Source organism: Myodes glareolus, chromosome 17 (assembly GCF_982192425.1).
Source record: "Myodes glareolus chromosome 17, mMyoGla1.1, whole genome shotgun sequence".
Classification (NCBI taxonomy): Eukaryota; Metazoa; Chordata; class Mammalia; order Rodentia; family Cricetidae; genus Myodes; species Myodes glareolus.
Genome location: NC_142042.1, coordinates 24,159,036 through 24,303,214, shown reverse-complemented (window position 1 = coordinate 24,303,214; position 144,179 = coordinate 24,159,036). Strand labels below are relative to the sequence as shown.

The window sequence follows — 144,179 nt, the reverse complement described above, 5'->3', positions numbered from 1 at the left end:
TAGGAAAAAAAGGGAGCCTTTGCTTTGCTGCGTCATCTTAGAAGCATTCATTTATCCCCTCTGATGTAGCGAAAGGCTAAACACATTTACCACTTATTGCTAAGGCTGGCATTCGGGGTGATGCTGGGTTTTAAAAAACCGCTTCCCTGCTATTTACCCTGACCTTAATTTGCTGGTTGGTCTTTTTTTCTGAATTAATGATTATATGCTGTATTTTACTTTCTGTCTTCCTAAATTTCCATGTTGTCTTTAAATCCTCTAGCTTCTCTTGGAGATTAGATCATACGCTTAATGTGATTTAATCACCGCTCCCTACAGCCTCTCCTTCCTTTGAGTTCCAAGTATTATTTAATCTTAAACCTAACATCCTTCCCTTCCTTTGCGGGTGATGTACACATTAATTTGGAAATCTGATTGGCACCAGACCGAGCCTTCTTTCTTCCACTTGGTGTAATCCTGTTCTATACTGAGGTAATTAAAATCTTCCACTGTTACCACTGTGCCCTTTTCTTACATATACCTCCTATCCTCTCCCTCCCTTTGTGTATGAATGTGTGTGTGTGTTTGTGTGTGTGTGTGTTACATATACGTACATGCATGTAATGTTTAGTAGTTCATTTCTTCCCAAACAACCTATAACATTGCTGGTATCACATATTCTACTGGTTTATAGTACCAGATGCTTGTTGTTCATCATAATATATTCGAGAAACATATTACTCAGGAATCTTCAAAATTTCATCATAAACAAATAACAGATGTATAAAAATTTCTGTCGATTCTTACAAATAGGAGTGCCTCCCATTGGCTATCCATTATAAGGTTTATATTTTTTTAAACGCCTCAGGATTAATGGCTAACATTAACAAGGGTTTTGTTAAACAAAAGTTGACCACTTTATGTGAGTAATTACATGTGGTGGAGGGAAGTTACTGTGATGTATGCACATATTGCATGTGCGATGATGACCTCGTAAAATGGCCGCATATTTTAGAAAGAAGCGGAGTTTTGCATAGAAAGGAAATTTTGAAAATCTAGGCGCAGTCTTTAGATTGTTTGCAGCCACTGCTTCTAGGCAACAGGAAAGAGATGTTTACAATCTGGGCTCTCCCCTGCCCCCACCTCTGGAAGCTTTTCATACGCTGCTGTGGCTGCTGCAGTTTGATAGAACTACCAGACTCAGGACCTGCGACGGCCCCTCCTCCACCTCACTCTACTCCCGGAGCCCAGCTGTTAGAGCCCATCTATATAATCACCCCCTTTGCCACCAGGCTCTTTTGTGGAAGTTAATGCGATGTTCAGAAAGGACAGTGATGCAGAGACGGGGGAGGATTTGATTTTTCATTTTACCTGCACGAAAAGCAGCATCAGGAAATGAGGAACTCCTTGTCCTTGGTGCTTGACTTCGCCGACAATCACCTGCTGCTGTGTTAGAGGGGGTAACCCAGTGAAGAGGGACCATGCTTCCCCAGCTGAGAGTAAAAGTGAGAAAAAGGAACTCTTGACTCTGGCTTTTCAGAAACAGTGGGGGTTTTTTGTTCCTGCTCCCCTCCTCCCAAAGAGAAGCTCACGTTTTTGTCCATAATGACAAATAAACAGAACACGATTTTAATTTACTTTCTGAAAGCGCATAACCTTCATCTGCTGAAGAACTGGAGGGTGGGAATTTAAGAAAACAATAATAGGCTATCAACTTGTAAAGGTAGCTTATTTCTGGCCTTGGGAAACAGGCTTTAATTCTTCATTTAACTTGAGGTAAGAGGACGATGTTTGAAAGGGGCAGGAAAGATATACGAGGAAATGGAGCAAGAACAAGTTGAGTGCTGAGGCTCTTAGGTCAAGGTTACCCTTGCAGTTGCCTGGAAACCCCGTGCACCTTGCTTTGATCCCACTCTGAGCTGATGCTTGCTCAGCTTGACCACGGAGAGCAGCTGCTGAATTTCAAACAGCTCACCTAAGCTGAGTGAGAACCTTCCCAGGTTATTGTGGAGCGGCCTCAGTTTCCTTATTTTGAGGGAGCTGGAAGAGCTCACGTTTTAGAGGTCCTTTTCTGATTACGTTCTGTAATTAGCAACGGTATCAGTCAAATGTAGAGATATAACGTGTTGTTGATTAAGAAATTGGAATCTGGAGGTTCAGACGCGCCACCTCATTGCATGGTTTTATTGAATTAATACAGTGATATGTATGAACCACTTAAAACCCAGCCTACAATATAGCGAACGCTTGAGAAGTGTTAGCTATTATAACTAATGAGTTTCTGGATGAATTCAAGGGGAGAATTAGTAGCTAATCTGTTCTACCTGCTCCTTGCTGTTATAGTTACCGTTATAGTTATTATCAACTGCAGCGTTCGTTAGAATTTAATATTATTAGACAAGGCATTCTTCAAATTCTATCAAAATGAGAAGAGAATTCAATGTAAGATATCACATTTGAAAAATGATGGCAAGCATGGGCATTGGTGCCTGTAAGATTGCTCAGCAAGTAGATGGTTCAGCTTTCCACCAGGCCTGACTACCTGAGTTCTGCTCCTGGACCTCACATGGTAAAAGGAGAAAAACAGTTGTTGTAAGTTGTCCTCTGACCTCCACGTGCACATGATGAAACTCTAGAATGATCTGTTATTGATTTGACGTTGATAAACTAACTTTCAAGCATGCTGCTCTAAGAACTAGTGGTGTTGAACTGTCTCAGGACAGTATCTCCTCCTCTGGTTAATCAAGTCAATTACAATTCTTCTTGGAGACACCATGGTCCTATGTGGATCTATTGTTTTATTGTTCTTTTTTTTTTTTTTTTTTAGTAAATTTTATTAAATTATAAAAGTTTCCATTTCCGCCCCCCCTCCCAATACCCTCCCACTCCCCCCACTCCCCTCCTCCTTCCCCTCCGTCCCCCAGGGCAGTCAGGGTTTCCTGCCCTGTGGGAAGCTCCAGCTCCCTCCCCCTCCCTCCAAGTCCAGGAAGGCGAGCGTCCAAACAGACTGGATCCCCAAAATCCAGCATATGCAGAGGAAACAGGTCCCAGTGTCATAGTCAATGGCTTTTCAGAAAGACCCCGGGCCAGATATACATTAGAGTTGTTTTATTGTTCTTGCCCTGAGAGTTGAGATCCATTTTATAGCCTAATTTCAAGAATCTAGGCTACATCATACACACCCCCAAAGGGTTGTAATCTAGTGGCTTAATTGCTGGTGAATCTGAAGCAAAGAAACACGAAGATGAAAGAAGAATGACACAATGAAAATAATTGCTTTGTGTGAAAAAATATTTGAATAATTGTGTGAGAATTTCAGACCCTCCTTCCCATTTGAGTCTTAGAATCTTCGTGTCTAGGCCTCTATCTCCTAGATCAGAGAACGGGGGTTTCTTTTGAGTAGAAAGTATCCCAGAGGAACTATACTCACCTTTCCTCACTTGATTCATCTGGTGATTTTTTTTTTAATATAGAACTAGTACACAAGTCCACCCACAAAGCAATCAGGCAATATCCTGGTTCTCCAAGTTGCACATGAACAACCAAATAAACTTACAGTAAAGGAACTTTGAAGAAACACTTATTAATTCAGAAACAAAACGAAAACCTTAAAAAACATTTTTATACGTTAGATCTTCCTATAAATGATTAAACTGCTTCATCTTTTAAATAAGAATTGGGGATGAAAAGAAATTGAACACAATAAAGCTGTGGGAAATAATGGCAGGGACAAAGCATTTCTCTAAGAGATTAAATAATAAAATGTAGACAGTTTCCCCCAAAGAAAGGAAAGATACAGCAAACAGAAATGTGGTGAAATTAGGAGAACTCTGTGAAAGATTAGTACTTTAAAATGTAGACTTAAGAGAGAGAATAGAAAAAAAAGAAAATGGTTGAAGAATTTATTTATAAACACTTCCCATAATTTAAAGAAAGAAATTAAGGCTGAATGGGACTGTTAAAGACAGCTCAGCCCATCATTAGTCCCCAAAATTCCATCCCAAATCTTTTCAAAGAATATAAAATAAGCCTAGAGATCAAAAGCACAAGATTTCCCAAAGTTGAACTTGGAAAGTAAGAAAATGGTGGATTCTGAAGCTGAGGCCTATAATCCTAGCACTTGAGATGAGGCAGAAGGAGAGCAGTGAGTTCTCAGGTCAGCATAGGTTACAAGGGTTATACCATCTTAGAAAATAGAAACCATATCAAACTAAAACAAAGCAAAAGCACAGGATAAATGAAGCTCTGAAGTGAATCATTCTGAGACAATACACAGAATTCTGATGAGCCAGTTACAGGCTAATCAAATAATGTGTAATAAGGACAGTGTTAGGGATGCAAAATCTTTAGAAATTTGCATTTTACTTATCCCTTTTCAGGACATTACTAGAAATTATCTTTACCCAAGAATGCAATAAGGACGCAAATATGGAGTCTGGAAAACCAGGAATCCTTAATACAGGAGCAGTAAGAAGGCAACAAAAACAACGTAGACCAGCACAGCTACACAACTACACTGTGATGATCTTTGCATTGACTTAATGTGAACACTGCTAGTTTCACTCAAGTTGTTACATGTCTGGTGGGAGGTTAGAATGAGGGAAGACCTGTGTGTGTGTGTGTGTGTGTGTGTGTGTGTGTGTGTGTGTTCATGTGCATGAATATACATAAGGACATCTAGAGTTAGCACAAAGGCTCATACTTTTCTCCTTTGGAGTGGCAACTCAATAGATTATACAAAATAAATGAAAATTCAAGAGACAAGGCACATTTAAGCATATGAAGGAAAATACAAAAAAATATGGTGAATATAATTGAAAAGTTGCTTTCATTATGGAATTGGGAGATTGCTTTCGTTTGTGATTACTCTGAAATTTGCAATATTATTTGTCTCTGTGTTTATAAATTATATTTATAAATTTGTATTTATGTTTAATGGAAAAATTTTATATCATATTTGTGTACTACCAGAAGGAATAGTGAAAAAATCGTAACTGGAAGTTAGTGTTGTAGGTATTGTTAATCTTTAGCATAGACCTAGGAAAATTCTCAGAAAGCATTATGGCAAGGAAAGGCACATTAAACAGCATTTGTAAAGTGTGTGGTTGGGTATTCAGGTTAATATTTACATGCATGTTGACTGGTGATAAAAATAAAGGCATGAAAAATGACATAAAACAGCCTTGGAGGACTTGATAGCTACACAATCTATTCATGATTATTCCATAAAACCTATCTGAAGTAGTTAGCAACACAGAACATTAGAGTAATTATTAGAGCTGATTGCAAATCAAAGTGCTTGATATATTGAGAAAATAAGTCTTCAAAATTTTCCCATAATTTTGAATATATTTTTTTGTAATAATATGAAAGAGATAAATAATCCTTTCAGAGTTGGTAGACAACTCTTAACTCACAGGGCACTCATATCTGCAACCACCATAACAAATAATCTAAAGATGAATTTGCAAGAGCTATATGTAGAAGTGGACATATCAGTTTTGTAGAAGGGAGGCATCAAATATTAAATTTACAGATGTTCTCACCTAAAAGCTCTCAGTATACCTAAGTATGATATTATTAACGTAGTCAGGAATGATGTTTAAGATCACTTTCTGACAGCTAAGTAGTCAATATAAATCTATATCAATATGAATTAATGTAATTATATTTTGGATATTTATATCATATAATCTGTAACACATTTACATTAACATATATATGTTTATATATAAATGTTCTCATTTAGTTCAATTAGGATTCCTTATACAAGATGAATGCAACTTATCAATGTTGCAATCCTGAAAAAAATGATTCTCGTCCCATAATTTTACTTTTAGTCAATGATGTGGATTCCCCTCTGTATGTTGTGAACATGTTTTATTACCATTGGTTAATAAAGAAGCTACTTTTGCCTGTGGCAGGGTAGAATATAGCTAGACAAGAAAACTAAAAAAATGCAGAGTCAGACTGACGCCATGTAATTGACAAAGGAGAAGCATGCCAAAACCTTGCGAGTAAGCCAGAGCTTTGTGATGATACACAGATTAATAGAAATCAATTAATCTAAGAAGTAAGAGCTAGCTAAAAACATGCCAGAGTTGTTGGCCAAACGATATTTTAATTAATATAGTTCTTTTGTAATTATTAGGGTCTGGGTGGGCAGGAAGCAAACGCATAGTCTCCATTTACATAATGGTGCCAAACGTTTGGCAGCAATATCCACATAAAACTTAACAAAACTTAAAAGGGGGAGGAGGACGTCTAGACACACAAAATGGGAATCAATTGGAGCTTCTTGGTAGCCACATGTTTTCAAATAGATTCTGTTTGCTGGTGCTAGGTCCTTTAAGAGACAGCTTCCTAGCTGGGTGGTGGTGGCGGTGTGCGCCTTTAATTCTAGCACTCAGGAGGCAGAGGCAGGTGGATCTCTGTGAGTTCGAGGCCAGCCTGGTCTACAAGAACTAGTTCCAGGACAGACTTCACAACTACAGCAAACCCTAATCTCAAACAACAAAAAGAACAACAAAGAGTCAGCTTCCTGATTCATACTCGCGGCATGAATGGCTCTGGCTCTTTTGGGAGGTCCCACTAGAGAGCCCTTAAATGAGGTTTGTCAGCAGAGTGCTACAGGTTGCCTAATGGTGACATAGACCCACTGTGTCCCAGGAGCTGGAACAGTGAGCATGGATCGCAGAGCTGGTGGTAAGCATATCTCCACCATGTTGGATGAGGCAGAGCTTAAAAGAACAGCCTCAGTATTAGTCCTGGCCACACGGCGGAACATTTTAAAAGGGGCTCCAAGTCTAAAAAGCATTGCAAATGCACAGTAAAGGCACATCCAGACCAAAAAAAAAAGATCTCTAAATGGGTCACAATGTTGGATAAATTTACATGGGCTTAGGAGAAAGAGAAGAAAGAGTTCAGACAGCCATAAATAAAAGGATTAAAAATAAAATAAATATTAAAAATAATAGAATAATAAGCCACATAAAGACGGACTATATACAGAGAGACTGGATTATGCACATTATTGTGTTTTCTTAGTATTTTTTTTGTTTTTTGTTTTTTGTTTTTTGTTTTTTTTTTTTGAGACAGGGTTTCTCTATGTTGCTTTAGTGCCTGTCCTGGAACTAGCTCTTTTAGACCAGGCTGGCCTTGAACTCACAGAGAACTGCCTGCCTCTCTTTCCCAAATGTTGGAATTAAAGGTGTGTGTCACCACCTGGCTCTTTGGATTTTTTGAATGTTAGTGAGTTAACTGCTGAAAAACATTTGATTCTGGGGGCTGTTAAGCTAAACCAACAGATACATTTTAAAGATATCTTGACTTCATAATTTGAGTATAAGAATATGTTGCTTTGGGAAAAAGGTTATGCTTTTGTTTCTACAGAGGATAGAAAGCTGTGGATTCTTTACTGGCTAATATCGTTTGGTCAAACAAAACCCCCTGAAGTGATGGCCCATGTGGGCCACCAACCACAACAGCTTCAGGACCACTGGCAGAGATGAACAAATCACACAGGATACCCATGAAAGACCTGATTAATAATGCCTCAATCAGCAGAAAGTAGTCTAGAGAACTTATACCCAAACTCCCAAATATTGTTTATAAATGTTTGTTTCATTTAAGAGGGATTGATTATAAATGGATAAGGGTCATAGTCAATGTCTTTCTAAAGAAAAAAAGGGGATATGATATAGAAATATATACTTTACATTGGTATGGACTTTGTTTTATTGAACAAATTTAAGGTCAATTTGTTATATGTATATTTCTACTCTTGTTTAAGGTATTATATTTATACATCTCCTTTTAAAATGTAATATATAACTTAAAATTATGGATTGATAGTCATCTTTAATAGTCAAACTTTAGTCATGTTAATTAGCTTTTCTAGATAGACAGAGATATGTTAGATAGTTAATTTTTAACACTTAAAAGACCTACAGAAAATGGCACTCAAAATGTTTTAAGAATTTAGACTTTTCTCAACAGTGAGATATGTCTGTTTCTGGCAGCACCGATTACTTCAGAGAGGTTGATGGGCATTAAAAAAACTTGTGATGGAATTTGTCTTCAATGTGACAAGGCTAGCCATTTGGACAAGAAACTGTTCTTGCCTGGACTGCTCAGTGGTATGTTGCTTGAACTGGACATGCAGGATCCCAGAAAAAAAAAATGACTGCTGAACTTGTCAAAATAAGGTAAGACAGTACTTCAGGGTTTCTACTCTATCAAAGAAGCTTCCAGACATTCTGAAGGATATAGAAGAAAGTGGCTGACAAACTGCCAACACAGGCAGAACAGATCTTCAAATTTCCTCCTTGACTGAAAAGTATGCCAGATATTATGGGCCTATAGGCTGAAGATGGATGCCCTAAATTACAAAAGAACTTTGGGTGACTGTTCAGGCAGTGAGATGTCTCTGTCATTTTTAGAACATTGGAAGTTGCTGAAAATCTATTTCTTGTTTACTTGGGTAATATTATATCATTCTAGGATCTTTGATGGAATTGAAGACAGACAGTTATAATATTTCTACCCTCACTTCTGCAATAATATGTGAACCTTGGGTGTGGGAGTTGTATTGAAAATGTAACCGTTGCGATTGGGCTCTGCAACTCTGCACTGTGACTGACCATGGTTTTCTGCAGTGATCTCCATCTGTTGCAAAGAGAAGTTTTCTTGATGAGGGTATTTGGATATACATCTATCTGTGGGCATAATGATTGATTTTTAGTATGTAGCTAAAAATAGCCTTTTTATGCATATACTGAGATAATCAAAATTGTCATTAATTTTCATCCTACTGATGCAATGTTTCATATTAGTTGATGTGTGAGTGTCGAACAGTCCTTGCTTCTCTATGATAAGAAACGTTTGACCTTGATACGTAGTCTTAGTTTGTTTTTATGCTCGCTTTCTTCGTATTTTGTTGAGAATTTTTACATCTTGTTTTTTAGGGATATTGACTTGTAGTGGTCTCTTTCTTGTTTTGTGTCATTCTCATTTAGATGTGAGTGTATTACTCACTTCAGAGCATGACATGCTTTCAGTACTTCCCAGTTGTTCTCCAAAAATTAATATTAGCACTTTAAAACGTCTGCAAAAATCGTAGATGGGTCTGGGCTATCTTACTCAGGATGGTTTTTTTCTAGGTCCATCCATTTGCCTGCAAATTTCAAGATACCATTTATTTATTTATTTATTTATCTATCTATCTACCTATCTATTTATTTATTTATTTTACTGCTGAGTAATACTCCATTGTGTATTAAGTGTACCACATTTTCTTTATCAATTCTTTGGATGAGGAGCATCTAGGTTGTTTCCAGGTTCTTGTTTTTATGAATAATGCTGCTATGAACATAGTTGAGCAGATGTCTTTATGTTATGAATGTACATCCTTTGAGTATATGCCCAAGAGTGGTTACTGCCAGGTCTTGAAGTCGATTGAATCTCAATTTTCTGAAAACCCCCATACTAATTTCCAAAGTAGCTGCAGAAGCTTGTACTCCCGCCAGCAGTGGAAGAGTGCCCCCCTTACTCCATATCCTCTCCAGCATAAGCTCTTATCAGTGTACTCACTCAGAAGTGAATATTAGACATAAAGACTACAGTCCACAACCCCTGAGAAGCTAGATAACAAGGAGGACACTAAGTGTGACACACATGAATGCTCCTGGAAGAAGAAATAGATAAGCTCTCTTGAATAAATTGGGAGGGTGGGGGTTTGGGAAGGCAGGAGAGGAGAAGAAGAATATGAGGAAATGGGTTGGTTGAATTGGGGGAGGGACAGAGAAGAAGAGCAAGGAAATAGCTTGATGGAGGAGGATTATCTGTCTCTGAGCCGGGCGGGGTCAAAAGCAGGCCTGCCCGCAGCTCCTTACTACAATAGCTATCTTGGTAGAGGGAGACATTATAGGGCTAGGGAGAAATCTGGTACTAGGGAACTTTCCCAGAATCTACAAGGATGACCCCAGCTAAGACTCCTAGCAATACTGGAGAGTATGCCTGATATGACCTTTCTCTGTAATCAGATTGATGACTTCCCTAATTGTCATCATAGAACATTCATTCAGTAACTGATGGAAGCAGATTCATAGATCCACAGCTAAACAATAGGCCAAACTCCCAGAGTCCAGTCAAAGAGAAGAGGGGTTATATGAGCAAAGGGGTCAAGATCATGATGGGGAAACCCACAGAGACAACTGACCCAAGCTAGTGGAGATTGCTGATTCTGGACTGATAACTAGGGACCTGTGTAAGACCTAGGCCCTCTGAATGTGGGCGACAGTTCTGTGACTTGGGCAGTCTGTGGGGCCACTGGCAGTGGGACCAGGATTTATCCCCAGTGCAGGACCTAGTTTTCTGGAACCTGTTCCCTATGGGGTGATACTTTGCTCAGCCTGGATATAATGAGGAAAAGCTTAGTCTTGCCACAACTTGATATGCCAGACTTTGTAGACTCCCCATGGGAGGCCTTACCTCTTCTGAGAAGCGGGTGGGGGTTGGGTGGAAAGAAGGAGAGAGCAAGAAGAGAGGAGGGAGGGGGAACTTTGGTTGGTATGTAAAATGAAAAAAAAACCTTTTAAATAAAAAATTTTTAAAATTCAAACAAACAAGTGAACAAATGAATAAAAAAAACATGGAGACTTATTAATTATAAAAGCTCTGCCTATGGCTTAAGCTTGTCCCACTTGCTCTTATAACTTAACCCATTTATATTAATTTGCATTTAGCTTTGTGGCTTTTTACTTCTCTTTCATCTTATACCTTCTATTTCCTCTTGTGTCCTCTGGCATCTCCCTGGCATCTAGATTCATCTCTTTCTCCTTTCTCTCTGCCAAGAAGTTCCACCTAACCTCTTCCTTCCTAGCTGTTGGCCATTCAGCTCTTTATTAAACCTATCACAGTGACGCATCTTCACATAGTATAAAGGAATATTCTGTAACAAAGACACTCAGTAAATAACTTCTAAACAAATGGCCAAATAATAAATAAAAAACTATACGTTAATATGAGAAATCTAGAATTATGATTAAAACAAGCCAGAAGGAAAAAAATCTGTTATATTTTATGATACTTAGAAGTCTTGCAGATTCTGTAATATTCATCTGGGTCTCTGAAGGTATCAACATCTTAAGGAAATCTTTCTAATGTAAAAATCTAACTTTAAGTTTCACATTTAATATAACTATTGTCATGGTAACAATTCATTTTCAGACATGGACACTTACAGTCTTTAACATTGGTGACCCTCGAATTGATGAGAAATAGTGTATAGAGAAGATACTTTTCTTATATTCTGTGGTGGCTCAGCATCTACATACGTACTCTCATGATGTAACCAACTACTGGTAAGATAGTTGCCATCTCAACTTGTCATTTATACATAAAATTCTACTATTGGTGCCCATTTCTTAAAACTCAGGAACATTTGACTTTAAATTCAGATATAAAATTATATAACAGATATCAAGTCTTATAGATGACTAATATTTTCAATTGTGATATCATGTATTTTTTTATCTTTAGGGACAAATTTCATATTAATCATAGATGTATATCTTACATAGATAGTCAGCAGTGTCACCTTAGAAATATTTCCAAGTTTAGAAAGCTCTAGATATTAAGCCATCAGGAATATTCATCCACTTGGGATTGTATGCTTAAGTTATTCATTATTAATAATTCAGTCAGATTCCTTAGAGACCCATTCTCAGCCGGCACTGGAAGGACTCAAATGTGTGTTATCATAGAAGCCTATACCTGAATGGAAGCCATGGCAACCATGGCAGGGCATAAGGCTGGAGGCACACCACTGAAATGGGCACCTCTAACTTTTCAAGAGAAGAAGTTGAAATCCCAGGGGTGTTTCCTGAAATGTAACTTCACAGAAATCTCAGCATAAAGTCCATTATTTGATTGACAGCATTTAACACTTTCCTTTCTTACAGAAAGGATAAAATAAGGTAAAATCATATTGTTTACTTTAGAAATATAGAAATGCTTGTAGATAATGCACTGTCATCTTGAGGTCAGATAATGACCACTGTCCCTGGGAATAAACAGAATTTCTAGTGTTTCTCTTTATGAATAAAGAGAAACATATAAATTCCTTCTGGGATAAGGAAATAGACAAGATCTGAGAAAATTCGGAGCATGGTGTGGGGGCAGAAGGGGAGAAGGAGGAGAGCAGAGGAGGGGGAGGAGAGCTTGAGAGAATGGGATAGTCAACATGGGGGAAGGACAAAGTCGAAGAGCAAGGAAAGAGATATACTGATGGAGGGACCCATTATGGGGCTAGCAAGAAAGTTGGCACTAGAGAAATTTCTAGGAATCCACAAGGATGACCTTAGCTAAGACTCTAAGCAATACTGGGAGAAGGAGAGGGAGTGGGAACTGGGGTTGGTTAAATGAAAAAAAAAATAGTATTTTTAAATAAAAAATATACCACAAAAAATTAAAAGGTAGGAGAAGAATAAAGATATGATTCAATGAATAAGAGCACTTACTGCCCTTACTTAAAACTTGAGTTGGTTCTCATCACCTACAGGGAGCAGTTCAAGACCATCTATAACACCAGTTCCAGGAGACCCAACACCTGCTTCTGGCTTCCAAGAGTACCCATATACATGACATACACTCATACTCAGACAGACAGACAGATGCTTCTCTCTGTGTCTCCTTCTGCCCCCCCCATATTCCAATAAATTTTAATATTCTGAATGCTGCATTAAATTGTTCCTTTTTTCTATTTCCATGACTTTTGCTCAGCCCTTCTGTCAAGTATCTTTCTTATATTGTGTAGTAATAAGATCCTAAATTAGGAGATGGAGATGCTTCAGTAATTAGGGGCACTGGCTGCTCTTTCAGAGGTCCCAGACTCAATTCCCAGTGTCCACATGGCAGTTCATAACTGTCTATGACTCCAGTTCATTGCAGCAGGCTTCCTCTTTGGGCTGCCAATCACTTCCCAAATAAAGCCATGGAGGAAGCAGAAAAGCAGGGTGGACAGTAAGTAGATGAGATAGATGAGCCTCGGGGAAGTACATAGATGAATAGAAATGAGTTAATTTAAGTTAAGAGAGAAGAAAGAACTAGGTAGAAAAAAGCCTAAACTAAGTTAAAATTCAAACTAATAATTTTATTCTTCTCTCATATATTACATCCTGACCACAGTTTCCCCCGTCCCTTCCCCTCAGACTCTCACCCCATCTATCCTCTCCCTCAGATGCACAGTCCCTTCATCAACCCTCAGAAAAAAGCAGGTCTCCCAAGGACATAAACCAAACAAGGCATAATATGCTATAATAAGACCAGGCACATGCTATCACACCAAAGCTGAACAAGACAATCCAGTAATAGGAAAAGGGTCCCACAAATAGGTTAAAGAGTCTGAGACTTCCCCTATTCCAACTGTTAGGAGTCCCCCAAGATATTCAGCCATAGCATATATGCAAAGGATCTAGGTCAGACCCTTCCAGGCTCCCTTATCTCTGTGAGTCCCCATGAATCCCAGTCAGTTGATTCTGTGGGTCTCCCATCCTTCTTTCCCCTCCTCCACAGCTCTACCTAATGTTTGGCTGTGGGACTCCGTATCTGCTCCCGTCAGCTGCTGCATCAAATCTCTGGTCTCTCTGATGACGACTGAGTCAGGCTCCAGTCCCAGAACACTCTGGAAGCAGCACAGACTGTAGGTCAAATGTTTTGTGACTGGGTTAGTGTGCCAGTCCCTCTGCTTAAGGCCTTCTCTGGTTACAGAAGACGGACGTTTCAGGCTCTGTGTCCCTATTACACGGGGACTTTGCTAGTGTTACTCTCAAATTCCATGGGGTTTCCATTGCCGTTGGTTTCCATCTTGCCCTCGAAAGCTCTCCAGTTCAAGTTGTTTCTCCTAGTATTTCCTCCCTTCCCCCACTTCATCCCTCCTGTTTCCAATCCCTTCCCACCCACCTCCAGTCTACCCACAAAATCTATTCTATTTCCCCTTTCCAGGAAGATCCTTGTGCACCCTTGTACTCTTTGTCACTTAACCTCTCTTGGTTTGTAGATGTAGCATGATTATCTTTTATTTTACAGCTAATACCCTGTTGTTGTACTTGTTGGTACCACCAGCCCACAGTTAACAACATGAAAACTTCTCCTCCCTGTCGGAGGATGTGTGTCACTGGAGGTGGATTTAGGTTTCAAAATTGCACACTATTCCCAGTTATCTTTCTCCATCTCTTACTTGTGGATCCAGACGTAAGCTCTCAGTTCCTGCTCTGCAAGGGTCCTGCCCGCTTGATGTCATGATCCCTACTATGATGACCATGGACTAAAAACTTCTAGAATTGTGAGCTCCAAATATACACTTTCTAGGTGGCCTTGGTTCTAGTGTCTTATCACAGCAATGAGAAAGTACCCAAGACACTTGTGTATGTAGTAGGAAAAGAAACAGCATTTATCTTTTATTCCTTCCTAAGACTTTCACAACCAGCCCAGGTCACAGCCTAATTCATTGACAAGAATAGGAGGTTTGATGTCACACAGATCTTATAATCATCACATTGCTCACACCTTAATTAGGTGCTCCTTACATTTAAGTGTGTATGAGATTCATCTAGAAAGTTGATTGCTATAAAAATCTCCCAGAGATCTGGCATACTAGGATTGGGTTGGGCTCTGGGTCTGCCTTTCTGAACAGTTCTATCCTGATTTTAATGCTGCTGCTGCTGCTGCTGCCTGTCAGCATACACAGCTTGGGAACAGCCCTTCAGCTACACGGACTTGGCATGGTACACACTGTCCTAAGGTGGGGACACTGTAGTGCTAGATCTTTTAGACAAAGGGTCTCTTGCCATGTCAATGCCCTCAGATTTACCATTCTCTTCCAGTTTTAGCTCTGGAGTAGCTGGGATTATAAGCATGTGTGGTGATAGTTTCTCTGTATTCTAACAAATAAGACTTGCCTGAAGATCAGAGGGTAGAGCTAACCCCTAGTTAACCAGAGAGATCTGGAGGTCTGCACAAACAGACAGGAAGTGATACGGCTGGACAGAGAGAGGAATATAAAGCCGGAAAAGACAGGAACTCAGCCTTTTCAGCTGAGGAATTGGCAAGATAAGAGTTAACTGTGACTTGCTACTTTCTTTCTCTCTGATCTTTAACTATTTGCCCTGATATCTGGCTCTGGGTATTTACTAATAAGACCAATTAGAACTCGCACAGCAGGCATGTGCTACCAATTATGAGCACTACCTCTAAATCTCAGCTTTGCCACTACAATGCGAGTTATTTGCGCTTTCCTTTCTTCAGATAACTCCTTTCAAAACTGGGGGTGAAAGTATGGTTTTTCAGAGGGTATCTTAGTCGATGTCATATTGCTGTGATAAAAAAAAAAAAACAAAACACCAAAACCATAGCCACTCTTATAAAGGAAAGTCTTTAACTGGGACTTTCTCACAGTTTCTGAGGTTTAGTGTCTTCTCATCATTGCAGGGAGAGTGATGACATGCAGACAGACATGGTGTTTGAGAAATAGCTGAGAGTTCTCCATCCAGATACACAAGCAGCAAGAAAAGCAAGAGATACTGGGCCTGGGTTGGGCTTCTGAAAACCCCGAACCCCAAATCCAGTGACACACTTCCTCAAAAAAGGCCATGCCTACTCCAACAAAGTGTGCCTCCTAAACCTTGTAAAGTAGTGCCACTCCCTGCATACCAAGGATTCAGATTCAAATATGTGAGCCTACGGGGGCCATTCTTATTCAATCATCACAGGGGAGTATTCATTATATAAAGCAAGGCAATGTGTGCAGAACATTTGGAAGTATGCTTCATATACAGAAATATGCGCAGATTGGTGTCAACAAATTCACTGCGTGATTTCTTTTGATAGAATTACCATATATTTGAAGGAAATAAAAATTGAATTCTAAGAGATTATAAAAGATGCTAAAATAGGTTTTTATTTGCAAACATGTAGTTTTCTATTTTCTGGAGTTTTTATTGTTTCTAGACAACAACTTATATGGCAGTTATTGTCACACATTTTAAAATAATTATAAATGTTTTGTCTCCTTCAAGTTAAAGGTCAAAGATGATTCTTTTTTCTTTTCTTTCTTTCTTTCTTTTTTTTTTCAAGACAGGGTTTCTCTTATATGACCAAGAAAGAAAACAGACTAACTACTATATAACTGTAGACAGTGGAAAGTCAAACTATTCTCACCATCCGAGCATATTTTCCATTGCCTCATAGCTCTGTTCTGTTTTCACTAGCATAAGTTATTTTATCACAAGCATTTTATGTATTCCATATGCCAAAAAGATTAATGGGTGCCCGGCAAATCTGTTGTTAACTTCCTTGAGATCTTGTCACATCTACGTGACCTTGAGGACGTTCATCGAGGTCTAAGCCTCAGCTTTCAGAACAAACACAGGATGACACTTGATCATGTCACTATGAATTATCATAGTAAAGATGGAATTTTGTAATATTTGCACTGTATTCAAGTTAGAAGTTAAATTAAATTAGCTACTTTTCTTGTATTTTGGCATGACTTTGGTGAGTGACACCATAGCTATACCTTTAAAATATTTCTTAAAATATTATAGGTATAAATTCAGGAGCTTGGTAATAAATAGTTCATTTTCAATATTAGCTAGCAATTGACTACAGATCTGAATATTTGACTGCTCCAAACCACTTAGTTTTAGGTTTCCTAGACTTTTCCTGGAAAAGAATGACAAAAGCTGGTCACTTCCTAGTTTAGAACTTAGTAAAACTGTGCACCATCAGTTTGAGATTAGCCACTGAATATATGAGCTGCTGTGGAAATTTTATATGCAAACCAGAAAAGTATTTGGGGAGCCTTAGGTTCTAGAAACTTTAAAAGATGTGACTATTCCTGAAAAAGCAGTCAAACAGAGAAAGAAAAGCTATGGTTTCTAGAAATAATTCAGCTCCTATCCTTTCTCTGAGTTGTCTCTATTTATCTCTTGCCCTTGGTCTCTGACTAGGGTCTGCCATTAGATACAGTCTAAAGTAAACAGCGGACTCAAGAGCCTAGGAAATGACCCTGCATGAGCCACTGGGGGAGGGGGAACAGCGCATAAAAACAAACATGTCTGTATTTATGATTGTTGTATTTAAGCTTCATTCAATTATTTATATTTTATATACTATTGGTTAAGTATGTTCGTTTGACCTTGTAAGCAAAAGGGTATTCCCTTCTGTTTTGTTAAAGAGAAGTCATTATTTCACTTTTTATCTCAATGCTCCAAGATTGATAAATATATGTAGTTTGCCTTTGACTTTGATCTGAATGTTTTATATGTCATTCCAACAAATCATGTCAGGAAATGTGTCAGGGCAAAAAAAAAATAAAAAAACAAAAACCAGTCCCATGTGTGCCCATTGCTAACTGAACTTCCACTGTATGTCAGCCTCTGCATTATATGGTGAATTACAGCAACAGCATTTCAAAACCAGTATAAGGATGTTTAGTTTATTAAGAAAAAGTCTATTTTACACACAGGTTAAGGAACTTTCCAAAGTCGAAAAGCTGACAAATATGGTGAGAATTCCAGCACTGATAAGCTTCAGATATTATGTTCTTTTGTTCATTCTACCTCACATAGTGTTGTTTTTATTCCTTCTTTCTACACTAGTCTGTGTTTTCTGATTACCTTAATGCTTGATTACCACCTGTCTTATTGTTTAGATGCCATGACATGGTTGCAAAACAAAACTCTTTGACTTTATGTACAATAACAAATTCATTATGATTTTCCCTTAATAAAGCCAAGCACACTTCTATGAAAGCAAATTTTGCCTGGATTATTGTGTAAAGCAAATTTTGGATCTCAGATCAGGACTTACTGGTAGATTTCTTCCATAATCTGTACACTTTCATATAGATTTATAGATGATAGATATATAGATAGATAGATGATAGATGAATGATAGGTAGATGATAGGTAGATAAGAGATGTATAATAGGTTTATAATACATAAATAGATGATAGATAAATAGGTAGATAAAAAATGGATAGGCACTTAATAAGTAAATGAAAGAATATATAGATGATAAATGATCGATAGGTAGTAGATGGATATTAGGTTTATAACAGACGAACAAATGATAGATGGGTAGATAGAATTGTTAGATAATAGGTAGACAATAGAAATATAGATAGGCAGATAAATATATGATAGATATATAGATAAATAATAGATATTTTTGATAGAACATATTTTTCAGAACACATAGTGAAGACACAGGTTAAAAATGATTCCATAATGAGACTCCAATATTGATGAAATAGTGATTGTTTTAGTTGTAGCAGAAATGGTTTATGTTATACATCTGCATTTCTTTCTTTCTTATGTGTTTCCTTAATAACTACCTCAGAGTGACTCCACATTGCATGCCAGAGTTCCTATCTATTCAAAGCCTAGCAGTAAAATTCAATTAATATAAATACTGAATTTTAACACTCTCACATTTAATTCTCTTGATGCCAAACACATTTGCGACTATTCTATATTTTGTGAAACTTTGAACTCCCCTTTCCCTGAAAATTGTCATCTTTTGATTCTCCCCTGTCTTTGTCTATCTTTTTTTGAACTTTTCATTCTTGTACAGTGTGTCCTGGTCATATCCATCCCCCACTGTCCCTCCAACTCCAGTGATGTTCTGTCTTGAGTGTGTTTGTGAAAGTCCTCTGCACTCATTCTTCCTCATTTTATTGAGAAGCAGTAACAGCTATGGTTAAGAGCAAAGGCCACTGCTTGGATGTGTTTTACCATACTTCTATAACATTGGGATAGTTACAAACATGTCCTTATTAGACTTCTGTGGTTTATGGTATACACACTAGGATTGAAAGTGTCCAGATGACCTAGAAGATAAAAGCTTTCACCACACAAACCTGGGGACCCATGCTTTAGTAGTTCTGCCTCCTCACGCCAAGGTAGAAGGAAAGAACCAACTCTCAGAAGTTGCCACTGACCTCCACACAATGCTCATATATATACATGCAAATAATAAAAATAAGAAATAATTAATTTTTTAGTTGAAAAGTTTGATTTTAAATTGAAATAATGACAGAACCTAAGCAAATGTGTTTCTTAAGTTTGCAGAGTGTATGCTTAATAACTAAAGAATTCTTTGACCTTTTTTATTATGGATGGCTATAGAGAAAGAGGAAATATTTGTAGATATGCAAATGAGTCAACCTAGACATGATGAGTCAGCCTAGAGATGAGCTTCATAATGGAGAGTTTTTGCTCCGGCATCTCAGTGATAACTCAATGGTAGTTCTTCCTGTCTGCTCAGTTCCCTTAAGTAGGCGTCTTACACGGTGTTCTTTCTTGTGACATGTGTCTTTCTCTGACAACTAGGTTTATTTACTCACATAGCTGGTGTTGGGCTGTGATTCATTAGCCTGAATCATCTGCAGAGGGAGAATGGGATGTGGGAAATTTCTGCATGTCAAACTATCTCTTTTGTAATAAGAAGAATTTCTTAAGAATTAATTAAAATATATTTGCAATGTAAAAAATTACTTCAAAATCATGTGACTCAATTTTTGTGTTGAGAATATCTTTGTTGGAAGAACCCATTTGTTTGTCCCTGTCTGCTCAGCCCTAAAATAACCATACAGAAGCTATATTAATTAAATCACTGCTTGGCCTATTAGCTCCAGCTTCTTATTGGCTAACTTTTACATATAAATTTGACCCATTTCTATTAATCTATATATCACCACATGGCTATGGCTTACCAGGTAAAGTTCCATCGGGCTACAAGGCTTCTCTATAATTTCACCTCCTTTCTCCCAGCATTCAGTATAGTTTTCCCCACCTATCTAGCCTATCAGGCCAAATCAGTTTCTTTATTAATGAATGGTATTCACAGCATACAGAGGGGAATCCCACATCATATCTTGATGATGATGGAAAAGATATTCTCACTTAAACAATCATTTAGATTCTTTCAGTGGTTACATTATTTTAATTTTTATATTGCAGAAGAACTTCTTATTTGTGGGGGAGGGATTGGTCAACTTGAAACACACTTAGGAAGAAGATGAATACCTCATCAAATTGCCTGTAGGCAAGTCTGTGAGGGCATTTTCATTATTCATAATTAATATCAGAGGACTTAGACCACTGTGGGTGGTAGCACCCCTGGGCAGGTGGTATAAGAAAACAGGTTGGGCAAATCATAGGGAGCAAGTCAGTTAATATCACTCTTAGTTTCTGCCTCTAAGTTACTGCCTAAAGTTTACCCTGATGATGGATTGCAACATAAGAATTAAAAGGAAGTTCCTTGGCCATGATGTTTTATCTGTCCTTAACTAGAAAAGAAAGCTAGGAGAAAACATGTATTAATTGCCTATTTGCTTTAAACAAAACAAAATAATTATAAGTAACAAACATCTATTTATTTTCCTATACACAAATCAGAAGATAAAATCACACTTCTGATGTGGGATTTCCCTCTGTATACTGTGAATACCATTGGTTAATAAAAAAGCTGTTTGGGGTCTGTGATAGGGTAGAGAAGAATTAGGCAGGGAAAACTAAACTGAATGCTGGGAGAAAGAAGTCAGAGTCAGAGAGAAACCTTGTAGCCCTGCCAGAGACAAACATGGGACGGAACCTTGTGGGTAAGTCACAGCCACGTGGTGATACACAGATTAATAGAAGTGCATTAAATTGAGATGTAAGAGTTAGCCAATAAGAAGCTAAAGCTAATGGACCAAGCAGTGATTTAATTAATACAGTTTCTGTGTTGTTATTTTGAGTCTGGGCAGCCAGGAACAAACAAGCAGCCTCTTACAACTTCAAGCAACTATTAAAATTAGATAGCAAGTTAAATAATGGAAAGCCAAGTGAATTCCATGCAGGTGTTATTTTTAAAAATAACAAAGATGCTTTAGTTGCTTTGCAAATGAAAGCCAAATGGAAATACTTGGTGGACATTAAGAAGGCCAGAAATATTATAAAGCCTATACAAATCTCTATAGTCCTTTAAACCAGGATGACTATGTTGTATATCAAAGACAGCTTGGGTTTATCAATTAATTTTACACGTCAATGGGATTGTTCACAATTGAAAACAGAAGCCATGAATAAATTGAGAAATATATCAGACAGAACATATTTGATTTTAGTAATCTGAGATAGATACTTAAAAAATAAAATTAAGTTGCATGCAACTTTCTCATGCCATCAGCAAAGAAAATTTATAGAAATACAAATTAGAAGTAATGATAAAAAAATCTTATTTTACTTTGAAGAACCATCCAACCAAGCCTAACAGGGATTAGTTCTAGCTATAGTCATGTTTCATAGACACATTAATCACCTAGAAATGAGAGTAAACAATATGTTAATGAAATTTGCAGATGGTGCTAAATTGGAGAGAAATAAGTTAGCACACATAGCAACAAGGCAGATAAATTATTTTGATGATACACATCTAAGAAAAAGAATGACTTTTACTTAAAAAACAGGCTAATATAATGGGCATAGATGATAATATTCAATCTTTATTAAAGAAAAGAGGAAATCAAGGCATAAATAATGTCAGGAATGACAACTGCCATTGATAGCTTAATCAAATTAAGATGATTTTGTAATTTTCATTAAAGTCACAACTACAGTATTTCTGATAGGATGGTAAGTAAGCAGTTGCATGTAATTATTTGTATGTAAAAATTAAGTATGTCCCAAGCCATGTGAATACACAGAAGTGATGAAATAAGAATCAATACAACATCAATAATTGCTGAATAGTCAATCAATAATTCTGAAAGAATCATGACAATACATTTGTCAACACAGGGAGATTCGGCTTTCTCGTCAGATTAAGTCCAAGAGTACAGATTTGCTGAGGTATGAGTTATTTTTCTGGTGAAAGATGAGAGATAACAACGGCATAAGGTTTTTGTTTATTGATCCTACAAAACTGAGGCATGCTTAGTGCAACTCTCAGAAAGGAATTTATTGGCAAAGCATTTATTTTACTTACTGTTGTACTTTTAATTCTGGGAAGCAGAGACACATTTTAAACTGATATGTTGCATAGTTGTAGAATACAAATCTTGTCATATACAGTTATAAGAATGAATTCATATGAATGCTGTTATTATCACAGGAGGATTAGATTTTAACAATTTGAAAACATGTCTTACACAAATTTATGTAAAGGCCTTTTTTTGGATATTAGAGTCTGGGCAAGAAATAGGGACATCAGTATAGGTAGGAGTTCCCACGAGTCATTTAAAGAGGTGTGTGAGCCACCTTCTACCAGCTTTGCTCCTGAGTTGTAGACAGAGGGAGGTCACACACACTACAGGGTACACAGAGTACCAGGACAGCTGTAGAACACTGTTTATTGTGTTATGGCACAAGTATTTTTGTGCTTTAAACTGTTCGGAAGGAAGCAAAAGCAATATGCCCCTAAAAAGAGACATCAACAACAATAACGTGAATATGGAGAACTACTTAAGTTTTCAATATTCTACAAGGATTTTATAATCCATTTTTTCCAATATTTATCTTGCCATCTCTGGCCATTCGCTTCCAGTGAATGCACACACACACACACACACACACACACACACACACACACAGACCATGGATCAACTCTAAAAAAAAAAAAAAACAGGGTATTTTACTTTCCAAACATGTCACACATATTCTGTTTCTCCTTCTATCTGGAAAGTATTTGATGGTTATTCTGGGTACAATTCAAATGCCAGTTACCCTTTCAAACTTCACAGTATTGTTTTTATTATCTCAACTAATCCTTGTTTTGTCTTTTTAAAAAATTCATATAAATTATATAAAAACACCGATCAGGTTTATCTTGATATTTCCCATCTGTGCATGCGTTCATCATATGCTCCACCCATTTTCTACCCAAGCCCTTGTCTTCTTCCGCCAGCATTGTTTCTAGTCCTTAAAAACTCTTACTTTAAAAAAAAAGTTCTCCTTTCCTCTCTCTAATAAACATTCTTTCACTCCATGCTTTTTCAAGTTTCACCAACTGAGTGAAAATTTGTGCTATTTGTCTTTTTTGTTGGGCATTTTTCTTAAAGCAACAGTGGCCCTGCAGTCCCACCTGGGTTGCTGCAAATGGTAGGATTCCATCTTTCTGACAGACTACTCTTCCCCTGTGGAAATATACCACACTTTACACACTCACTGACAAGAGATGAAAATTATTACATATTTGACTATTGTGCACAGCATAAACAAGGGAGTGCAAGCATTGTCTTTGCTATAAAGATTTCACTTCCTAAATCAAGGAATTAGTAGATGGTTATAAGCCTAACTCACAGGGGCAAGGGGAAGGGCAGGGAGAGCAGAAGAATTATTAGTTCTTATAAAACTTGGGCTACATAGTGATTTCCAGATCTTCCTTGGCAATACAGTGAGACCCTACCTCAAATTAGAAATGGTTGAGTACAGAGCGAGAGAGGGGAAAGGGAGGAAGGGAGAGAGGAAAGGAGGGGAGGGAAGAAGGGAGGGAAGGAAGGTGGGCTGTTTCTTTGGATTGGATCATATGGGAGTTCTATTTTGCTTTTTGAAGACCCTCCATGCTGTCTTTCTTTATAGTTGTAATAATTCACATGGATTCCAACAGTGTCTAAGACCTATTTTCTTTCTTCCTTGCCAGAATCTATTACTACTTTTTTCTCATAGTAACCATTCCAATTCAAGTGAGATAATACCTCATTATAATTTTGATTTACATTACTCTGATGATTATGGAATTTGGAGGCTGTTTTCATGCGTTTGTTGGCCACTTTTTTGAGATATGCCTGTTTACCTACTTCTTAATTTTATCATGTTGCTCATCATTTTTTTATGTTCCTCATATTCTGCATATCATCCCTGGACACGCCATTTGCAAGCATGTTCTTCTAGTCTAGAAGTTTTCTGTTGATCGTATTGATTGTTGATTTTGCTGTACAGACACCTCTTATTTTTGCTAGATTCCTGTTTTCTATGTTTACTTGTGTTGCTTCTGTTCTGTTGACCTAAATAAAACTCCCCTGTCTATATCAATGTCTTGAAATACTTCCTCTACATCTTCCTGTAGCAATTTCAGAGTGTCAGACAGAAGATTTATGACTATCTTTGCTTAAATGTCTCCTATGCTCGCTCTGGATAAGAAACATGAACTATAGCCTTTTTTTACATTTTTTTCTATCTACTAATGCCTGGAAGTAGACCTTGTTTCCTCTGTGAATAACATTAGAGGGAGATAAGCTGAAAAGTGTAGCCAGAGTCTTGTGAGAGTTGACAGAGCCTCATTCATTCACCCTTTTATAGGATTGTCCTACCTCATATGTATGTTCTGAGCATTGCCCTTATAATTGTGATCAGTAACTGCTGTGGGACAAGGATCTGTACTCTGTCAATTGTATTTTTAATACAATACTGATTGGCCAGTAGCCAGGCAGGAAGTAGAGGTGGGGCAACCAGGCAGAACATAGAGGCGGGGCAACAAGAACAGGAGAATTCTGGGAATAAGAAAGAGTCAGTCTGCAGTCAACACAGAGGAAGCCAGACAAAGAGCAAGTAAGATGTGACTGCCTTGTGAAAAAGGTACCAAGCCACTTGGCTAACACAGACAAGAATAATGGGCTAATTTTAAGATGTAAGAATTAGTTGAGCCTTTCCGGTGGTGACGACCTCCCTACGAGAACATGCCTCTCGCAAAGGATCTCCTGCATCCCTCTCCAGAGGAGGGAAAGAGGAAACACAAGAAAAAGCACCTGGTGCAGAGCCCCAATTCCTACTTTATGGATGTGAAGTACCCAGGATGCCATAAAATCACCACGGTCTTTAGCCATGCACAGACGGTTGTCTTGTGTGTCAGCTGCTCCACTGTCTTCTGCCAGCCTACAGGCGGGAAAACAAGACTGACAGAAGGATGCTCCTTCAGGAGGAAGCAGCACTGAAAAGCACCTGATTTGAGATGAGTGGGAACCATCCCAATAAACACATTTTGGGGAAAAAAAAGAATTAGTTGATAAGAAGAGCCTGAGATACTAGGTCAATCAGTTTGTAAATAAACCTCTTTGTGTTTATTTGGGACTAAACAGCTGTAGGACCAGGCAGGACAGAAACCTCTGTTAACAAGTAACTTTTGGGTTCATGATATGTCAGTACATAACTATCTTTGGGAATCAGGTTACAGAGTTATAGTGCTTTCTTTTGAACTCTAGTATTTTTATTCATAAGTTGTATATTGAGTGATTTATTCAGTTCCCATTTATGCCCATTTCTAACCATTGGATTGGTAAGAATCCAACTTTGTTGCCTGGTTGTGAGGATCAAGTGAGTTAATAAATATAACAGCACTCCTCCATTTTAAGTATTCTGTGCCTGCTATCCACGATTACAGGGCTGTGCAGACTGTGAACTCCTCAAAGGCAAGATCTTTTCATTTCTTCTAACCAGCACAGTGTAAACACAGTACAGTGCCTTGGGTATCCTGGCAATGTAATATTTCAAAAGTAGATCTGTGCCATCAGTGAATTGATACATAGGATGAGGCAGAGAAAGACACAGAGAAGAACCCTACATATGAATCATACGGTCATTACAAGTTACGTTTCCCTAATAGGGAAGAAAAGAAAGAGTCTCATCTGTGGTGGACTCCAGCAATCAACAATTGCACTCCTCTAGCTGGGGAGCTGTGACAGATGCTGCAGAACCAATTTCCCTTTTTAAAGGATTCCCCTTGCAAAGGAGAAAGGAGAGATGGTGGGATCTCTGAGCTCTCAGAAGGCATGCTAAGGTGTCAGGAACTGCTCCGCAGCAGCTGGTAGTGTTCCCCTGCCCTCTTGGCTCAGGGCTGCCAATTCAGCGTCTTCATGCTGTGTGTAGACCTGCAATGCAGTGTTGTTCCTCATACATACAGTGGTTAAAAAAAATCCCCCAAGGAGGAGGGATCTGCTTCAGTGATTAAGGTTGACAGACACCATAATGTACTCTGCTCTCCTGCTTGCTATTGTTCTGACCCTTTCTGTTTCTATACATTTCCTGAATTCTGGCCACTGTCCAAGAATTTCACATTGCTCTCATTCTCCAGCCCTGCAAATAGCCCCGCACTCTTTGTTTCCTCTGCTTTGTTATCTTTGCTCTTGCCTATGGCTGACTTTTGAGCACACTGACACATGCTATTTATCTTTGTCTTGTTTCATGCTTGGTGGTGTTACCTACTCTGACCCTGTGTCCAGCCCTACAGTACCAGCGATCAGCGTAGCTCTAAGGAGCTAAATTAGTGCCTCTCATCAAGTTGAAGATTTTCTAGTGATGTTTTCTTAAGAGACGAGCTTTCTAGAATTACAGATGACAGCCACAAAAATGGGAGCTGGAACAAGCTCTGTTATGCCCACCCATGCTGTCAGCCATGCTACTTATCTTTGTAGAGCCTAGATTTTCTATATGTATAAGGGGGCACAGAAACAGTATAACATTTGCTCCTGGGGGTATTATTTTGAATATTTAACCAGTTAACAAAGCCTGAAAGAAACTAGTACCAACAAGTCTGGGAGACCTGACACTGTCTTCTAGACTCCTACTGCACCTGCATACACCTGCACTTAGACTTACACAAGTATATACACATTTAAAAATAAAATAAATCTTTCAAATATTAAAAATTAAGACATAATTATTGAAGTATCTTATGTTAGACATAGAAACTACCTCTAGTGTTCTATCATCATTAAGAGATAACAAAACTAAATTAATTAATTAAAAAGATAGCAAAACAGTTGAGCAAGAGAAATATTTATAGTTTTGTCACCAAACAATGAAAGCAAAAGTCTTTATTCTATGGCACGAAGTGAAGATTTGAAGTTTGTCTAATTTTCATAATTGTAGTTTTGAATGTCATCAGCTAATTTATTCTCCTCTCCATAAATCTATCCTTTCAGAAAATATTTGCTATAGAGTACCCGCCACATGACAGATTCCCTCCAGAGCTCTGGAAAGTTTTAGGATGGGCATCTCCCCATCTTCATGAGCTTGCATTGTTTCTTTCTTGCTATTTCACATATCATTCTAAGTTTCTTTTATATTCTTATAAATTCATTTGTGTGGAGCTGGAGAGATGGCTCAGCGATTAAAAGCTTGTTTTGCTCTCCTTGAAGTTTCACAGCAGAAGGCTCACAACTTCAGCTCCAAGCGGATCTGATGCTTCTTGCCTCTACAGGCATAGGTACTCATCTACACACACACACACACACACACACACACACACACACTTAAAAACAATAAAAAAATGTGTCTGTGCACCTCCTACATACCAGGTGTCACCTGTTTAGAGAGAGGTAAGCAGCAATAAATTCTTAGGAAAGAATATTGTGGTTGGTAGGACTGAGTCCTGTATACCTTTTTTTTCGCCTACAGGGAAGTCTCTAGAAAAACATTCTCTTCAGTCATGTACTGGGGACTTTCCTTGATTATCTCTTGTTTGCCTCGTCTTGCCTTTGGATTTCTAAGTTATTAGCATAACTAGTTTTACACAAAAACTTTGAGCTAGTGTAAAAACATGAAGATATATATATATATATATATTTGCATAAAAGCAAAGGTTGCCTTTTAAACTATGACTGAAACACAATATTTAGTAGATGCTTGATAATGATATTGATAATCACTATAAAAGTCAAACGATGTTTGGAAGCTCTACTGCAAACTGTCAGTTATCAAAAAAAAATGTTGCAAGTAGAAATGTTCACCTTCACTCTTGCTTTCGTCTAGGGCTTGTATGCTTGGGCATCATTAGCAGGGAGACTCAGCACCACCTAACTGGTAGATAACAGTTATCCCTACAATTAAAAAGGAGCAGTCCCTTTCACCATTTTTTTTAAATGTTTTAAGAACTCTAGCTATTAGGAAGTCTCAAAACATTCAAGGTAAAAAGAATGAGACAGACATGGGAATTTTGCTGTGGGAACTATTAGATTGAGGCAGGGGTCCCTCGATGGCTGTTAAGTTCTTCTGTTTGATGTGGTGTTGTGTGAGCAATACTAGCCAACGATGGGGACAATGATCCAGCATGAGACAACTACATCCTAAAAAGACTGCGCCCAATAGTGGTATAGCCTTTCATCCTGCCTTTGTCATAATTCTGGCAAATGGATCATATTTGATTCACAATAAATGCTTAAAGTAACACTTGGAGAGGTTGAATATTTATTCAACCTTGTGTGATGTTGGGTAATGCCAAAGCTCATGCTTGATTTAAATCTATTCTTTCCTACCAAAAGTACAATGCTACCTTTATCAGAGCACAGACTCAGTAGTGCAATAGATGCACACGTTTTCAGAATTCTTGCTCTTAGAAGGGGTCTATAATCTAATCAGAGGGAAACAACACCAGTGAAATGAAGTAGGGACAAAAGCATTTCTAAAGGTCAGTCTTGGCTGGAGTGACCTGGGACTGTTTCATGGAGGGGAGACTTTAGGAAACAAACCTTGGAGCAGCCATATGTAGGGCAGAGGGAAGGACAGTCATTTGCCCAGCAAGTGTAGATGGATGGATGCCTGGGACCAGTGTTCACAGAATTCATAGATGTTCACAAGGCTGACTGAAACATTCCAAAGAAAAGACCAGTTTAAAAGGGGGAAAGTATGCCTTTAATTTTCTTAAGAACTTCTAACAGCTTTGATATCCAAATGGGTATGGGTTCTTAAATACTATTTATATGGGTGACTTTGAATCCAATGATCGCAGCATAAGGAGAACTTGTTTATTAGGATATGCCTCAGGAGTTTTAGGATCCTTTTCTATTTTTTCCCACATTTCTTACTGGATAAGCTTCATGTATCAATGCCCACAGGCATTCTTTCCCTTAGCTGGATTTGGATCTTTGCTCAGAATATTTCAAGGAACTCCCCATAGTTAGGCTACTCAAACTTGTAACCTGCCACTTAAATTTCCTCTTACTCTACTTCCCCTCCCCTCTGCACATAACACCGATTTACTATGCTCTCTGCTTAGCTTTTGTCTCTCTTCCCACTGAGAATGTAAAGTATGGTGAAGACTGAATGATTATTTGTTTGGCCCACCACTTTACATCTAGTGCCTAGAAATGGATCTGGAAAATAGACACTCCTCTATAAATATTAGACTAAGAAGCAAATGAATAACTTTGTCGGGAGGTGTGGTGAATTGTTTACATTGACATCTTATATAGCTAAGGGCTTATTGGCATCACTCCCGTGGTGGGATGTGTTTTCTGTAGTTCGTTGCAGCAGTTTCTCCTACGAAACAGAGTGGGTTTATAACTGTTTCAATTAATAGCATGAAGATAAAATCAAGGGGCTTTCAGCGTAACCCTCTTTAAGACCTTATCCTTTCCCGCTGGCATTGACTTTTGCTATGTACTCAGGTTAGCCTCCCACTCACTAGCTCAACCTCCAAAGCAGCTGAGAACAGTTATATACCACTATGCCTAGCCTGCTAAGATGTCAGAGAAATCAACACTGATATTTCAGAGACCCTTTAAGACAGATGAAATCCTTTCTGAGAAAATCAATCATACCCCCAAAATCTCTTCTGTCAAAAATTAGTGCTGCCAAAACTCTCGAAGCCATCATTCCCACAGCAGCCTGACAAAGAAGCTCTTTAGCTCACTCATCATGAGATTAGAGGGGAGGAGCAGAACACCAAGAATCAGACTGAGCCACACCTGGACCTGATTTAGGTAATGAGTCATTGGACTTCAAGCTGATGCCATAATAGAGGTTTGAGAGGAAGGGGAGTGTACTTCTCATGTGTGGAGAATGTGAGCGAATGAGGGCAGAAATGCCAGGTCATATCAGATTTTGTAGCGTTTCATTGTTCTAAGACAGCCACAATAATATATTGCTGACAACGTGACTTCAGTATTCTGTTTTCAAGCAAAGAATGCTTTCTCCTTGAATCTGGGTAGACTTATGTTTGCCTTAATTAAGTAGGGAGAAATGAATGTCATATGGCTTCCAAGGCTGTCATGAGATACAATGCAGCTTTGTCTTGGAGTTCTGAGCTTATAGTTACTGCCTGAGGAGTCTGATTACCCTGTGGTTACCATATGCTGTGGAAGCCAACCTACATGGGGAGCCTCGAGTAGGTAAGTTCCTCCACTCTATGCTAGTAGTATTTGAGTCCTATTAGCCCTTGGTCCCTGATGTGAACAAAGGAATCTTGATTAGTAACTTCTCTCATTTTCATGACAATGTATTTCAGTGTAAGAAAGGCCATGGGAGGCCTTTCTCCCAAACTATGGTAGGCCATCATTTGAAAAGTTTTAGTCCAGTATGGCAGGGAAGGTACGGTGGAAACCCACTGGGGCTGTGGTGACCAGAGGAACAAGAGGCAGTCCACATGACAACAGGCAGGAAGAAGGGAAAGCAGGCTGGAGATAGGGCAGGTGTAACCTTCAAAGGCCTGCCTCTAATGGCCTTCTTGTACCAGTCAAACTCCACTTCCCAAAGTCTCCTTGGCCTTTGAATAATCTCACAAGATAGGGACAGAGAGTTCAAAACATGAATACTTTCTCACCATTCTGATCCCTACCTGCCATCCCATTCCTAGAATTCAGGTTTTCCTAAAAACAATAAAGACCTAAACAATAACCTATGCATCCAGTCTAAATTTCTGACCTGTTTGAATTGAGTCTGTTTTAAACATAAAATGGTTACTTGAAAATACAGTGTTTTAGACAAGTTGCTTCCCATGATAGTAGACATAATAGATCACCTTAGAATGTGTCTTTGCAGTTTGTTCTAACATGGGAAGTCCATCTTTCCTTTCAGTGTACCCTAGTCCACCTTCCGTGCTGCAACAAAATCCCTGAGACTGGAGAATTTGTAAGGAGAAAGTCTAATTTAGTCCATGGTTCTGGAGTCTGTAAGTTCAAGATTAGGCAGCCACATCTGACAAGGACCTTGGCATGTATCTTAAAGGAAAAGGTTAAGTGTGCTCATGCAGAAGAGAAAACGGATTAAAAGTGACAACCTGTTACAGAAAACCACACCTGTTATAGCTTAGGCCAGCAGACAGACAGAAAGCAATAATAAAAAAGGCTCACTGTTAAGTCACTGAGACTTTTTGTGGTGATGGGCAGAGTTATGGGCAGAGTTGTTACACAATAAAAAGTTAAATGAATCAAAATGAGAAACCTGGTAAAAGAACTTGGGTAGAATACCTATATGCAAAGAAACAATGGTTAAAACACTGGAAATAATGATTACTGTTTATCTACAATCAAGAAATTAAGTCATCTTCTACCTGTGCTTTTGAGCACATAGTACAAAATGATAAACAAGAGAACTGTGTTCTCTGCATCATTCATAAATGGAACGAGGCGAACAGATTCTACTTACCCTAGTATCATGTTTCTTGAAGTATATCTATTGCTTTGATTGGCTTTCTAACTGCCCACTGTTTGTGCAGGGTCAGAATCAACACCTGCTCTGATATAGAGTGCTTTGTGAGCAGCATTGCCATGCTCATAAACCTCAGTGGAGGAATATGAGAAACTTTGAAAGGGCAACTCGGAATTAAGATATTATCAAAGCCAAGCTGAAAACCATTTTTTTAAAAAAAATTCTAAATATAGATGCATGCTTGAAGTGTAGAAAACGAAGTTAGAAAGGCCGTGTGAACAAGAAAGTGAAGGACTGTTTTGTATAGCTGTGGATGTACCCTATTGGTCTCCCGATATTATAATGAAAACAATACATATATGCCTACACCATCCAAGTGTCAGGAAGAATTTAATGTGACATTTTGTATTAAGTTTTAAATTAATATTTGCCGTTTTCTTTGAAAGGCTAAAGCTGTCATTTGGTACAAAGAAATAATCAGTAGCTTTTTAACACAGAAAAACATCCCTGAGAGACACACATTTTCTCTCCATAGAACAAGAATGGTACAGTGGTAAATGGTAAGTCTGTAAACCTTTTGCTGTGCTAAAAGTAAGGTTGATGCAAAAAACTGAAATAATTCAGTAAAAAGATGAAAACTCAAAACTTGCAATAGACATTTTAGGTGTCCTTGAAATGATTTTGTAATGAAAATTTTATCAGGGCGTAAGATTCCACCCTTGTTCTTCTGTGTTCTAGAGTTGCTTGATTATAGTTGTCTAAATCCACACATTTCACTCAACACAGAGCAGAAAGCTGAAAAGGAATTTGTAGCCTATTATGGCTGTGTGTTTGCTTGGTCCACTTATGAACCCACACCTTCCAGAGACTAATGAGCTAGGTAGAAAGACATCATAGTTCTTGTTAGTTTTGATGAATGTCATCTAGAACATTAAAGAGATGTTTGGTCTAGGATTTAGAGATATAAGACTGCTACAGAAGTATGAATTGTGAGGTTTTCCTGAGAGAGAGCAGAGAAATTGAACCCAAATAGAACATAGTAGAATCCTTGTTTTAAAGGGATTAAAAGAGAACACAAAAATGGTGACTAAGAAAACACCAAAAGTGTATTTGTCATAAGATGAAGGCACAAAAAGGACCAATGAATTAAGTCTTTCAGGTTTTACAACTCCCTCACAGTTTTAAGATTATCAAGTGTAGGTCAGGTGAATAGTGAAGGTATCAGGCATCTTGAGAGCTCCAAGGTGTGAATATTGTTGATGAAGAAGTCATGGTATTTGTTCTTTTGATGACCAATTTTCTTGATTTCTTTGTATATTTTGGAGATCAGACCTCTATCTGATGTGGGGTTGGTGAAGATCTTTTCCCATTCTGTAGGCTGTCATTTCGTCTTGTTGACCGTGTCCTTTGCTTTACAGAACCTTTTCAGTTTCAGGAGGTTCCATTTATTAATTGTTTCTCTCAGTGTCTGTGCTGCTGGGGTTATATTTAGGAAGTGGTCTCCCATGTCAATGCATTCAAGTGTACTTCCCATTTTTTCTTCTATAAGGGTCAATGTGGCTGACTTTATGTTGAAGTCTTTGATCCATTTGGGCCTGAGTTTTGTGCATGGTAATAGCTGGCACAGCCCCTTTGGATGTCAGTGTGGGGATTTCTCAGAAAATTAGGAAACAACTTTCCTCAAGACCCAGTAATACCACTTTTGTGTATATATCCAAGGGATGCTCAACCATGCCACAAGGACATGTGCTCAACTATGTTCATAGCAGCATTGTTTGCCATAGTGAGAAACTGGAAACAACTTAAATGCCCCTTGACTGAAGAATGGATAAGGAAAATGTGCTACATTTACACAATGGAGTACTACACAGCAGAAAAAAATAACATCTTGAATTTTGCAGAAAAATGCATGAAATTAGAAAACATTATTTTGAGTGAGGTAACCCAGACAAAGAAAGATAATTATCACATTTAGTCACTCCATAGGTGGTTTTTAAACATAAAGCAAAGAAAACCAGCCTACAAACCACAATCTCAGAGAACTTAGACAACAATGAAGACACAAAGAGAGACTTACATAGATCTAATCTACATGGGAAGTAGAAAAAGACAAGATCTCCTGAGTAAATTGAAAGCATGGGGACCTTGGGGGAGGGTTGAAGGGGCAGGGGAGAGGCAGGGAGGGGAGTAGAGAAAAATGTAGAGCTCAGTAAATATGAATTTAAAAAAAGAAAAAGTCAAGGTATAAAAACATCATTGCTAAGAATATTTGTTTGAGAAGAAAGAGAAGGAACAATTGAGCTGACTAGTTTTCTGTCAACTTGACGTAAGCTCGAGTCATCTAAGAAGAGGTGACCCCATCTGACAAGTGATACCATCAGATTTGGCCTGTAGGCAAGTCTCTGGAAGCATTTGATTGATGATTGACGTGGAAGGGCCCAGCCCGTTGTTAGCAGTGCCATCCCTAGGCAGGTATCCCTGGGGTATATAAAAAAGCAAACCGAACAAGCCAGGCAGAACAAACCAGTAAGCAGGGTTCCTCCATGGTCTCTCTCAGCTCCTGCCTCCAGGTTACTGACTTGAGTTCCTTCCTTGATTTCTCTTTATGACAGAGTGTGATCAAGACATGCAAACTGACATAAACTCCTTCTTCCCCAAATTGATTTTGGTAATGGTGTTTCATCACAGCAATAGAAAGCCAATAGGAGAACTGGTGTACCCATGATCAGTAGCAAGAAAAAATGCCATTGAACCAGTTAAAGAAGTGCGAATTGACAAACTAGTAGTGGTATCGTTGTCCCTTTTTTTCTGACTGCAGATACAAGATCTCATTTATATTCTCATTCAAAACATTGGCAAAATATCTACCAGAACAAAGAAAACAAAAGGAATCTGGAGAGAAGTCACTGAAATCCTTTTCGTAGAGGTTCCCAATCACTATTAAAATATCTTCACACGTGTCCCAGCTCTATACTTTTTTCTTTTTTCCATTTTGAAATTCTCTGGAGTGATTTAGAGTCTGTTTATACCTGTCTCCTTTGCCCTTTGTTTAGATTCCTGTACCCTGACTGGATCCTGGGCTTTTCCACGGCTATGGAGCAGCAGAACGTCCTATGCTTGGTGATTTTTCCCCCCACCTTCCAATGTTTGTCTTTTAAACCAAGGATCCTTCTACTTCTACTTTCCCATATGGCATTGTGAAAGTTCACTTCCTTAGCTGAAATCGCAAGCTAGCTAAGTTTACTTCATATACCAGACGTTTATAAAGCGGGCTGTGCTGTCACACTAGCCCCAGTAAATCTTCCCTTGAATTATAAACCTCTTAGCCACTAATAGCCCCCTCATGGTTACCAGAGAACAGGTTATGCTTCAAAATTTTCTCTTGATCTCTTAATTCTAGGATTAGAATTTCTCTCTTCACTGTTTTGAGATTAAGAATACATATGCTATCCAAGTTCTGTTATTGTTTGGGTTAAAAATTTCTTAATTATAGTTCATTGCTTACTGGTTAAAATTACTTCTAGTTCAGGCAGACAATGAATCCTGCAATGGGGATAAGCACGCAGGAATGTGTCCATAGGACAACAGAACAGGAAAAGGGAAGAACCAGTCTTTGAAACTTTCTCCACCATTACGTGGCTGACTTGGTGTTCTTTCCTTTTCTGGAGATAACTGCAAAAGTACTTCTGGAATCATTGTATTGAAGAGGAAGTGGTGAAAGCCTAGCTTTCTCTAATAATTCAATGACTGCTGATGATAAAACCTTCATTCTCATGATTTCAATAAAGTGTATTGACACATTCCTAATCTTCTCATTCTTAATGCTGGATACTTCAGAGCTTTATGTTAATATGGTCTCTCTCTATCCCCATCTCTCTCTCTCCCATTTGTTTTTTGAGTTATTTTGTTTTGATAGCATATGCAACCAGGAATCTTAAAACTTTAAAACTAACAGTGCCCCGCTATGGTCCCAGGAGTACAGAAGTTCACTCTGCTGGAATAGTCTAAACATACACACACACACACACACACACACACGCGCGTACACACACACACGTGCACACACACAAATCTCTTTGACATACGGCTTGTTTTCTTCTTTGTTGTTGCTGTTTAATCAGCAACAATTAATTTAACAAGAATTTTTGTTATTTGTTTCCATTGTCCCTTTCCTAGGCAACTGGAATGGCAACAACGCTGCCAGGTTTGTCTCATCGAACACTGCGGTGACACGCTTTCGCCAGAAGCCCTGGCCGGAGATATGTCATTGAGTCTGAGTTAAACTGGGAAAATCGTCTGTATTGACTGAAAGAAGCAGCTCGAAAAAGGCTAAAGTTTGGAAAGACTTGTGAATAATTAAGAAGAGTGAGTGTCAAGCCAAGTAAGCATATTCTTAGTGGTACAGTCTATAGAAATCGAGAGTAGGAAACAGATGGAAGTTGAGGTATAGACTCAATATCTCTGGGAATGTCAGATCAGAGATTATTTTTGGAAATGTAAAAGGAGGTTTGTGTGTAGGAGGAGCACCAGAGCTGGGACACAGATCCTGGCAGGGGGAGGGGCGGGGGTGCACAGGCAAAGAATGAAAAATCCAGTATGGGGATGAGGGGTATTTAATTTGGGGGGGGGCACAGGCAAAGAATGAAAAATCCATTATGGGGGTGAGGGGTATTTAATTTGTAGAATAGCTGCTTAACCCCACTCGCCTGCCGATGACATATATTTTCAAACAGCCTACCCTGAATTTTCAAATTTGAGTTACCACCAGGTAATTTACAGCTATTTTCCAACAAGAGCAGGGGCGTTCTCTGTGATTTATTTTCAGTTGTGGCTTTCCTCCCTCCGCTCCAGTCTTCTAGAGGTATCACGTGCGGACAACTCTTATGTGGACTTTTAGCTTCTAGAGATCACAAAGTAGACGGAGCAGCTAGATGGGTGAGGCAAAATAATGAAAGGATTTAGCAGACTTAAGGACTAGCGCAAGAGACGGGGCGCAGGCAAAGCTGCAGTGTGTGCGTGCTTGACAGGACTTGTAGGGCTCATTCAATCTTGGGGAGGAACAAAGGGCTGGCAGGTGAAAGAGAGCAGCAGCCACAGTCAGGCCAGGTGTTCAGCATTAAGGCTTGCAGGGCTAGAGATCCCAGATGGCTGGAAGGAGAGGTGCGAATGAAATGACCCGGAGAAGTCGGGAGATGCGCGAGGAAGGCAATAAGCTACATTTAGGTACTTGCAATTAGAGGGATTGCAATTGCTTGGCAGTTGCTTGAGTGATAATGAATGTTTGAATCATCGTTGAACAGGGGACAGATCTGTTTCCTTGAAGAAGTATTGTCCAGTCTTTTTAGTGTCTAGATTTCCCCAGCTCCCTCTTTATTGTTGGTTGTTTCCACTGAAAAGAACCACGGTTATGTTTAAAACAAGATTGAAAAACAAGAGGTTTTAGTTAACAAGAGTTTTAAATTAAGTTAGATAATTGTAGGCATCGCCAAAAGAGGAGAAGCTATGAAAATACTAACAGATTCATATTGACATATTAAATATAATATGTATATCATTTGTAAATCCTGTATATATTCTATTCTATGTATATTATATTGTGTGTGTCCAAATGTGTCTGTAAAGGGTAAGTACTAATGGAGGATATCTATTTTCTGACAACCTAAGTGTCATATTTTTCATGCGTGTGATTTACCAGTATCAAGAATTTTATTATGTGTGAATTTAAATTTTGTTTAACAAATTACCTGAGAGTTTTTATGAGTAGCATAAAATAATTTGTGTTAGTTTTTATATAATAACAAGCATGTATGAATCTCAAATTTGTTTCATGTTTTGATAGAGAAAGGTGGTTGAAAACTTATTTGTTGATTATTCTTCAGGAACACCAGTGGTTACAATGTGAACACAGAGTCACAAGTGAGTTCTAAGAATTCCGTACACTGATCACCAGTGTGGCATACCTATTTACTTTGTGTTTTTAAAAAGTGAAACAGGTTTCCAATAGTGAAAAAAAAAACCAGAGTCACTAGTTGTAAAACTGTAGGAAAAAGAAAAAAAGTTCATAAAGTCAACATAAATATATACTACTGATTTTTAAAAATAGTCTCTCCTTAGCGGATATTCTTTTTTTTAAGTAAGCATTTCTATTAATTCTTTCAAGATTTCATATTCATCCCTGGCTCATCTTGTCAACTCCTCCTAGGTCTACCTTCCTACCCTCCATCCTCAAGTCCTTTGTATTTGTTTGTTTTGTTTGATTGATTTAACAACCCATCCATTCCAGTCTCTGTGCGTCATTTAGTTCTGGATGTGGGGCTATCCATTGGTGTGCTTTTAGCCTACTAGGAGCCGTACTCTCAAAGGAAACTGCCTTTTCCATCCTCAGAAGACATTGGAGTTGGGGCCTATAAACACCTACCCACTCAGTGCTGGGATGTTGCCTGGCTTTTGGAACCACAGCTGCCATTGATTCTCTACAGTTAGAGATTATCTCTTAATGCAGTGATGAACTTCCTGCAAAGGACTGTGGGAGACAGTTCTGCATACTATTTTGTACTGTAGAGGTGCGAATGTTAGATTTTTATTTTGAGCCCAATTGTTCAAAAATTTTTGTACAGCAAACACTCTTGGAACATAGTGCTATCCTCCAGAGCAGGGGACACAGGGTGGTATTCAGAAGTCACCATCTCAAGTGTTGGTGATGCAACCCCTAAGCTGTGAAGTTGTCAGCTGTCTCTTTGAGCACTGAGTGGTAGAAAATGGGGATTAAGAAACCACCAAAAGGAAATGCAAACCCTACAGACATGTAGAAAACCTTTTTACTATGGGCATACTTAATGAAGATGGGCACTACACAGTAATCAAACAGCAGGCGTGTTAACTGGAATGTGCTACAGAACCTAACACACTTGTTGCACTGTAACGTGTTATCCTGTTTTGGTAATTTGAAAGTGAAAAACGTTGTGTGCTATGTATAGAAAAATGCTCTAACTTTTACATTGCTATAAATGATTTAACACAAAAATCTGTCAGAATTTTGATTTTAGATACTTACAAGGGTTATCAGATATAAAATATATTTAAATGATAGCAGGCCTACGGAACTTTAGGTAACAACTCAATAGATATGAATGATAGCCCATTAACTAGGTGATCATGCCTTCATGTAGAGGCAATACTGGATAATTATGAAATAAAGGGTGTTGCCCTGTTCTTTGCAGTGAACACTATTTCCCTTTTCCCTTAGCTGGTGGACATTTCTCACACTAGTTCTTGTTTTCTTTCATGTTTATTAATTAATGCTCAAGTGTCCCCCTACAAGGAAAAGAAAGTTATGATTTTGCCAGAACCTTTATATTTAAAGTGGATATTATGCAGAAACAATGGAGGATAGCTATCTGATAAATCTAAGACGCTGGGATTAAGGTGGGCAGAATGATTCTCAGTACACACTGGGCTCAATCCTGTCTTACCTTGGCTCACATGAGTTTCTTGTCTGTTCTCAGGCTCTTAATTATATAAATAATATAAAAATTTCAACATAATAGGTACAGCAAATCATATCTGGCATCAAAACCCAATTAGTGGTTAAATTTGGGAGAGTCACTGAGTTGCTTTGGGGCTCTTGCTCCTTATATAGAAAAATGTACATCAGCCTAGAATCCCCCCACACTTGTGATGAGACTCAAATTAACTAGGGTGTATGGGTGTGCTTATAAATCATTATTATGTACAAATACACCATAACTTGGAATCATAAAGTGGGTACATTTTTAAGTCTTGAAACAGAATTGAATAATGTATCTCAGTACTTTTGCCAAAGTCTTTCTAAATTTATGTTGCTTCATGAGTCTGAAGACTGCTTATCAGCATCTACACGTTTACTATTACGTGAGAGTCAGCCCGTTTTACACCAAGAAAATCCAGCTTTATGGTTTCAGAAGAAGAAGCCAATGCCTGCTTCCTTTATATTTCTGGCCCTGGATGAATTGGTTCTAACAACGTTAAGTTTGGACAGTCAGTTCTAGACATAGACCAATAAAGTTGTGAGTTCATAGATGAAGAGAAAAGAAACAATACCCATAAAAGCTAAAGCATAACTTCATACTTTTGCTTCATGAAGGTAAATTCAGAAACATTAGCAAAATTATGAAGTTCTCATAAGACAAAGGTATGACCTAAGAAGTCTAGATCAAGTCTTGTATTTGTGAGGAAACTGGGAATACATCCTTCAATATGTATGGTCTTGGGAAACCATCTATTTACCTCTACTTTAAATGGTCAGGAGGGTGAAAGGTAGTTCAGTATTAAAGCACTTGCCTAGCACATACAATGTCCTGAACAGTGCATGGAAAGGTATTAAAAAGTGAAATTCTTATTTGAGTTTAAAATAAAAACTTACACATAACAGCAACAGGAAAGGCAGATCACTTACATAAATCAGCATAAATTCAGGCAATAGGATTCGACTATAAAAACAAAAACATGTTCACTAATAACATTGGTCTGTATAATTTATGTTTATCAAGCCTATGCAGAAAGTAATTGTGTATATCAAAACTTAACAGGGGTATCCTTTCATTTCTATTGATATATTAAGCATGTAACAGCAGAAGTATCAGTCAGATATGAGTGGTAGCCACTAGGTGGAATATTTTTGCATGACTTTTACTTTGAAGTTGCTTTTGTGACAAGGTCTAATTTCTAGTTTTATATTTTGCTTTTATAATCAGGAAATTAAAGAAAAGATATAAGAGTTTCATTCATAAATTCTGCATGAAGTGAGTACATGCAAAGCAGGCCTGCAAGAGAAAGAGAGAACAAACACAGGAAGATCCAGCAGCAAGCAAACTGGAAACAGGCTGAAGCAGGAAGTTCACTGAAGATCCAGTAGCAAGCAAACCGGAAACAGCCTGAAGCAGGAAGCAGCCTCAGAGTTCAGTGAAGTCAACCAGAGAAACTGGGAGTGATGGGACTTCTCCATCTCTGTTGCTGGCATGGTCCAGAACCTTCTGTATAACACTGGGCTCCGGTAGTTTAGTGAATAAAAGAGTCAACATATTCTTTTGAGAAGTTTGGCTTTGGAAAGAAGAGAAGTTGGGTTTTGTGTAAGCTAATGAATATGCTATATACAAAGGTTTTCCGTTTTTGGTTTGTTGTTCTGTTTTGTTTTGCCACTGTTGACCTTTGTTTTAAAATCTCAAATTTATAATGTTACCACACTGGTAAAGCAAGGTCTTAATCACATAAGTCAGCATCTGAGCTGAGATTTTCAGAGTCCGTAGATGAGAACATACAACCCTGCCCACTGTTGCTGGAACAGGCAGGGAAGTTCCCCTGGTTTTAGAGTTAAGCCTTGACGTAGTTCTTTCCTTTTTCAGATCATACTTACAGTTCATCCTTTAACATTTCCAGTTGTGAACTCATTAAGGCAGAGATAAAATTTAAAGCCCTCAGAGGGCAAAACACAGTCCTTTCGGACCCTTTATTCTTCTATACAGAATTCAAACACAATTTCTGACCCAACTTGATCAGGGCTTTTCAAAGCATTCAACTTAATTTTCACAGAAATATTCTCCTCTGGTTTGTTTCTCCACACATAAGCAGTTCATAGTAGATTTATTTAAATTTAAAATGGCAACCACTGAAATGGAGAAAATGACTTCCATGGTGGCTCCAGTGGATGTATAGTAAATCTTCCACTCACACGATCATGGTATAGGAGGGGCTGAGCATCCGTGAGTGTGAGGAAGGCTACAGAACTCTGGAGTTCTACAGGGAAACAATGTGGACTGAGTGGAAGCAAGGGGGAGATTCCACTCCAAGATTCACATTCTCACTAAAGCGAAAAACAAATAGACCAAAGTCCTATATCTACAAACAGAACCCAAAACAAGTGCATGCGCGCGCACACACACACACAAACTGAAATAAATCTATACACCAAACCCTATACATAGGATAGTGTCATACTTCTTAGAAAGGATCTGATGACACCAGAATGGCATAAACTCACACACCTTGACCAAGAGCATGACACTTCTTGGACTTTAAAAAGATAAAACAAGGGAAGAAAGCAAAAACCTTGAAACCTCACTAATCAGAGATTGAACTATTATTTTCACTAAAGATCTGTTTCAACAGAGCCAGAATTCTGAGTGTTTTCTTCGACTAACAGTTAAGGAGACACACTTCTAGTAAGCATCCTTAAAGAAATGGGATGGGAATTAGGTTTCTTGGTGGTTTTCCCCCAAAATTTCATTCAGTTCTCCTTTGAAAATACCCAGGAAGCTAAACTATGCCATAGAAATCAAGCTGTATCATTTTGTACAGTAACTGAAGTCAAGATCAGTTTTTTGAAATTGGCCCATTAGTTGAGGAAGATGGGCCACGGTCCCATGATTTCTGTGTAGGTCCTAAGGGCTGGCGACTGACATGTGCACACGAAGCAGGCCTTCCAGCCAAGACTACGGGGTCAGTTCCTAGAATCATTTCGGAAGCCAGCAGAGGCAGAAATGAAGCCATCCGCTGTGGGCTGGCGAGAAAGAGGACAGAGCCAGAGAAAGTGAATGGTTGCTTTGCCAACGTGAGAAATCTAGAGCAGGCACCAGATTGCTGGGAGGAAAGGAGATCAGGAGGAGACATATGGAGGTGGGGAGCAAGGGCCAGTTTCCAGCTTCATGAGCTTTTAGCATCGTCACTATGTCTGCCTTCTGCGCTTTGTACTTCCGTTCTTGGGATCATCCCACTGGGTCTGGAGGTGGGCTTGTGTCCTTTCCTCTTCAGAGACATGTCTTCCTTCCTCCTTCCTGAGGGCTGGGGCCTGCTGTTATCCTGCCTATCTGTGCTCCCCTTGCCCTCTTTTGTGCTGTCTCAGCTGTTCCCCGAGACAAGCTACTTCTTTGTTGGAGGTTACTTTCTGGTTTGTTCTCTTGTATAGACCATTTCAGCCTTCATGCTCTTGACTGACCCCAGCCTAGACCTGGGGAGCCACAGCAATGACCAGTTTCGAGGGGGCTTTCACCCTCAGTAGCGCCAGCATCTTTGACTGCCAGTGTCTTCCATCTCATAGAAACCTCAAAGTCCCATCGTCTCAGCTCAGTCCTGTAGATCTTGCTACTCTCATAGGTTTTCAGGGCTCGCTCCTATGCGTTGTCCCGTCAATCCTTCCTTTTTCTCTGGTCATCCTGCTTACTTCCCTCTGTTTACTTCTGTTCAGGACCACCATAATTACCTCTTTGTGATCACATATGACCTCACTTCCCATCACTTTTTGACTTCATTGAATTCATTTGAACAAAAATACAAACAAAAATAAATCCGGGTTCATTTTACACTTCCATCCCTGCTGCAGAGTATGACTCAAAAAAAAAATCAAAAAACAAAACCACACACAATTATTGTAGCATGCAAATTCAAGTACGTGTTTATTAAAAATAAATTAATGGGTGGGGTACAAAAGGTATCCTAGATTAACCTAGATATTATGCTTCACACTAGTAAGTTTTAAGATATATATATATACATTTTAAAATTAAACTTTGAAAACCTTAGGAAAACAGAACAGGATGGAGGTCAGGAGCTAGGTGAAGGATAACCACAGAAAGAATACAGAGATACAAAATTCTTTTATACTCAGAAAAGCTATGAAATTATATTAAGTAATAGAAATTTACACATTTTAATCTCTTTTAAAATTAGCAGAGTAAACCCATAAAAATAATGTTATGTGTAATGAAAACTAATAATTACTCTCTGAAAATCAGAGAGTAAGCAATAGTATAGACTAAATACATTCGACTTTAAAATAAGAGTAATTTTAAAATGTGAACTGCAATAAACCGGATACACTTTTTCAAGACAATTTTCTTTAGGGCTATTTTTTATTTATTCTTATTCTTTGAAAATTTCATAGATGTATCTTAATATTTCCACTGCCACTCCTTCCCACCAATCTCTCCCAAGTCCCTTTCCCAACCATAGATCCCTTCCAGCTTTAAGCACTCTGTCTACTTTTTATTCACTTACTGCGAACACATGTGAAAATTATACAAAAAAATTAGAGTGCTGTCCTTTAATTCAATAATTTAAGTTTGTAAAATAATTTGTATTCCAAAAGAGAGTAGCAGTTTAAAATACACAGATAGATGTCTTTATGTATATGATGATTTAAAAATAGTAATTTTTTTCAAGGCAAAAATTAGTGAAAAAGTCCAACTTTATGAAAAAAATTTTAAAAGGGAATTTTGTTCATTTGTTAGATAATAAATCATTTTTGTTTATTTACTACATAATAAATCATACATACATTCAATAGAAATATTACTTTAAAAATTTTAAGCTTTATTTCAAAAAGTTGCAGATAATAATAATAATAATACCAATAAAACCTGCCTTTTTTACTGGCTTTTGGGACCATACTCCTCATGCTGGGTCACTTTCTCCATGAAGAAGTGCTTAACATTACTGCAATTTGACATGCCATATTTTGTTGATACCCATGGGAGACGTGCCCTTTTTTGTAAAGAAATGGAACAGGAATAGATTGGGAAATGGGAACAGAGAGGACTGGCAAAGGGAGACCAGGAGGAAAGGAGGGAGAGGATCCTGCATCCAGGCTCTAAAAGAAGGGAAGGAAGAAAGGAAGGAAGGAAGGAAGGAAGGAAGGAAGGAAGGAAGGAAGGAAGGAAGGAAAGAAGGAAGGAAGAAAAAAAGAAAGAAGGCTATACTTCCCAATGAGCTTCTACACAGAGTAGCTAGTTGGAGCAGAAGCTGTGGAGCTTCACACTGGATTTTTTTCTTTCACTAATGAATATATATTTTTTTGCACATATCAATCACCAAAAGTGAAAATTCCACGACAGATTTAGAACTAGGAAAGCAATTATCTTTATGTCCTCTTTTGTAACTTGAGTCCAAGGCCTGCATCCTCTTCCTCAGGCCCTAACCCATCCATGTTCCCTTTTCTGCCTGTCATTCCGTAGCCACCTTGCTTTTAGGCTGTTTTAATACTAGGAGAAAACAGCCATAGAATCTTCCTAGAAAAGTTGATTCTATAAAGTGAACATTTTCAATCCAGAAAAGAAAAATGTGTGAAAAACTTGAGGAAGCAGTCATTGCAGCTGCATGCGTCACCTCTGGTTGGGTTTTTCTAATAGTGCCCATGTGGCCTTCAAAGTTTCCTGACTAAACACAGATTACCTTTACAATCAAAATTATGCTTTTTTTCTTTTTACTCAAGAAAATAATAAAAAAGCATAATTAGTCGAATGCTGGAAACAAATCATTGTATGTTATTCATGGTCAGAGTTCATGGAGAGCGGAATCTATGCATGCATGTGTGTGTTCCCCTTTAAATCAGGTTAATTAATTCTGGTAACCCACATTTATTAAATATATTACAGACCGTTTTCCCACATATCCTCGTTCTTTCCTCCTAATGACTCTATTTCTATTTCTAGACCCTCGTCTGACAATTTGCTTGCTTTCTCTGGCTACCTTCACACTGAACGATGCAGGAACGTTGTTTGACGTAGCCTTCTGGCAGCCTCTTCCCTTGAATCTGCTTTCTTCCTGAGTTAGCCTCTCTGCCTGTGGCTTATCACCTTCTTTGTTGCATGTTCCAGGGCTCTGTCTCTTTGTGCTTCTCCATCATGGAAGCAGAGAGCCTGTTTCGGAGAGAGACAGGCAAGTCAGGGCAGACTGTCCCTACTTCTCGTCTGCCTGGTGCCTAGCGCTCTCCCTTACTGCCACTTAAGGCCTGTAATGATGTTTGTTCCTAGCCACTTTATAGCTGTACTGCTGCCATTTTAGGGCTCTTTGAGCTGAATGGCAGGATAGCTTCCTCAGTCCTGGTGAGCAGAATTCCCCACCCTCTCAGCATCTCCCTGGATACTTACCTCTTCCCTTTCCTTGCGTTCCCCCTTCTGCTGGTTCCCTTTTACCTTTAGGGATCTGCTTGCCAGTCCTTATCACCAGTCTGCCGGGACAATCTACTGCCTAGACTTCTCATTAGGCATCTCTCTTCGTAGGTACTCCCTCATCTCTGGGAATTGTTCATTCACAGTAACATTTATAAGGATCACAAAAACATTAGCATTTAATTACTGCTCAATTCCCCTGCTTTTCCTCAGACCAGAGGATAGCAGAAGGATTTGAGCAAGTGAATACTTAGCGAGGCAGTATTTCTCCATTAACACTGCATTTGTGTGTGAGTATGCAATCAATCATAATTGAGTGTTTCACAATCGTGAGGAAAAAGTGATGTTAATGTCTCTGCTACTGTTACATTTGAAACTCAGGCATGCATTCGTCTTTCTTTGTTCTTCAGTAAGTTGTGTGGGTCAATAGAGTAAGGACTTTCCTTGAGAACAGTGTCACATTTCTGTGAGCGTAAATGCCAATTTCTGAACTTGTGAAATCACGGCCAAGGAAACTGAGCTCTTATTGATGTGGAAGTTAGCCTTCAGCAGCATATATGATGCTATTTTCTTTGAAATTTTGCATTTGTTTTATTCCTAATGCAATCCTGCAAGTTTGTGTTCTACATGCGTGTTCTTGTGATATTTCTTATTAGTGAAAAAGCATCAGCAAGTTCTACCACTTCACTGAGTTTGGACAAGAGTAAGATTGTAATCCGATGGCTTTACTTGATCTCAAAATTTGGTCCATGTATCTTATATCTACTATTTCACAATTCTAAGTTTGCGCCTAAGTCAAACTTACGTATTATTATGCCAGTGCAAACATGCAATCTCAGAAACATCAAAAACGTTCACTAGTAGCTTGAACAAAGACAACTGTGGCTTCTATCACTCAGTTATATCTTTTAATAGTTGATATGTATTTTACTGAATTTAGCTGAGTTTTGTTATTGTATTCTTAACCAAACAATGTGTTTTGAACTGTCAAAGTCTCTCTATAAAAGAGTGCTTATAAAATGTAGAGCTCAATAAAAATCAATAAAAAATAAATACAAATCATGTCAACTGGAAAAAAAGGAGTGCTTATATCCATCACAATATGGGAACAAGACAGGTTGACACTGCGAACAGCCAGCTAGGCTGTGGGCAAACAAGTCAAAACAAGTTAAATCCATGCAGCAAGAAGGAAACACAGTATAGGTAGAACGTAGTAACCAATAGTTACAGTGTTCTGTCCTAAGCAATTTAACAATCTAATACAAGAAAAGAGTCAGGATCAGGGGCTATAGAAGAAAATAATTATCAGCTGACAAATTCAACATGTGCTTCTTACAGTGTATTTTGTACTGGATAAATACTGGATAAATACATAATACATGTACCTGCATGTGTTTGTATGTTGCAAAATTATTAACCCATATTCCCCAAGAGGCAAGACTTACCTAGTACATTATGGTGTTCAGTTCTTTTCGTCTTTAGGGTATAGTCAGAATATTACCTTGTGTGGTTATTTATGTTAGGTCTTTTCCTCAAATCCTTCGTTTCTGGTTGCAGCATTTACTCACTTCTAACGCAACGTTCTGTTAGAAGTGCATCCCATCACACTTTTTTTGTGTTCTACAGTATTATCAGTTTTTTTTCCACCCCTTGGTAGGTTTTTTGTTTGTTTGTTTGTTATGTTTTTAAGGCATTATTCTGACTCTGAGACTAGAGTTTCTTGCTCTCCTGGTCACTAGGAGCCAATGCTAGGAATAACTTGAATTAAGAATGTTGCTAGCACTGCACCAGGTCGCAAGTCTCCATGCTGAATAAATATTCACTAATTCATTAATCTAGAAGAATTAAACCTAGCGTTGACTGCCATAAATCATTATACTGTGGTGCATGAAACCTTGTCAAATCCTTTACGGAACAAGATGGAAATATTTTGTTTAGGATACGGTATCCAAGGTAACGTTTGATTGTTACAGGCGTTGGGTTAGAAACTCTCTGCAAAATGCAGGATCCTGCCTATTCCCCCTTACAGCGTGGAACCAACCTTTCCAGATGCTGCAGCAGCATTCGCTTCCCATCACCACAGATTTTAATAAGGCTGCGTAAGCTAGATAAGATACAGAAAAATTTCCCACTAATAAGAACTCTCTAGGACTTCAGCTCCTACTGAAATAGCCCCAAGTATGAGACTTTTCAAATAGCCTTTAGCGTTGATATGATTCATGCTACTATAAGTTATTTTTCATAGTAAAACTGTAAATGAGGGAAGTTTGATTTCCATAGTCTAAAAATCATAGAAATAATAGAAAAAGTGGGGTTTGAGTTGAGTATTGTTTATGCTGATAAAATATAACCACAGTGGTTGACTAACTCACTGTTACTGTGTAACATGGTGCCATATGAACCATTCTAGCATGTTATTTATATAGTGAACCTGGTCTTTAGAGGGAGATTGCTATTCAAACAACAGAAGTATTTTGATATGAGAGTAGTGAAAAACTAGGGTCCATTAGAGGTCCAAAGTCCAGGATGCCTGGTTGATCCATTGGTGTGAAGGGAGATCAGCTTTTTAAAGTGATATTTTGTTCATGGCTTGCAGTTCCTTCAAACAGCCCTCCCCTGACTCCACTGCATCCAGACTGGAAATAGCTCTCAGCTCTTCCCTGCCTTCTCTTTTCTGGTGCTGGCAATTGTTTTCTGAAAGCCCTCTCCATCAATGTTTTCTTTCTGTTAAATATCTGTCTTGTCTTTAAAATTCTCTACACATCATTGCTCTTTATATTTTATGAGTTTTGTTTCAGAGTGCTCACTTGTTTACCCAAAGAAAGAGCTAAGATACTGAGCGACCAGAAAAGACTAGTGACAAAAGAGAAGGGGTTGCCTAGCAGCAAGGATGCATGGAAGGGACGCATCAGTAAATGGAAGGAAAATTGATGTCGTGAAATTTAAGGAATTCTGAGAGATAGGGAAAGAAAGGTGGAAGGAGAGAGGAAAGGAGAGGCTGTTCTTAGCTTTGTAATATGCAAATGAGTTAGAATAACAAAAATACAAGTTGTCCTACGTAGCTTTTTTTCCTTTTTAAAGTCACACTTACATATTTGTTTATATATCAATCATTTGGGGTTTTCAAAGTGCTGAATTTTGAAGTACTATAAATAATATCAACTTGAAAAAATCTGAGTGAAATCATGGTTTGTTTTCTTTTTTTAAAGCACGTCAATGGGGTTTTCTTTCAGATAACTTTCTCAACGTTCACTTGCCTGACAATTTTCAACTTTTTCTCAGTTCACCCTCAGAAGATTAATTTTGTCAGACCAATTTAATTGTCTTGACTCATTATTCATATTGATCCACAACTGAACAACCTTAGAATCACAGTGGCGTGTAACTGCAGACTAGAAAGACAGGAGAAGCCAGAAGAGCTGAGTCTGAAGTCAGGTGGTCTCTGTGCTCATGTGTGAGCACAGACACAAGGCCCTGGGCCGAGGAGCAGGGTGACACACTACTCACTCCAAAACACTTGCAATCAAAATGAGACAATGCCATACCATGTCCACAGTGAGCAGAAACCTGTTCCGATACCAAGTCCCTACACTCAGCCCCACAGTAAAAACTTCGGAGTCCTGGACACAGGTCATGCTGAATAATACCACAGGAATGTCTCTGGAAACAAGCTTTCTTAAAAATTTTGTTCCACTAGAGAGCACTAATGACCAAACTCTTACTGCTGAGTTTTAGCAGAGACAATTTTCCTTTCACTACTTCTACATTTCTTTAATATATTCTATCTCAAAAGGCTTGTCTAAACAGGCCAACGTTCTGATATCCACGGTGATGAGCATAGCATCTACAACCAAAAAGGGCTTCTGGAATTTGTCATAATGCCATCTGAACAACAGCAACAGACTAAGGAGTAGACTGCCAAATCATCGATAGGATCTCTCTTCCTTTTATCTTAAATTTCAGTACAGTTCCAAAGGACTTTCAAACTGCCTATGATGTCAGCCCCGGGGAAGGGTGAGGAGGATTGGTGAGTAGGACGTTGTAGGGTGGAGCATCATTTCACCACTCCAGTGTGACTCAGTGTCAGTCAGAATTATGTTGTGCTTTCTCCGTTATCAAATAGCAACAATGCATTCCCTGAGACTCACAGTCGATCCTAAAGGCTCAGCTAGTTGTGAGGTGCTGACAAAATCCAGAAAGCAAAACCAGATTGTTAAGTCACTATGATCATGGAACCATGAAACCACTAAGTGAGAGCCATGCTGGTGAGCATTGAATATAAAACATTTCTACAACAAATGAAAAACAAATCAGCCACTGAAAGTTTTTCCACTAAAATGAAAGAATTTCAAGGACTTTGTCTTGCCACGGGAGGCATGTTCTTCTGAGGAGTGTTGTCTATAAATCTATTTGACTGCCAGCTTCATGAGTCAAAGCCACCACTAGTGAGGAACTGAAACTCCCTGCAGATCAAATGTTTGAGGTTTGGTTATACCATGTACTGACTCACCATCTCCTTGGCTGTGCCTTCTCCCTCCTCCGTATCTCACACATATGTAATAGTTGGCTCCACACTTCCTCCTCAAATCTGTTCTCTCTTTCATGTTTTCATTGAGACACATCAATCCACTGAATACACTGAGTACATTCAGCTAGAAAAACGTGCGTATCATTTCCTTCTCCACCAATCAGGCATGTCTAGTGATTCCACATCATTTGTCACAGTCCTCCCCTTTGATTTCTAGGTTGTCTATGACATCTCATTTCAACCCTGAATTCTTTTTTTGACCAGAAGCACCAGTTATCTCTCTTTCCAATCTCTGTGCTTCTAGTTCGCCTTTTAATCTTTTTGTTTTGTTTTGTTTTTCGAAACAGGGTTTCTCTGTAGCTTTGGAACCTCTCCTGGAACTAGCTCTTGTACACCAGTCTGGCCTCGAACTCACAGAGATCCACCTGCCTCTGCCTCCCGAGTGCTGGGATCAAAGGCATGTACCACCACCGCCCAGATAGTAGTTCACCTTCCTATTAACATGAGTATTGTCTGTCTTAAATGTCTAAGCAATGAATCATCCTCTAGTTAAATATATCTATTGCTTCATGTTGCATAAATTACTTCATATTCTTTTAGTATAGAATGAGTTAATAAGAACTATCATGTACATATGCAAATATGTCTGCTTTGCAATGACAGATAGTAATAAAAGTAATGCTGCAGAAGGACTTCTGTCTGCCTGCTGATTATAGAAAAATTAATATTCCAAGACAAGACAATTTATGCAAACTAGTAGATGAGTAGATATTTAACTAACTGAGACTGGAACACAGGGTTGGGAAACAGAAAGTCATGAATTCAAATTTTCACTCTATCATCAACAAGATACAAGTATCTGACTATGTCACTATGCCTTTTTTTAAATTTTATTGGTTTTTATTGAGCTCTACATTTTTCTCTGTTCCTCTCCCTGCCTCTCCCCTCACCGACAACCCTCTCCCAAGGTCCCCATGCTCCCAATTTACTCAGGAGATCTTGTCTTTATCTAGACAAGATCTATCTTTATCCCATGTAGATTAGATCAATGTATGTCTCTCTTTGGGTCTCCTCGGTGTTGTCTAGGTTCTCTGGGATTGTGATTTGTAGGCTGGTTTTCTTTGCTTTATGTTTAAAAACCATTTATGAGTTAGTACATATGATAATTGTCTTTCTGGGTCTGGGTTACCCCACTCAAAATGATGTTTTCTAGCTCCATCCATTTGCCTGCAAATTTCAAGATGTCATTTTTTTCTGCTGTGTAGTACTCCATTGTGTAAATGTACCACATTTTCCTTATCTGTTCTTCAGTCGAGGGACATTTAGGTTGTTTCCAGGTTTTATCTATAACAATGCTGCTATGAACATAGTTGAGCACATGTCCCTATGACACTGTTGAGCATCCTTTAGATATATACCCAAAAGTGGTATTACTGGGTCTTGAGGAAGATTGTGTCCTAATTTTCTAAGAAATTGCTACACTGACATCCAAAGAAGCTGTACCAGAGGTCTGACCTCCAAAATAAACAAACAACTCAAGAAATTGGTCATCAAAAGAACAAATGATCTAATAAAAATGGAGTACAGACCTAAACAGAGAACTCTCAACAGAGGAATCTAAAATGGCTGAAAGACACTTAAGGAAATGTTCAGCATCCTCAGTCATCAGAGAAATGCAAATAAAAACAACTCTGAGATCCCATCTTACACCTGTAAGAATGGCCCAGATCAAAAACACTGATTACAACTTATGCTGGAGAGGTTGTGGGGTAAAGAGAACACTCCTGCATTGGTGGTGGGAGTCACTATGCCTTTTAAAGACCAAGTTTACCTATGAAATGGAGAGGTAACTCTGTCTGTGTCATTAAGAAAACTGACCCTATGCTTCTAACACACAGGACCCACTGTGAAACAAGTATCATAGATGTTAGTTGTACATATTATAGATTTAGTTGTACAAGAGGATGGCTTCCTGTAAGAATCTATTTCAAGCAGGCCAACACTGTCTCTCTAGAGATAGGAAGAAAGCAATGGCCTATGTTAGAGGGTCGATCGTATGGATCCTTTACTTGATGCTTTCTGGACATCTCTTTACGCCAGTAGTTCTCAACCAATGGGTTATGATATATACACACATACACATACACACACATACATACATACATATATTTCCTCCTTTAGAGGGATGCTGAATTTGGTCATGGTAATGGCAGTGTGACAGAGGTGTCAATATGTCAGTTCTATACTATAGCATGATGATTCTTCCACCATCCCCACTGAAAGTTTCTCCTTTGGAAGTTCTCAATGGGAAGCTAATATTCTTCAAACCCAATCTTCTAGAGCACATGTTCTCCCATAACCTTGTTGATAGGTAGAAGGCTAAGCCAAAGAGTTCCAGCCAGCCTGCCACCATGTGAATGAGACAATAATTATTATTTTGAGCTGTTGTTTCCAGGATTATTTTTTACATAGTATCTTTGTAGTCATGGCCAACTGGAATATCACCAAAATAAGTTCATTTGGATTTTTCACACTTGACTTTCCCTGAAATAGGAAACTAATATTGATTGACAGGCAGATATATAAATTCACAGATCTGGGATTTTGATGAAATTCAAAACCCCACAAGTCTGAAAGTCTAGAAGGACAGTTAGACAAGAACGTTCCTCCTCACCCAGGAATCTAGAGCCAACTCTGGGTCGATGAGGAGGAGGCAACATAGGAAATAATCCTGAGCACTAAATGACTAGGGTGTCTGATCCAGCAGGTGGAAGGTTCAAAGGTCTACAAAGAAAAGACAAAAAGTGATTATTAGAACAGTAGACTCTATGTATCCAATAGAATCAACAGTAGCATATTCTGTGTGTTGTGGTTTCAGCAACTAGATTGCAACAAAACAAAGAATAAACAAACAGAGAAGAATGGAAACGGCCCAACCATTCTTACAAGATGTCTGAGGCAATAAACGTTAGTATGACAGATTTCTATTTGCTTTTAGAGTGTATGAATCTGCAGATGACTCTGTTATCAGCACATGGGAATAATACTGGGAAGATCTGAGTATACATGTAATTCAGAGAATTGGTGCAATGTGTTCCTGATTTGTGAAAGAGCTGCATTATTATCTTTATAATTTGCAATACAGAGAATATAGTAACAAGTGCAGGTAAATTTGTAAGTTTGGTGTTGGACTGTTAGGAAAAATTTGACTTCTTTTATTTCTTCACTGGAGTGTAGGGAAACATAATCCAGAGGAGGATGGATACAGATGGAAGGGTGCCTATAGACGGGGAAAACTTTAAGTTACAAAATAAAAATATTTCAACATATGAGATTGAAATATGTGAAAGAAAATAGCCTCCCAGGACTATTAGTATACCTCTTCATAAATTTATTAGAGATTTGAGATATGACCTTTGGCTCTGGTGAATCACAAATGATTATCTGCTTATTTTAACAATGTGAGTCATAATTTTCTTTTGAATTTTGTGAGTTTTTAATATTAGCATAATACTTGCTTAGTTTATTTCTAAAAATCTCTCTCGGTATTGGAGATAATCTCATACTTTTGTTCATAATTTCTGACATAGAGAATATTTCTGTTCTTTTAAGGTCATGAAATCTATTTTCCTCCTTCCTTAGTGTAATTTTATGCTTCCATTATATGTACAGAGAAAGTCAGGAAAATACAGGGTTTGAATCTGAAATTCATTTTAACTTAACAAATTTCATTGAGACCTTGAGAGGTTAGAACACTCATTAAACTAGTAATATACCTACACAGAGAATTAGGCCTGACAAACTTCCAGGAAACTTGTGCTATCAAAGGTCCCAATCCTTCTATTTCCAACAATAACTAACATTCCAGTTCTATGGAATTGTGGATTTCATTTTGCATTGGTAAGGAGCAAACAGAGATTGGTTGGCTCTATATATTATCTAGAGAATCAGATTTTGGGAGCAAAATCCAATGGTACCGGTCAGCAAACTGTCCATGGAATCAGCCCCTTGTGACTTTTCCTGACTCTCTGATTGTATTTTTTCTGAAGTTGCAACATAAATTGGGCTAAAGTATTAACTAGACATTTAGTTAGATATGAGAAAGAAATCAATGTTGCTAAAAGTTGATTTAACAGTCAGAGTAATATAATCTGCTATGAATCTTATTTTAATATTTAATGAGTAAAACTTTTGAAATCTCTATTTTTGCATTGAGTCTCTCTTACATGGTAGAAATTTGTTTTATCTACAAGTACAAAAAGAAAAAGAAGGAAGGTAATTTCAAAGAAAATTATAGAGTATAGACATTAACACATAAAAGTCAGACGTGGTAGTAGATGACTCTATTTCTATCAGTCACAAGACTGTGGAAGATGGGTGGCGAGTTTGAAGCCAGCATAGTCTACATAATCAATTCAAGACCTATATGAGTAGTGACAAGACTTGGAATTAAAAAAAAAAGATGAAAAAGGAGGCTGGCATATACAGTACATTTAATATAGTCATAGAACCAAAAAAGGCACTTTCTACTGCTATGAATTTCAAAATAACATGAGAAATATCCAGATATTAAGTACATATTCTAAGTAACTAGTCACTTGGAAACAAAAAATAACATGAGAAATATTCAGATATTAAATATACATTCTAAGTAACAAGTCACATGGAAACAGAATGTTTAGATGGTTGTAAAATCTGAAACCTTAAACAAAAATTGATTTTACTCAAAGATGCTCATCACAGAAGAATGGGTAGCATGGACACCCGTGAACCAGCCTCCGTCCTAGAAGTTCATGAAATGTTACTCAGAACAGTCCCATTGCTGCCAGTTCCTCACCCCAGCAAGTGCAATCTTCAAATCATGATGTAAGTGTCTGAATCTCTCCCCACTCACAAAAGCCTAGGAATACTTTCCCAAACAGCTGAAAACATTTGGGGATGGAAAAAGGAAGTTTCAGCCAGTGTGATCAGCATTTGTTGTTTGTGGTCCTCACCCTGCATTGATGGTCGTGCACCTCTGAGCCATCTGTGTCTGAACCTGAGGATGCCCACTGATGTTGCAATAAATCATTATTTACATGTTTATTAAAATTCTCTTCAGAGAATTTTTCTTTTGATAAACATAGTCTGTTTCTCTGGGGTTAATAATTTGCATGACAACTTGTGTATACACTTGTGTTTATGTTTGTCTTCAGAGATATATCTAAGTCTCTGAATTTGGAAAGTGTGTATATGTGTGCGCGTGCGTGCACACGCGTGCACACACACACGGGCACACACACGTGTGAATCTTTCTGAAACTAAGATCCTTCAGCTGATGAGAAAGTGGAAAGTAGCTGACTCAGCGAGGCATTATTTGTTTTTATGACTTGTATAATAAACAGCTATTTTGACCTTTCTCCTTGACACAGAATAGACAGTTTTGAAATGTACAGATTTTATTTGCACAGCCAAAGGTGCAGGAAATAGTGCTCCAGTAACTGCTGCATTTGCTAAAGGCAGCTCATTATCAGTAATATGTAAAATGGGAGGTCACAACTGGCTGACAAACTGTCTCTATCCATGTGGCTGTATTTCTCAGTTGGAGCCTCGATGGCAATCTGTTTAAGCTGACTCTTCATTGGACTGAATTTCCAGGAATTCCAGTTTATATCGTTGATCACTGCCATCATTATACAAGGTATATTTGTCCATCATTGTAATGATAACAATGTCCCTACCTATTTTAAATGCCCCAAAGTGGCTTAATACCATCCTAGGTTGTGAACCATCAAATGAAAGTTAGTAAGCACATTATTGACTAATATATTTAATATAAAATTGCCAAGTGAATATCCATCTTACTATCAGGTCATCTAATAGCCCACTCCAAAATTCTTTTGTTAGACTGTCTAATGTATGGTGAATCTTTTTCTCTGGGTTATTCTACACTGGACCACTGCTAACTCCCTCCCGGATTCACCTTCTGCTGCCTGGAAGATAGGGTGAAGGCTTTGAGACCTTCAAAAGTCTTTACGTCCTTTGTATTTTCTCTTAGACGCCTTCTGATACTTGCATTCCATCCACTGTTTTCCAACTTATGGTTTAATCTCCCAGCGGCAAGAGAGTCCAGGCTGAGTTGTACCGACTTTTACTTGAAGAGAAGATGAATGATGTTGGGAGACAGATTGCTATAAACCTGAGTTAGCAGCATTGCTAGGCAGGTGGAAGAACTAATTCAAAAAGAAAGCTCCAAGGAAAAGGAGATCAAACCAAAGGTTAAATGCCATCAAATAGAATACATGTAAAACAGAGGAGAAAAAAACCATGAAGTGTTGGAATTATGCAACATCTAAATATCAATTATAAGGCACAGGAGCATCCACTGAAGGCAATCAACAACAAAACAAAACCCTTCTTTATGGTTCTGCTACAGAGTTAAGGAAGATTCGTGAATTCCGACAGCTGAGGAACTTGATTTCTGGGCAAGGAAACGAAGAGGAAAAATAGTACTAATTAATTCTGCATCAAAGCAAGAACCCTCATTTAGATGTGAACTGACTCTTGGAGATTATGATTTTCTTGGGTGTGCACATTTGTTTCTGTTTTATTTTTTGCTGTTGCTTAAGGTTTGATTTAAGTCAAAGGTTTTACCTATGTCTACTCTTTAATTTGGTGTAGGACTATATTCTGCTGCTGGCCAACACAGTGGAAATTTTGTAAAGAGGTAAATATCTTTAGTCAGGTATCATGAAGCCCACATATGATACAGCTCTTTATTCTCACAGAGCAGAGTAGAGGTGGAGTTCTCTCAAAATTAAAATTAATAACTTATTGGGGGGATGTGTGTATAGTGACACACACACACATGTGCGCGTGTACACACACACACACACACCACCACCACCACCACCACCACCACCACCACCACCTGAAAAGAAATCCAAGCATATGAAAAAATAATTATAGGCCGTCTTCTCTGTGTAAAATCCTCGGCCAAAAAAATGAAGTTAGGAAATCTTTACTTCTCACTCAATGCCACTAGGCAAAGCTATTTTACAAACCAAGAAGCTCCAAACTATTCGAGTTTCTTATATATTGGTGATGTAATATTCTGTATTGGCTAGATTTTAATCTATTCTTTATTATTTCAAATTTTATATTTTAAAGTACCTTTGAGTGCATGTGGACTGACCTTATAAAAGAGTAAATTGATATTATTATATTTGTATGTAAAGAATAATATTAATAGCATACTCTCTTATATTTCACAAAATCAAAGTTAGAAAAATGGCAAAAGAATACATAGAGATTTAAATCTATATGTGCTAGCCAAGAATTTCTTAAGTTATTGGTCTGTGTTGATAGTGGAAAAGATGGCATAAGGAGAAATAAATGAACTTCTAGGGTTTCATCAAAAACTAAAGAACTCATTAGTGTAAATGGTAATAGGATCTTTGGAAGTATATTTGTGCTTAAATTGGTCTATGATGGGAACATTTATTTATTTCAGAACATTTGTTCTAAAAAAATGGAGGATCTTAAAAGACAGAAGCTGGGAAAGTTTGCCACCCAAACATGAGGATCTGAGCTCAATGTCAAAATTCATGTAAAAACAACGGATGTGATGAAGAATACTTCTGATCCCAGGTCTCACTGCCCATTCAGCCTAGCCTAATAAACAGTCCTGAGGCCACTAAGAGGCCCTGTCTCAAAATACAAGGTGGATGGTGTCTGAGAAAGAATGACTCTATAGGTGTTTCTCTGGCCTCTATGTATTTAATAATACGTGTACATACCCTGAAACACAAACACACATATACAAAACCTGATTTAAAAAACAACTTTAGCTTTTAATAGTTTATTGAGCATTTAGTAAACTGTAAACCTAGGATCTACCTAGATTTTACAGAGAGCTGACTAAAGAATTAAAATAGAAACAGAGTGTGGGTAAATGATCTTGAGTCTACTATATCTTTCAGGATTGTAATAATTGCTTGCCTCTTCCGCCTTGTTTCAGTGCCAATACATCCACCACCATTATAAATGATCAGCGCAGAAACTTTGCCTTTCTCTTCAGCAGGATGGAAGCTTTTAGCCTAGAGCCCAGACATTCATGAGAGGGCGTTTCTCAAGGTTTATCAGATTTGCTTCATTTGTGCATTCCTTGATCAAACAAGTCAATAAACCTAGTGGTCTTTGTGAAATCCTCTGTGGGCCACTGCTAGAATTTGACTATAAAGCATATTCTACTCAAAGCAGGATGACTGTATTGATGTTCATGACTCTGGGTACCTGTGTCAACTTGGACCTGTGTCTAACAAACCTTCTGAAACACTTTTCTTTCTCTTTTCACTCCTGTGTATAATACATTTGCAAATGCCAAGGTCTGATTAGAATAGACTATGGGAATCATTGCTGTCTTTCTGTGGTGTTTCAGCTTTCTTTCTTCTTAGGGAAGAGCCATACCTTCAGCCAGCAGTCCCAGGATCTAAAAACAGACTTAGATAGATGCCAAATGTAGGTAAGGGATGGGAACATCTTTTGATTTTTTTTTTGAGTGACTGCGCTCAGCCTCCATCTTCCTTCATTTTGCTTCATGCACTGTAACTTAACTAGATTACATGCACACACATCTTTCTCTTATGTAATTTCCATTATACTCTCTACCTCTATAGATCTCCGTAGGCCTTCTTCTGCCTGCCATTCTGATGTTACTGCTCATTATAATAATTCTACCAACTGGAGTCTGACAGTTCAGCATTGCCACCTTGTCGCCATTAATTAGGGCCCCTATGAGTCCCACTGTTATCAAAGAATCTGGTTATTATCAGTGCGGCTAACAACATCACTTTTCCTTTGGTACATGAAAATTTCCCTCAGAGATCATAGTGGTCTGATAGGTTCTCTGACTCAGCCAATGCCCATTTATGTGAGTCTTTGCTGTCTCACAGCTGTAGCTTTAAACAGTTCTGTCACTTCTACCTCAGAGTAGAGCCCATCAATTTGAAATGTGAGGTGTCCTTCTATACATTGCAAATATGTGTTGTTTTATTGGTTGATGAATAAAGCTACTTTGGCCTATGGCACAGCAGAATATAACTAGGCAGGAAATCCAAGCAGAGATAAAGGTGAAGAAGGGCAGGGTCAAGAGAGTTGCAAGCAAGTGACCAGAGCAACAAGATGTATTAGAAAACAAGTAACACCAGGAACCCATGTGGCGATACACAGATTTTTAGAAATGGGTCAATTTAAATGTAAGAGCTAGCTAATAATAAGCCTGAGCCATCAGCCACACAATTATAATTAATATAAAGTCTCTGAATGATTATTTAATAAGAGGCTGTGGGACTGGGTGGGACAAAGAAATACTTTTAGCTACAGATTTGTCCAGACTTCGATGAGAAATCCTCATTCTAGCACCTTATCTTACCTTCCAGGTACTTTGCACCAATTTCAAATCCTGTAACCGGGGATTACAGCACTCTTGTGTGGATAAATACTTTTGATTCAACAATCTTACATTGGTATCCCATGTTTATTATTCTGGATCCTTATGACATATATTGGATAGCTTTTCTTTAGGTTACAACCCCTTTGCTACTTTAGTAGATTATCTACATGAAGTAAATTGTGACTTAATCCTAGTTATTGGCTTAGTGTCAGGCAGAGTTGAGACATGGGCATGACTGCAAACGGAACAGAATGGGAATGGTTGTGCATCTCATAGAAAACACATTTAATATTGCAAAGAAGAGACCACAATCAAAGAAAGACTGGTCTACTAATTAAGAAGGAGTGTTTTCAGTGATTCAGAAAAATCTGGAGATTTAAAGTTTGGGAGTGCTCCAATCCAGGTATCCATGTCACGGGTTTCATAATCTTACTCTTTCCTGTTATTGAGCTGGAGAATCCTCCTAGCATTGGGAATTCTGTGTCCCCAGCACTCAGTTCCTAAAAAAAACCCATAATCTTCAGTCTTTGCTTTTCACTGGCCACAGACAACCCTCTTTATATTAGTGATTGATTTGCCCCACCATTTTCCAATATAGCAGTGGCCCCTAGAAATAATCATCCTATTCAAAATTCCTTAAAATTACCATTGCCACAATTTCTCAAACTCCCGAGATGGTGAACCTGCCACTGAATTAATTTTAGCATCTACTTTCAGTTTTGTGCCTCCAAAATTTTTTTTTAATAATTTCACTGCAACTAAATGTCAGATACTGACAGTGATCCTTCTGTGGCTGCTGAAGAGATTTTTATTGCAATCTGACTGACAGGTGACCTAGCTCCATACATTTACTGTAGAGTCTGCTTCAAGTTCAAAGGTCACAGGTCAAATTTGATGAGACTTTAATGGATTGGGTAGTTACTCCTCTCAACAACAATTGGCCAGTATGAGAAGAAAATCTAAAGCTTTGACAAAAGAAACAAATCATGCTGTAGTTACAAGGGATGACTCATGGGATTTTATAAGGTACTCTACAGTTTGTGGATACTTCATAGTAGTTCCAACTTGGAAAATGGGGATGCCAGCTGTTCATCCTCTTTAATTGACCACACATTGTACATAGGAAGCACAGTAGAGTGAGAAATAATATTGAAAACTGCCTCTTAGTGGAAGACAAGGGGTAGGCAGAGCTCATCATAGTTCAAAGTCACCGCCACCATTAGAGGAGTAAGGGTTTTCTTCTTTGGGAGGTGAGAAAAATTAAGGTAGTGTAGCACATTTTAGTAGAAAAGTTAGTAAACCGTACAGGGGGAAAATCGGTCAACTATATGTGGAAGAAAACCATGCCTATAATTGGGGGGAGCAAGGAGGGATTATCTCAGTGTTGAGAGGTTATCTAAGCAGAAGATGAACAACTCCCTTACTATGCCTTAATAGAGGCAAAAGGAAGATTTACAGACTAATGGCGAAAAGAGTAAGAGATTGTATAAGTCAGGATTCTGTTTGAAAATTGGACAAAAAGGAGAAATGCATTATGGAGCATTGACTGACATGATTTCAGAGCCTGAGGAGTCCTATAACATACCATGTTCAAGCTGAAGGCTCACAAAACCTGGGGAGCCCAATTGTGAGTCACAGTCTGAATTCAAAGTGCCAAGAATGCACTGATGTGTGAAAGCAAGTGCTAAGAGATCTTCCAGACCACAGGGAGAGACATATTTTCTTTCTTCCACACTTTTCCTCCTTCTGGACCTCCACATGCTGCATGATGTCCACCAACATTGATAGGGGTGATCATCACAAATTCAAACACTGGGCTTTCCCCAGAACACCCCAGCACTGTTCTGAGATAATGTTTTGCCAGAAAGCTGAATAACCCTTTGTTCTGTTTAGTTGACATAGAAAATTAACCATCATAGACATAACAAGGAATAGAGAATGACATCAAGATTTCTGATATAAAAAGTTGAAATTTCTACTAATTACTCATTCAGTTCAGGGAGTATTTCAGAAGAAAGATGCCCGATAAGAAGTTATATATAGAAGTCTAGAGTGGAGATTTGCCTTCTGAACTCCGTAGCATATGGATGAATTTCAGTGTCACTAGATTGGCTCAAATGAAGAAGGGGGTGAACAGAGAAAGGAAAGAAAATGATTCTCTGATGTCCAACCCTGAACCAGTTCATCACTGGGAGATTAGCCACAAGAGTGATTTTCTAAAAGCTATGGGGGAAATGTCAGGTGCAACTTACAGGAAATAGAAGAGGCAGGCTGAAGTCATGTTTAAATCTAGCAAAGGGCAAGCACTGGAAATCTTTATCCACAGCTAACTGAAACTGGTTCAATGTGCCAAGTTGAAAAGAAAGCATGACTTTTCAAGTGTGCTTTGGAGAAATTTCACTGCAAAAGAAGTGACTGGAGCTGTAGTTGGGGAAGAAATGGGATGAGCTAGGAAAGCAAAGCAAACGGGTTTTATGTCACAATGGTAATGACTGAGTTGATGGGAATAACTTGTGATGGAAAGGGGGCCTTTCTATGGTGAATTTCTTGAGCAAAGTTCCTAGTGAAAATGTGGTGTGTTTGAACATTAAATAGGAACATCCAGCGTTTCTTCTCATAAGAGGAAAGAAAGAATGTTGAGCAATGATCATTAATGGCTCACTGTTAATGTGATAGGTGGGGTTTATGGAAGTTTTCTTCCCATGGCTTTTATGAATTAACTCAGTAAAGTAGAAACTGGAAGAAAGAGTGGGAAGGTGGTGTCATAGGTTTGAAGACAAAAAATACAAAACAGAGGAGGGAGAAACGTGTTGTAAATGCTGTATCATTAAAATCCTACCTGAACAACTGTAGCAAAATTAAAATGAGACATAGACTCATAGAATATATTTCCTAGTCAGAGACACAGGAGTGAAGGAAGCCATTAAGCTCTGTGTTTTCAAGGTAAAGGGTTTTCTCTAATTGTGTTCACCATGAGAAAGTCAAGACAATGAGGTCTATGAAAAGAGGGTATTCAAATTGATTGATTATGGAAATTTGAAAATTGTTGCAAGAGATTTCTTATAGTAAAGATGCAGGGAAGCAAGGGTGTGGTAAAAGTGTGAGAATGGTGAGAGGTGTGAAATGAATTTTACATTCTGAGGTGGGGTTTAGGGAATATATGTGAATCAAAGATTTAAGGGAATTGATGGGGATTTCCCTCTGTATGCCGTGTTTACCATTAATGAATACAGAAACTGATTTGGACCTATAGTTGGGCAGAACTTAGCTGGCGGGGGGGGGAACTAAACTGAATGCTGAGAGAAAGAAGGGCAGAGTCAGAGAGAGTAGTTACAGGAGACAGATGCTGGGAACTTTGGCTGGTAAGCCACTGCCACATAGCGATACACAAATTAATGGAAATGGGTTAAATTAAGATGTAAGAGTTAGCCAACAGGAAGCTAGAGCTAATGCGCCAAGCACTGATTTAATTAATACGGTTTCCGTGTGATTATTTTGGGGCTAAGCCGCCAGGACAAACAAGTGCCCCCTCCTACAGGGAATGACCTAAAAAGAGAGATGGTTGATCTAGAGTGTGGCCATAGAATTTTGAAAGACTAATAGATAATCAGTGTATTAGAAACATTATACACCAAGGGTTTGCAAGCCCTTGGGATCTAAAATGGAATTGTGGCAGAGTAAGCCATGAACTGAAGGAGCATGTTTCAATGACTTAAGAGGAGCCCAGAGTTCTTTAGATGACTTAAACGAAGTGCAGGTCGCAGTATGGCATGATGTTCATAGTACTAAAGCAAGGGAGTGAAAACCTGCCCAGGGAATAGGATACTTTGAGTGGTGATGAGGACAAAGGCACAGCTTTCTGGTTGACTCCTCAAGAGGAGTATGTAACCTCCATAAAGTAAATGCAGGGCAGCCAGTACAAGAAGATAAAGGGACTTCCACAGATCCTGAGGATCTCGGTGATAATGGATAGACAATCTCAGGAGCTAGGGGCACATGGATGGTTAATGGTAGGTATATAGAGCCATATGAAAACTACAGTGTGGAAAATAAACAAGGTCCTGGGAATTGAGAGTTTCTGGTGAAACAGTGAAAAGGTACTGTGTTTTGATAGAAACATCGCTGATCACCGGTCAATAGTATAGGGGGCAAGTGTGGCAATGAACGTGCAAGGGTTAGAATTTTCAGCCTGTTCTTGACATCTTGACTTCTGGAGACCAGAAGAGAGATATAGTTGACTATGTAGTTATGCATGCAACCACAATGCCTCTGAAACCCTTTCTATGGGGACAAAAGTCTAAATTATTGGTACCATTATGGGCTTCTAAATGAGCAAGTTGAAATGGGCAGCAAGAGCCTCTATGTTATAATTCTCACATAAAATAGATAATAATTTTCTATAAAATAAATTATGAAACAATGAGAGTTTGGATATTTAATGAGAATAAATGGATTATGGAGTTATTGCATAGGAAGAATAACAGAAACTTATCAAAGTTGACCTGCTGATAAAACACAAAGTCTGAACCTCAGTTTCTTTGAGGACCGTGAAGCATCATTGTCTGTAGACCACTTATCCATGCAGGGACACCTTTTTTTAGGGGATTGTCTGTCATTTCAATAACTTTTCTGAATCACTTTCCTTGTGCCAGAAAGCTTCTCTGTACCTTAGATCAACTCTAAGCACTCACTGCTTTGCCTGTAGAATCTCCTTCCTGTTTCTGCAAAATCTAAAATGTCCTTCAGGGACAGAATGCCCCTTCCAGTCCAGTCATCTTATCCAAATTAAGTCAGCAGGGTCCTTTCAGAGCAAACCAAGCAATCAAAAAGGGCAGCTGACTGCAGAGTTCCTGAACACTTTAAATCCCCCTTTCTCATGTGACTTTAAAACTTACATACAATGTAATTCTGTCCTGGTGCCTCAGTCACCATCACTGTTTTGCTTTTTGAAAGTCCTCATCACTGTAGTCATATTCAACAGCATGGCCTTTGTGTGCCTGTGTTTGCTCAGCTTTTAATGACAGTTTCCTTTGTCTCATACTCCTTTTCCCTTTTTCTCACGTAAGTCCTTCTACTTGAAGAAGACTATGAAGTCATCCCTGGAAAGTTACAGGATGAAAGTTTCCTGAGTGTTCTCTTGTTTTATTTGACTTATTGTCATGTGAATACTTCCAATACTTCCCTTTATAAAGGAGGAGAGGTAATTGTTGTTAGATGTGTGTGTGTTTTAATGTTGTCTGAGTACTGTTTATTAAGATAATTTCTCAGCACTTATATATCATGTATATAGTAATGTATATAGTAAATGTTCACGAAATATTTATTTGATGAAACTGTGCTAAAGAACAATCTTGTCTGGAAAGGAAAAGCAAATGGCTATTAGCTGAGCGAAGAGACAACAGTAAATTAAAAATTCCATAGGAATAAGACTTTTAACTCATTGCGTTTTTTTCAGAGCATGGTAAAATTTTATTGAATGAATAAGATTAAAGTTGAATAATTACACTCATATTTAACATTCAATCTCAAGAGACCTTCAGGTACTATATGTGTGGGGAGATACCTTACTATTCCAATTCAAATGCACATTTGGTAAAACTACAACAGCGAAAACAGCGACTATTTTCTCAGAGTAAACCTTTAAAAAATCTGAATAGACAAATGTTTTCTGAAGTACAATATTATCCCAAAAGCCATTTTTCTTTCCTCTTACCAAGCTGCTTAATTTTAAAAATGCTCATGTTACTGAAATCTATTCAATTTTTAAAAATCAATCACTCTCACGCTGACTATTTTAAGTGAGCATGACACTTTGCAGGATCCCATAAATAAATAAAACGGGCACAGCTTTGTTTATGTCGGGAACCTTCTGTTAAGCGCTGCTTCTATTTATTTACTTTTAAATTATGCCAGATTTCTGCAAATTTGAGTCAGTTTGGGGATCAACTTGAAAATTTAAAGACTGGCTATTTACTTTGCTTGTGATACTTTGCAATTACATTAGCGCATAGATTTGAGGGCCGGTAGAAGGCATTATGGGAACATGTTCAAAATGGACCAAAGTGTTAAACTAGATATGCTATGCTCCTAAAATTTTATGATTTCTCTTAACCTAATTTCCTTTAACGTTTCCATTCTTTTTTCTTTCTCTACACATCCAGAGAATTTTAGCTCCCATCCCTTATACTTACACTTGGCTAGCCAGTCCATGATTTGTATAGTCCAGTACAAAAGGTCTGGTGATCATGAACACAGATAGGACTCCTTAAAGACGAGTAGAGAAGTCAAAACGCCCCAGAAAGCCATGCTATTCAAAATAAAGCCCACTGAATAGGCATTCATGAGTGATATTATGATTCACTAATTTGCTCACAATAAAAAACTAACTCCTATTACTTCAAACTAACTGCCTCTCATACATAATTTGGCATGATTCATGAAGCTTACTTAAATCTGAGTAGCCTTTCAAAGGTAGTAAAAGTCAAGTGATAGTCAGGGCAGGAAACAATGGTATTTCTAACCAACAGTAATGAATCTATTAGAATCTCCTCAGACCTTAACAGTAACATGGTTTCTATCCTCAACACTGTCATGTTCTTCAGGGCAATCCCATCTTTAGTCCCATAAATGACATGTTTAGAAGTTTCATTGTCTTTGACAGTGGTTGGTTTAATATGTGTACCTGGGGTCTAATTTTACCTTGGAGGAGTTAGACAGTAGTGCTTCTAGGCAATATTTTCATGCTAAATATTTAGACACATAACAAATCCTTTCTCTTTCTTTGAATATCCTTTATGTCTAGGTATGAGGCCTGAGTCTTATGCAGTGGTAACTTTGAGGAAAATATTCTGATGGAGGTGACAAGGTGAAGGGATGACTCCAGAAGACACAAGAGGAATCATGTCACCCATAACATTGATAAGCCATGGCTATTTCTTGCTTGGAGCCAGCTCTCCTCTGAACTCATAATTTCAACCAGTCAGTGTAAGTGTCTCTTCACAGGTTCATTTTCATTCTGACAGTCTTTTGTCTGTGGCTGAAGAATAAATTTTACTACAAGCTTTCATATCTGGGCTTCTCCAAGAAGGGTACTGGACAGCGAAGCATATAGGTAAGCTGTGGGTCTTTTATCCTGTCACTTGTATTATTTTAAATAAAATGCTGATTGACCAGTAGTCAGACAGGAAGTATAGGCAGGACAACCAGGCAGGAAGTTGAGGCGGGACAATGAGAATTCTGGGAAGAGAGAAGTTTCAGTCTGCAGTCCCCATCCAGACAGAGAGGAAGCCAGACACAGAGCAATCAAGATGTGACTGCCTCACTGAAAAAGGTACCAAGTCACGTGGCTAACACAGACAAGAATTATGGGGAAATATAAGTTATAGGAGTTAATAAGGAGCCTGAGCTACTAGGCCAATGAGTTTATGATTAACGTAGACCTCTGTGTGTTTATTTGGAACTGAACCGCTGTGGGTGGCATGGCTGTGGGTGGCATAGAGGGACCAGGTGAGACAGAAACCTCAGTCAACATAGATACAGTTCTTGTTGGCACTATTCAAATTTAGGACTCTTGAAACTTGGTAAAGAAAGGTGGGTAAGTCAATCAGTGCTTCTCCCGGAAAGCAGAGTGCTTACTCTTCGTTAAGCCCGAGTTTGCAGGTATAAACATTTTTAAATATGGAAACATTCCAAAAGGGAAAACTATGTTGTCATCATGTAACTGAACTGAGGCATATTACAAACAGGAAAAAAAATCTATGCTTCAAACAAAGACACCCATACAAAATTTTAACAATGGACACAGAGACTAGACTGGGACCAATGGGCTCCTTTTCAAACAATAGTTATTCCAACTAAAAATTACATTCCTATGACTATTCAATCTGTGTTCCCATTTTAGTTATTATTTTTCACCTTCCAAATTATAGACAACCCCTACCCTAGCAGCAATAAATTAATACAACCGAGAATTTTATACCATTTACACTCTATTTGAAACTGGGATGCATGGTAAGTGTGTTTTAGGTGAAATGGCTAAAGATATACTGGCATATGATTTTAATCTTACCATAGATATATTTCTATAGGCTATTTAAAATATGAGATACAATTTTTAATATTAGTAAGTGTGGGCATGATTACTTACACACTACTAACTAACTTAGGTTACTAGCCAGGCCATTTCTGGTCTCCATTAGTGCCCTTGTGGAAAGTAGACCCACAAGAACACGGCATGACCAGGAGAACAAGGAACTGGATGTCAGCCTCCACTGCTCCATTTGGCCAGCACTGCTGTGCAGGGAACAGGTCGGGCAAATGTACACAGATCTTAACTTGCAAATTCCAGGGCTTAGATGGGCAGGTGTTAACATGGTAAAGAGTACCATAAAAGCTGGTAAACTTGAGGCTCCATTATTAGAAGTGGACCCAGGCACCATTTCCACAATGCAGCAAACAGATACCCCAGTCGTTCACTCCTTAGTTCCAAACAAAAGATGTTTTGAGAACAAAATTCAAACGGTTGGCGGGCAATGCATGATTCCGACTGAAGAGAGGACTGGGATGTCTCCTCGATGGAAGGGACTCTTATTGCCTAGCCTCCTGATTGATTTTCATCCAAGGCAAATTCCAAGAGGAAAAGACCACAAAATGGAAGTGGACGTTTTAAAAGGGGGCAAGTGCAATATCATGCTGAAGACACAAAGAAAAGGAGTGTAAAACTGAGAGCTCTTCAAGGTGGGAGGCTGTATTTTCAGGTAGTTTGCTGCTATAGTGCTGTTCTACTAAATAGCTTTAACACTTTGCTAACATTAATTAAGCCTCACAAACCCTGTGAGATAGGTAATTACTATAATTAAAGTGATATTTCAGACTGGTAAAATGAGACTTAAAATACCCAAGGTCAGAGGAAAACCGTAAGGCCTAGTTTAGCAGCTCAGTTATACATTCTTCCATCAGATGACTGCACCCTATAAGCGATCCTGTTTGTTTTATGTCTTTTCCTCTCTGTATGCTTAGATTAAGATACAAGGATAGGATAAGCAAATGTGATTATTGAGACATTAGACTACAAGTTAATTAAGGAAGCTTGAAGATGATATGAAACAATATCTAAAAGAATGATCCATATTCCATACACACACACACACACACACACACACCCCATGGCAAATCCATTTCAATTAATGGCATCTTTTTTTTTTTTAAATCGCTGAGTGCAACAAAGAATCAAGAAATCAAAACATGTAAAACGTTCTCCACATTACATCACAGCATATAAAGGCCATCATTACTTTGGAAAGAGAACACAGCAGACAGACAGAAGGACATCTTCTGGTTGCTATAACTACAGAATAGCAAAGGTCATCACTTGAGTGGAGTGGGGATCCTGCCTGGATTGAATTTTAACAATTGGGTGAGATTATCGAGAATTCTTCCTCTCAATGGAGGGAAATGGAAATGTGCTGTTTATATTTTTAAGGATAGTTGGAAATAAACAATGGAAACATGCGGTTTTAGAAATAAAGTGTTAAGATGAAAATATTGACCAACTTGGATTTTTTGCAAATGAAGCAATTTAGGTTATAATAGTAGCCTAAAACTTCAAATCTAGGAGAAAAAATAAATTCTATTGCAAACATTTTTATTAAAAAAATTCTTCATGGGATTTAAAAGTAGGGGAATCAAGATAGGGATGAAAAAGCCCATCATAGTGGTACAGGCTTTCCAGCCCAGCACTGTGGAGACACAGGCAGGGAGATCTCTGAATGCAAGGCCAGCCTGGTCTACAGAGCGAGTTCCAGAGACAGAGAGATTTGATGTCTGCACAGAAGTTATATAAAGCTCGTCCCTTTCTCCTCAGTCACAGAAAGCACTAGCAGACACAGATTGAATTGGGGATTTGACTGAGAACCGTGCGGCATCTCAGAGGGGCTGTTTTCTTTCCAGTGTTCTGCACAGCCTGTTGGATAACACCAAGACAGGATCTGAGGGCACAAACTGACTCTGCTCCTGGACTCAGGCTGCTGTCACACTATGTGTCTGTTGACAGAAGAGTGCCAGGTGACAGAGAAAGTCAGTTTATCATTGCAAATCTCTCCACCGCATTTCCATACCTGATGCTGCTTTTTATTGGTGACCATTTGAAGAGAGCCCCCTTCAGAGATCACACAGCATCAAGTCTGAGGTCCAAGTCTGATTTCAAGGTTGTTTTCTGATCTGTTATTTTAGCAGTTGCTCACCATCCTTGAGAGTTTTCACAACCAACTGTTTTCTTTTTCCTTTAAAGCTAAATACACTGAAATAAGTCTGAAAAGTTTTCTATAACTCAGTGAGCAAAGCATCCCAAATACTCATGGCAAAGCACAAGGAAACGCTCTTTTAATCCTCATCATGCTAAGTGAGCCTATGGTAAGATCAGCCTTCTGGAGATGTCCCCTTTTTTGGTTATTGTAGAAAGTATGCAGATTTTTGTGCTTGGGGATAATTTCTCCTGTGTTGCTATAAGCATCTTATAATTTTGTGGAAACAGGTAATTATATGACAGGAAGAAATGCCATAATAACTAAGCATGGAGCAAGACCAAACTTGGTCCCGTGAAGAACAATTAAACAGATGTAAGTAAAGCCCAGGATAGCTCTTGCCATGCGTTTCTCTGGTGTACAAACTGTATATAAGAACAGGTAAGTGTGCTTAGCTTGCTAATGACAAGGTGTCCTATGCGACCTGTGGAAAATGGGTCTGAATAAGCAGCATTCTCAGAGGGAGTAATGGAAGCCGACATCACCTAAAATGTGTCTCTATGCCATTTTAATTCCGATTTATGACACTTCCATTAGTTACATTATTACTGCTTTCTTTGTTGTTTTGCAAATTTTCATTTGGGCAATCTAACTCTGTTTTATCTGTCCTTAGGTATTTAAGGAATCATAATTTGTTCCTAGTTGTCAAACTTTCCATAAAGCCACAGAGAACCTGTCTCTTACAGTGGTAATCCCAAAGGGCAGTTATTAGTAAAATAGCTCCCAGGAGGAAAAGGAATCTCAAGGTGAGATTCAGAACTATATAGTCCACAGCAGCTTATTCTCCTCGCAATACTGTGGATTGGGGACTGCCAGCTATCCATCAAGATATTTTTCCCTTCCCAGTAATAAAGTTGCTTCCAGGAAGTAGCCATCCAGGGATCTTTGCAGTCCCATGTGGCAAGTTCCCAGTTTTGGGCAAGTACATGGTAGCTTGCTTGAGTAGTGTTGTATTTGACTTGAGGATCAGCCCATCTTACCTCCTCTGTGCCCTTCTGCCAGCTCAGCAGAGGAGACACTGATGCCGGAGCCTCAGGACAGACGGAGAGAGCTGAGCAGCCCTCTAACCTGGAATGACCCTCAGAAGGACAAACGATATGTTTCTATGGTTTCCCACGGATATATTTGCGGGTTTATTTGTTATAACAGTTGTAACCACCTTTTCATGGATTCTGCGATAATGACAGCGGTATGGATCAAAGAAGCAGGCTAAAGATACAAATGACTTGCAACTAGTTGGAAGTTGGGGCAAACATCGTGTAGCACAATCCTTATGTTTTAGCGTTTCACGTAATTATAGATCCTGATGAGAATCAACTGAAAATTAAAAGAGGTGAGTGGTTTTCAAAACTCTGGCATTTTTTTTTCTTGGAAGCAACAATACAGGGCATAGACTAATGTTAGAGATTGTGGACATAAAAGACCTAAGATCATATCAAAATAATGAGGTTAGAAATGAACGGGAAATTTTCCTTGATTGCATCTGCTGAAACCGCCAGTCAGTCAGCTGCCTGGTAGAAAGGAGATGGACACCATATTGAGTGAGGAGTATTGCTTATAATTTACCCTGTGTGTTCAGTTGATGTCATACTAGCCAAGGTTCTGCAATCATAATTAAATCTAAGATTCTAATATCTAGAGAGGGTCTGCTGATCAATTAATTATTGATCATGAAGCTCAGGCAGATGTTATAATCAAAAGACTTTGGAAAGAGACAGGATTTGGTAGAAATTCTAGCTCTGTGCGTTAATGTAATTTCTTGACTTTCTCTAGGACTCCATTTTCTTATTTTTAAAATGAAAATATGGGAATAAAATAAGATACTGCAAATTGCTTAACATGGTGCCTGGAACAGATAGGTCATCAATGGTAGTTATCAATAGTAGCTTGAAACATTAAACCAGTGCTTTAAGTATTTGAAACTTTGGAAGCTAGATGTGGTGGCGCACCTGTATTATCAGTACTCATTAGGCAAAGGAACATTTAAGGCAATTCTGATGTACACAGCAAAGCCTTGTCTCCACAATAACAAGCAAACCATATCTATATATCCATATACTTGAAGAGATGCTTAGGAATCTTTGTAGAATGCATTTACTCATTAAAATTGACTGTAAGTTTGTTGATAGATTTCATATGATGCTCAGCTCAAAAATGAAAGACGAAAACAAACATTGAATGGAAAGTTCCCTCTCTTGAATATGTTAAGCATTTACACGAATGTAGTAATGTCTCATTAATTATCCAATTATTTTGTCCGAAGAGGACATAACTATTTATAAACAAACTTAGCCTATGTCTAAACACATGACAAATGCGCAGAGTCACAAACATATCTGCCTCTACTTCAGCCACTGCTATCTCTTGAAAGGACCCCTTGAGTGTGCACACCAGCATTCTCATTATCTACCACCAAATCTTGACAAGGTCAAGGTAAATCTTTTGAAAACTCAAATAAAAAGTGGTCTATGCTGTCTGTTAGCAACTTGTTCTCACAAAACAAGTAACTCGTCCTTTTCTTCTTTCCCTGAAGGCATACTACTACGTTACTCTACAATATAGTTCTTTTTTTGTTTCAGTGTGTAACTTCTCTCTACCTTACAGCAAGCTTAATCTGATTTTTTTTTTTCCTCTTTAAAAACTCATTTAGAGTCAGATGTTGTGGTGCACACCTTTAACCCTAGCACTCTGGAGACTGAGCCAGGATGACTGCCAAGGAAGGACCTAGGAGAGCCTGGGCTATATATAATAAATATATATAGTAAATTTCAGAAACACCTGGTCAGTGTGAGGCCCTTTCTCAATGTCCATCCAAGTGGGTATCAGGGGGAGGAGAAAGGAACATATTTAAAAGGACTCAAATTTCACATCCCTTTTTATGCCTGTTTTCCAGTGTGTACGTAATCCAATAGGCGGAGAGCATGCGTCCAGGTTATCTCATTTTCTTTGAGGCAATAGTGAAGAGGTTAATTCATAATTGCATTTCTATGAGTTTTATTTAAATGTGATGTGTGCTAAATATTTATCTTTCAGTTTTCAGGTGATGGAAAGTAAAATGTTCATTCCATTAATATGAGTTAAATAGATCATTTTGATATAAAATAAAGTTTGGAATCAAAATTAGGGAGGTGGGATAGACACTTGACTCCTTGGAACAACTGGACGAAATAGTCGTGGGGGAGGGGAAGCCTTATGGGGCAGGGAGACCCGACCCAGTTGGAATGGAAGAAGGTGAGGGAGAAGAGAGAAAGGCAGCCTCAGACTGAGAGATCGGTCAAGCATCACATCATTTCTTTCTTTCTTTTTTTTTTTTTTTAACAGTCTGGCAAAATGACATTGCAAGGATTCGAACCACCAGAACACACGTCCTTTTCTCCCTTTCTAAAAAAAACAAAAAACAAAAACAAAAACAAAAACCGAAAATGAGTCTCTCTCGGCCACTCCAGGAAGAGCATTTAAAAGCACGCGACCGGGGATGCGAAACTGAGCCTCCCTGCACCACGCAGGACCTCCCCTCTGTGTCTGGCATGGCTCTTCCCAGCTCAGCCAGGGAACCCAGACAAGTTTATTTACACACACACCCCCGCCCAGCGTGCACAAACACACCCGCAGAGAGCGAGGGCGCGAGGGGCGGGAACGCCCTCTTTTCCATCCCTTCCAAACAATTATCTGCCAGAGGAAAAAAAAAACGCAAATCCTCCGCCGCGCCGGGTGCTGGCGGGCGGGCCGGGAAACGTGGCCGCGCCGGCGAGCTGGGGATTTGTGAAAAGGAGCGCTGGCCCGCGTGCGCCTCTTGTTCCCCGTGTAATTTGCAGCCAATCATCGGGAGGTGTCCGCGGCCTGCGTCCTGCTCACCTCGGCGCCGCGGCCCGCCCCCGCCCCCGGCTCCGCACCGCCTCCCTCGCCTTTCTCTGCGATCCCCTCCCCCAGCCACCGCACACACGCACACACACAAACACAGCGAGGGGGGGGGAGGGTGAGAAAGAGAGAGAGAGAGAGGGAGAGAGACTCCCCGGCTCCCTCCCTCCCTCGCACACAGCGACTGGAGACGGACCCGGAGCAACGCGCTGGGAAGAGCAGAGACCACCGACAACAGCCCCGCGCTCTCCCACACACGCTCACACTCGGCGCTTTCCTCTCCACCCCCACCTCCTCCTCCTTCCACCCCCTCCACTAACACCATCTCCTCCTCCTCTCTGCAACAAGAAAAAAAAAGCCATTTACAGGTATTTTTTTTTCATCCGCATATTTATTTACCCCACCCCCCCCATTCCCAACAGTTTGTTTACAAGTATTAAAGTTGTAATTGGGAGCTGCCAAGACACATCTGGATTTGTGTTTCTTTGTGTTAGGGGGTGATGTGCAACTAATTAAAGGCAGACTGGCAGCGTCTGCAAATTCTAAGGCTCCCCAAATAAAAAGAGACTGGTAAGTGATTGTTCTTTCTCTTCCTCTGGCTTTTTTCCCCCTCTCTCTTTCTCTCTTAAATGTTTGCTGTCCGGTGGGATTGTAAAAGTAGATTAATGCTGGACTTCAGCAATAAAAACCCGTGACTGTATTAATTAATTAATTAATTTGCACCCGCCCCTCCTCCTGAATGTTAAATATGACCTTTGATCTCCGTGTCTCTGGTAGACCAGACATACAGTATTAGCCATGTACAGTCACATTGTTCAGGGGCAAAGCAGGATCATGAAGTATGGATGCTTAATTTAGCTTTAGTATTAGAACTATAGTTATTGGTGTGTGTTTTATTTTGTTGCTAAATAAAAGCCAAACAATAGCTGTGGCTTAGATACCTTTTTCATGCTCCAGGGATGCATTGATTAAACAATAATGACCTGGATACGAGGTAGAATCATTTTCTACAGTTTCTGGTGGCATTGAACCTAGAGGTGGGGAGGGGGGAGGTGGTGGCAATCAGAGAAGCAAGGAGAGCTTGTTTGGAAACACCACACTAAGACTCTGAAAGGGGATATTAAATTCTTTCTTTATTTGGAACAAGGTCAAAAGACTAAAATGTTAAATTTCCCCTCTGCTCAGTGTGAGGGTGCCTATTGCATGACTGGCACAGCTAGTTTCTAGTGAGTGGCAGTTATTACGGTTTTGCATTTTCAATGTGATTCACAGAAACTGAAGTTGTATGCATATGCTTGCTGTGTCTTCCCCCAAACCCTCGCAAGTATCAAGAATATTTAGCCAGGAGGATTTGGAGGCACCTTTGTATTGTCATCAGACCTCTGAAGGAAGCAGTAGTCCCTCATGTGAAACCACAGAGGTGGTTCCTGAGTGATTAGGGACTTGCTGTGATTGAAGGATGCCTGCTAGCTTCTAATCCAGCCTGGGGGAGGTTCCTTATCCTGATTTACTTTGCCTAATAGGGATTTGTTTACAGGAACCCATTTTTTAGGGTGCCCCATCAGTCGGTCTTGAAGTTTTCACACTTGGAGTTTGGACATAAATGGTTCATTAATCTAATTATAAGCATAATTGCTATAATTGATATGCATTTGAAACTCTGAAATTTTCAGACAGACACTACTAGGCCTTCAGTTAAATTCCTGAACTCCACCTTCTAGCCCAATCTATAGGTTTCAGAAGATGCCAGAGAAAGGTACTCTGGCAAAAAAGAAAAACAAAAGGAGGGGGGGACAAAGAAACTGGTGGTTTGTTTTCTTTTTTTCAGGTGAATATACATTTTACATCTCTGCTTTAATTCTTAAATGGCTGTGGGATACCTCTTCCCCTTAATTAGCAACCAAAATATATCTTCCTAAAGCTTAATGATGGCCTGTAAGCAGAGAGAAATGCAAATACCCAGTTAACATTGAACTTTCCTCATAGAAAAAAAAATAGCAAAAGGAGGAAAAAAAATCATCTTAATGGTTCTTTGGGTAAACACCACCTGAAGGGAATCTCCTTCCCCTTCACTGTATGCAAAAATCAGTGTTGGTGAAAGATTTTTTTTTTGCGTCCCTTGCTTTCCTCTTTTCTTGGGAAGAGACAGCAATCTCCATTAGAAATGATTGGGGGTATTCTTACAGGGGCAGCAGACCCTTAGTTCTGAGCCTGTGACATTGATTGCATTTGAGACCTCTCTCTATATATTCCATCTTTCTTTTTCTCCTTTCTTTTAAACAAGTAATACACCACCCTCTTGCCCCTGCCAAGCCCCACCACCAAATGGCTTGTACAATTGAGACCTGTCCTTGGTCCATTGAATTAAGACCCTAACAGAGCCAGCTGTGCTGGGATTCAAACTAATGACCACAGACACAGAAGGACACTGTGGCAGCTGGTAGTTCTTCCCCCCTCCCCCTTAGCCTCTTTAGTTCAGATTGTATGTGGGCAGCCTTGTAGCTCTCAGTTGTATTGTGTTTGCTTACAGTTTATGCTCGGATGTATTGTAGACTTTCTCAGTACTTCATTTGCTAATTTCCTGTGCGTTTTCCTCATAGGGCCATTGCTGTTTTCCACTTTACAGCATTTGCATGCCCAGGCAGCGCTTGTTCACACGTTTCATAATGTTTAAATGCCCTCTGCTTATAGGTAGTATCGCCCGCCCTCCCACCCCTGATTTGCATGTCTTTAGCACTCCAATTGCCCTTTTCCCTCGGCATTTGTCACCCCCGTCTTTCCTCTTTCCCTGGGTACTCTAGCTATTAATACATTTTTTTTTCTCAGGAGGGTTACAAGAATAGGGGGTGGAGGGAGGAGCTGTGTGGTGTGCTGTGGGGAGGGAGGGAACAGGGGTTGGGAGTGTTAGGGGGTGTGTGTGGGGGGTCACGTCTTGATGATTGTTATGCAAACGACCCGACTTGAGAACGTGGGAGCTTTCTGTGGTGTCTGCAGTGGGCTAGCGAGGGTGGCTGTTTATTTATATTTAATTTTTCTCCTCGTGCAGCTCGTTGGAATGACTTTCTTTATTTTAGTTGTAACAGTTGGAGGATAATGCAAAGGAAGACGCTGCCTGGGAATTCACCGTCTGTGGACATGCGCCCCAGAGAGGACTAAAGCAGCCCTCACCTTGCTCTCCCCACCCGGATCCCCCTTTCCTGCCCGGCCCGGCCGGTACCCCGACCTCACCATCACCCGCTTCCCTCCCCCCCTCCACTCCCCCTTTCCCACCCAGGTGTCGGACCAGGCGGTCCCCACTTCCACCCTGCACCCCTTCTTCCCCCCCTGCACCATGAACACCAATGTCTGCGTGGAGCCCGGGCCGAGCCCGGAGGCCCCGGGCTTGCCCAAGGAAAGCCACCTGCCCGAGGGGGCCCTGAACAGCCTTGTGGATTACAACTCGGAGATGGAGCGTTACCGCTCCTTTGCCACCTCCTTCTACAAGACCAACGGGGGCGCCTTCCCGCAGGCAGCCAAGATCGCGCGCATCACCACCCCTATCTTCCCCAGCAGCGCCGCCGCCGCTGCGGCCGCCGCGCGCATCGGCATGTCCCCGTGGAACTGCGACAACGCCGCCACCGCCGCCGCCACCGCGATGCTCTGGGGCAGCGGGGGCGGCGGCGGGGGCGGCGGGGGCGGGGGTGGGGGCGGCGGGGCCGGCAGGAAATCCTCCTCGGCCGCCGCCTCCTCCTCCGCCTCCTCCTCGGCGATCCTCCCCACCGCCGGCGGTGGCGGCGGCGGTGGTGGTGGTGGTGGTGGTGGCGGCGGCGGCGGCGGCAGGACCAGCATGCACCACCGGAACGACTCCCAGCGGCTGGGGAAGGCTGGCTGTCCGCCAGAGCCGTCGTTGCAAATGGCAAATACTAATTTCCTCTCCACCTTATCCCCCGAACACTGCAGACCTTTGGCGGGGGAATGCATGAACAAGCTCAAATGCGGCGCTGCTGAAGCAGAGATAATGAATCTCCCTGAGCGGGTGGGGACTTTTTCCGCTATCCCGGCTTTAGGGGGCATCTCATTACCTCCAGGGGTCATCGTCATGACAGCCCTTCACTCCCCCGCAGCAGCCTCAGCAGCCGTCACAGACAGTGCGTTTCAAATTGCCAATCTGGCAGACTGCCCGCAGAATCATTCCTCCTCCTCCTCGTCCTCCTCGGGGGGAGGTGGCGGAGCCAACCCGGCCAAGAAGAAGAGGAAAAGGTGTGGGGTCTGCGTGCCCTGCAAGAGGCTCATCAACTGTGGCGTCTGCAGCAGTTGCAGGAACCGCAAAACGGGACACCAGATCTGCAAATTTAGAAAATGTGAAGAGCTAAAGAAAAAACCTGGCACTTCGCTAGAGGTCAGAGGAGATGATTTCTTGTTTCCCAGTCTTGCCCCCTCCCTCCTCACCCCCTTCTCCTCTCCCCCACAGGGTTTCTTGTCTGGTTTCAAGACGCAGCACGCCCTATTCTGAAGCTTCTTGCAGGTTGTAACATACTGTCATAGGTGGTTTGCAGAGGGCATGGCCTCTACACCACCCTCCCAGCTGCACCTCAACTGGAACCACCTTTCTGCTAGAGGGTGCCCCTCCTTTCTTATCTCTGGAAAAAAAGCAATTGGTCTAAGAATCCGAAGTTTTACATTTGAGTATGGTTAATATTTTTCCCTTGCTGGTTTAAACTGTGCTCTCAGGAAAACCCACAACAAATAGCTCAGCTCCCAAAATTGAACATATCCATCATAAATATATATACAGCTAAAAAAAAAAGACTCACCAGAGACCCAGTTCTAACACTACACATGTGGTACACAACCTACATTATACACATACATGTGTGCATATACCATCTATCATACATATGTGTGTGTGCTGCAATGCCTGGACTCAAGGGTTGTTGGTTGTTTTTTTTTTTTAATTCTCTTCTAGAATAATTTTCTCCTTAGCACGATAGAATGTTTTTGTTTATTTTTTGCCTTCTTGATTTTTTTTGAGCAATCATAAATCTTATAGAGAGCTGATAGTCACCAGCTATTTTCGAGATGTTACTTTGAGTAAAGCAGAAGTTATTTACTATTGTGTCTAATAGATGTTTGCTTTTTCAAATATTTTATGTAGTTCCGGAAAAACGCTGTTGTTTTTCTTTTTTGTCATTGGTGTTATTGTTGTTTTATTTTTTACATTTCCCTGGGGTTCTATATCTAACAAAGTATCTAGATACATTGTGGTTACAAAATTACTCTAAACATAGAGAGGTTTTGGTTGATACCATATATAGTAAAAAATAGTTTACTTTTCCTTTAGGTTCTTAAAACAGACATTAATCGCTAAAGTAATACTAAAGTTAGGCTTTTAATTGCATTCCAAAGTAAGATGGATGTATGTGATGAACATTTTGTTTGATGTCCTAATTCAAACACAAAACGAAGAATTGCAGAGTTACAGGTATTTTGTTTTGGTGCCATATTAAGAAGGAAATATGGACAGGCAGCCACAGTCTATGATGAAATAGAGTAAGGTTAGCTCCTTGTGCATGTGTGAGACTGGGTGATCCATTTAGTGTTTGAGAATGCTCTGTGAACTAGAGTGCAGGTCGAGAGGGACTGTCACATCTGTCCTAAGGAATACTTGCACATTCTTTTAAAAATTAGGAACACGGTATAGGGATGTTCTCTTTGAATCATTGAGGATTGGAGTTCCAATGAATAAAGGAAAAAAAGTGAAAGATCTTGTTTCTGGTTTGACTACGAAGAAGATGGGTCCTCTTGCTTTGCTGGGTACAAACCAAGGCCAAGGGGCTGGGATTCCCAGAGTCAGAGAGGGCACCATGGCCTGCAGTTGCACCACAATACTGTGTGTATTTCCCTCTAGGAAGAAACCACGTCTTCTGGGGAACTTTAATTTCACCACAGGGTGTTTAATTGTTCGTCCTCTGGGTAACTCTGGTCAAGCAGAGATAACAGCAGCCACAGTCAGGATCATGCATTTTCTCAGATGGCAAACATTGACTCTTGAACTCTTTTCTGGGGGAGTTAATGTACAATGACTTCCCTGGGTCTGTAAGACCATGAAAAATTAAAATTGATCTTACATTGTGGTTTCCTGCAAATGCCAGTGACTAGGACTGTATGGGTTCTGCTTTCTCTTTGACAAGTAGTATGTAGTGCTATAGTTCTGGCATTGCTAGGCCTCAGCCTTAGCTGCAGTCACTGTACCACCCTGTACACCACTGTAGGGAATGTAGTGGAGAGGACCACCCAATAATAATTCTGACTTCTTAGTTAGTAACCATTCCAGAGGAGTTTGCTATGAGAACTAATAGGCTTTCAGTCAAGTGTCTATGTTGGTGTGCTCATCTAAACAGGCTTCATATATTCATTCTCTCTCTCTCTCTCTCTCTCTCTCTTCCTACAAACTTTAAATTTTCCCCATAATTCCACACATCATAGAATCATTTTTACCTTTGAAAATGAGCATGCACAGAAGTTGAGTGGTCCCTCAGAAGGTAGGAAGAGGTCGAGAGAGAATGCCCACTTCCCTCTACAGATGTTTTCCTGACTGAGGGTTCCTTCCTACCAGAGCTTGGACTGTGGTTCAAGGCCATGATCATTAATGGAATACTGGGCAGAACGAAAGAAAAAAGTTTTCAAAGCAGCCTGAGTGTTTATCCAAATCATGAATAAGGTAACACGGTGTGATTGCCTCAAACCCACAGGCAACCTCAAGCTCCAGTTGGAGGAAACTTCCAGGGCTGAGGCATAAATCAGCAGAACTTCAGTGACTGAACCAAAGATGGAAAATCCCCTGCCGTACTGGTTTCCTGTCTCTAATCTGATCCATTATCATCTCAGGAGATGTTTTTGAGGAGGGATGGACTTCTGTTTGAAGTTCTGGACCTGGAACTTAGTCATAAACTTAGTAGCCAATGCTTGTGGCTTTTACTTATGAACACTTGCAAAGTTAAGATCTGTATACTGAACACAGCTCTCCAAGCCTGTGTGCTCTCCTCTTTGAGCTGTTCTTATCTCAAGACACTGAAAGCATAGTCAGGTTGCTTTCAGGCTGTGCAAAACAAGTTGAAGAAAGATTCACATGATGCTCTGGAATTTGAGCCCACATTTTCTTAAGCCCCCTTCCCTAGCCTTCCTTTAAACATGACCTGTCCCTGCTTAGTCCCATTTTAAGAGTGACTTATGTTTAGAGAACCACTGCTTGTTGACATTCAGGATGGCAGTACCCATTAGATAGTGAGTGCTGGATGTTTTGTGGCCTGCGTGTTTGCATATGTCAATGCCCGTTCATCAATCATTATATTAACAAATAGCCCCTAATTGTTGAAAGCAGTTGATACAAATGTGCTGTGCTCCTGTGGGACAAAATTTATTTTAAAAATGTATGTCCTTAATTAATATTAACTTCCTAATTGTATTTAAAATATGACCATGTAGGCGATTACTACGATATTAAGTTAATACTTTACCTTGCAAAGGTAATCCTTCAGACTGCACACAGGCAACAGTTATTTTTCTGATACCAAGATTTAACTTTCTAAAATATCCCAATCTAATGTAACTCAGGGGATAAAGTTGTCCCCTGGGCAAGCCAGGCCTCTTAGTCTCTGAACATTGTTCAGGTGACGTGATTGATCTCTGTGGGACAGCATTAGAGACCACACAGATCTGGTTTCTCTCCCATTAGTTGATTTATGGAATTACATTAGTGAAGCAGTGCCTCTGGGGGTTGCCCTGCCCCTGCTCCTCCTGCTGCCACTTTATAGAGAAGAGGTTGAAACACTGGAAAATCAGGGTCAGGGTGTTTGTTTATTTTCCTTTCTCTTTTCTCTCTCTCTCTCTCTCTCTCTCTCTCTCTCTCTCTCTCTCTCTCTCAAAAAAAAAAAAAAGTGTGTTGGTGTACAAGTCCACAGTAATGTTTCTAGAAGCTAGCTTGAGATTCTAAGGGATTTGATGACAAACACCCTGATATTATTATCAAGTAAAGGTAGATAACTATTTAGAACAGTGTTCCAGAAGGGAAGAGACATACTAGATACAATTTTTAAGTTCTAAGGACGTCAACCAATGCCAGTTGTGACATTCTGGACCAAAACACTGCTGTAATTTGTGCAGAGTGATGGCACCTTCCTGCTAAGGAAATTCATTTGTAGCCCACATCTAAAGTAGGTGTGTGACTCCAGCTGAGAGACGTAGAGCAGGGGAAATCAGCAAATAACATTTCATAAAGTTTTGAAGTTAAAGTGGGTTTTTAAAATACATAGATATGCATAGATAAAATATTAACCCTTCATGTTTTAAATCGAAACGTTTTTCAATTTGTGACTTCACGTAATAATTTCAAAATGAGTTTTCAGTTTAAGAATTAAACCATGCTAGTAGGAACTATTTTTAATACAAAGATGCAATATTCATTGGCTGTAGGAGGGAAAATGAAAAAGTTTCAATGAAATGCAAATAAGATGACAGATGTTTTTGTTACATTAGAATGTAACAATCGGATATTCTATGGAGAAGATCCAGAATCGATGAATGATAGGAAAAAAGCTCAAAAAGTTCAGTTTTGATCAAAGCCACAAGACACCTTTATCATGACAGCACTGAACCACCCAGTGGACTTCTCTGCCCATCACTAGATTTCGAAAGAGTTTCAGACTGTTTTTATGTTTTGGGTACAAACGAGCTTTTTTCTGTACATAGTAAATCTGTACTACTTTCTGTCGGTTAAAAATAGTTGCTGATGAAAATAGGGTAATATTGCTTCCTAAATGAAACCAATACTCTGATCCATCTAAACAGCATATAGGATTCTAAACAGTATTTTATGTGGTAATTATAAGTAGTGAAATAAAATGGGGGAAAAAGCATTTATAGACTGTGTTATACAAAGAATGTATTTTGAAACTTAGACATCATCAAATAAAAAATAAACATTCAGAAAAACAATGAGAAAAAATTTAAATAACATTGAACTTTAGGCTTCGCCTTAGTCACAGAAAGTTATTTGATGATGAAGGGATGTTTATTAGTGAGGAAGTCGGTAAAGGTGACTTGACTTGGGAAGTTTTAATGACTTCGTTATTGAATTGCTCTTTTGTGCACCAGTCTGTTTTTATTTTGGACAGAGTGGCGGAGTTTCACACAGTCAGACTTACAGAGCGGTGTAGAACGGTTTGGGCAAGTGATTTGTGAGACTGAATGTTTAAAAAATCTGCAGAAAGGAGAGAGATGTCCGCCATGATTTCTCCGAGTGCAGCACTGTTTACCATTGGAAACTGGAGACAGGAGTTTTTGCTCTGAGCCCTGAAATCTTGTTGGGATGTTCATTTTGGATATAAAGTTAAACATTTACATATTTTAATATTTCCCCAAAATAGGCACAAATGTGTTTTTTTAATTGATTTTTATTGAGCTCTACATATTTCTCTGCTCCCCTCCCTGCCTCTCCCCTTCCCTTCAACCCTCTCCCAAGGTCCCCATGCTTTTTAGTACTTTCAGATCCTCTTAAAATCTATTAATCTGAATATATAATTCACCTTTACCAGAAAACAATTCACTTTAATTTTGTATTGAAAAACTTTAATAAGATGGTGTCCTATTCAGGACATTTCACACAAGCAGGGTATGTTCCAATTTCTTATACTATACAAAATACTAAAAAAAAAATGTGATGTAGTCATACAGCAATATCTAAATAAAGTAATAGGTTGCAGTGAAGATTATTTAAATATATTTTTCTCCAATGGTTCGGTTAAATTATGAAAGCGGAAATGAGCTCAAAATACTTTGTGTAGGCCAGTGATTGGTTGTTGTGTGTTTTAGCCATTGGAGAGGATATTACATGATTTGAATGGAGGAACTTTTCAAGAATATCTTTAGGTAGGCCTGTAAGTGCTGCTGGTATGTGTGTGTAGTTTTGTTCCTTCAGTTCTGCTTCAGTGTTTATGCCCATCTGATGCTGATTATTTGACATTGCTCTGGTTTCCTTGGGAGTTTTAAGATACCTGTGGAGGAGAGCAGTAGTGATTTTACCAAGGTCATCTCCTGTTTCCTCACCTGCAGAGACACCTGTCTAGAAACTGAATTATCTTGCAGGGTAACTGAAAATCCTCCTTCCATTCAGCATCATGGTTTCTGTTTCCTATTGAGTGATGCTGCATCCTACTTCAGATGCGACAGTCCTTTAATAATGCTGAGGACTCATCCTGCAGGGCTTGAGAGGACTCTAGCATGCTTGTTAATTTCTTCTTTAAAGCATTATAAGGAATATTTTCTTTCCTCTGTGAAACTTATAGACTGTGTCTTAGTTTCTTTTAGGAACTTGAGAATACATAAATAGAAAATCAAGCCTGCTGGCTCCCCTCTCCATTTTTTTTTTTGAGTATTCATCTCTACTGCTTCAATGCAATTTTTTTTTTTTGCTGATGATAAAAGTTACTTTTTCTAATCACTGTGTATTTTTATGTAAAATCAGATATAAATTATATTCAGGGAAATATAATACTAGTTTACTGGCTTTTCAATTTTTTGTAGTTAAAAATATTGGGCCCATGTTGTCACATAGAGAAGCTGTAAAAAGTGCTTCTAGTCTCAAGCAACTTATTAAATGAACAATGATTAAGTATATTACACAGCTTCACTAAGTGAGTTATTCTTAATGTCTGTTAATGCAAGGGAATCAATGTAAGGAAAGGGTTAAATGCTTCCTATAAATGCCAGTTAGCTAGAGAACACATTTAGTGCTGAAAAACTGACATGTATATATTAGTATACATTACTATAGGAAGAAGGTACAGGCATGCATTTAGTATACATGTCAGAGAAGTAAATATGATTTGGAAATTAAGAAGTCAGGTGATCACATCTACATGGGGTTTTTGTTGTTGCTTGCTTTTTGGTAGTTGTTCCCACACGCCCCATAGAAGAGTTTTGTGAGAAGGTGAGATGGTGGCTTTTTTAAGCACTGATATAGGAAAGCTAGTGTTCCTACAAGGAAAAAGTGAGAGTCCCTAAAAGAAGTAGAATTCCAACCAATGATTTTTTTTAAGAAACTTTTTTAAAAAATAAAAAGAGGATGCCAAGCATTATGTAGAAGGATGTTTGTCAAGATGGAGTGTTTATTCCTTCATTCTTCCAGAGGTTTGAAAATCTGCGGAGTGGAAAACAGGAGAAAAGGAAGAAACAAGGGCTCAAGATGTGACTAAGACATTGGATTTGAGAGTGAGAACTGAGACCTGGGCTTAGGCTTTAGGTTTAGAGGTGAATTCTTGAGACAGAGAGTTCTATGTCAGAGCTGATGTCGTTTTGACTTACGCTTTTGAGTAAGTAGCATTATCCCAGAGTACAGCTAAAATTCTTCAGGTATTAGCAAAATCCCATGTGACTCTCATCTTCCCTTAACTTGTGTTTTAGAGGGCAGTCTAATGCGTTGAGAAAAGTGTTGAACAGGGAGAAAACTCTGCTGAGAGTGCTCGTCCTTGCTCAGCACACCGGACCGTAACTGGATGATTGACAGAAGCATCCAAGGGGTAGAGATCAAATAGGAGAGAACACGATGCATGTCTGTAGAACAGGAAGAGTGATGGGCATTTCTGTGGATTTCAGCAAACCTGCCAAGTTCTGAAAAAGACATATTTTCTCTAAAACTTCATAAAGTAGATAGTGATGAAATAACTTTTTTTTCTAAAGAAAGAAAACCACTGAAGTGTAATGATTGGAAATGGGGGTAATTAGTGATGGTGGATCAGTGGTCAAAAAATTATTGTATTGGAAAATGACAGTTCTGCGGATATGTTTCTGTAGGCTTCAATGAGGTACGTAAGGATTTTGATGGAGTCAAGAATAAGAAAAACTGTGAGACATAGATGGATGAAAAGTCAGTTGCAAAATCTTTTATTGAGTCTTAACTATCTTATATGCTACTTCTAATCCATAGAAAACACAATAGAGAATGCTGGCTTCTTCCCATACCCAAAGAAATATATTTTATATTTGCTGCAAGGCTGCTTTGTGTAGCATTGGGGATCATTTTGAAGTGTGATCTTTCTCTGGGTTTGCCTTTTCCCATGAACATGAATTTGTGTGATATGGGAGTGAGTTGAGCTTGATTCTGACTCTTTCAGACCACAGGTGACAGGATGCTAGACTAGTATCGGCATAGTATATCAGCGATTCAGGAGGCCAATGTGTTGGCTTCTCAATGTGTTGGGATAAAGTAGAATGGAGCAGAAAATATATGGATGTACCGCAGCCAGTGAGGGATGTTCAGTTGTAGTTCCAGCTGCATTAGGCTGCTGTGTTGGCCACTTACAAATAAAAGTGGAAAAATGCAAGCAATATTAATAATGCAATTGAACAAGTTTATAGTGAGAGAGGAAATTATCCTTTGAACATTTGTTAACAAGATAAGGAGAAAAATATAAGTGTTTCTATACGCGGTATGCTTTGATTCTTCGAGGTAGGCCTCTGTCTGTGCTGTGTGTTCATGGTCCTGCTAAGAGTGTGGTTAAACCCTTGATAAACTACATTCAGCTAAGCATATCTGTAGGCGGGGACTGCTGTTTTCTAATGCCTATCTGTTAGCTCTGTAGACACACACAAACACACAGCTGCAGTGTGTGTCCAGGCTTAACGAACCGTTTTTTATTATTCTCAACTGCCCCCTGTCTGCACCTTTATGATTCCCTAACTCTAGGGTGTAACTTGTTTTTCCTTGTACTCCCACCCTGTTCCCAAACAAATACATGGAGACTTATTCTTACTTATGAATGCCTGGCCTGGCTTTAGCTTGACTTGTTTCTAGCCATCATTTTCTTCCTTCCTTCCTTTCTTCCTTCCTTCCTTCCTTCCTTCCTTCCTTCCTTCCTTCCTTCCTTCCTTCCTTTTTTTTTCAAGATAGGGTTTCTCTGTCCTGACTGTCCTAGAACTTGTTCTATGGACCACACTGACCTTAGACTCACTGAGATCTGCCTGCTTCTGCCTCCTGAGTGCTACAATTAAAGGCTTCTAACCAGCTTTTCTTAACTTAAATTATCCCATCCCTCTTGACTTTTACCTTTTTCTATTCTATACTTTTCTTTCCTTCAGCTCCATGACTGGCTGTGTGGCTGGCCCTAAGCATCCTCCTCTCCTTTCCTTCACCTTTTCTCCATTCTCCCTCTTCTTGTTCTTCTCCTATTTATTCTCTCTGCCTGGCGTTCTTCACTATTTCTCTCTCCTGCCTAGCTATTGGCCGTTTAGTTCTTTATTAGACCAATCAAGGTGTTTTAGGCAGACAATGTAACATAGCTTCACAGTTTAACAAATGCAGCACAAAAGAAAGCAATATATCTTTGCATTATTAAACAAATATTACACAGCATAAAAGAATATAACATCACAAATTAGGAAATTTCTGTAATGTTAAGTCTTAATCTTTCATCCAGATTTCATCCAGGGTTCTTAGTTACTTAGTCTTATGTTCAATTCCCATCTAAGAAATGAACTAATTGTAAATTGAACAGTTGAAATTTTAGATGACTCTAACAGCAACAGCACATGTATGGGCGTGGCTCACCTTGGCTTTGTCCTCCACACATGGATAAGGGACACACAGGGATGCATGGTAACAACAGTGCCACTCTGGGTGGTGCGTAATGTCAAATTAAGATTTTCTGCCGTGTTTCATAAGAGCAAAGGGAATGCTGGAAGAAACAAAGAAAGGACAGGAGAAGCGAGGTATACACACAGGCTACAGAATTGCTGCAGACTGGGAAAGCATTGACTGCTTTAGGTCACTCTCGAGTCTCCTTATATCAGAAATGACCAGAGATTGTTATTGTCTTACGGTCTATAAGAAGATAGATCTGGGATTTAGATCCACTAGAACCATTCAGAGTTCTTTCTCTTCATTCGCCACAATGAAAAAATTATTTCCAGGGAAATTCACTCATCTTAGCTTTTCTTACCATTGCTGAATTCTCTCCAGCCTCTTCTTTCCTATCTTTTCCTTTTTAAGGATAAAAATCAACTTTTCAGTTAGAAGCATAGTAAGGACACGGCGCGAAGACAAATCCTCCAAACTAATGATAGTGTTTTAGGGAACTAAGGACACTAATTTATAAACAACCAAGCACTCAAACGTGTTAGCATAATCTTAAAGAGGTTATAAGGAAAGTTCCTGGGTGAATACTGAATTGAATACATAGAAAAGATTCCATAGTGATGGTGAAAAGATTATTGCTTACTGCATATAACAAATCCCATGCCTAAAAATGAAGTGCTATTAATTTTCTCTTAAGAGTTACTGTGTTTGCACAAAGATGTAGAAAAACCCATGAGTATTTCCTGAGGATGAATTTAAACATATAGACTGGAGTATTCTGGGATGTGGTGATACTCTGATGTCAAGGTCGTGGAATCCTTCTTGTGTATATCCTCTTAGCATAAGTGAACTCAAATATCTTTCCAGTGATTGAGGATTGAGGACACATGTAAAAACTTGAACAATTTAATTAAATTAATTCTTGGCTTTATATTATTTATTTAAAAATATTAAGAAGGATGAAGAATTCAGATTAATTGTGAACATATTTTGTGTTAAATTGAGAGCCAAGACGAGAGAGGAGAAAATATTGGAAGAACCAGGCTGCAAAGTACTCACGGTGTTCTTGGGAGCTTGCTTCAAACCAAGTGAACTGTTTTGGTGATAACATCTAATTGGTGGAACTGCTTAGAATTAATGGTCTTTGAGTTCCTCTGAGCAATTTAGGCTCATAATACCCTCGGGAAGTTCGGGACTGGGTCTGTATCAGTGGTTCAGTGTTACCTGAGGAGACGTTGAACAACATGCAAGTGACTTCAGTCAAAACATTACTCATCTTTCACTTTTATATAATATCAAACAATAAACATTTCTCCAGAACCCAGGCCTATAGGAATGAAAATACCATGAGGACGATGGGCTATGGATGATAATTTTAACTATTGCATTTTATTCTAATAAAATTTAGAGGCTATTCAATTCTAGCCTTGATAGCTTAAACATCTTAAGTACTGTAAGTGATCGACAGTTTTCCCATGGTTACACAAATATCTCTTCTTGTTTTCAGTAAAAGAATGGTGAGCTTGATAAAAATCCATGGTTGCAACAAAAATTTACCCCAAATTTCAAAATTTTTCAACAACATCATCAGTTTTTTAAATAACTAATTTTACCTAGAGGCAATAGTTCAGACAGGAATGAGCACAGTAGTATCAGGGAGAGACTGAATTATTAAACTTTCAATGTGTGTGTACCCAGAAATATACTCTAAGCCAATAGCCAGATGTATTGATATGAACCCATACTCTAATACAAGCTTGTGGATTTATAAATAATGTTCTGTACACTTAGACTAAAAACAGTAGAGCTTAGATTTTATTAACCTAACTTTTACACATTTATTTGGGTGAGGGAGTTTCATATAGCCCAGGTTGTCCTCTAACTGTAGCCTGAGACCACCTTGCATTCCAGCTCCTCCTGCCTAGACTTCCAAAATGCTGAGGTGCACACCGCTAGGGCCAGCTAAATTTTGCAGTTAGATTGATGTTATTATATGCAATCATTTTTGAAAAATAATTTTTATGAAAAATACTTTTAAAAATCTGTGGGCCATTTTTTTAAAAATGACCTGTTTCTCTACAACATGCTGCTGCCGTATCATGGTGGTTTATTTCTTTCCAAGAACATTTTTGACATTGAAATACTCATTTATGTCACAATAAGTTAGTCATTTGTTGGGCTGCTGTGGTTTCAAGTATTTTTAGCCAAACTTAATTATATATAGTATTTATCTAGAGTCACATCTAAAGAAGTTGGTTGTAGTAGCTACAAGGGATAGAAAGTTTGGGTTTATGGAATCCATGTGTCATTTTTCTTCCCCTGCCCCGACTTCATCGCTCTAAAGTAAATGTCTCCCAACCCTGTTTCCCTAACAGACACTACCTCTATATGCACTTAGCCTTGTTTCCCTTCTAAAGTCACCTCACCTTGGTGGTGGTAGTGAGGATGGTGCCAAAAATATAGGTAGGAAGGCAAAGCAAGAGACTCATTCTGAAGGTAGGAAGAGGATAGGAGCAACACCCATGGAGAATGGAGGCCAAGAACACCTCTTCCCTGAGTCTCAGTTTCAAATGTCAGATTGTCAAGTTAGAAGCCAGGAAGAGTGAATGCACCTTATAATTACCTGTTCTTTATTTAGTGCCTGTCCTCCTTTAGTGATTACCAGCTAGTGGTATATTATACTTGTTTTTATTTACATCTAAATATTGACCAAAAATCGGGCTTCATTATGTCAAATAGGGATGTGCTAAATGAATCAACTGTGAAAGAAATGAATCAGATTTGCTACACATTATAAACTCACTGCAAGGATATTGCCAGGCCTGAAGAAGAAAGGTGTGGTGCAGTTTAAAACTCGAGAGCTGGGAGAGGCGACTGAAGTCTGTAGACACAGTGCTACACAGGCCATGGAAGGGGGGGTCTTGAGTTTTAGGCCAGACTGGGGCATGCTGAGACCCTACTTAAAAATACCAAATAAAATAAAGGAAGGAAAAATAATAGAAAGTAAATTCATACTCTAATTCATATATTTTATAGGTTATTTTTTTTACTATGGAGTTATTTTTGTTTATTAACAGTGCATTCCAAGACATCACATTCATCACCGATCATAAATTCATAGTTTTCTCATACAATGATCATACTCTACCTATCCTTCCTAGTGGCTCTATAGTAGTAGACTATGCTTTGTTATAGTATAATATTAAAATGAGAGCATAAAAGACATTTTTGTTGAAATCTAGGGAAATACTCAGCTTTGCTAGGTCTCACTTTTTACCACAACTATTCAAAGATTTTTCTTTACATATAAATATACATTATGGTATATTTTCATATCAATGGTATCGTACATGCAATACAATGTCTCATATCTCAAAGCAAATTTAGGAAGAAGTTCAATGTATGGAATGATATTTTAATGTTATTTTATAGATCCAATCAGAAAAAGGGGAATTTTTCATTACCAAGAATCCTTATGCTTTTGTTTATCCAAAAAAATTCTAAAGTTGAGAAGTTTTATTTAAAGCTATAAACACAAACACACATGCACACACACACACACACACACACACACACACACACACACACACACAGTCAAATGCAGAAAGACGTGGGAGTCTATTGTCTTACTCATTTATGTAATTTTTAATTAAGGTTTTCAGGGATTCAATAAAATCTTTAAGTTGTGGGGCTAATATGTAGACTTAAATACAGCAAAGATTTCAAAATTCGAGGTCTAAGATGCCTCTGAGTCTAAGAAACTGGAGGTGGCTTTCACACCCCCAGAAGGTCTCAAAACAGCTTTCATTGGCGCTCGTCAGCCTGAAATCCCTTTGACTTTGTCTGGAAAACATTTTTCATTGACAATATGGGAATCAAAAAAATGATTTGGTGATGTGTGTTCCCTTAAGAGTCACCAATAAGAACATGGATAATTATTTTTTAATCAATGTAAGAATAATGTTATTCTCAAATTCTAGCTCTGTAAAATCATGCATAGACCTACCCTGATTCACAGTCAAATTGTGAAGGCCCAGGTGAATCGTGGGGAATCTTTGTTTTAGAAAGTAATGCAAACAAACACTGGCAAATTATTTAACATTCTCAGCTGAAAATTGTAATGCCACCTCTGTTATCTCAACTTAGAACATTATGCTTTCTGGGGTGAATTTCAGCACCAAAGCTCATCTTTAATTTGGTCTTTGAAACCTCTTATGTAATGTCATTCAAAAGTCTTAAATATACTGTGATAAATACCACTGCATTCACATCTATCTGTGCCATCTAGACCTAAAATGACTGACCTCCACAGCCTCACTTGCACAGTTTCAGGTGCTCCACTTCTCCCTTTCAGGGGGTGAATTTTCCTTCAGCTGCACATATTTCTAACAGGATTGTGCAGGTAAAGGCTTGACCTGAAGACACTAAGGTACCAGTGGTCACTTGATAGTTGCCAAAAAAGAGAAACCTTCTTGAATTCTGAAAGCAGAGATTGGGGCGTTTGCATTATTTAAGGCTGTTTTGCTTGCTCTTCATTAGTCAGTTAGCAGAAATTTATGCTGAAATACATTTCACCAGAGACCATATTTATTGTAGCTTTTTAGGTAAACATAAACTGTGTTTGGGCTTACATTCATCCTGTCATTCCATCGTTGAAGGACATGCCTTTGCTTTGAAGCATTACTTATGGGATAAACACACGCCCTTCTTTCAAGCTTGAAGGTCATTTTCTATCTGACCTCTGTCAGAAGAATTCTTTGCAGCATGCTTTATAGCAATGCCAGGGAGAGGGACAGTGCCGTGGGGGTGGGGACATACAGAAATCTCCCCAGGCCTCTTGGGAGCCAGGCTTCTCACACCTGCCTAAGTGGTGAAGGCTGCCTTAAAGAACGGGATCAACACAATTCTGTTCATTACCTCCCGCCCCATTTCCTTCCAGGGGAATCTGGTCCTCCTGTCACTCAGGATAACTACCCCTTGCCAGCATCGCCGAGATCGACAGTCATAGTAATCTTATCAGGAGTGTGATTCCCCAGCTGGGACCATGAATTTATCTAACTTGGAGGTAGTTGGTGAGGGCATCTAATCCCCTGTGTTGATGTGCTGAGCTTCCAAATAATGCACAGTGGTCCTCTTACGAAGATGGCCTCGTTAGTTGACAAAGTCAGGAAGACGTGCGCCCAAATGTGGGCAGACTAATTAGAAACCTCTAATATGTTGTGTTGTTAGCCCATAACAGAGTTGCCTCTGGCTGCTTGCAGATAACTCAGCCTCACTCTCAAGTAAATTTCCAGTGAGCCAAATGAAAACTGGACAGAATGTTAGAGGTGACAGTCGCTGTAACCCCTAGACACTAAAGAGTTTTGCTGTCTTTTTAACCCTAAAATAAAGCTGACAGGAAAATCGTAAATTTCTAGTAAATATTTGATAATGTGTTTTAAGTATTGCACAGGTGGTTTTCCTAATTTTTCTTCTGTTTTTTAGATGATTTCTTAATCATTTTTTTTAAGTTTCATGACTTCAAAGATCTTACTGTAAAGAAAAGCCATTTAAAATACTTTGCCGCTTCCCTTCCCCATCCCCCTGGCTGGGGTTGCCTTCCGACCTCCCCACAAAGCACAGTGCTGTAACAGAAGAGCATCGCTGGGTGCTAGTTTATGTCAGAGCCCATCACTATAGAAACCTCTGCTTTGCTTCTCTCATGTCTCCTCCTGTTTGATGAATTCTTAGTGCCAGCAAGCACTGAGAGAGGACCATCTTTTCCTTCCAAAAGTGAGCTTTGACTCAAGGTAGCGTTTCAGAGCTCGCTTTCACTAAATAGTGCAAGTAAAATTGAGGAGCAGGAAGGGCTAAAGGAAGTTAGAAAATAGATTTAGAAGCAGCATATCTAAGGCATAAGGACTCAGCTCATTTAAAAAAACGTCCTCTGTACTTTTTCTGTTTATCTTCATAAACATATCTGTTTATCAAGATACAGGATTGCATAAGTATATATTTATAAACTTGTTTCCAGTTGGCATCTGAGAGTAAGCTGGCATCTCTGTCACACATATACACATAAATGTGCATACATATGAATATATATACACATGTTTATTTTTCGTATGAGAATCTGAGTGTAGATATATAATTGCATGAATCCACTTGATTCTAATGTATCTTGTTAAAAATGACTTCATTTTTGTAAACTTATTTATATAGATTTTATTCTTAGCTGGCATCAGAAAGCAAGGTGGCATCTGGTAGAACTTTTCAGTTTTCATTTCCTGCGTGTGTGTGTATGTGTGTGTGCCATGTGAATACCTATGTAAAGTATGAATGTTAGAATGGGTATGTTGTGTTTCTTATTGCTTTGTGTATTTCCTTCAGTAATGATGATGTAAGAGTAACTAGAATTGTAATTATTACATTTAGTATTCAAAGGTTGAATTTAGAAAGCAGTTAAGGAGTTTTTTCACAAACAACCAGATGATGGAGGGCCAGTATTTACAGTGAGCTGGAGAGCACAAAGTCAGTTAAACCATCAGTAGAGGAGTCAAGACCCAGTATAATGGTACTACTTTATCGGGTATAGTAGACCTTTTTGTGCTTTGAGAAGTTACAGTTTAGTGCTTTTTATATATGCATGCAAATTTGAATTATGGAATTTATAGTAAATTAATTTGCCTTAGTTGAAATTTTGGTTGTTCTTGAGAGCAGTTTTTAAGAACAATTGCAAGTGCCGACAATACAGATGGAATTTGCCTTCCAAAACAGTTAACTTGTTCACTTAAACTTCTTTTTTAAGAATATTTTAATATAGGCTTAAGCTCCAGATCTAAGACAAAGAAAGTCCCTTGGAATAAAGTAAGATACACCCCAGAGCATGAGTTTGGGATTCTCAGAGGAGAGTTGTCTAAAGTCTGACTGATAGCGTGCTAGGTTAATAAAGATGTTTATTTTCAATTAACATTTTTATGAAAAGAGAACAACAACCAAATTGTTTATGTATGAGAAAGAAAGTCAAAGCCAACATCCATTATTAGAGCCTGGTGTACTATCACTTTTCATTGTATTCTATTAGGAAATTCAAGTACTATTAACATTCTCTTAAGATATATATATATATATATATATATATATATATATAGTCACACACCTGAGTGTGCACACACACACACACACACACACACACACACACACACACAGTGTGGATGACTGGCTGGTAATATCCATTTAGCATTTCAGTTTGCCGCAATAGAGAAATAATTCACTCAGTTCTGACGTTAATCTTGCATAGATTGAATATGTATGTACTTTCCGCAACTTTGTACGTAAAACTTCAGGTTCCTGCCTGCTGACATACTTGTTAGTGTAATGGGTGGAATAATTTAGCCATAGTCACTTTGGCTGTATAAAAGGCTTATATGTAGCACACTGAAGATGGCATGCATAGCTGGTCATGAATTTTTGTGATAGCTGAGATAATAGAAATGAAGATCATGAAAGATCTATTTCCTATGCATGATGAGAATGTGCCCTTTATGTGTAGACACACAAGATGATCAACTGAAACGGATGTGGCTTTCCTATGTGGGAGCTACCGGGTTTACATACAGGCACCAGTTGCTCTTCCTAATGGTTAATACCTTCAAACTTCCATTTATTCTGATTGCTACATATGTCACAGGATTCTTTTCCTGTGTTTTAGTATGTAATGTGTTTTAGTTATTTCAATCAGTATTAATTAGTATTAAATTGAATAGTATGGTTTTTATACTTCGAGGTTAAATGTTTCCTCTTTTACTGTATGTTGCTGCAATGTTCTCATGTTGTGTATGATTGACTAAAATTATTGCTGAAGTGTAAAGGAGAAAAATCTAATAGTATATTGACATGGAAAGAAAGCTTAACCTGTTTTCTTGCTCTTTTTTTATAGAGAACACCTGTTCCCAGCGCTGAAGCATTCCGGTGGTTCTTTTAAAGCAGTAGTGTATCTTATTTTCAAGGCATTTTGGAAACGAAGGGCAAACTAATGTCTTGTTTTAAGAAACCACTTAGTCCACCATTGAAGAAAATATCCAGAAATTATTTTCATTTTATGTATAGGGGTTTCTTCAAAAAACAAGAGGAAAAGAAAAGAAAAAAAAGACATAAAATTAACAGGGAAGCTTTGGAAATTGGCCAGTTTATTTACTTTCAATACACTGATTCTTCCTTTGATGTAATTCAGCTATACTAGTGAAGTTGTTGTCTATTTTGAAAGTGGCTGTAAAAAGAAAAAAATAAGTTTGGGTAACCCCCGACTGTAAAATCATGTATCTTTGCAAAGTACATATCTATACTTCATTTTCAAATATATGTGATTCAGTACTGTAAACTGTACAGATAGCAGCTTGTATTTTGTGTGTTTAGACACAAGGAGACAATCATGTCTGAGCATCTCTGGAGATTAACAGTTTGTACACAACAATATGGTTCTGCAAGTTAAATCTGGAGCAATAAATTTTAGCTTTAAATATTTTTGCCAGTGGTTTGTAGAAGCAGCGGCAACACTGGTGGTTATTCCTGCATCTTTCTGTAGAGACTCGGTGGCCGGTTTTACAAGACTAAGAGATAACGCTGCATCCAGCAGTTACCTTCAAATGTGTCAATGTAAGAGGGGAAGCTACTGTGAAGGTTTCAATGGATCTTTTGAGCACTATATTAGAGTAGTGGTTATGCACTTGCGTTGCTTACAAACGAGCTGTACAGAGGGTATACCTCCAAATACTTAGTGTAGTTGACTTGTTTGGGTTGCACTGTAAGGGGAGTACTCAGAATAGTTGGGAATTGCAGAATCAGTTGTATAAATTTTTTTAATTAAAAAATTGTTTCCTAGGCTGAAGTTATCAGATCATAGAAAGAGACAGTCATGCCTGACAATTTTTTTTTCCTAGCCACACACAGTCTGTCCAAGCTTTTTGGCTATTTGTTTATTCATTTGCTTTGGGGAGAGGTAGGAAAGATAAAAACAGAAGAGTCTTCAAATGTTTTAATTCCATGTATGACATTGAATGGGCAGGTTGAAAACAATCCTTGAATGCATCAAAGCTTACTTTAAGGCATGGCTGGGCATAGTTTCAAGTTAAAAATAATTAAAGACATCCATTAAAGTGAGGTGGTTTTTTTTGTTTCTTTACCTTCCTTTCCATAGCCTCTCAGTTGGACGAGTGTTCTTCCCCTGGCCTCTCAGAGGAACACTCACTGCTTCCATTCCCATTCTTATCCCAGGATGCTTTCTTTCCATAAAGCAAGGCCACAGTGAGAGGAATTTCATAAAAGACGAGACAGCTGACCCCCAGGATGCTTAGAACCCAGGAGCCTCGTCCCGTAAGATTGGGTTTTCCTAGGACAGTTGTATTTCTTAAAGGATGCCTATCCCATTAAAACAAATACTTTAATTTTTTTCTTAAAATTAGACTGTAAGGGTCAGTTTCAGGAATAAAACATGGTTTAGTAAAAACACATGGAATAGCAGAGTTGCCATGTACTCATATCTTTGTTTTATCTGCCTGTCAAAGCAGTGAGTGAGAAGAAAGACAACAGAAAAAGGGTGGTGGTAGAGCAGTGAGGACTTCAAAGTGTAACGTGCTCCAAAATCTTTTAGTTTTGAATAGGAAATAAGATTACAGTTTTTTTCTAAGGGCGGGTCAAGTACAGTGTCACCGGGGCACCTTGATGAGAGCAGAGTGAGTTTCTATGATGCCAGTGCGGTATACCAGTGGGATGAATGTGCCTAGCTAGCATACCAACGCCTAGTCTGCAGTATGGTCAAGCAGTCTCTGTGAGGAAAATGCATTATGTATTACACCCGCCTGTGTTTAGAGAAAGGAATGAAATCATCAGAAGCTAAAATGGGCTGTATATTACTTTTGAGATAGCTTTCTACTCCATGTGTATTCCTTAGAGGGTTGGTGGTTATCATTTCTGCTTCTGCTGGAGGACCAATGAGTGCTGTATGAGTTCTTCATTGTCCCATTGTTTCTTTTCTTCTCTCTCTCCCTCTGTCTTTACAATTTTTATTTTACTTTATTATTTTTGCCAATGTGTTACCTATGGGTATGTGGAAACTTATTTTCACACTTGAATGGGAAGCTTCCCTTGCATTTGTAAAAATGATTACAAATGAAACAAAGTTCTTTTCAAACTGTATTAGGCACACAATAGGGACGTCATAGCAACATACGGACAGTCAAAAACTCAAGGTGGTATTGCATGTCTTGATGTATTCTGTTTTTTTAGACTTTTGTGTTTTGTTTTTTTAAGACAGTGAATATGTGTATTGTAAATGTGTGTTTCATATGGCAGTTCATTTATTTTTAATGAAAAGAATGTGTTACTATAATGAGCAGTGTGGCCTTTTTCTTTAATTCTTACATTTTGTTATTTACGGTAATTTCTTTTGTGCCACATACTTTATATTTTCCCTTAAAATCATTTTACAAAATATAGGGTACATATACAGTTCTCACTGGTGATGGTAAAGAAATTATCCTAGATTCCCTCTAGTTTTCTTTCTCAAGTGTTGGTGCACAGACAGCTTGTAGCCTTAGGGCAGTGAGTTAACGGTGTGCATTTTCCTTATTCCAAAATATCAGTGAAACATAACCTTTAACAGTTGCTCACTCTGTGTTTCATTCTTCATATCAAGGAAAGTTAGAAATTAGCCATCAGATTGTAGGTTGTATATATGCAACTTAAAAATTACACCTCAGATATTGCTAAGGTTATTAGAAAAATTCACACACACACAAGAGTTCAGTCATCAGTGGATGTCTTGTCCTGGCGACATTTGAGAGAAGCACAGGAGAATATATGGGCTATTGACACCTGCAGTACTAAGTAAATGTTCCTCTTAGTAGCCCTCAGCACTCTGGTAATACCACAATGCAGAGCTGCCTTCTCTGACCTTCAGACTAAGGTGAGTTTCTTTCTAGTGGCCTCCATCTGTCCTCATACAAGCAGAAGCATGTTCACAAAGCAGTAGTGAATCCATCCCTTGGACACAAATAGAATCATCGTCCCCCTAAGATATGCAGATATAAGAAGTCTCCTGGTTGCTTAACCCCCAACTTTCAGTTTCCTTCTGAGCAATCCAAGGGAGTGGAAGACGATGGGCTTGCTATGACTTAATATTAAGTAATCACTAAAAGAAAGAAATGTTCCATCCCTTGTCAGAAACCCTGGCATGGACGTTGTTCAATTAGTGCTATAGCATATAAAGCCTTGAAGCTGATAGTATCAGTAATCAAAGAATGAAAAGAGGGGCACAGTTAAATGAATGCATGATTCAGGGTCAAATATGTTGAGCAGAAAGCTGTAGTGGGTCTTTGATCATGGTGAGATTCACAGCAATAGCAAACAGTTGGTTCCCACGAAGCAGCTAAACGTTTCAGATTTTGTTTTTATTCCATTTGGCGTTTCACACTGAGATCTGTATTCCTAGTGAATGAAGCACAGCTACTGTGTTCCGAGGGATTCCATTTCATGATGGCCAAATAGATATTTCAGGATGTGGGTCTCAAAGTGTACTCCTTTACCGGTGTCCTCCCGTTCCGAACTGTGCAGTTATCGGTTACATTTTCTAATAGATATTTGTGTAAAGGTGTATGTAAGCGTGTGCAGTTATTTAAAAAAGCAGTTTTGGAAAACAGTGTATTTATTGAAGAAAAAAATCACTTATGGGGCATGTACAAAACTGTAAAAAAAATTAAAAATCACTTCAATTTTCCCAGTAAAGTTGTTTTTGTGAAATTTCTGTGTTGTTAAATAAAGGACTTTAGTATTCAAAATATCTCCATTTTTCCATGACGAAAATTTTATTTGTGGGATTTAAATTAATGAACACTCAGTTATGAAAATCTAATATTGCTTATATGTAAAAGTTTGTTATTCTACATGTGCTCTTATCTCAGTGGTATGATGCTGTGTGCAAATCTTTCATAAAATATGCTATTATTGTTCTTTTTGTTCATCCATATCTACCTTAAGTGTGCCTATCTTTCTATCATCTATCTGTCTGTCTGTCTGTCTGTCTGTCTATCTATCTATCTATGTATCCATCCATATAATTTCCATAAAGAAAAAAGAATATTATGCTTAGGATCTATTTTTCTTGAAAACTTTTAAAGACTAAGTTAAAGATTAACAAATGAGCCCTAACTCCCCTCACTCTCATCCACTGTAAGCATGCCTAAAGGAAATACCTCAAGCCTTCCTTCTGCCTTGAGTGGAAATCTTTAGTGATTCAGACTCTTGAAGATGTTGTACATGAAGAACTATGGCACATGGGATTGTGTCTCCGGCCACTCCCTTTCATTTTCTTTGGGTATCTGCATTGTGTTAGTTTTTCTTGTTCTGAAATGCTGCGATCCACCACTTTGCCTTACTATGTCCTGAAGCCCTCCTTCACCTCTTAGTACAAGGGCTAATTTTATTTGATGCCTTTGAGACTACATGCACACAAATTTCAACTAGAACATGGTATTAAACCTTGGAAATCCTTGATATAGGAGCACAACAGAACTTCATACTATTCAAAGACTTCCTGTTCACAGACTACTACATGGGAAGATGGTTTATGTGTGTATTGACATCGAAGTGTGCACTGTTAGGATTTAACATTGTAAATGGAAAATATTTGGAATAAGGCAACATGATGGAATTACATAGAGCAAGAAAGAGGACTTTAGTAATTCTAATTACAAGAAACTCCCAAATAGGCAACAACTCAGGTAAGTCACTATGACTTTTTTACATTTGGGTGCAAGCAACGAAAGTATGCTAAATATATTCAGTTAGAATTTGGCAAGTAGTACTTTTCTTTACTTAAACCTGGAAAGAATATGAATGCCTAGAGGTTTTTATGTGATGATGAGATGATTTTTCAACATTTTGAAAAGTAGAATGCCTTATTAACTATTCTAATATTAAGCCAGATAATTTGTATGGTTTCTACACATAGCATGGTTTTTCCAAGTGTGTTGGTAAAAGTGTTTGATTATGATATTATGCAGAACTGATTTCCCCATTCTTGTGTGTGTGTGTGTGTGTGAAGAAAAATATTCAAATCTACCACTGTAGACAGTGCAAAAACCTTTGCATGTGCTGTGTGCATAGAACTTAGACAGGAAACTTATTTATTTGAGAATTGGGCCTCCAATCTTTTGTTCTGCAATTTTGGCTTGAATTCTACTTTTGCATCCTTAACAATTCAGATTTATTTTATTTTACTTCATTTTTTTATTTTGCCAGTTCTCAAGTCAATCTTTCTTAACTACTGTGTATTGTGAGCTATTAACCAAATTCCATCTTCACTCAGGTCCTCCTTTCTCGAGCTGTGAAAATGGCTGTGGAAGCATTGCTTTGTCTTCCCAAGAGTGCTGCTATTTAAACCCAGTCTGAGGCTAACTTGAGCATCAAGGTTTTTTTTTTTAATATGCAAGTGAATTTCATTACTGTATTCTCTGGGAATCAGAGAATTGGGAGGAAATTATGTAGAATCTTTTGAGCTTTGTAAATGTTCTTTATTGAGGTCTGGTTTTGATTTATTGTGTCCTACTTTCAAATACTTAAGGAACTGTCCTGAAATTGTGCCTACGTTTACTCTCCAGATGTATTACCTTCACATCACTCAAATAACTGGTATATTTATGTTCTGTTAAGGTATTTATTTTGAAGTTTAAATGTACATCTAAATATTGATAGGTGACTTGATTTGTAGCTTTGAAGAATAAAGTTAGTACCAGGTAGAAATAGAACAGTCTAGGCATTAAGAATAGTATGAAGATATTCTCCTGTGCTGAGAAGAAAAACCTATCTTGTAAATATTAAGAGCATGAGAATGTCAAGTGTCTGGTCCTTAGAAGAGACAGGGGATGATTACAGGGACCTTGTAGATCACACTGGGGATTTGCCAAAAGAACTGATGGAAAGCCACTGATGATAAGGTGAAATCCCAAGAACTATCCATGAGTTTTACACTATAGATGGTTAAAGTTGTAGGAAGGGCAGCAACCTAAAGTCAATGTAATGCTGATTTAATGTGGAATCAGGATAAGGATAGTGAAGATCGTAAAATCAGACTAGTTCAGTTTATAACACAGAATAAAGGCAATAGGACCTGTAGACATACAAAGAGTTACATAGGTTAAAAAGAGAAGAATGAGTAATGACTTCTGGATTTTAACATAAATAGCTAGAAAAGTGAAGTCAGCATTTGCCGACATGAGGGGAGTTATAGTTTGTTTTAAACATACTAATTTTGATAATATGGCTGAACGGTCAAGGTAGATTCATAGGTTGGAGGTAGAAATTGTATTTACAAAGAAGAGCCTGCCTGGCTATTGAAGGGGGGAGTGTGAGTGATCTGGAAGAAGGGGCTTAGGGGTTGGTCTGGGACTCTCCTATGATAATTGCGTTTTTTAAAAAATTCTATCCAGCTTTTTAATTGAGGATCAAGATCCTAGATTGATAAGGCTAGAGAACAAATGGAAATCCAAGGGACGAACAGCAGTAAATAGTTTGGGTTAACCTCCCTTCTCTGGGACTCATTCCTTTGTCCTTTTGTTATTTCAATCAACTCTCTATCACATGCAAAATTTGTACACTTTATCAATAAATATTTATCCACACATAATTATAATTAATTACATATGCAAATCTTATCTCTAACGCATAGGCACATTGTGTACAAGTTGAATGTCATAACTGCTGTTTTTAAAAAATAAGCACAATTGTACTGAATTTGACTTCACAATTCATCTTCTGTGCTTATATTCCTTGTTGGCCATCCCTTAAAATGATATTCTTATTATTTATTTGATATCTCTGGGGACTGGAACAGAAAGTGGGTAGATGATACTGAAAATTGAGATTAGTCTTTGTTTACTTCCAGTCCCAAAAAAGGATTTGCCCAAATGATCCATTACAATGTAAAAGTTGTCTCATAATGATAAAAATACTGCAGTATACATTTTTCATTAATTTTCACTCTAGTTTCTATGCTGCCATTCTCTACAGAGTTAATTATAAACATTTTTACCAGGAGTTAAAATTCATTCCAGGGAGTATAATGAAAACATAAGGACTTGTATTTTGTATTTGAAGAGAAAGCGGTCACCCTTCTTTAGGCTCTGAAGCCACCATTTTAAAGAAGTTTCCGTAGGATACACGTACATCCTTGTCACTGTAGTTCTGTGGACCAAATTCCTCCAAATCCTCCAAAAGAAATCCTTCAAAGAAATAGAGGACCATTAGTCCTAGCCCACCGTAATCCCAAGAACCTCTACATCCAGAACAAGAAAACAACTATGACAAACAGAGAAATACTTGGTTCCCTGATTGCTCAACAAAAAGTCAAGAATATGAAGTTGTTAAGGAGTTTAAAGAAAATACACAGTTGGGAGACCTATAAAACAGCTGATGCTTGCCGACAGGTTCCATCGTTAAGAAAAACATCACATAAATAAATGTTCAGAGAAACATGTAAAGGTAGTTTATACACTGAATTATGTGGTTTATTCCCACAATGTAACAAAAATTGTGAGCCCGAGAAACCAGAGTACACGTGACCAAGCTCTTAAAATGGTGTTAAAGGCACGGGGCACGAGACTGACGGAGGTGCTTTAAGTCATACCAGACAATAGGCTTTCGCTTTTTTGACCTTTTACACAGCTTCTGTGTCTATCCACTCTGTTCTGTCTGTTCTGACTGCTCTGTATATGGAAGGAAGAGTGATGATTAATTCTTGTCAGTAATCATTATATACATTGCCAATATTGTACATTTATATCCTCCAAATCACAGTCTATGTGTACCTCCCTTGTGTTTTTAGTTGAAATTAATACAAAATAGGCAAATAAACCTTCTGATTGAGACTTTTGGAAGCCCTTTGATCCTCTTATGTCTTTAATAGACAGAAATTACATTAAGTTGTGCGACCTTCTGTGGTTGTCATGTACACCAAGTAGTTGTAAATTAGCATGCGGTAGTTGTCTCGACGGAGGCTGCCAGAAAGTAAACTCTAAGGTGTTGATTGGAATTGAAAAATGAATTTGTATTTTGTTCATGGTATGAGCTCTATATATCTCACTTCATAAACTTTAAGGGAGAAACTATCAGGAATTGTCTTCCAGTGATGCTACAATAGTGGTCCTCGAACAATTGCTCTTCATAGCTTTGACACTTATATGCTTGCGATTATGTCATCTGATTACTTTATAAAAAAGTAACAAATAGGCTTAACATAGTAGATTACTTACTAATTTCTTCAGAGACTTGTGGGGAGATGGGTTTTGATAGGAAAATCTGCTGTTTGAAAGGGCATTTCCATAGAAATGAAGTAACCAGAACACAAATCCCCTCTGTGAATACGTATGGACAAAGGGTAATTTACAATGAAGTTATACATCAAAAACAAAAAAAATAATTGCATTCTAAAGATTAAGATATGTGTATCTCCACAGCTGTGTTTTCTACTATGCCAGTCTCTACGTGAGCTGTAGAATCCAAAGATATGATTACATTTCATATACCCACCCTTCCTTACTTATTAAAGATGAAATGGTTCCTATAAGAACAGGCAGTCTAGAATATTAGAAGAGAGGAAGTGCATCCTGGACAAGAAGTTAAACTGACAGAGGGGAGGTTATTTCTGAGATGGAAAGTGTTGCAGAAAGGCTAAAGCAGAAGCCACACACTGCATTTTGCTCCCATTCTTCCAGTTATTTCAGTTTTGTTTTTAATCCTCTCTTGTTTACACTGTGGCTTCTAAAATCTCTGTGGTTAATTTTCCATTTATAGAAATTCCTGAATATTGATAATTTTCATCCCTCTCATTTTCAGTAGCAATTCAACAATTCTTTTTTGGTAGATCCTTGTGGCCTGAGTGAGGTCATGTGCCCAGCATTTAAACAGCGATGAGGGAAGCTAAAGATGTTGTGCTTAATCAGTGCGTGCGATCAAGGTGGTGACATGCCTTTCCCCCGTATGTTCATCACATTGAGAATGAATGGAGAGTTTATGAGAGAAAATTAGGATCAGAGGATATGAGAAGTAGGACAAGATAAGCAGCAAAGGGAACTAGCAGAAGATATGAATGAAAGGGAAAAAAATCAATGAAGCACTAACAGTGGATAACAAAAACAAAAGGAAAATAGAGGGAGTGAAGGCAGTAAGGGAGAAGGAAGGAGACGTCTTCAGGATGAGTGCTTCATTGAAGGGTTAATGAATAAGAAAGCAGCAGGAGGAGGAGGCAGAGAAACTGAGACCTTGGTTGGAATCCTAATAGAGTCATTAATTTCTTTATAATTGATAACTCAATTTGGTTAACTCAGAAGATTCATTTTTATTAATTAGCCATGTATATGCATAAACACACACAACAAACAGGCACGTGCGATCCCTTCTACCTATGGCTAGGGCTTAGTGAACACAGTTTCTGAGATGAAGATTATTATTTGCAATCAATTTGATTAGCTTTCCAGCAATATTCTATCTGTTATAGTCAACCTACTTCCTTATAGAAATCTGTACTGATGTTGTTTATATAGAACACAAGCAAATGATATTTTTTTTTACAGAAAATGAGTTGCTTTCAGAAAACTAACAAAAGACCACCAAAGTCACAAACTAGGCCTTAACCACTAACTTTAACAATATTTTTACATAGATTTTTTTTCATTACATTTGCTGTTTCATCATAGAACCACTGAGTATGATGATACCAAAGATTTTCTTTCTGCTTTCATTGTATTTACATCTTGAACTTAATCACCCCATGTTTAAGACAAATTCTTATTTTAGAAACAAAAATGGTCCCTTTCCAATTTTATGGTATTATTTGATAATAATAAAGGCATAGATCACAATATCAAGTGTGTTCCACTAATCTTGCTTTAAGACAAAGTTGGAAAGAATGACAAAAGTGAAATGTGACTGTTGGTACCACCCAGCTCAATGTATGCTCTTCACTGAGAAGGTAAAAAATCTAAATTCTACCAAGAAAACTTAACAGTTTTTATTTGGGAATGCAAAGCATCAGAATGATACAATTGTCGAGTTTACAAGAAAAAGAACCCTGACAAATTCTTGAACCTCTAGAGACATCTAATGAAAGAAACCTAACAAGTCACTAACTCAGAAAGATGAGGGTCACCCTTACCATGATGAAAAGGAGCTCAGCATGCACTGTCGTTGAAAAGGTGGGCAGCACCCAATGTTTAATTGATGATGTCAGCACAGATCAGGACTATGTGAGAGAATCAGGTGGACCTTAGTGATGTCCTCAGAGGTCAGGGCTATGTGAGAGAATCGAGTGGACCTTAGTGATGTCAGCAGAGATCAAGACTACATAAGAGAATCAGGTGGGCCTTAGTGATGTCAACAGAGATCAGGACCCTCCATAAACAAAGCCCATGGTGAAGATGAAGTGTGCCTGCACTGACCGCGTCAGTCAGTTTGATACCGGTGAGAAAAGAAGGACTTGTGGCCATGAAGACAGATCTGTAGGTAGAAATTGCACAAACAGACAAGAGCAGGGACAAATGCTGTATATAAGAGGGGCTTTGAGACAACTGTACCTACTTGATAGGCACAAGCATGCGAGGCCAACTTCATGTCAGGTGGAAGGCCATTTGTAAGTATTTTAAAGGCAGTACTAACTTAAAAGGTGTATTTTGGAATCTCTTCAGAAAATAAAGATACCAATTTCTTTGTCAATTCAAGTCCCTTTTAATTAATGTTTAGCCATCCTGGCATGTGTGGCTTGTTTGAATGACAGCTGTCAATTAAGCTATAAAGACACAAGGAAAGCATTTGATTTTATGCTACTTTACAGTATGAGCAAACTCTTGATGAACGAGGCTTTGCAGACGTGGCTGTGGTTCTTCTAAAATTTGTGTCAGTATCATTTCACTGTCTTCTTTCGTTCAACACAAATTAGCCTAAATAGTTGTGCTCAGGAAGTGACAAGCTACAAACCTCCATCAATCGAGGTAGACATCTCCTGTAATACCACTTTGACTGCTCAGCACCAAGAGAGGGTCTCATTTTCCAGTGATTTCATAGAGAGGGTGGGACAAAAATACCCTGGTTTGGCTTGGCATATGTGGCACTTGTCCTTGTCCTTGCATTACTGATTCAAGGGAATGGACCCCCCTTGTTAACCAGACTGGGAAAAGAGGAGAATCAATGTTCAGAGGCACATGAAGAGTCCTTAACTTAGGAAGGAGTGTAGGGACAGAAAAAACAAGGTCCCTGCCTCTTACATGGAGAAATGGAAACCCACAAGGTCTCACTCAGCATATGCATCTGTTAGGTAAAGGAAGAAGTAAGGGTGCAGTAATAGAGGCCTGGGATATTCTAGATATAGAAAACAGTGTCCCCAATTGTTGGAACCCATGTTCCATTTGTTGCCTTATGTACAAACATTCGAATAGAAAAATTCAACTAATAGTGTGTATTTGCCCCATATAGATATGTTTTCTATCCAGCATTTCTCATTCTTTAATTTAGAAGGAAAACTATGAAAAAAGTACATATAATTCAATCTTTTTAACTAAAATAGACAAGTAGAGGAATTAAAATGTATATGTTCAAAATGAAATTCCTAAACAAACAATGCTAACAAATAATGATTTATAAAAATTTGAGTTAGGTTTCTCTTTAAATTTGAATAGTAAGAAACAATGAGTGACTAAAACAGATAGAGCTTTATTAAGAGTATTGGTGTGAAAAAAAATCTGACACAAAGACATTGGTGTGAAACCTAAAACTACATGCGGTTTTTCTTCACTTTTATTTATTTATTTTTAATTATTGTTTCAAATGACCTATAAATAAACATATTTGTAGAAAACTTTGTCATTTGTATATTGGAGTGGCCATAAAACTGTGCTACCTCTTAAGATAAATCCTTAGGCTTAATACTGTAAATACTGTGTCTGTACCCATATTTACAAATTCTTTAGTTATTTGTCCTTTTGAGATATTAGTGAATTATGAGTACACAGCTATATGGATACTAATTTTAAAGAGGTAGTGTTATTCATTCTAAAGCCAAGGCTTTCATGTTTATATCATTGATAACATTGATAGATTTACACATGAGAAATCCTAACTGATTAATTGAGTAAAGTGATTAGATTATTTTCTTTTCTTTTTTTTGTAATTTTATTAAATTATAAAAGTTTCCATTTCCGCCCCTCCTCCCACCACCCTCCCACTCCCCCCACTCCCTCTCCTCCTCCCTCTCCATCCCTAAGAGCAGTCAGGGTTTCCTGCCCAGTGGGAAGTTCAAGTTCCTCCCCCCTCCCTCCAGGTCCAGGAAGGTGAGTGTCCAGATGGACTGGATCCGCAAAATCCAGTATATGCAGAGGAAAGAAGTCCCAGTGCCATTGTCAATGGCTTTTCAGAAAGACTCCGGCCAGCCACATTCAGAGAATCTGGCCACATGCAGAGAATTTGGTTGGATTGCGTCCTCGTTCAGTCCCAGTCCAATTGGCCTTGGTAAACTCTCATTAGATCTGGCCCCTTGTATCAGTGGGTGATCACATCCCTCGCAGTCCTTATTTTCTTTTTCATTTTCTTCGTCCTTCTGCTCCTCATTTGGACCTTGGGGGCCTCAGTCCGGTGCTCCAATGTGGGTCTCCATCTGTATTGCCATCCATCGTGGGATGAAGGTTCTCTCTGATCTTGCCGTCTTTGCTCACGTTCTCTTGTAAAGAATACAAGTTAAAGTTGGACGGCTCAGACTGCTTTTGTTTATATTTCATTATTTGTTTATTTGTGTGTTTGTTTTACTCTTGTTTGGGAAACAGGGTTTCACTGTGTAGCCTGTGGTGGCTTAGAAGTTGCCATCTTCTTACTTATCCTCCAGATGCCTCCACACCCAGTTCACTCCTGATTTTATTGATCCATAACCTTTACTAAACTATCATGCTGAATCAGTGTTTTGATGTAGGAAGGTTATCTGTCTATGTGTTACTTTCATTGGTTAATAAAGAAACTGCTTGGCCTGATAGGTAAGAACATAGGTAGGCGGGAAAGACAGAACTGAATTCTGGGAGGAAGAAAACAGAGTCAGGAGAGTCGCCCACCATGAAGCTGCCAGGTCCGACATGCTGAATATTTCCTGGTAAGCCACAACCTCGTGGTGAGATACAGATTATTAGAAATGGGTTGAATCAATATGAGAGAGTTAGCCAGTAAGATGCTACGGATAATGGTCCAGGCAGTGTTTAAATGAATACAGTTTCCGTGTAATTATTTCGGGGGTAAGCTAGCCAGGATCCAGGTGGGAACACAGCTTGCTGCTCCTTTCAACAGAGTGGCACCCAACGTGGAAATGATGGAGGAAGGTCTTCTGTCTATGTGTTACTGTCATTGGTTAATTAAGACACTGCCTTGGCCTTTTTGATAGGCCAGCCCTTAGGTGGGTGGAGTAGACGGAACAGAACTGTGGGAGAAAGAAAGCAGAGGCAGGCAGATACCATGGCTCTCCTCTCCGAGATGGAGGTGGGTTAGAATCTTCCTGGTAAGCCACCACTTCGTGGTGACACACAGATTATTAGATATGGGTTAGTCAAGATGTGAGAGTTAGCCAATAAGAGGATACAGCTAATGGGCCAGGCAGTGTTTAAAAGAATACAGTTTCTGTGTAATTATTTCGGGTAAAGCTAGTCGGGAGGCTGGCGCCGGGAAGCCACCCACTGCTCCTTCTACAGTGTTTAAACACTGCTTCTTTAGAAGGAGAAAACCAGCTCTGTGAATCATCTCATGTTCTATTCATTTCTAAATGAACAACTCCCTAGAGACAACTAGTTTATGTCCTGCAAACACTAAATAATCTCACAAACTATTTTACTTCTCATATTTCATTGGGAAAAGTAGACAGTATATAAATATTCCTTGGAATAAGTCTCATCTGTTTGTTTTGGAGGCTCTTCTTACAAGCATGACTTAATTTAGCTTTCTCTACAATGGAATGGTTGATAAAATATATATTTTTTTTATCTTATAAGCAAACTCCTATTTCTAGAAAAAATATGAACTAAACAAACTTGGTTTACCAACTTTGAAAGAAGCTTTTCTCCTGAGATCCCAATCTGCCCTGGAATTTAGTGTTATAAATGCCTTATCCTATAGTGGCAAATGGGACTCTAATTATTCCTTAGCAATAGTTCTGGCATCAATAGATTCATGGTTCCAGAATTTTGTTTACAGATACGTTAACCACTTAAAGCAGTTTACACCACCTTGACTTATATGTACCTTTGCCTCCCCTCATATATCACCTAAACCTGCTGATAGAGCCGAATGGCAGAAACCCCATTTAGGCTTTAGAATAACATGAAAAAAATTATTTGTCTTAGTTATATGCCATTGTCTTAAGTTTTTCAGTGTGACTATCTTCTCCATTAACACAAAGATGCATGTGTCAATACCTCGAATTTTGAAGTTTTAAACAACTTTCTAAACTCTTTGTTTCTAAATCATTTTAGTCCATACAGTCAATCCAAAACTATTCTAATGACAAAGTTTTTATTTATGCTAAACACCAAACTTACACCTTCACCACTTTTCTCTCTGGGTTAAGTAAGAAATGTTTTCTCTTTCTGGCCTTCAAGGTATACTATCATTTCCAGGTCTTCTTCCCAATATTGTTTCTATAAAATCTGTGGGTGTATTTACTTTTGAGGTTCATGTAAATCCACTTTGAAGCAAATATTATTATGGGATTAGAAATGCGAGGAAAATCATATCATCAGAAACAAGGTAAAGTAGGGGATTCTTCAGAGCGTGATCGTGGCTGACCTGTGCAAATAGAGCATGTAGGATGGAAGATTCGGTTGGAAGAGTATTGTGCTGCTCCTTGGGAAAGCTGTCAAAGCTGATTTTTAAGAGTAACAAACGTGCCTGTCACTTGAAGACTCTTTTAGAGTGTTAAATTGGAAGAAAATTAGGTATGGAGAAAATATTCCCAAATTGTTATATTTTTTCTCATCTATTTTTACTTCCCAGCCCTTTTGAGTAAGTACTTTGTTAAATAACCCAAGGGGGAAAAACAACCCAAAGGCTACTTCCTGTTCTCTTCTGGTATACGGCAACTAATATTTGAAAGTCCATTGGAAAATCTCTTCCCTTTTACCAAGCCCAGTAACTGGCGGCTAGGTGATGTTGGAACTGAATTTAGTTTTGGCACTTGAAGTTGAAAAGATGTGTATAAAGGTAATGCTGCAAGGGTCCTCTGCAGCATTCACTAGTGATATTTGTGGTAAACCTCCTTTCCAAATTCTGAAGGATTAGATGATTGCACAAAAGCCCCAAGCCTTCAGAACTTTCATCTGTATTTTCTCGTCCCATCTTTAAGGACTGATCCTAGGTTTTCCAAAGCTGACCTCTGAGTTCAACACAGCAAATCTGCTTTCGGTGAATGTTATAAAGTCTCTGAAGTTTGAGTCTTTTAGATCGTGGGTCCACTGTTAAATCAAGCTGCTCTTATATTCAGAACACAGTTTGGGGCAAGTTTTGAAGGACCCCTCTGGCTCTCACATTTATGAACTTGTTGTTAATGGGTCTCAGTTTCTCAGCCTCTGCAGACTGCTAGTGTCAATATAGTGTAACATTAACAAGCCAGCTCCTCTGTCTTTCAATTGCCTGGGCCATGACACCTGCAGAGCAGACTATCACCTGTTTGTGGAAGGTCGTTTGCTCATTTCCTGCCTGCCCAGACCTGAAATAACCACTCAGAAACTATATTAATTACAGCACTGCTTGGCCTATTAGCTCACACTTTTTAATTACAACACTGCTTGGCCTATTATCTCACACTTTTTATTGGCTAGCTCTTACATCTTAAATTAACCCATTTCCATTATTTTATATTTTACCACAAGGCTTGTGGCCTATAATCAAGGTTCCAGCTGGTGGCTCATGTCTTTCTCCTCTGGCGGCTACATGGCATCTCACTGACTCCATCTACTCTCCTCTCTCTCTCTCTCTCTCTCTCTCTCTCTCTCTCTCTCTCTCTCTCTCAACCAATAAAAGCAACACATATACATACGGACTTCCCACACCATTTCCTCTTTTCTGTTTAAATAAAAAGGAAGGTTTTAACTTTAACATAGTAAAAGTACATATAACAAAACAGGTATCAATTATAGTTACAATATTTATATCTACTTTATCTTTTATCATAACTAAGGAAAACTTTAACTATTCTTTAACTTCATCAAAGACTCCAGAAGGATATAATATTACCTAAGTAAACAGGAAGTGCATTGTAAGCGACTTCCAAAACTCTGGAATTGGCAGAGACATCTCACTGCCTGAACAGTCACCCAAAGTTCTGCTGTAATGTTCTGGGCACCCATCTTCAGCCTAATGGCAGACTTTTCCATGAAATAAGAAGTTTTGCAGACAGCTCCACCTTCATTGATAGTTTGTCAGTCACTTTCTTCTGTGTCCTGCAAAATGTCTGGCAGACCCTTTCATGAAGCTAGAATCCCAAAGGACTGTCTCACCTTTTTTAGACAACTGCAGCAGTCATTTTCCTGTGGGTCCTGCAAGTCCAGTCAAGCAGTTCAGGAAAGAGAAGTTTCTTGCCCAAATGGCTAACAAACTCCATGAGAAGCCTTTTCGATGTCCATCATCCTCTTGAAGTAGATGGGTGCTGCCAGGAGCAGATGTGTCTCACTGTCATGAAAAGTTCTAAGTTCTAACAAACATTTTAAATGCCATATTGTGTAGTCTGAAAGATTTGAAGAATATCTATCCATCTGAAATATATCTTTGTACAACTAGAAAACCTAACTAACATGACTACAAGTTTGCCCATTATAAATGATTATCTATTAATCTATATTTCTTAACTATACATTACATTTTCAAATGAACTGCACCAACACAATACCTTAATCAAGGGCATAAATATATATAACAAAATTGATCTTAAATTTGTATTAATAAACCAAGACCCATACCAATGCAAAGTATCCATCTCTATAACACATCCCATTCTAAATGTAAACAAACATTTATAAAGAATCATTTAGGGAATTTGGCATAGTTCTCTCCAAAATGCTTCCTGCTTTTTTGCTGGGTGAAGTATTTTTGGGTGTTCACAGTGACTTATTGGGGGTGTCTTAGTTCATCAAACCACATTAATCTGGACGGACTCCACAGATTCTCATCTTTTGTGGAAACAAAAAAAGAACCTCTTTTCCAATGCTACAAATTCTTAGACCTTATTTTAAAGATACCTTTAAAATAAATATGTTGGTTTAGCTTAGCAGTTCATACAATGAAATGTCTCTCTGTACTTAGCTCCTTCACAGTCAAAAAAATTCAAAGAAAACACAATAATATACATAATCCAGACTCTCTGTGTATATCCCATCTTTACATGCCTTATTTTTCTTTAATCTATGAGTGTCTGTACTCTGTCTCTTTAAGGATTTTGGTTTTTTGAAAATGATTCACTTCTTTTTATAACACTCTATATTCTTCTTCTTCTCTCTTCCAAGCCTACATACATTTATCCAATACTGTGACCAATTTAGAGGTCTTTTTTAAAAATCTGAATCTGTCTTTATTGTGTGTATGTAATTATTTTCTGACCAGACATGCCCTTTTTGTTTTTTATTGTTAAGCTGGCATGGCTAGGACCAACTCTTTGATCCTGCCTTTTGGCCTTGCCCAGTCTAACATGGCACAGTCATGTTTTGCATACAGTGGGTCTATGTTGTCATTAAGCAAGTTGTAGCAGTCTTCTCTCAAATCCCATTTAAATGCTCCATAGCCAGACCTCCCAAAAGAGTCAGAGTCATTTATGCTGGTGAACTAGGAAGCTGCCATTTTTAAAGAAGCCACATTTTGTAGTTTTTCCTACTAAAGCTGAGTCAGGAAACCTCTTAAAGGAGTCACATCTCTGCTTTCCACCAACAAACAGAACAAGAAGGTGCATTAAACTCTGGTTTTTATGTCTAGAATTGCTTTTTAAGCTCTCTTTGGTCTTTAAGTGGATTTAGGTGGCCACATTATAAGTTATAATCATAGTTTTCCTTTGTTATGATAAAAGGTAAAGTAGATATAACTGTTGTAACTGTAGTTCTTGCTTGATAACTGTTTTGTTACATGTAATCTTGCTATGTTAAAGTTAAAACCTTCCTTTTTATTTAGAGAAATGAAGAGGTGATGTGGGAGGTGATGGATGCTGTGAAAATGTTTTATTGCTACTGGTTAATAAAGAGGCTGCTTTTGGCCAATGGCTTAACAGAGTAAATCCAGGCTGAAAGATATATATATATATATATATATATATATATATATATATATATATATATATATATATATGGAGAGAGAGAGAGAGAGAGAGAGAGAGAGAGAGAGATTTGGCAATCAGTACAAAGCCATGTAGTTGCCCACAGGAGACAGATGCACTAGAACCTTGCTGGTAAGCCACAGCCATGTGGCAATATACAGATTAATAGAAATCTGTTAATAAGAGCTGGTTAGAAATACACTTAAGCTATTGGCCAAACAATGTTGCAAATAATATAGTTTCTAAATGATTATTTCACGTTGAGGCATCTGGGAAAAATGAGCAGCCTCCTCCCAAAATCACCTATTAACACACTGGACTACCTTAGCTACTGTGACTGGTACCATGCACTCTGACTGTGTCTCTGTTAAAATAAGTGGTTTGTGAGCAAAGCTACCCCACATTTAAGATTTTTTTCCCCTCAACTCACTCTCATCTCATACCACTCAAGTTAGTTGGGTCCCCAGAGAAACAGATGCCAAAGATGGGTTAGAGATGTGAGAGATTCATTGGAGAGAGAAAGTAGGAAGCAAAAGCAGTTTCGGATTATAAATTTGACAGTTGTGATTATAACAGGAAGATAAAAAGAGAGAGAGAAAGAAAGAGGAAAGAAAAAAGAGATAGCAGAATCAAGTAGAAAGAGTTTAAGACATAGTACAAATAATAGAGATTTGGTTAAGCCACTGGAGTGCTTTGCCAACTCAAGTTTTACATTGGAAGAGAGTCACGCTCAATCACTGGATATGGGTGTCCAGTGGGAATAGATGTGGAGGTGTGCTGTGGATAATGCCCTTGTACACTGTAAAGATTTGTCAACTTGTATTGGTTTAATAAAATGCTGATTGGCTAGTAGCAGACAGGAAGCATAGGCAGGGCGATCAGACTAGGAGAATTCTGGGAAAGGCAGAGACGCAGTCATAAGCCAGATGCAGAGGAAGCAAGATGAGAATACCTTACTGAAAAAAGATACTAAGTCATGTGACTAAACATAGATAAGAATTATGGATTAATCTAAGTTGTAAGAGCTAGTTAGTAATAAATCCTGAGCAATAGGCCAAATAAATTATAATTAACATATGCCTCTATGTGTTTACTTGGAACTGAATGACTGCAGTACCAGTAGGGACAGAAACTTTCATCTAGAGAGGTGGGTGTAGAAGGACAGTAGTTAGGAAGTCAGTAAAATATGACATGATATAGAAGCTATAGTTGTTGTCATTTAGTAAGTATATTAGTTATATAATAATTAGGAACACAGATGGCTCAAGGACTGTGAGCACAGGTCTAGAAATCAAATAGCCTGGTCACATGTAGTTACTGATTGGTCATTTGTTAGCTATGGACTTTTTAGCAAGTTTGACCTTATGAACTTCTCACTCCTAAATTGATTATCAGTACTTACTCAAACCAAAAAACACTCCAATTGGATTAAAAAAAATCCCTCACATTAGTGATGTTCTTACCATAATTATGTCTACAGTTTACCCATTCAAAAAAGAAAAAAGCTTGTAGTGTACTCTAGTTTCTATTCAGATGGTATAAAATCTTCTGCTTAAAAGATAATTTGCTTTCCTTTTCTGCAACTGACCTTTTTTCCCCCTGTTGATCCTTGATCCTAACTTGTATTAGAAGAAATATCTTTGACAATTCTGGGTATCCCTTAGCACAATGCTATGATAATATTCAAACAGCAACTCTGCCATTTTTCAACTGAATGACTCAGCTAATATAATTTCTCTGTGACCTAGTGTTAATATCTATAAAATAGGGATGCTTTGATAAGTCTCTTATAACTGGATAATTATTCAAACAAAATTGAAAATGGAAATAAAGAATAGGAAAAGTACAATGTTCTTACTCAAAAATCAGACACTTTAAAGTTAAGGAAAATGCATCACTTTATGTAATAATAGACGTTGGCATTGCTTGCTTTTTTATTTGTTGGGGATAAGGTAGCTGGGAAGTGGTGGATGATGAGAATAGGAAAGGCAGTTTGTTTTGTTTTTGCTCCAACTCATTAATACAGTATTTAAAATCCATTAATTTTCAGTGAGGCACATCAATTATATATAAAAAATTTTTTGTCAGGCTAAAATTATCAATCATTAAGGTTTTAATTTCTTACACTTGATTCTTAAGATACCATTATTGTGATCAAAGCAAGTCACCTATTCACTCTGATATTTTTAAGAATTAATATGTGTTTAAGACTTTAAAACATTTTTTAAATGGAAAAACTCTTAAAGCACAACACGATTAGGATGTCATAAACGTGATCCTTCATAATTTATTTCTAAAAAACTGTATGACTCAAGAAAACAAAATTTGAAAATATGAGACCTAGTCATTTTGGTTTTTAAATATATTTGTCCACGGAGTTAGAGGAGGTTGACACTGGGCATAAGCTGTGACTTCAGGTTTCCTGTTCACTCCTGTCTTATTTCCTCTTTCATAAGACAGATCTAAGAACACTCCATAGCACACGCCTGACACACTCTCCTTTCACTCAGAGTCTGCTTCCCAAAGATCCAACTTTCAGTACAAATTGAGGCTTGCTTATTTCAGAAGTCACTCCTCAAGTTTCATCTGATTGCAATAGGGGCTGAGAGAAAAGTGTGCTGGGGTTGGTACTTGGCGTTCTCTTTTGCTACTGGGATAGATGTCATGCTGTACAATAGTGTTGAGCCCCGCCTACCTCAGAACCAGCCGGGCAGCACACCCCTCTTCCCACCACAGCTTTCCTGGAAAAAACACCATCAATTTAGAGGAAAAAGTATCAGTAATAAAACGATTACTGGTAGATTTATACAGTATATTCTAATAAATACATGTTGTTAAAGTATTTAAAAAATTAGCACCATGGTAAGCATTTTTGAAAATGAAATCACTACTTGGTATCTTTATTTCATTCTGTTAGAGTGTAATACACAGTTGCTGTTTGCCCTGCGGGTCTCTGTCCCTTCTTGTAAGCAGTGGTGGTGGTAGTGCCACCCATCCTGGGTACTTTGCAAGGTTGTAATGAGGTTCTAAAAGAGACGGCAACTGTGGAAAACGTTATAGTAAATATAAATATTAATTAATATACTAATAAAATAGGTGTCTTTAACTTAATTTGAATACTTTTAATATTTCACACATACACACTACATGTGTGTATATATACATAGCATATATATACATGTATAGTTATATATATATATAACTAGTGTCACAAATCATTAAAATATATTGAGTATTTCCTTTCCTGTAATTTTAAGACCCTATATGTGGTGTATTTAGTTTTATTTTATTTTGAAATTAAATAACAATGTGTAATCAAATATATACTTTGTCTTAATTATTCTATATTTTGTAATAAAGCAAGTAGGAGACCTTAGAGAAAAGAAAATATGACTTAAAATAGCTGATATTTCATGGCACTACAGATTACTTACTAATGTATAACTAATTTGAGAAATAATGGCCTGTATTTATCTACTGCTACTATAAAGTTTTGAACTTCTATGGCATGCCAGCATACACATGTAAATCCTTGATGCTCTAAAAATTGTCATTGTCAACCACTTAACAAAATCAACCCCTCCATATCATAATATAAATAACATTGTATAATATCATAAATAATTAGAAATAATGATAGGAACTTAAAACTCTGAACTAGTTTATAATCTGTATGATATTAACATTTCATGCTTCCTTTTCACCTCAAGGAAATCAAGTAAACTGTAAGTTCTAGTGTAATTCATAGTTTAGGACATGCGTACACATGTGTGCCGGGCACTGTGTTCGCTCAAATTAGCCATATGTTTTTTTTCTTTTTTTAAGCTCTACATTTTGCTCTGCTTCCCTCCCTGCCACTTCCGTCCTTTTCAACCCTCTCCCAAGGTCCCCATGCTCCCAATTTACTCAGGAGATCTTTTTCTACTTCCCATGTAGATTAGATCCATGTATGTCTCTCTTAGGATTTTCATTGTTGTTTAGGTTCTCTGGGATTGTGATTTGTAGGCTGGTTTTCTTTGCTTTATGTTTAAAAACCACCTATGAGTGAGTACATATAATAATTGTCTTTCTGAGTCTGGGTTACCTCACTCAAAATGGTGTTTTCTAGCTTCATCCATTTGCCTGCAAATTTCAAGATGTTGTTATTTTTTTTTCTGTTGTGCAGTATTCCATTGTATAAATGTACCACATTTTCCTTATCCATAGGTCGGGGGGCATATAGGTTGTTTTTCAGGTTCTGACAAACAATATTGTTATGAAAATAGTTGAACACAATGTGCTTGTGGCACGGTTGAGCATCCTTTGAATATATACCCAAAAGTGGTATTGCTGGGTCTTGAGGAAAGTTGTTTCCTAATTTTCTGAGAAATAGCTATACTGATATCCAAAGTGGCTGTACCAGCTTGCACTCCCACCAGCAATGCAGGAGTGTTCCCTTTACCTCACATTCTCATCAGCATAAGTTGACATCTTATGTTGTTTTATGGATGTAAGATGGAATCTCAGAGTTGTTTTGATTTGCATTTCTCTAATGACTAAGGATGTTGAACATTTCCTTACGTGTCTTTCAGCCCTTTTAGATTCCTTTGTTGAGAGTTCTCTGTTTAGGTCTGTAATCCATTTTTTAATTGGATTATTTGTTCTTTTGATGAAGCATCTTTAACAAGTGGTACTGGTTGGGAAAATTATTGTGTTTTGTGATATTGGTGGATGAGATGATCATTGGGAAAACTAAAAGCATAAGGAACTGGATATCAACATGTAGAAGAATGAAGGTAGATCCATATCTATTACCATGCACAAAACTCAAGTCCAAATGGATTAAAGACCTCAGTATAAAGCCAGCCACACTGAACTTTATACAAGAGAAAGCGGGAAGTACACTTGAACACATTAGCACAGGAGACCGCTTCCTAAATATAACCCCAGTAGCACAGACACTGAGAAAAACAATGAATAAATGAAACCTCCTGAAACTGAAAAGCTTCTGAAAAGCAAAGGAAATGGACAAGACAAAACAGCAGACTACAGAGTGGGAAAAAATCTTCACCAACCCCACATCAGACAGAGGGCTGATCTCCAAAATATACAAAGAACTAAAGCCATCTATGCTTCAAAGGGGTTCCAGTGAAGCCTCTGAAGGGGTCCTCAAGTTAAAGCTGACACCATGTTTATATAACTATTGGCACTGGAGCAGAAATTGATATAATGGTTTGTCTGACACTGAAGTTCATATTCCTGACTCTAGGTCACATGGTTTTACATGCTTTTTTTTTTTGCATCTATGAAGTCATGAATTCCTCCCTTTGACAATACCTGGCTACAGTATTTTGAGCTACCCATGATTAGGAGCTTAATCAACTATTTGATTTATCTGAAACTACTTCTGTATACACAGAATGTTAAAATGATAATCAGTTTAGTGAAGAATTAATTTGTACATGTGTGGTTAATGAAAGTCATTTGGAAACAATTGTTTGGAGTACATCGTTCTTGATTTGGCTGGAACGGGTTGCAAGCTGTGCCTTCTCATCTTCCCGTGTCATCTCCTTGTTTTCCTTTCGCACCTACATTGTCCTCTGCACACTCTGCTCTATGAGCAGCCTGTCATTTCCAGGAGGGCCTTTCCACTCTGGCAGACATGCTGTTCCAGGGCTCTGGCAGTTGTTCTGAGTTTAGTGGGAGACCTACAGATTGCCTCTGCAGATACCCCATTTTCCGGCTGATGCCACTCCCTGCCTCCTTTCCAGTAAATCCTTATTATCTCACTTTAGTTCTGTTTCCTCCTTCCTTCTTTGTCATGCTGCCTCCCTTCTGCAGAGATGCTCACTTACCTCTCTGTGCTGTTGGCATTTCTTACTTAGCATCTTTACTCTTGGGGTGTCTACTTGTTTATTTGCATTTATATGCAGGCTCTCCTAATTTTCTTTGCATCTATCCCCTTTCGTCCTCACCATTTTGTCGGAAAGGACCGCCTTCTGCGTAACACCGCCAGGAACACATTTCTCCCCTGGGAAACACGACAGAACCTTTCCTTCCAGTGTTCTTGCACTTTCCCTTTAAAGCATGTCTCTGCTGAAGCAGCTAAGTGGCTGCACAACATAATCCTGGAGAAAGCCAGCAGAAATGCTATCTCAGAGCTTTTGCGTTTAACTCTTTACTGTCCATTTTGTGCAGATTTAGATGGCCCACAAATAATCCTTGAGTGAATTTTCATTTGACACATACCAGGTAAGCATTTAGCATCTATGAAAACCTTTAGATTTTGCCTTATATATTTTCTTGATTTTTCTACTGTGCTCTGAGTCTAAGCCCCCTCTTCCAGGACAACTTAATGCACATGTCAGTAGCCTCTGAATTTTCTTCCAGCTACTGGGTTGGGTTGAGAATATGGAAACACTGCAAAGGAGAGCCTGTTTTGGGATATTTCCATGTGGGATTTGCTTTGGACTCTCAGCATCTCTGTAAATAGGAACACATTTCTCATTCAGTGCTACTATCCTGTTTGGATATGGAATGACATCCTTTCCTCTGTGTTATTTTCCAAATTCAGGCTAATTCTTTTCTGACCTCTCAGAATTCTGCTTGTGTGCCTTAATGTGTTTATTCAATTATTAAATTATATATTTAACAGTTAAGTGCTGGGCATTCACTTCACTGATGAGATGCATTTATAACCCCTTTCATTTATCTATTTCTCAGTTTTAAAACAGGGTCTTGTTAAGTTAGTTACCCAGGAGAGCTTTGAGTTCACAAGCAGGCCTCGAACTTGTGAGCCTGCTCTCTCAGCCTCTTGAGAAAGTAAATCTCATCACTAAAGACTGCTTAGATCACAAAGTGATAGTGGCATCAGTTCCCATTGATTGGTGTCTACATCAACAACAGCATGAATAATTAGATACAGTGCCTTTAAGGCACTGAGACCAAGAGTTAAAACCACAATCTAAAGGCAGGAATGAATTGGTAGCTATAAGAGCTGTTACAGAAGCAGGTGTAAAGATCAGAGAAGTCAGACTAAAAGAGCAATTGGTTTCATGGAGAAGAGGTAGTAGAGCAGGTCTCATGGAGTGATGCTAAGCTGATGCCTTGAAAGATGAACTGTCTGCCCATGGATTGACCGAAGAAAGGACGGGGCTGTGTCTGTCCAGAAGAGACATCCTGAAGAGCCATTTTTTTCATCCGTAGGCCTTAATAATGTCCTGGTTAATTTTTCATCAACTTGTTACAAAGTGGGTCAACTGGGAAGAAGGAAACTCAGTTGAGAAGACACCACCATCAGAACTGTCCTATAGGCAAATTTGTCAGGTATTTTCTAGGTTAATGATTGATGTGGGGGTATCTGATCCACCACTATGTGCAATGATATCTTTGGATGGATAGGCCTGAGATGTATAACAAAGGTAGTTGAACTTTGGAAAGCAAACCATTGTTCTTCAATGTTTTTTCCTTCAGTTCATGCCTCCTTGAGCTCCTACCCTGACTTCCCTTCATGATGTACCATAAACTGTAAGCCAAATAAATCCTGTACTCTCACCCTGGTCATGTTGTCTATCATAGCAATAGAAAGCAAACTATGGTAACTAGTTAGCATGCAGACAAACCTAAAGATCTAAGTGAGACATTCTATATGGTGCTATAACCCCAAAAGATCGTACTCTGAGAAGTAGAAAAATTAGTTTTCTTTTTAGATAAATCACTTCAGTTACTGTGACCTCACTTAAAAGAGAAGACAGAATATGCAGATAACAAAGGTGGAGAAGGAACTAGAAGCCGAATGTAGCAACAGTGATGCTTGAAGGTAGGACAGATTGAAACTTGCCTGTGTGTTGGAAATAATAATGAAAGAAAAGACAGCCCTGGAGATCTGCAGGCTGCTTGCTTGTCAAATGTATCAAAATAAAGGATAGGTTTTGAGGTGAAACATGAGGGCGGGATAGTTAGCTCACTTACATTGGGTTTGAGTTTCTTTAATACAAGCAAGCAGAACTCACAGAAGCAAGCTCTGGACCAATAACATGGATTGGAGCATCACCACAAAGCAGGTCCACTGATGCCATGGACATGGTTCAGGATGCTTTGTAGTTGTTGATGAGGAAGACAGGAACAGTAGAGCAAAGTCTAAGACATGATCTTCAAGCAGTTATTTAGTATAAAGGATATGGTAGTTTTTTCAATAGTCACTATCATAGGCCTTATCAGGTCTTGACATATACCAAGGTTAGAGACATTTTATATTCTCGATTTCACAAGTGAAGACACTCTAACTCACAGAGGTAAGCTTACATTGACCACTACCACCCAGTAAAAATGAGAATAATGTTCAAAATCTTTGATCCTTTCTCTATCACATAGTTTCCCCGCTGTCCTCATTTTAGCAAACATCATGGATATAGGACTAGATTAAAATGCAGGAAAGTATAGACGAAGTACTCTTGGGACCCATAAGAAATACATTACCTTATAGAAATGGTTATCTACTTTCACTTATGTGGCAATGTGTGGAAAATTTTATTTTCAGGAATGTAACCTTATTTTATATGCTTTTACACTAGGTTTCAGTTCTAAAGTTTTAGCTTTTATTTTACGATTTTCATTAACATCCAGGTATGTTTTTATTTTAAAGTAAGAAATTATAGATATTATATAAATTATAAAATTTAATATAGTATATAAATTATAAGATTATAATATATTTGTGGAATACATATGGGATGTTTTGATAAACCTGATTCATCTTTTATACTTTTGACTACTGTTCTAGGCTTTCTTTTACTATGGTTGAATTATCTTGCATTTGTACGCCATTATCAATAAATTAAAAGGACCGTGATCTTAGAGCCTTCTATTTCCTCCTTGATGAAATGCCGCAATTTTCACGTTCAGTTCAGTACTACACTGAGGCACAGATGGTGAAGTCAATTTTAAAATAGATGGACTTAATATCCACTTTCTCTTCACGTACCCATGGTGGCTATCTGTAGCACAAGCTAAGACTACAAACTGGAAAGTCCCTGTGAAGAAAAACACAAAGATAAGGATCATTAGATTAGTGTTACTGCTATGCATTATGCAACATGACCCGTAAACGAGAATATCCTTGTTAGATATATAAAGCCACCATATAATAATTTACGGCTGACTTTTACAGAACCACTAGGTAGATTCATGACATATTAAAAGAGTTTATCGGAAAAATCCTTACACGTACTCTAATGTCAGTTTCTGAGTAACTTGCCAAAACACTAATGCCCACTTTAAAAAAAAAAAAAGAGTGAATGAAAGTGGACTTTCCACAAAACATGTATCATTCATCAGAAGAGAAGGGAAGAAATCAATCAAGGGGAAGACTTCTCTCATCAAATTAGACACAGGCTTGGCAGGTTTTCCCAATAACTTTCATTTTCTAAATGAATGAGACAGCAAAGATCTGCATTGGAATAAGGGAAAGGTGTTGCTGGTTGGAGGAGAAAATCAATGGAGGTAAGTACACGTTTAGGGGAACAGGAAAGTGCTACCTGTCATCTGTACTCATCTTCAACTGTGGTGTGAACTCCTGGGAAGTGTAAGGTCGTTCTTAAAATGTTGCTTCTGTCAATGTGGCTGAGAACTTTCTCCCAGTCATGTTCATCACTAGCGGTGTAAACTCATGTAAGCAGAAATTTAGGCTTAAGGGGAAAGAGTTGTGGGAAGGCAGAGGGGCAAAGGGGCTGTTCCCAACACATGGTGACTGTAGTGAAGGACTAGGTTCTCAATCAGCTAAGAAGAGAGACACGGCAGGGAATAGAAACAGAAAAGATCACTGGATTATACTGACCAATTCAGAAAATGGCTGATGTAGGACTTTCCCAGGGAATGAGACAGATTATAAAAATATCGTAGTTTTAGAGCAACAGACTAAAATGATCACCAGGAAAAGCCAGAAGCACAGACAGTCTCAACAATAATAGTTTGTCTGAGGATATCATGATAAAAATACAGGAGGGCATCTAAAGAGACATTTCTCTCCTTTTTCTAGATAACTGGTAGACCTGATTAAAGTAGCTGATTAATTAATAGATTAAACTGATCTCTTTGATCGGTATTTCTGCAATTGTCTGCTAAACAAATTGACTTTGTTTCATGCATATAAATGCAAGAACATTGTTCTCTTAGCTTCAGATTGATTTGTGTATAGTAAATCTACCACATAAAGAAGTGGCTGGACACGTGAAGTATCTTTTGTTATCATCTTTAAAGGATGCTAGGATGTTATTTTAGTCATATAGCCCCACTAATATGACTTTCTTAATACGGTTTTGGCAACATTACCTTATATTTTATTTGCTTTCTTGGGGAAGAAATTCTGTGATGACCAGTGCTTGATGTCTGCAAATATTCTAAATTTGGAATGTTTTTGAAGGTTCTGGTAAATTTTATAAAAATGACTTTAAGATGTTTTATACTCCACAACCTAACAGTGTCTCTGTTCAATCAGTTGTCATCTCATTGTTGGATTTTGTTATTTGTCATTCACTAATTTTACAAGAAAAATAATACTTTATAGACATTTTAATTGACATACATCTATTAGCATGACTAAATTCCTCTCATGCTTTCAGTATCTCATGTCTAGTTTGTTGCATTCTTAGATTTATATGTAGGGAATTCTACAGTTTCTTGTTCTGTTTTGTTTCTCATTTTGTTTATCACAATCAAAGCTTAAGCTACAACTTTTAGTGAATGAGAACATGGACCATCTCTGGGAAGATGCAGCCCTGAGTACAAGCCACCATAAGCTCAAGGAAACTGGAAAGACAAAGGCACTGCTCCTCTTGATACAGGGAGCCCTAATACTAGTGCTCAAACTCCAACTGGGGAAGAACAGACCCCTTGAAGCTATGTGTTTCCTTTCCTGTATGTCTTTGTGTAACACACAATTCACCTAGCTGTTTATGGTGGCCCTGCTCAAGTAGTGATGGCAGTTGAAGCTTTTGGTTGTTTACAACTTGATCTCAGGAAAGTTCAGTACTTTATTAAGGCCAAAGGGATAGTAACTGAGAGAGATGAATGTAAGTAGATTAAGTGGATCATCTCTACAGGAAGACTATAAGTCTTTCCACAGAGTCTGTCTCTTTCCAGGGACGTTCATCAGACTGCATTGAGTCTGTCACAGCTATTATAGGTTATAATGACCTGTGTTCCCACAACATTCATGTAAGGCAAGACTTTCTCACATTTTAATAATTTCATGATCTACAATGTTTTCATGTAATTGCTAAAGAAAAAACTTACCAGAGATATGGAATGTATTTAGCAGTCAATAGCTAGTGCTTCCCCCTCTTTCTCTCTCTCATTAAAATAATGAGGAAAATGTGCATATTTCTCATATATGGTATGATTCTGTAAAATATATATGAATATATGTATGTATGTATTATGTATGTATGTATTTATGTTGTGGAATGGGAAAATCTTGCCTACATATATATCACCTTGCAAAATATCATTTATATAGTGGAGCGAGTTCATAGCTCTTCTCTTACGTGTTTGGGTAGGTGGACTCGCTTAGTAAATAGAGGCTCTTGGTCAGGGTTCGGATGAATTGAGTGCAATCCTTAGATTCCTTAAGGTGACTGGAGAGAATCTACTCCCAGAATTATCCTCTGACCCCCAAACACCCACCATGTGTGTATAGTCACATATATACTCAGATAGATGCACACACAATCATAAGGATGAATAACAAATACTTCTTACAATAACACATAATAATAACAAAAAATTTAAAATTTATTTTCATGATTATGCTACAATCACCAAATTGTATCTAGAGCTCATAAATGGACCTGTTCCTACTAAGTGAAATTTTGAATTCTTTCATCAACACCTTGCCCATCTCATGGTTCCATTCAATGACCTGAGCCCTGTAACTCATCGATTTTTTTTTCCATTTATTTCTATGAAGTCAAAATGATTCCACCTGTAAGCAATGACACTATGCTGCATTTCTGTGTTTTGTTTCTTCCCTTAAGAATGTTTCCTCTAGATTCATTCATCTTATTAATGGCAGAAATTGCTTCTGCGTATGACTGAGTAGGACTTCTACTGTTCACATGCACTGCATTTCTTTTACCAGTCCATTCACACATGAAGGCTGGTTGCTGCATATGTTTGCTAATGTGGACAATGCTGTAGAACACAGGGGACACAGATATCTTTTCCACATACCAATTTCGTTTCCTTTGATGATAGACAGTGAAAGACTAATCATAGGATAGTTCCAGATTTTAGAAATATACCCCTTGATCACTTGTTTGCTTATTTTGAGAAATGTGTACTTTTTTAGTTTACTTAGTTTTAGTAGATTATATATATTTTGGTATAGAATTGAGTTTCTTGTATATTTTTATGCTAATTCTATCTAATTTGTGCATTACAGTGGTTTTTTATCAACTAGCTTTTCAATTTATTTCTCATATGCTCAAAATTTTTATGTACAGCATTAATATTTGGGTTTCAAAAATATTTATTCAATAGATTACTATGAATTTGATTATTTGAACATTGAGATATAGTTCTAAAGTATGTTATTATACAAAATCAAAACAATTGAGCCTAGAAACATTATTTTTAACTAATTATATATTAAAAATAGAGATTAAAATATGTTGAATAATCTCTTCTATGGTTCACAAAGTAAAAATATTAGCGCAAGCTTTTCTGATAAATACATTCATTTCCCATGTGACAATATCATTGGACATACAACATTCGGAGATGAAAATATTTTAACATGATCCATATATAGTCACAAGCTGAAAGCACAGTGAAGAAGGGACAAATCCAGGAAGGATGAGGACAGCTATTCTGAGTGCTGAAGACAGTAGATCTGAAACAAAGGCCAGTGAGGAGTTGACAATTATTCTCCAATTTCCTCCATGGCTGGCTGCTGATATAATGGCATCACCCAGTGTGACAAAGACACCAGACACAGAGCTTTGTCACAGCAAGATGATAAGTGAATTGTCTTCTCCACATTTCATGTCTGTTAGTGACACTATATACAGTTTAGAAAGCCTGGCACATAAAATTCCAAGTTGAGTGGAGAGGCTAGGTTCAGTTAGACAGTAGGTCTCGACAGAATTTCTGTGCACTGATGGAACCACGTGACATGATAGGTGTTTTGTATTTAGAAGGAAGTGTGGGCCACCCATTAATATCCAGAAGAAGCTCCATGGAAGGAGTGTTGTAAAAGGAAGAGGCTAATAACGCAAAACAGTATCTTCCACTACAACACAGACTGCTGGTTGACCCCTCATTCCATGAAATGCACAGAACAGAGACAATAAATGGGTAGATTTCAGGCAGACCACTTGAAAGTTTCATAGTTTCATGTCCCTCAATGTACGAACAAAAGTCAGTAACAACACTTAGAATACAAACAGTTTACAAGAGGCAAGTTTTGTTCACAAAGGACTACAATGATAAACACAGGATATTTAACAATTTAAAAATAAATGAAGGTAGTTTCATGGCAAAATTCAAAAACTTAGTTTGTGATACCTACTGTGAGCCAGTTCCTGTTTAAGCTGCTGAAGGTATGTTCAGCATAATTATTCCTGATTAAGTGACAGGAATATTTGTTGACAGGCTTGCAAGTTGTGGTCTGGAAATCACAAAGGTACGTGTGTGTGTGTGTGTGTGTGTGGGTGGGTGGGTGGGTGGGTGTGAGCATGTGTGTGTGAGTGAGAGAGACAGACAGAGATAGAGACAGAGAGACAAACACAGAGAGAAAGACAGAGACACACAGAGAGAATATGGATTCCCATGGAAAAGTGTATATAAGAGAAATGACAGCAACTGTGAGGGGCAGAATATACTAGACAGTCAACAGCAGCTGCTGTACCTAGAGTGCAGTGGGCACTAACAAAACAGTAGCAAGGTAATTGGGATAAAGATTGTGAATAACCTCAGGGCAAAGTACTTGTATTAAAAAGAAGGTTCAAATTGTAATGCACTGCCAATATTCCTGTGCAGATCCATTCCACATAATGACGCAGAGATTCAGCCTCTCTTTGCTTACTTTTCTTGTCCAGGGGATACAACTTAGGGCTAGTGGACTAGGCAAGTGTTTTACTACAGAGCACCTTTTCTGTCCTTTTCTTGTTACTTAAAATCTTCTCTTGTGGTAGGTAGATAGAAAAAAGACAGCAAGAAAGAGACACGCCCCTTTCTTAACTACTCCACCACAGAAATGACACACCCCTTCTTTTCCCTCTCCCCTGGTATGGTAATCTGAATGAGAATGACCCTATTGACTCCCTTGTTTAAATGCTTGATCCCCAACTAGTGGAACTGTTTAGTCATTGGGGGTGGGCTTTCAGGTTTCAAAAGCCTATGCCAGGCCAGTGTCTTTCTGTCTCTTTCTCTGCATGCTGCCTATGGATCAGCTGTAAGCTCTCACTATTCTCCAACACAATGTCATTCTGCCTGCTGCTATACTGCCCACAACGATGGTCATAGATTGACCCTTTAAGATGGTAAGCAAGCCCTCAATTAAATGCTTTCTTTCATAAGTGGTCTTGGCCATGGTGTCTCTTCACATCTATAAAGACACCTTGTCAGCATTTTGTTATACACACATCCTTCTGGCAAATGATACTAGGAACTGACGTTTAGTTATGTGAGCAATTTAAAACTGTGGGGGCAGGAGTTTGATAAACCTAGAACTTTCTCAGCTACGCTAGCATAGTTAATGATGGAATTAGAAATGATAAGTCGAGGAGTCAAAGCAGGGCGAGTTTGTAAGGGATATTTTATTCCAAGGTAGGACTTTACCTAGAGGAACAGTTTAAGTTGACTCTGGAAAACCATATTTAGATTTTTCTAGGTCATGTTGCCTGTCCCTGTTAAGAATAGATAGAATAGAGACATATTAAAAGAGTTTATCGGAAAAATCCTTACACGTACTCTAATGTCAGTTTCTGAGTAACTTGCCAAAACACTAATGCCCACTTTTAAAAAAAAAAGAGTGAATGAAAGTGGACTTTCCACAAAACATGTATCATTCATCAGAAGAGAAGGGAAGAAATCAATCAAGGGGAAGACTTCTCTCATCAAATTAGACACAGGCTTGGCAGGTTTTCCCAATAACTTCCATTTTCTAAATGAATGAGACAGCAAAGATCTGCATTGGAATAAGGGAAAGGTGTTGCTGGTTGGAAGAGAAAATCAATGGAGGTAAGTGCACGTTTAGGGGAACAAGAATGTGCTACTGTGTCATCTGCACTCATCTTCAACTGTGGTGTGAACTCCTGGGAAGTGTAAGTTCTTCTTAAAATGTTGCATCTGTCAACGTGGCTGAGAACTATCTTCCAGTCATGTTCATCACTAGTGGTGTAAACTCATGTAAGCAGAAATTTAGGCTTAAGGGGAAAGAGCTGTGGGAAGGCAGAGGGGCAAAGGGGCTGTTCCCAACACATGGTGACTGTAGTGAAGGACTAGGTTCTCAATCAACTAAGAGGAGAGTCACGGCAGGAAATAGAAACAGAAAAGACCACTGGATTATACTGAATAGAGACTGGCAGGATGGCTCAGAGGGTATAAGCGCTTGCTGCATAACCTTGTGTGATGTGGGAGTCCCCTCTGTGTGCTGTGATTACCATTAGTGAATAAAGAAACTGTTTTGGACCTATATATAAGATAGAACTTACTTAGGTAGGAAGAGAAAGGTAGGCTGAATGCTGGGAGAAACAAGGGCAGAGTCAGAGAGATGCCATGGAACTGCTCCCAGAGTCAGACACGCCAGAACTTTAGCAGGTAAGCCACACCATGTGGTGATATACAGATTAATAGAAATAGGTTAAATTAATATATATGAGTTAGCCAATAAGAAACTACAGCTAATAGGCCAATCAGTGGTTTAATTAATACCGTTTCTGTGTGATTATTTTGGGTTTAAGCTAGCCAGGGAGCCAGGAACCAACAAGCAACTCTCTTCTTCTACACTTGTGGACTTAAGTTCACTATTCAGAACCCCACATCAAAGTGGAAGGGAAGAACTGACTCCACAGATTTGTTCTTTGACCTCTGCACACGTGCTGTAGCACATGTATGTTCACACATGTATATGAAACACACAATCAATGAGGAAATAAACAATGTGGCCTGGAATGGACTATAGATGTGATTCAGTTTATTAAGTGTTTGTCTGGTGTGCCCAAAGCTCTGAGACAGTGAAACTAGGCATGTTGGTTCTTGGTCACAGTCCCAGCACTGAGGAGGTAGAGGTTGGAGGATCAGAAGTTCAAGGTCATCTTCAATTACATAAATGACTTTGAGAACAGTTTGGACTACATAACACCCTGTCTCAATCAGACAATCAAAAATCACTCCATCAAACAATCAAAAATAATGGGTAGAACACAAAGGAAGATGGTGGAATTCTACATGCCACAATCCTGAAGGTTATTTGCATAAATACTTGTTGGTGTTTCAGCATACGAAGGAATATATTGAATAGAGGCAAGCTTAGAACTGGGAAATAATTCAGACTCTGTCTTACACAACAATGGCCTAGACATCGAGAATGGCTACCCAATCAAGACAAGAACTAATAAAAAGGCTTTTTAAATAGGACTTCCTCAGGTATGTAAGGGAAAATGAGAAAGAAGTCTCTAACTTTTAACCTGAGTTTTCTGGACCCATGATTATGGCATCTCTTTAGATAGGAAGAGAACAGAGACACACGAGAGGCTGGGATACAGTCAAGAACTTCAGGGAGAATTGGATTTCACGTCTTTGTTAGGTTTATAGTCTGCCACTTGTTGTTCTTATGTTGACTGTATTCGAGTTCAACTGATGCATATTTGTAATGGGATCAGTCACATGTTCAGAATAGGTTTGGTTGTTTGAAATTAATTTTTTCGGGATTAGAAATAAAAGAAGTGTATTTGAGAGCATTGTGGATAAGTTTGCCACAAGAGATTAATCTAAGTCCTGCATGGATTAAGTTGGACCTACTCTTTCATTGTGAAATCTTGATATATTCCATGTTCTAGTAATATAGCTTGTAATCTTAGAAATGAATCTCAGAAATATGTTACATCTCTTGGGGGCAGCCTAGGATTCTTCCTTCTGGTAAGTTCTGTATTTGTGCAGAGCAACTGGAAATATACATCTTTGTAGTCAGTTCTTTGAAGTACTATTCTCAAAGATCTGCTATCAAGTTATTCCTTAAATTTTTTATTATTATTTTGCCTGTGTGTATGATGTGGGGGTTGCACACATGTCTCACAACAACCCAGGAGCTCAGAGCACAACTTTATTGGATCCATTTTCTTATACTTTTCCATGGATTCTGTGACTCTAACTCAGGTTACCAAGTTTACGTGGCACACATTTTACTTTCTGAGCCCAGACCTTAACTTATTTCTTTATATTAAGCTTAACTAAAGAGGCAAAAGAACTCAAGTATAAAGTTTTATCACAAGTAGATAAATGCCTTCTAAAGTTATTCTTATCGAAATGAACCCCCCAGTGATACAGTAAATCTGTGCACACATGTAACCAATTTACATAAGTTGCTGTTGATAATCTTACGAGTTTTTTTTTTTCTTTTTCGTTTTTGGTGCAGAGCCAGTCCACAATGGTTCATACAAATTGTGTTTAACCTGATTATTCTGATTGACAATCTATACACTGAACATCATCCCTAGAAAATTAATCCCTTGTTGCTTGCCACATTTATGTGAAGACTCATCAATAGAAAAGAGTCAAAGAAACGAGCTGAAATCCTGGCTTGTGCACTCAGAGGTGTGTGTGCATCAGGTATGCCTGAGAATCTGCTGAGCCGCCTGCTTCCTGGTGACGGGCTCCGGGGCCTTGTACTGGGTTGCTTGTCTTCCTTCAGCGTACCCAGCATTTGTGGAGTTAATGAGGTGTTGTGTATAAAGGTCTGTGAGCCAAAATGGAAAAGGGATTATCTAGCTACACAGTGGTATGACAGAGGAACCAGGCATGATGAATAGGAGTTTGATAGAAGGCTCCTGGCTAGATTCATCTTGGTACTGTAACCACCATCAGATTCATTATTTTTATCGAAAAAGAAGTTGTAGAAGAAATAGGCTCTTCCACACTTTCTGTCTTGATTGGCTTCCTCCAGGTATTGTAGAAGACTGGAAAGATGATTAAATGAAATTTTTTTTCTTCTGTTTCTGAAGGGAGTTATGCCATTTTCAGTCATCTCTGGATGAGGGACAGCTAGGCAGAAGCCTGCCAGGGTATATTACAATATTTTCAAACATCTGTAACTCTTTTTTTTATTTCATCAATTAAGTAAATATTGAATACCAAGTTATATAGTTTGTTGTAATTATTTCTATGGGTTTCCACATTTTAGAGGTTTTATTTCTATTGTTTTTAAAGTTGACTTGAAATTGAATTTTGATAAATAGTGTTCTCAAATTCAGCCCATCTTTCTTCAGTATAAACACACACACACACACACACACACATTAACCTGCACACAGTATGCACACTCAAATACACATAGGTTGTTGGCTATCACAAGGGCAACTGTAGTACATGAAGGCATTGCTACTTGAAGAATCTTCTGGAGTAGAATAAAAGAAATAATGTGATAAGCAGGATGGCCTGACTAAAGGTGAAAGGGTAGAAAAATGTGAATAACACACAGAGAGCCTTGAGTTGAAGTAAATGCATCATGGACAAAAGTCTTGAGGGATGTGACCAGAAGATTAGTTACATTTCAATTAGAAAGTATTGAAGTCTTGGCTAACGAGAGTCTCTTGTTTTAGCTTATAGAGAAATATTGAATTTATCTGGGCAGAGGATTGCTCTGGTAAAACCAGACTGTCTTGTCAGGTCCATAAAGCAAGATCGAACATCCCAAATGTTATAGATAAGCATAGTTTGGGGGCTAATATAGGATGGGACTTTTTTGTTACACATGTTGATAGACTTAATTTTGTTTAGGTATATGTAAGTCTCTTTTATAATGACTTGTGCTAAAAAATAAGAGTTACTTTATTAAAGCAGTTACTGCTGTGGACATCCTGACTTGTGTCATAATTTGGGAGTAATTCTCAAATGCGCCATTTTATTAGAACAGAAAAGTGTAAACGCTCTTTGAGCCCCTCTGATGTGCGAAGGTTCTTTATCGGGACACATTTCACATTCCACTAGAATTTTCTGGAACCCCACTGCAAGCATCAGCAGAATTCTTAAAGTCAAATGGTTCTGTTGTCAGGACAGCTTTATTTATTTTCAATAATTCCAGATTAATTTGTAGCATGTATCATAATATATTTTCACTCATAATTTAAGTGGCTGCTCTTTCCCCATGGTATACATTGATATTTCTTGTTAAAATTTTATTTGAATAAAAATGGGTTTTGTTGCCAATTAGGAAATGACTGGATTTTAGCATGTGGCTGTGAGTGGAGCCAGTGATTCTTTCTCAGGTAGGTTAATGTGTTCTGTAGTTCATTTAGCACACAATATTTGAAAAGTTATTGTCCTGTGCACGCGCCTCTTGTCCCCCAGCTCCATTTTCACCCTCGTTGTTATACTGTGTAACCAGTAAGATGAAAGCATACAAGCTCCTTTCTTCGACTCACTGTCAGATGGTTTCTAGTGGGTTCCTACCAATGGTCTATATAGTGGAATTCTGGGAGACAAAAGGAAGAAAAGAGGCCTGTTCCTGCCTGGTCCAAGCCTCAGAACCTGCTTCCCTCAGAAGGGGATCCTGGCTCCCTCTCAGGTCTACTCCCAGTGGGATCAAGGCTCTGATACTCAATTTCCCTTTGCTTCCCAGTGTCTTATCAACACCGTTGCCACCAGACACTCCCAGGCTCCATACCTCAGCCCAGGGCAGGGAAACACCCTGGGCTCCTGGTCACTCTCTTTTCAATACTGTCTCACTGACTGCTCTGCACTTCCTATAGCTCCAGGGTTCTTCCAAGACCTCTGCAATCAGTTTCTCCTGCTAAACCACCTCTTTTAGGAATACCCTGGGTGGCTTTCCCTCCCATTTGGACATTGAACTCAGTAATCCTTCTGTGTAGGCATGGCAGTGTGTTTCAGTGACCACCATAGTCAACAGACTAAAACTCTGGTCTCATGGTGCTTACAGGATTCTAGTAAATACTTTACTATGTCCCGGTCATTGCTTAAATGTAAACTCTTTTGTGAGCATTAACCTCCAGTGGTGTGAGATGTCTTTCTGTATATGTGTTGCTTTTACTGGTTGATGAATAAAGTTGTTTTGGCAAAGTAAAGCCAGACAGGAAGTATAGGCAGAGCAACCAGACTAGAAGAAATCTGAGAAGAGGAACGTCACCAGCCAGATGCAGAGGAAGCAAGATGAGAATGCTTCACTGATAAAAGGTACCAAGCTGGCTAACATAGACAAGAATTATGGGTGAATTTAAGTCATAAAAGATAACTAATAAAAAACTGAAACTAATAGGCCAGTTTCTAATTAATATAAGCCTCTGTGTGTTTCTTTGGAACTGAATAGCTACAGGACCAGGCTGGACAGAAACTTCTGTCTATACCCCAGTTTTTGGTTTGTTATTATACTAAAGGAAATGTTAAGATGATAGATAAAATCTTCCTATGGAATCAGAAAACAAAAGGTAAGAACGTGGAATTAAGAACTAAAATGGTCTCTTCATTCACAGGGACCATAACATTTTTATCTTATACTCTTTTTTTCTGTACTTCCTTTAGTTTTGATCTCTTTAGTCACAGATTGTATTTCTGTTGAACAAAATGTTCACTGAAAAGTTCAGAGGCACAAACAGGATGATAGGAAGGAAATTTCCTTGAACTGAAATTAGTAAACACATTTTCAATCTTCTTGGAGGAAATTCCTGTCTCACTGGAAGGCCACAGAACCTATGGGATGAAGCCTCTTTCTTCAAGATCTGCACAAAATGTCAAGATATGAATTTCCCTTTTAATCTAAGATGAGACTGCCTTCCTATTCAGTAGTTTAATGCTCTATTTGAAAATCTCTAATCCTAGGTATGCAGAAATAATTGAATATGCATTCTTTTTATTTGGTTAGGTGGTGAAATCTGTTTTTGTGATTGAGAAGGTAAAATGAAGATTTGAATATTTTGGATTAATGTGTTGGAAAAATGTGCCAAAGCAAAGGTAGAGGTTCTTGGGACACAACACATTTTAAAAACTACAGTTGCACAGAATACTTTTTTATGCATTCCACGACAGATCTTGTAACAGAGTCCAATAATTTTTCATTTGGAAAAAGAAAGAAAAGGAAAAAAATAAGAAAAACATAAACTCATTAATATACTTTCCATTTGCATAGGTAAAGACATTAAACTGAAATGTTATTTTTCTTTTTTGTAAACATCTTATGCTTACTAACCACATTTTTTTTATTTTTTATTTTATAGTCTATGTGCTTAGGCTTAGACACCAAAAGACTAAAATAAATTACCTTAAAATTTTTTCTTGGTGCTAGAGAGATAGATTAGCAGTTAAGAGCATTTCCTGTTCTTGCAGAGGATCCAACTTCAGTTTCTAGTAGTCAAGAGGAGTGGCTCACAACTGGCTCGCAACTACTTACAACTCCAGCTCCCTGAGAATCCAATGCCTCTGGCTTCTGAGAGTACCTGCGTCTAGTGTCACATATTCACACACACACAAACACAAACACAAACACACACACACACACTATGTCTGTCTCCCTCTCTCTGTGCAGGTGGGTGTATGTATGTATATATATATATACATTTATATTATTTTGGGGTAACAAGACTGCTTATCAGATGAAAGTGATTGCTACCAAGCCTTTTAATTGATTCCTGAGATCTACGTTATGGAAGGAAAAAAATGTTGTTCATTCATACAGTATACATATATACGTGCACACCATATATTTTTATTTGAAAATATCATTTTATCTTGATTTTGTCATCTAAGAAATTTAATAAATTCACTCTGAATAAAAGGGAACATTTGGCATGAATGAGTAGGTGCTTTCTGCCCCTCCATTTCTAAGTGTCACATTCATTAAGCATTTATAAATCTTATTAATAAAACTATAAAAATCCCCCTTCCTACTACTAACGCTTATCCTTATGACCTCACAACATTACGTTTAGTTAGTAGACACATAAAATATATAAAATTGTTTGTCTTCAGTACTCTCTAATTGAAGAATTGAGAGAGGGAGTTGGAAGGAAAGACTGAAAAAGTTAAATTTCTTAGAATCTCTCAGGTTAAATCATGACTGTTGTGCCCAGTCAAAACTGAACCTTTTTTTCTTTCCTTTATTATAGTGAAGAAGAGGGGCACTTAATGGTATATAACTTTTAAACATTTATGGTTCTTTATTCATGGGGCCTACTGGCAGTCTGAATACAGTGAGGAAATGGAATTCCATTTCTTCCACAAAGGAACCAAAGAGCAGTTGGATGTTTTCTGGTGCTTTTAGTATTTTTTCTTCTTCTGGTACTTCTCCAGTGCCATTTCATCCCTTCCAAGACAAGCTCAGAGAAAAGCTTTCTTATGTGGTATCTAGACATGTGTTGGGTGATAACACTCATGGCTCTGTCAGGTTCATGTCAGATATATTTTTTTATTTAATCAGTAAGTAGAAAAAGTAATATATAAAATATGAATTTTATCAATTAACATTGTGAAGCCCAAATACATTGAGGCAGTTTATCAATAAACTCATGGATTCCTATGATTTCTCTAGGATATTTTCAACTTAGAGTCCTACCTCAGTAACTCAATGCTGAATTCTCATGCATTCTTCCATGATGCAAAGAAGACCAGGCAGAAGCCAGGGTCAGTCGTTGAAATCTGTCAGGAGGATTGTATTGTGCAGACAGAAGTGTGCAGAAAAGGAAGGGAGAAAGAGTTATATTTGATTTCTTCATCAAAGGATAAAGGTGGGGCTGACAAATTCACACTCAAACAGATCCCAACCCATTTTGGGCGAGAGTTCTCTGTGCCTTTCTTGGTGCTGAACTGAACCCAGCTCCAGTGTATGAAAAGTTGGTTGTATGGACGCGTAGATTGCAGACCTGCACCCAGCTACCCCATTCATACCAGTATTGATACCACCACTGCTGGCAACGGCAAAACATCACTGTGGTCTGTTTTGGGTGCTGCATGCCCATGTATTAAATTGAACCAGAAGCGTCTTTAAAACAAAGAAGGAAACAATGGGAAGCAAGAGGCTGGTTCCACACTCCTTGTATACAACTCAGACCTACAGATCTTTGCACAGGGCTTTGATGATTGGCTGCTGAAGGGAAGACACTCATGGGTAAGGGTAGGTAACAGAACTCCAATGAAGCACTTTTTCACTTCCTCTTCTGCAAATAACTATTCATATATATATATATATATATATATATATATATATATATATATATGTTCAAAAATTACATAGTACAATTGCTTAGGGTGATGAAATTAGTTTATACACTATCTATCAGATTCACTTGTGCATTAATTTCAGTGTGAACAAATTATATAAATACAGAAATAAGCAGATGCATCTTCATCTAGTATGGTGGAAATGCTTTGAAATCCCTGGATATGGCTCCTTTATTTTTCTTTTACGTAAGATGACCAAATAAGCATTTTTAGGTGAGAGGACTCTGAGTCTTCTAAATTTCATTTCTCATCTGATACCCTTCCCCCAAACACATCATTAGCCTGAAAATGCAAAATCTTTCTCTGAACTCTAAATAGCATTTCATTCCCCAAAGCTTTAAATCCCACCTTGTTTTTAATCAGCTTTCCAGAGTGACTCTGCAAGGTTACACAGAACCGACTGACTGATTTATGAATATAATTTTTGTTTTAATTGAAACAGCAACATTTAGGTTCCACCTTAACAGTGCACCTTAAAAGATTATCTCGGTTATTTCACAGGCACCGAGCCGGCACTAATAGTCCAAGGCAGATATTGAAAAGCAGCACAGGGCCAGGCAGATCTATTAGAAATTCCCATCCACGCGCCTCATACATATTGATTTCTGACACCAAGCAGCAGTGAAAGCCCCCGTGGGAATAATATATTTAGCAGGGTTCGCTGTGAGGAGGTCACAGGGTGCATACAGATTAGCTTCAGAGGACCAAGGCGCTAGTATTGGAGCCAAATGCTAGATTTTATATCATTTTAATCTGAACTTTTATAATCCTTTTAGTTCTTCTTTCTCTGCATGGCAGAGAGAAGGCTGCTTCACATGTATCATGCATCTTCTCCTTTATTCTTCCTATAAATGTGCAAATGCTGCTGTAATGGGGAGGAATGTTCCTTCCGCACAGGCAGCCCAGCCCAAGCCAGATTTGCTGTTATAAACGGTGGTCAATGCAGATGAAGACATCTTTATTTAAAGATTCCTTTCCGTGGGGGAGGGAAAAAGCACAAACTGGGATCTCAAGGGTTGAGACAGAAGCATAGAACTTGCTCTCCTATTAAAAGACCCGTCGCTCCCCTCCCCCTCTCGCTGACACTGGCGCTTAATTGAGCAGAAGTTGCATTTATAACTGTTACAGCTATGAAAACAAAAATCTAAACATTTTATTAATTACCTTTCTGCTGGGGAGGGAACGCCTGCTTATTATGCAAGGAAGTGTTGTGACTATATCAGATGAGGTGTCAGATGAGAGCAAAACACACGTTTTGGAGACTGGAGAGAAGCCAGCAGTGCCAGAGGAGAGGTTAGAGTGGCCGCAGTTTGACAGAAGGGTGAAATACGTTCAGACAACAAAGAGGAATGGGAGATTTCACTCAGCACACACAAAGGTTCATTGTCTCCCGGAGGCGGCATTTGAATTTTAGGTGCTCTATAAAAAGTTCCCATGATTACTAATAATCAGAAAAAGAAGTAGCTACATCTGCAAAGTGCCTTTTGACTCCGAGTTATTTTCTTTGGTATCTTAAGCAAGCATAAAAGCTAAGGACAGAAATGAAGAAAAAAAAAAGAGAGAGAGACAGGAAGGACAAGCTACCACGACTTAGCCACGGCAACATAGGAACAGCCACAGCAAGCAAAAGGTAAATCTCAGCTGTGCTTTACCAATAAAGGCTTATTTTAGCAAATAAATAAATAAATAAGAAAGAAAGAAAGAAAGAAAGAAAGAAAGAAAGAAAGAAAGAAAGAAGAAATAATTACGGCATCCAATTAAGAAGAGAACTTTCTTTGTGAAATCATCTAACTAAAATACGCCACACGTATTACTTATTCAGGCCTGTTTCCTGCGATACCTGTTTATTTACTTTTGTTTTCTAGTATGTTCAAGCTGAGCACAAGTCAAGAAAAGAAACTCACCATATTCAGGGGAGAAAAGCAAAGAGCAATGAAATCTCAAAGTCAATTTTGAACAAACTTTGGGAAACTGAAAATCTTTTCTTGGCAAATGCCCTTGTCAGAGTGCTTGGCTGACTGTTTCCTGGAAGCCAGATGACACTCACAGTGAGCTCTGAAAGGCAGGGCGCAACAAACACCTTTCTCAGCACCTGCAGAGATTATAAGGTAGTGAGGTACCTGGATACTGGAGAGCCTATAAACTTTCACTCAGCTCACTAAGGCATTCAGATTCAAGAAAGGAATGCTGGAATCTAGAGGAGGCTGGAGCAGGAAGGAGAATTTAATGAGGCAGCTAAGGAGCTAAGGGGCTCTGCAGAAACTGGGCATTCTTATCACTAGAAAAGGGTGTGTGTGTGTGTGTGTGTGTGTGTGAGAGAGAGAGAGAGAGAGAGAGAGAGAGAGAGAGAGAGAGAGAGAGAGAGAGAGAGACTTGGCTTCTTTCTAAGCTGCAATATAACAAACTCCAAAAGTTTAGCATAATTGGTTGTTTGCAGACTCTGATGATAGAACCCAGAAAGGCAAATTAAAGAGAACTAAAGGAAGAGTCAGACCAGCGAAGGTATCAAGCGTTAAATTCCACATCTCATATCCTTCTCTTTTCTTATTTCCCAGGTAGAAATCACTTCTTTTGGTAACTTTCTGCAGTTTATACTGACTTTCTAATACATGACTGTGAGAGCTTTTATTTCTCATTATGCTCTCAGGCTTAGTGAATTTTCTTTTGTTTGCTAAAAAGAGGTGGACTCCATCCTGGGAGCCTAGCACAACCAAGGACACACTCAAGACTGAGTGACCATCTGGGACAAATGTCAGCCCTCTGTACAGGGCCAATGGCCCTCATCACAGACACGGTGAAAAATCCCTGCTCAACCCAGGACTAGGAGAACTTGACAACATTATTGTCCACTTTCCCCAGTTGTCAGAACATTTCTTTATTTCCTTGTACATAGATGTTAGTCAATGATTTTGGTTGGTTTGAATAAGTTATATTAGATAGAAGTTATACCGAAAGGATGGAGACCCAGAAATAATTGACTCAAATGAAACCAAAAATAGCCAGTCATTCATGCAGCAGGTCTGTCTTCGAGGCAGCCAGCACTCTGCTTGATGGCTTCTCTTTGGACTAGCCCCATCACTGTCAGGGAGACAGTCCAAGACTGATGGAGCTGTTCATTTATAGCCTGAGGGGGGAGGGGCATATTTTCCTCTCAAAAACAAGCCCAAGGAAGTGCAAGGCAGGGAAGGTACAAGTATTGATAGCTAACCTCCTGATTTTGATTGGAGTTCCGCTGCCCAGTTAACAATTCATTTTCCATTTTTTTTTTCACCGTAAGCCAACTACGTGTCCTTGTCATGGAATCCCGGCGTGTGTCAGCTCTGCTAGCCGGGTGAAAGCTTCAAAACTGGATACTCCATTTCTTCCAACTTGCAACTCTAGGCTTGCTTTAGTCGATGCATTGCTTATTGGAGTAGGGACGTTCCTTTTAAATTTCTGACAGCTGCAAAGGAGTCACGTAGCCAACTTGAAACTATAAGCCAGCACACATCTGGCTTGCACCAAGTCCACCACACTTCCTCCAGGCTTAAAGTCACAAGCCGGTGTATCCCTGTTTATCAGGTCAGTGTTTCATAGACTGGTGAAATTCTGACAGCAGGGCAGTGGTCTAGGACATTAGCAGGGCACTTAGCGTTGGCCTGATTTTCTCCCAGTGTTGAACCACTGGTCAGTGTTGAGTTTTGTTGCTATTGCCTGCTATTTTGAGTGCTGCTTGGTGTCCCTGAAACTCCTAGGGCTGATAAGAAAGTGAAGCTTTAGAAAGCATTTTTCCCTGTGAATATAAAATTAGGAGATTCAGTACTCTGGATAGACCAAGTAATCTTAAAAATCCTTAAGAACAGGTCCCTTCCTGTTAATTACTCAGGCAGCATCGTCACTGAATCACAAGGAGTGTGAGAGTGAATTTTTTTTTAAAAAAATGTTTTTGGAAACAGAATGTTTGACTCCCGCAGTTAAGAGAATACAAAACTAAAAGTGAAATTAAATGGAATTATTTTCAAAATTAATTTGCACTCCCATCCTTCCCAGCTGTGCTAAATATTTTATCTTAAACAAAGAGCTTCACAGCAATTGGCAATGTGTGCGAGAAAATAGAAGGTAACGATATTTTAAAGCAATACACAAACGATGTGTGTGCGGTTTACAATTCTAAATTCTGACGATGTCTACAGTGCATGAGTGAGATTCGTGGAGAATATATAGATGCTTTGTGAGGGTAAACAACAACAAAAAAAATTCAGGGAAAAAGTCCCTTTTAGTTGGGGGCAAAAGCATGCATTTACTTTCAGTGGAAGTAGGCGCACTTAAATCCCCGCTGAGCACTAGGGAGGGCTGGATGAGCTGTCTAGAAAGCATTTTCTCTCACTTTATAATGTTAGAAATTCTCGGACGGCAGTGTGCATTGCAATGCAGGGATTCTTCGGTGTAAGAGCACATCAGGGCATGGAGAAAGGTTTAATGTGTTCTCATTAGAGGAGCAGGGGCACAGGGGAGGGGGAGGCGCCTTGGGGGACAGAGCTGAGCTCGACCACTCTGCGAAGCATTATGATTTTGTGCCTTCTCACTTCAACTCCCTCAATCCCTGAGCTTTGCATAGCTGTTTCCCAGGCAGTTCAGGCAAATGCCTCCCAAGCCTCCTGTAAAGAGAGCTGTGTTGTATCTCGCTGCTTGCAGTTTTAACAGTTTATTTGCTTGGACCTTTTAAATATTTTCTTCCTTCCTGGATCGACTCTTAAAAAAAAATTAAAATAAAAACCAGCTTTTCTTTTTCACATTCACTTTCAATCAAAAAAAAAACTGAAAGGAAAAGAAGACAATTTGATAAATGCAAGACAATCCAGAAGCCTTTGGAGTTATAAACTCCACAGAGCTGACAGAGTGGGAAATCTGGCAGGAGCAGCAAACAGGGCTTTGATTTTGAGAATTTTTTTTTATAGCTAGCTAGACAACTGTAACCCACCGGCCATCCAACTATTTTTTCTAGTTTGCTGTATTTTTTTCCCTAAATGAAAAAAAGAATCCCCCCTGAAGAACAGAACATTTTCCATGTGCAATGTGAGTTTTAATTTGGAGAGGAAGCTATCCATGTAGAAAGGCTTTTTCCTTAGCCACGGGTCAGCTTGTGATGAATGTGACCATGTACCCTGAAGCCAGGGAACAAGCCAAGGAGGAGTTTCTTCTTAGGTATGAAATATTGAACATAGCTGGTAACCCTCTGCATGCATGCTCTACTGTAGAAATTTTGTTCTGCAGAAATATATCTTGCAAGCTCTAATGGCACGACATTCCCAAAATAGACTAATAAGCAAAGACATGGAAAATCCACTCCAAGGCATTTCCTCCTTAGGTTTTGACACTTTCTCTAAACTCTTTCTCCTTGGGAGTTGTTACAAGATTACAGATAATGGGTCTTGTGTAGATAGCCACACTTATAGTTCATGTCTCACAGTACAGCGGGCATGTGCCATCATCCTGAATGTCGCTCTTTGTTGACTTTTCTAGGCATGTGCGCTGAAAGAGCTATGCTTCCCACTGTTGCCCAGTGATTTTTTTAAAAAGGTTATCAAATATTTCAAAAAGAAAACCGGGGTTCCTCCCTTTGAGTTCCTACTACTGTCATTAACGAAAATTTAGAAACAGACACAGAAGAAAGTTTGAGGTCAGATTTTGTAGAGTTTGAGAGGAAAACTCCAGGATAGACGGGATGTCTTAGCCGCCGCCAGGAGGAAGGAGATGAAAAAGAGGAAAAGAGAAAGCTGGGGCTTATCAACTTGGTCCAAGATAGCAGGCAAGTTCAGCAATGGAGGTCAGCAAGCAGCCTCCTGGCAGAGAGCAGGGAGAGTGCCCGTGAACAAATGAGAAAACCCAGAGTGCTACTGAAATCATAAGCAGGTTCTGGACAGTATCCAACAAAGAGGGAAAACCGCAATGCTGCACAATGGAAGTTTTGCGAGCAGTTATACGCGAGAGGGATTCTGGGTAGGTTTAGTACTCTATCTCATTAAGGGGATAATTATTCCTCCTGTCTCTTTAAGAATGTCTTCAGCTGAATCAGTTTTCTTACATGGTGGTGCGGGTGAGGTAGGGGGTGGACTCCTGGACAGATGATTGACAGGTCTAACTGGATTAACTCTTGAAGGAAAAGAAAATAGCAAGTGATGTCCAAGTCTTAAAAGCAGACTAGAATGTCATGCCTTCACCCAGGGTCAGAAGCAGATACTATGCTTTTGACCAGGGGGCCTAAGAAATGGCAAAGGTGATGTCTACTTGTCTGATTTTACCTGGGAAATGAGAGATGTGGCCTGAAGCTGACCTAGAGGGAGAAGTTCACCCACAATGTTCCACTACTATGACATTTTTCTCTCAAGAACTGAGACCCTAAAATTACTTAGAAAATGAGTTAAAATCAAAGAATCTATATAACACATTTTTACCAGAAAGATATAGATATAGAGATCCAATCAATCCGAAGCCTTTCTTCATATAGACTTACTGTATGGACAGGTGTTTCTTGTTCTCCTTTTTCAAATTTTCTTTAATTTATTTGTATGTGGGTGTTTCTCTGCATGTGTTTCTGTATATTGCATTTGTACCTGGTGTCCAGAAGGACAGCGAGGGCATCAGATCCTTTGGGACTGGGGTTACAAACAGATGGTTGTAAGTTTCCAAGTAGAGTGTTGGGAATTGAACCCAGTCCTCTGGAAGATAAGCATTATGCTTAACAGCTGAGCCGGTCCTCCAGCTCCTAAACTAGAGTTTCGGTCACACACTCAAGTCTCCAGTTTCTATTAGAGAAAGAGAAATAACACAAATCCAGAATAGAAACCAGAGTTTATTCCATCATCTCTGGTCCATGGTCAGGAAGGAATCAAGGGCATTCCCAGTTTCTGACCAAGGACACTAAACAAAGACCCTATCCCTAAACAGCCTAACCTATTTCTATCTTCTGCTCATATCAGTCAATTACGATTAACTGACTGTACTAACAGTTGATGTATATATTTCAGGTCCATTAATATGAGATTTTCTTTTTAACTTGTAGTCTCTGTGAAGTTTTACTTTGGGAAGAAATTAAGAGAGATTTTATTTTTATTATAAGAAAGATGACAAATGGACTCAAATTCATAATAAGTACAGAAAATTATAAGTCAAAGTTCTGTGTTTATTGCACATGGAGGACTGGGCAGTGAGGTACTTAGAAGTTTGGGAAATAATGCAAGCACCATTGTCAAACTTACTTGAAATGAATCCTCAGACTTGTTAGATATAGTTCATGTAAGCATTAATTCTAAACTTTTTAAAGTATGACCACTTTGGGTATATTATTATGAAGACATTTAGACAATATAATCTGTCCCTTCAGTGGGGGGTAAACAA

At 38.5% G+C, this 144,179-nt stretch overlaps 1 protein-coding gene and 1 pseudogene across 2 annotated transcripts; both read left to right on the top strand.

Annotated features, from left to right (window-relative positions):
- Nucleotides 1–24,685: 24,685 nt before the first annotated feature.
- Nucleotides 24,686–24,967, top strand: LOC125414797 (small ribosomal subunit protein eS27 pseudogene; annotated as a pseudogene).
- A 48,570-nt stretch (nucleotides 24,968–73,537) lies between these two features.
- Nucleotides 73,538–98,847, top strand: Cxxc4 (CXXC finger protein 4). Of its 2 annotated transcripts, XM_085677685.2 has the most exons (4): nucleotides 73,540–73,793; nucleotides 73,920–73,995; nucleotides 76,500–77,803; nucleotides 94,953–98,847. In XM_085677685.2, exons 3-4 carry the CDS (start codon nucleotides 76,757–76,759, stop codon nucleotides 94,995–94,997), a joined length of 1,092 nt encoding a protein of 363 aa, XP_085533811.2. In that variant the 5' UTR covers nucleotides 73,540–73,793; nucleotides 73,920–73,995; nucleotides 76,500–76,756; the 3' UTR covers nucleotides 94,998–98,847. The 2 variants fall into 2 exon arrangements, with proteins under 2 accessions (XP_085533808.2, XP_085533811.2); XM_085677682.2 differs by lacking the exon at nucleotides 94,953–98,847 and having other exon boundaries at nucleotides 73,538–73,793; nucleotides 76,500–78,517.
- Nucleotides 98,848–144,179: the final 45,332 nt, after the last annotated feature.

What these genes read in the sequence shown, in the direction of transcription:
- Cxxc4 (XM_085677682.2), top strand. Translation starts at nt 76,757, where the DNA reads ATGAACACCAATGTCTGCGTGGAGCCCGGGCCGAGCCCGGAGGCCCCG.